At 39.7% G+C, this 134,323-nt stretch overlaps 6 protein-coding genes across 6 annotated transcripts; all 6 read right to left on the reverse strand.

Annotated features, from left to right (window-relative positions):
• Positions 1–21,166: 21,166 nt before the first annotated feature.
• On the reverse strand, positions 21,167–24,407 carry slc30a1a (solute carrier family 30 member 1a; the record flags this gene model as incomplete). Its single annotated transcript, XM_083898448.1, has 2 exons — positions 21,167–22,026; positions 23,840–24,407. 2 exons carry the CDS (start codon positions 24,405–24,407, stop codon positions 21,167–21,169), a joined length of 1,428 nt encoding a protein of 475 aa, XP_083754574.1.
• A 1,927-nt stretch (positions 24,408–26,334) lies between these two features.
• On the reverse strand, positions 26,335–29,923 carry nek2 (NIMA-related kinase 2; the record flags this gene model as incomplete). The annotated part of the gene is made up of 9 exons (XM_083899051.1): positions 26,335–26,540; positions 26,929–27,005; positions 27,094–27,148; positions 27,764–28,001; positions 28,191–28,317; positions 28,408–28,490; positions 28,572–28,812; positions 28,927–29,144; positions 29,828–29,923. 9 exons carry the CDS (start codon positions 29,921–29,923, stop codon positions 26,335–26,337), a joined length of 1,341 nt encoding a protein of 446 aa, XP_083755177.1.
• Positions 29,924–37,403: 7,480 nt separating this feature from the next.
• lpgat1 (lysophosphatidylglycerol acyltransferase 1) lies at positions 37,404–79,113 on the reverse strand (the record flags this gene model as incomplete). Its single annotated transcript, XM_083899050.1, has 8 exons — positions 78,990–79,113; positions 77,255–77,507; positions 67,823–67,941; positions 64,903–64,998; positions 61,350–61,629; positions 55,093–55,219; positions 39,809–39,915; positions 37,404–37,555 (listed from the first exon to the last, which is right to left on the reverse strand). Exons 2-8 carry the CDS (start codon positions 77,490–77,492, stop codon positions 37,404–37,406), a joined length of 1,119 nt encoding a protein of 372 aa, XP_083755176.1. The 5' UTR covers positions 77,493–77,507; positions 78,990–79,113.
• Positions 79,114–81,649: 2,536 nt separating this feature from the next.
• Positions 81,650–89,715, reverse strand: ints7 (integrator complex subunit 7; the record flags this gene model as incomplete). The annotated part of the gene is made up of 20 exons (XM_083898297.1): positions 81,650–81,985; positions 82,729–82,914; positions 83,292–83,390; positions 83,934–84,066; positions 84,349–84,417; positions 84,503–84,606; positions 84,916–85,110; positions 85,403–85,609; positions 85,707–85,844; positions 86,042–86,281; positions 86,844–86,941; positions 87,057–87,191; positions 87,299–87,416; positions 87,493–87,615; positions 87,724–87,923; positions 88,018–88,064; positions 88,162–88,299; positions 88,447–88,593; positions 88,866–88,995; positions 89,622–89,715. The coding sequence occupies 20 exons, from the start codon at positions 89,713–89,715 to the stop codon at positions 81,650–81,652; spliced, it is 2,937 nt and encodes a 978-aa protein (XP_083754423.1).
• A 1,372-nt stretch (positions 89,716–91,087) lies between these two features.
• Positions 91,088–119,098, reverse strand: ezrb (ezrin b). The gene is made up of 14 exons (XM_083899179.1): positions 118,999–119,098; positions 116,959–117,074; positions 110,327–110,410; positions 104,340–104,435; positions 102,891–103,165; positions 102,178–102,261; positions 101,945–102,091; positions 98,745–98,841; positions 97,821–97,984; positions 95,666–95,796; positions 95,238–95,398; positions 94,035–94,127; positions 93,673–93,912; positions 91,088–92,500 (listed from the first exon to the last, which is right to left on the reverse strand). Exons 2-14 carry the CDS (start codon positions 116,968–116,970, stop codon positions 92,336–92,338), a joined length of 1,749 nt encoding a protein of 582 aa, XP_083755305.1. The 5' UTR covers positions 116,971–117,074; positions 118,999–119,098; the 3' UTR covers positions 91,088–92,335.
• A 3,127-nt stretch (positions 119,099–122,225) lies between these two features.
• rsph3 (radial spoke head 3) lies at positions 122,226–128,176 on the reverse strand (the record flags this gene model as incomplete). The annotated part of the gene is made up of 8 exons (XM_083898590.1): positions 122,226–122,284; positions 122,812–122,898; positions 123,920–124,082; positions 124,929–125,132; positions 126,099–126,244; positions 126,952–127,084; positions 127,172–127,253; positions 128,076–128,176. 8 exons carry the CDS (start codon positions 128,174–128,176, stop codon positions 122,226–122,228), a joined length of 975 nt encoding a protein of 324 aa, XP_083754716.1.
• Between the last annotated feature and the right edge of the window lie 6,147 nt (positions 128,177–134,323).

Below are 134,323 nucleotides of genomic sequence, written 5' to 3' on the forward strand. Positions count from 1 at the left end.
ACATACAGAATGTGACCACTTTTTGGAAAAAAAAATGTTGCTCCAAAATTTGACAAAAACGACATACTATACTATGTCATCCAAAATATGACAAATTTTTAGAAAAGTTTTTTGATCCAAAACTTGACAAAAACGTCATACTATACTATGTAGTACGTTATACTATACTATGTCGTCCATAATGTGACCATTTTTTGGAAAAAAAAATTGGTCCAAAATTGGACAAAAACGACATACTATACTATGTCGTCCAAAATCTGACTCTTTTTTTGAAAACGTTTTTTTGGTCCAAAACTTGACAAAAACGTCATACTATACTATGTAGTACATCCTACTATACTATGTCGTCCATAATGTGACCATTTTTTGAAAAAAGAAAATTTGTCCAAAATTTGACAAAAACGACATACTATACTATGTCGTCCAAAATCTGAATAATTTTTTGAAAAACGTTTTTTGGTCCAAACCTTGACAAAAACGTCATACTATACTATGTAGTACGTCCTACTATACTATGTCGTCCATAATGTTAAAATTTTTTGAAAAAAAAAATTGGTCCAAAATTTGACAAAAACGACATACTATACTATGTCGTCCAAAATCTGAATGATTTTTTGAAAAACGTTTTTTTGGACCAAAACTTGACAAAAACGTCATACTTTACTATGTAGTACGTCCTACTATACTATGTCGTCCATAATGTGACCATTTTTTGAAAAAAAAAATTGGTCCAAAATTTGACAAAAACGACATACTTTACTATGTCGTCCAAAATCTGAATAATTTTTTGAAAAACGTTTTTTGGTCCAAAACTTGACAAAAACGTCATACTATACTATGTAGTACGTCCTACTATACTATGTCGTCCATAATGTGACCATTTCTTGAAAAAAAAAATTGGTCCAAAATTTGACAAAAACGACATACTATACTATGTCGTCCAAAATCTGAATGATTTTTTGAAAAACGTTTTTTTGGACCAAAACTTGACAAAAACGTCATACTTTACTATGTAGTACGTCCTACTATACTATGTCGTCCATAATGTGACCATTTTTTGAAAAAAAAAATTGGTCCAAAATTTGACAAAAACGACATACTTTACTATGTCGTCCAAAATCTGAATAATTTTTTGAAAAACGTTTTTTGGTCCAAAACTTGACAAAAACGTCATACTATACTATGTAGTACGTCCTACTATACTATGTCGTCCATAATGTGACCATTTTTGGAAAAAAGAAAATTGGTCCAAAATTGGACAAAAACGACATACTATACTATGTCGTCCAAATTCTGAATAATTTTTTTAAAAACGTTTTTTTGGTCCAAAACTTGACAAAAACGTCATACTATACTATGTAGTACGTCCTACTATACTATGTCGTCCATAATGTGACCATTTTTTGAAAAATAAAAATTGGTCCAAAAATTGACAAAAACGACATACTATACTATGTCGTCCAAAATCTGAATTATTTTTTGAAAAACTATTTATTTGGTCCAAAACTTGACAAAAACGTCATACTTTACTATGTAGTACGTCCTACTATACTATGTCGTCCATAATGTGACCATTTTTTGAAAAAAAAAATTGGTCCAAAATTTGACAAAAACGACATACTTTACTATGTCGTCCAAAATCTGAATAATTTTTTGAAAAACGTTTTTTGGTCCAAAACTTGACAAAAACGTCATACTATACTATGTAGTACGTCCTACTATACTATGTCGTCCATAATGTGACCATTTCTTGAAAAAAGAAAATTGGTCCAAAATTTGATAAAAACGACATACTATTCTATGTCGTCCAAAATCTGAATAATTTTTTGAAAAACTTTTTTTGGTCCAAAACTTGACAAAAACGTCATACTATACTATGTAGTACGTCCTACTATACTATGTCGTCCATAATGTGACCATTTTTTGAAAAAAAAAACTGGTCCAAAATTTGACAAAAACGACATACTATACTATGTCGTCCAAAATCCAAAATCTGAATAATTTTTTGAAAAACTATTTATTTGGTCCAAAACTTGGCAAAAACGTCATACTATACTATGTAGTACGTCCTTCTATACTATGTCGTCCATAATGTGACCATTTTTTGAAAAATAAAAATTGGTCCAAAAATTGACAAAAACGACATACTATACTATGTAGTACGTCCTACTATACTATGTCGTCCATAATGTTAAAATTTTTTGAAAAAAAAAATTGGTCCAAAATTTGACAAAAACGACATACTATACTATGTCGTCCAAAATCTGAATGATTTTTTGAAAAACGTTTTTTTGGACCAAAACTTGACAAAAACGTCATACTTTACTATGTAGTACGTCCTACTATACTATGTCGTCCATAATGTGACCATTTTTTGAAAAAAAAAATTGGTCCAAAATTTGACAAAAACGACATACTTTACTATGTCGTCCAAAATCTGAATAATTTTTTGAAAAACGTTTTTTGGTCCAAAACTTGACAAAAACGTCATACTATACTATGTAGTACGTCCTACTATACTATGTCGTCCATAATGTGACCATTTCTTGAAAAAAAAAATTGGTCCAAAATTTGACAAAAACGACATACTATACTATGTCGTCCAAAATCTGAATGATTTTTTGAAAAACGTTTTTTTGGACCAAAACTTGACAAAAACGTCATACTTTACTATGTAGTACGTCCTACTATACTATGTCGTCCATAATGTGACCATTTTTTGAAAAAAAAAATTGGTCCAAAATTTGACAAAAACGACATACTTTACTATGTCGTCCAAAATCTGAATAATTTTTTGAAAAACGTTTTTTGGTCCAAAACTTGACAAAAACGTCATACTATACTATGTAGTACGTCCTACTATACTATGTCGTCCATAATGTGACCATTTCTTGAAAAAAAAAATTGGTCCAAAATTTGACAAAAACGACATACTATACTATGTCGTCCAAAATCTGAATAATTTTTTGAAAAACGTTTTTTTGGTCCAAAACTTGACAAAAACGTCATACTATACTATGTAGTACGTCCTACTATACTATGTCGTCCATAATGTGACCATTTTTGGAAAAAAGAAAATTGGTCCAAAATTGGACAAAAACGACATACTATACTATGTCGTCCAAATTCTGAATAATTTTTTTAAAAACGTTTTTTTGGTCCAAAACTTGACAAAAACGTCATACTATACTATGTAGTACGTCCTACTATACTATGTCGTCCATAATGTGACCATTTTTTGAAAAATAAAAATTGGTCCAAAAATTGACAAAAACGACATACTATACTATGTCGTCCAAAATCTGAATTATTTTTTGAAAAACTATTTATTTGGTCCAAAACTTGACAAAAACGTCATACTATACTATGTAGTACGTCCTACTATACTATGTCGTCCATAATGTGACCATTTTTTGAAAAAAAAAATTGGTCCAAAATTTGACAAAAACGACATACTATACTATGTCGTCCAAAATCTGAATAATTTTTTGAAAAACGTTTTTTGGTCCAAAACTTGACAAAAACGTCATACTATACTATATAGTACGTCCTACTATACTATGTCGTCCATAATGTGACCATTTCTTGAAAAAAGAAAATTGGTCCAAAATTTGATAAAAACGACATACTATTCTATGTCGTCCAAAATCTGAATAATTTTTTGAAAAACTTTTTTTGGTCCAAAACTTGACAAAAACGTCATACTATACTATGTAGTACGTCCTACTATACTATGTCGTCCATAATGTGACCATTTTTTGAAAAAAAAAACTGGTCCAAAATTTGACAAAAACGACATACTATACTATGTCGTCCAAAATCCAAAATCTGAATAATTTTTTGAAAAACTATTTATTTGGTCCAAAACTTGGCAAAAACGTCATACTATACTATGTAGTACGTCCTTCTATACTATGTCGTCCATAATGTGACCATTTTTTGAAAAATAAAAATTGGTCCAAAAATTGACAAAAACGACATACTATACTATGTCGTCCAAAATCTGAATTATTTTTTGAAAAACTATTTATTTGGTCCAAAACTTGACAAAAACGTCATACTATACTATGTAGTACGTCCTACTATACTATGTCGTCCATAATGTGACCATTTTTTGAAAAAAAAAATTGGTCCAAAATTTGACAAAAACGACATACTATACTATGTCGTCCGAAATCTGAATAATTTTTTGAAAAACGTTTTTTGGTCCAAAACTTGACAAAAACGTCATACTTTACTATATAGTACGTCCTACTATACTATGTCGTCCATAATGTGACCATTTCTTGAAAAAAGAAAATTGGTCCAAAATTTGATAAAAACGACATACTATTCTATGTCGTCCATAATGTGACCATTTTTTTGAAAAACGTTTTTTTGGTCCAAAACTTGACAAAAACGTCATACTATACTATGTAGTACGTCCTACTATACTATGTCGTCCATAATGTGACCATTTTTTGAAAAAAAAAACTGGTCCAAAATTTGACAAAAACGACATACTATACTATGTCGTCCAAAATCTGACTCTTTTTTTGAAAACGTTTTTTTGGTCCAAAACTTGACAAAAACGTCATACTATACTATGTAGTACATCCTACTATACTATGTCGTCCATAATGTGATCATATTTTGAAAAAAAAATTTGGTCCAAAATTTGACAAAAACGACATACTATACTATGTCGTCCAAAAATCAGAAATTTTATTTAAATTTTTTCTTTTAGCCCAAAATGTGACAAAACATCCTACTATACTATGTCTTCGACCTCAATGTCATACTACACTATTTGGTCCAAAATCTGACAATTTTTTTGAAAAAAAGAATTTGGTCCAAAATTTGACAAAAACGACATACTATACTATGTCGTCCAAAAATCAGAAATTTTATTTAAATTTTTTCTTTTAGCCCAAAATGTGACAAAACATCCTACTATACTATGTCTTCGACCTCAATGTCATACTACACTATTTGGTCCAAAATCTGACCATTTTTTTGAAAGAAAGAATTTGGTCCAAAATTTGACAAAAACGACATACTATACTATGTCGTCCAAAATCAGAAATTTTATTGAAATTTTTTCTTTTAGCCCAAAATGTGACAAAACATCCTACTATACTATGTCTTCGACCTCAATGTCATACTACACTATTTGGTCCAAAATCTGACCATTTTTTTGAAAAAAAGAATTTGGTCCAAAATTTGACAAAAACGACATACTATACTATGTCGTCCAAAATCAGAAATTTTATTGAAATTTTTTCTTTTAGCCCAAAATGTGACAAAACATCCTACTATACTATGTCTTCGACCTCAATGTCATACTACACTATTTGGTCCAAAATCTGACCATTTTTTTGAAAAAAAGAATTTGGTCCAAAATTTGACAAAAACGACATACTATACTATGTCGTCCAAAATCTGAATAATTTTTTGAAAAACGTTTTTTTGGTCCAAAACTTGACAAAAACGTCATACTATACTATGTAGTACGTCCTACTATACTATGTTGTCCATAATGTGACCATTTTTTGAAAAAAAAATTGGTCCAAAATTTGACAAAAACGACATACTATACTATGTCGTCCAAAATCTGAATAATTTTTTGAAAAACGTTTTTTTGGTCCAAAACTTGACAAAAACGTCATACTATACTATGTAGTACGTCCTACTATACTATGTCGTCCATAATGTGACCATTTTTTTTAAAAAAAAATTGTTCTAAAATTTGACAAAAACGACATACTATACTATGTCGTCGAAAATTGAACAATACATTTTTTGGGCGTTTTTGACTTTTTAATGAATAGTATAGTGGAGAGAGACAGGAGGCAGAGAGGTGGGGATTTACCTGCAGTAAAGAATGCCTGGGGTGGGATTCGAACCAGGGTCACATGTAGTGAGGACTACAGCCTCAAAATCAAAGGAAAGGGTGCTCTACCATCTGAGCTAAATACAAAGTCAGACTGTGTTGTCGACCTCAATTTCATACTACACTACATACAGAATGTGACCACTTTTTGGAAAAAAAAATGTTGCTCCAAAATTTGACAAAAACGACATACTATACTATGTCATCCAAAATATGACAAATTTTTTGAAAAGTTTTTTTGATCCAAAACTTGACAAAAACGTCATACTATACTATGTAGTACGTTATACTATACTATGTCGTCCATAATGTGACCATTTTTTGGAAAAAAAAATTGGTCCAAAATTTGACAAAAACGACATACTATACTATGTCGTCCAAAATCTGGCTCTTTTTTTGAAAACGTTTTTTTGGTCCAAAACTTGACAAAAACGTCATACTATACTATGTAGTACATCCTACTATACTATGTTGTCCATAATGTGACCATTTTTTGAAAAAAGAAAATTTTGTCCAAAATTTGACAAAAACGACATACTATACTATGTCGTCCAAAATCTGAATAATTTTTTGAAAAACGTTTTTTTGGTCCAACCCTTGACAAAAACTTCATACTATACTATGTAGTACGTCCTACTATACTATGTCGTCCATAATGTGACCATTTTTTGAAAAAAAAAATTGGTCCAAAATTTGACAAAAACGACATACTATACTATGTCGTCCAAAATCTGACTCTTTTTTTGAAAACGTTTTTTTGGTCCAAAACTTGACAAAAACGTCATACTATACTATGTAGTACAAAATCTGATTAATTTTTTGAAAAACGTTTTTTGGTCCAAAACTTGACAAAAACGTCATACTATACTATGCAGTAAGTCCTACTATACTATGTCGTCCATAATGTGAACATTTTTTGAAAAAAAAAATTGGTCCAAAATTTGACAAAAACGACATACTATACTATGTCGTCCAAAATCTGAATGATTTTTTGAAAAACGTTTTTTTTGGACCAAAACTTGACAAAAACATCATACTTTACTATGTAGTACGTCCTACTATACTATGTCGTCCATAATGTGACAATTTTTTGAAAAAAAAAATTGGTCCAAAATTTGACAAAAACGACATACTATACTATGTCGTCCAAAATCTGAATTATTTTTTGAAAAACGTTTTTTGGTCCAAAACTTGACAAAAACGTCATACTATACTATATAGTACGTCCTACTATACTATGTCGTCCATAATGTGACCATTTTTTGAAAAAAAAAACTGGTCCAAAATTTGACAAAAACTACATACTATACTATGTCGTCGAAAATTGAACAATACATTTTTTGGGCGTTTTTGACTTTTTAATGAATAGTATAGTGGAGAGAGACAGGAGGCAGAGAGGTGGGGATTTACCTGCAGTAAAGAATGCCTGGGGTGGGATTCGAACCAGGGTCACATGTAGTGAGGACTACAGCCTCAAAATCAAAGGAGAGGGTGCTCTACCATCTGAGCTAAATACCAAGTTAAACTGTGTTGTCGACCTCAATTTCATACTACACTACATACAGAATGAGACCACTTTTTGGAGAAAAAAATGTTGCTCCAAAATTTGACAAAAACGACATACTATACTATGTCATCCAAAATATGACAAATTTTTTGAAAAGTTTTTTTGATCCAAAACTTGACAAAAACGTCATACTATACTATGTAGTACGTTATACTATACTATGTCGTCCATAATGTGACAATTTTTTGGAAAAAAAAATTGGTCCAAAATTGGACAAAAACGACATACTATACTATGTCGTCCAAAATCTGACTCTTTTTTTGAAAACGTTTTTTTGGTCCAAAACTTGACAAAGACGTCATACTATACTATGTAGTACATCCTACTATACTATGTCGTCCATAATGTGACCATTTTTTGAAAAAAAAGAATTTTGTCCAAAATTTGACAAAAACGACATACTATACTATGTCGTCCAAAATCTGAATGATTTTTTGAAAAACGTTTTTTTTGGTCCAAGACTTGACAAAAACGTCATACTATACTATGTAGTACGTCCTACTATACTATGTCGTCCATAATGTGACCATTTTTTGAAAAAAAAAATTGTTCTAAAATTTGACAAAAACGACATACTATACTATGTCGTCCAAAATCTGAATGATTTTTTGAAAAACGTTTTTTTGGTCCAAAACTTGACAAAAACGTCATACTTTACTATGTAGTACGTCCTACTATACTATGTCGTCCATAATGTGACCATTTTTTGAAAAAAAAAATAGGTCCAAAATTTGACAAAAACGACATACTATACTATGTCGTCCAAAATCTGACCAATTTTTTGAAAATGTTTTTTTGGTCCAAACCTTGACAAAACGTCATACTAAACTATGTCGTACGTCCTACTATACTATGTCGTCCATAATGTGACCATTTTTTGAAAAAAATCAATTGGTCCAAAATTTGACAAAAACGACATACTATACTATGTCGTCCAAAATCTGAATAATTTTTTGAAAAACGTTTTTTTGGACCAAAACTTGACAAAAACGTCATACTTTACTATGTAGTACGTCCTACTATACTATGTCGTCCATAATGTGACCATTTTTTGAAAAAAAAAATTGGTCCAAAATTTGACAAAAACGACATACTATACTATGTCGTCCAAAATCTGACCAATTTTTTGAAAACGTTTTTTTGGTCCAAACCTTGACAAAAACGTCATACTATACTATGTAGTACGCTATACTATACTATGTTGTCCATAATGTGACCATTTTTTGAGAAAAAAAATTGGTCCAAAATTGGACAAAAACGACATACTATACTATGTCGTCCAAAATCTGACCAATTTTTTGAAAACGTTTTTTTGGTCCAAACCTTGACAAAAACGTCATACTATACTATGTAGTACGTCCTACTATACTATGTCGTCCATAATGTGACCATTTTTTGAAAAAAAAAATTGGTCCAAAATTTGACAAAAACGACATACTATACTATGTCGTCCAAAATCTGATCAATTTTTTGAAAAACTTTTTTTGGTCCAAACATTGACAAAAACGTCATACTATACTATGTAGTACGTCCTACTATACTATGTCGTCCATAATGTGACCATTTTTTGAAAAAAAGAAATTGGTCCAAAATTTGACAAAAACGACATACTATACTATGTCGTCCAAAATCTGACAAAATTTTTTAAAACGTTTTTTTGGTCCAAAACTTGACAAAAACGTCATACTATACTATGTAGTACGTCCTACTATACTATGTCGTCCATAATGTGACCATTTTTTGGGAGAAAAAATTGGTCCAATATTGGACAAAAACGACATACTGTACTATGTCGTCCAAAATCTGAATAATTTTTTGAAAAACGTTTTTTTGGTCCAAAACTTGACAAAAACGTCATACTATACTATGTAGTACGTCCTACTATACTATGTCGTCCATAATGTGACCATTTTTTGAAAAAAAAAATTGGTCCAAAATTTGACAAAAACGACATACTATACTATGTCGTCCAAAATCTGACCAATTTTTTGAAAACGTTTTTTTGGTCCAAACCTTGACAAAAACGTCATACTATACTTTGTAGTACGTCCTACTATACTATGTCGTCCATAATGTGACCATTTTTTGAAAAAAAAAAATTGGTCCAAAATTTGACAAAAACGACATACTATATACTATGTCGTCCAAAATCTGATTAATTTTTTGAAAAACGTTTTTTGGTCCAAAACTTGACAAAAACGTCATACTATACTATGTAGTACGTCCTACTATACTATGTCGTCCATAATGTGAACATTTTTTGAAAAAAATCAATTGGTCCAAAATTTGACAAAAACGACATACTATACTATGTCGTCCAAAATCTGAATAATTTTTTGAAAAACGTTTTTTTGGACCAAAACTTGACAAAAACGTCATACTATACTATGTAGTAGGTCCTACTATACTATGTCGTCCATAATGTGACCATTTTTTGAAAAAAAAAATTGGTCCAAAATTTGACAAAAACGACATACTATACTATGTCGTCCAAAATCTGACCAATTTTTTGAAAACGTTTTTTTGGTCCAAACCTTGACAAAAACGTCATACTATACTATGTAGTACGTTAAACTATACTATGTCGTCCATAATGTGACCATTTTTTGGGAAAAAAAATTGGTCCAAAATTGGACAAAAACGACATACTATACTATGTCGTCCAAAATCTGAATAATTTTTTGAAAAACGTTTTTTTGGTCCAAAACTTGACAAAAACATCATACTATACTATGTAGTACGTCCTACTATACTATGTCGCCCATAATGTGACCATTTTTTGGAAAAAAAAATTGGTCCAAAATTTGACAAAAACGACATACTATACTATGTCGTCCAAAGTCTGAATAATTTTTTGAAAAACGTTTTTTGGTCCAAAACTTGACAAAAACGTCATACTATACTATGTAGTACGTCCTACTATACTATGTCGTCCATAATGTGACCATTTTTTGAAAAAAAAAGTTTTGTCCAAAATTTGACAAAAACAACATACTATACTATGTCGTCCAAAATCTGACCAATTTTTTGAAAACGTTTTTTTGGTCCAAACCTTGACAAAAACGTCATACTATACTATGTAGTACGTCCTACTATACTATGTCGTCCATAATGTGACCATTTTTTGAAAAAAAGAAAATTGGTCCAAAATTTGACAAAAATGACATACTATACTATGTCGTCCAAAATCTGATTAATTTTTTGAAAAAAGGTTTTTTGGTCCAAAACTTGACAAAAACGTCATACTATACTATGTAGTACGTCCTACTATCCTATGTCGTCCATAATGTGACCATTTTTTGGAAAAAAAAATTGGTCCAAAATTGGACAAAAACGACATACCATACTATGCCGTCCAAAATCTGAATAATTTTTTGAAAAACGTTTTTTTGGTCCAAAACTTGACAGAAACGTCATACTATACTATGTAGTACGTCCTACTATACTATGTCGTCCATAATGTGACCATTTTTTGGAAAAAAAAAATTGGTCCAAAATTGGACAAAAACGACATACTATACTATATCGTCCAAAATCTGACAAATTTTTTGAAAACGTTTTTTTGGTCCAAAACTTGACAAAAACGTCATACTATACTATGTAGTACGTCCTACTATACTATGTCGTCCATAATGTGACCATTTTTTGGAAAAAAAAATGGTCCAAAATTTGACAAAAACGACATACTATACTATGTCGTAAAAAATCTAACCATTCTTTTGAAAAACTTTTTTTTGTCCAAAACTTGACAAAAACATCATACTATACTATGTAGTACGTCCTTCTATACTATGTCGTCCGTAATGTGACCATTTTTTGATTTTTTTTTTAACATGTTTCGAAAAAACAATTTTGATACAACTTTGATAAAAACGTCATACTTTACTATGTCATCCAAAATCTGACAATTTTTTCAAAATGTGAAAAAAAAATAGATAATTTTTTACGATGAGTACTTGATTTACAGTGAGTCACTGTTGTTAGTCATATGTCATCAGGGCAGATGTGTGTCTATATCTCTGAGTGTTGTGGTGTGTGTGTGTAGGCGAGGAGAGCAAAAACAGATCATCAGTAACCGTGCTGCGTGTTCTGTGAGGAGCATCTGCAGTGACTCGACAGTCTTGGTAACTTGTCAGTCATGACAAACATCCTTGTAATAACGCGCAACTGTTTGCGGGTATTTGTAAGAGATGACGCGTGATCAGCAGCAGCAGGAGGAGGAGAAGGAGGAGGAGGAGGGAGTGTGACATCGGCAGGACGGAAGAAGAGCAACGTGATTGTCGTTGTGTAACAGCACAAATGTGTTTGCCGCTTCTGTGTTACACACGACAGAATGCAGTGGAGTTCCCATTCTGGACAGTTGTGTAACAAAACTCTAGACACAAACATGTTCACAACAGTGTTAACTTGAAGATTTCACACCAAGAGAACGGCAAGTAAAGAAGCTGCAGTGGAATATTATTTTAGTTTGTTCACCCTTTAACACCTTAGCCATAAAATCTTGTGTCATAAAATCAAGAAAGTGTCCTGTGACAGTAATTTTGCCCATTTTTGCAGTTATTTACAATCGACTACATGTTAAAGTAGTGTATTAACGTTTTAAAATTAAGAAAAACGAAAAGGTTTATTTAGAAAAGATTGTGTGTGTTATGTATTTGTATTGTATTTGTATTGTATTATGTATTTGTATTGTATTATGTATTTGTATTTGTGTTGTGGCTTTTGTGTTTGTGTTGTGGCTTTTGTGTTGTGGCATTTGTATTTGTGTTGTGGTATTTGTATTTGTGTTGTGGCTTTTGTGTTTGTGTTTTGGCTTTTGTATTTTTGTTGTGGCTTTTGTATTTATGTTGTGGCATTTGTATTTGTGTTGTGGCTTTTGTGTTTGTGTTGTGGCTTTTGTGTTGTGGCATTTGTATTTGTATTGTGGCTTTTGTGTTTGTGTTGTTGCTTTTGTGTTTGTGTTGTGGCTTTTGTATTTGTGTCGTGGCATTTGTATTTGTGTTGTGGCTTTTGTGTTTGTGTTTTGGCTTTTGTATTTGTGTTGTGGCTTTTGTGTTTGTGTTTTGGCTTTTGTATTTGTGTTGTGGCTTTTGTGTTTGTGTTTTGGCTTTTGTATTTGCGTTGTGGCATTTGTGTTTGTGTTGTGGCTTTTGTATTTGTGTTGTGGCTTTTGTGTTGTGGCTTTTGTGTTGTGGCATTTGTATTTGTGTTGTGGCTTTTGTGTTGTGGCATTTGTATTTGTGTTGTGGCGTTTGTATTTGTGTTGTGTCATTTGTATTTGGCCTGACACCTCTGGGCCACCGTATACAATGAGGCGACTGTACAGATAATAAAAGTAAAACCTGCTAATATTTAACTTCAGATTTCCTGTGTAACGAGTCGTCAGCGAGTGATAATGTTTGACACGGACATCGTAACAGATGTTAAAAAACGTTGCCTCTAATCTTTAACTGTATGTAGATTACATAATCTCTGCAGGGGGTGGGGGAGAAGGCGGGAGAGTGTGTGATTTGAAGAGAGAGGTTTTGATGTGTGAAGAAGCGGATTTCCCTCTTTTGTTGTGTGTCAGAGGAAGAATTCATTAGTTGCGGCTGAACTCACTCAACTCGACCGTGATCAAAGTCTGAGACACAGAGAAGAATGAGAGTACAGTACGAGCTCTGAGTGAAACATTAACCCAACGCTGAGGAAACACTCACTCTCATTTATAACTTTTATTAACCGTGTAATCATTCGGGGCAAACATTGCACTCCTGTCCTGTAACTCAACATCTTCACCGTTCTATATTTACTCTGTGAAAACAACTCGTATTCTATTTATAACCACGGCGACATCTTAATGGTACTTTTTTTTTTTTTTTCATGCTCAGCGCCACATTTATCAGCATTTATAATTCATCTCACAGCTGCACCATCTGTGTCGATGAATTACATTTTGCATTTAACATGGAATGGTAAAATATTGATGGCACCAGCTGTCAGCGGGGATTTGAAGTGGATTCAATGGATGGAATCTTCAGGAAAAACACAGACATATGAGAAGCTTCTTCATTTTAACTAAAACTAGGCTCTAATTTGTTTTTAAAGTCAAAAGTTTTATTCCTGAACAGCGTCACAGCTGACTCTCTTAAGAATTATAGGTTATAATGGCCTTAAAGAGTGGTATCGCCCTGTTTTTTCACTTGGTCAAATCATTATGATGTTGCTGTGTTTTGGGGTTTTATTTTGAAGGAAAGTTTTGAAGGAAGTGACTTTAAAGTCGACTTTTTAGTCAATTTTATTTATTTATCTTCCTCTGGGAATCAGACATGTCTCTCAGATCCACTGCAATGATCAAATAACACATTTATCTCTGTAAATTAGTAAAAAAAAAAATCAACTGGCCATAAAATCCTCCTAATATGTCACAGAGACTCAGGAATAATGTTCATATAACAAACTGAACTCACCACCAACAACAGTACAGACAAAATATTTGCATTAAAAAATATCTTTTGCAGACTGCAAATCATGTTTATGTTTTGAAATCATGTTTTTGGCATGTGGCGCCACCTACCGCCGTCTACCAATCATTGCAGTCAGTAGAGTCTCAGCTGCCGAGCAACCGCGGGTTGCCAGTTACGTCAGAAAAAACGAAACCTAAAAGACCTCGGTATTTTGAATTTGAATGTAGTAACTGTTTTTGGCCACATTCTTACATATGGCACCTTTAATAATGCGACTGTCATTGATATAATATGATATCTCCGTTTATGTATTACTATTTAGTGTACATATACATTGCAGATATTATTTCTGTTTACTGTATATACTTCCACATCCATACTGATATTCTGAGTAGTCTGAGACCATGGTTCTCAAACTGTGGCGCGTGTGTCACCAGTGGTACGCAAGCTTCCGTCATAACTTACAATCAAAAATCATAAATTATCACTTCAAAATTATACGTTTTTTTAATGCTGTGTATTGATATTCCATAGAATACTCTTAATCTGAAGACAGTCAGATGTTGAAGAAACATTTAAATACTATAGTAGTATGGGATTAAGGATCTCAGGACTCCCTCCGCTGATGATCATTACCTCCGTCATCCTTAACATTCCAGCCCTCCTAATCTCCGGACAGGTCTTTTATGGGCAGAAACCTGCCATGTGGTCAGATTAAAGGTCTCCGACGTGGAGACATGTGGGACAGGACAGTTCTGCAGTTAAGTCTGAAGATTATTGAGTCAGTGACTCCGGTGGATTTCCATGAACCAACTGTACTTTTAGCATTAGAAGTAACTTTGTGGTGACACTGAATACCGGAAAAATAATACAGTTATTGTACATAAATGCAGCATAAAAGAAAAGGTATAAGAATAAGGACGTTGTCAAGTGAAGGAAGTCAATGAAATCTGAGTCAGACTGAAAAAGGGTCAACGCTGTTTATTTTGTTTCACTTCATTATTTCTTATCATAAGAAAACCCTGAAAGTGACGAGTCAGCATTTCACCAAAACCACCAGCCTCAGAATCACGTGTTCAGTCCACTGCTGTCAGTCAACTCAAGTCTGATAAATCAGAACAATCAATCGTCCAGAAAACAACAACTTCATCATCAACAAAAACAACACATTTCCCTGCAGACATTAACACTTTCATTTTGATCCTCAAACAACGTCATGTACTTTTCGATCCACTTCCTGACTGAAACCCTCCAGTCTTTGTTCTGTAAATGGGGCCATACTTATGTGTCACAGTGGACTTTCTCTCCAAACAAAGGTCACTGATTGTGTTGACTTTCACCGTCTTTGTCAATCCTTCTTTTGACAGAAGAGAGTGGACTCCAAAGCCACGCCCTCTATTTTTAAAATAACACTTAAGAAAAATCTTAAGAGAATAAAGTCGTTATATTAAAAAAGTCATATTAAAGTCATAACATTACAAAATAAAGTCATAGCATTACGAAAATAGAGTTGTAACATTACAGATTAAAGTTGTAATATTATGAGGAATATGTTGTAATGCGACAAGAAAAAAGTCGTGGTAACGTTATGAGAATAAAGTCGTAAAATTATGAGGAAAAAATAGGTAATATTACGAGAATAAAGTTGTAATATTATCAGAAAAATATCGGGATATTACAAGGAAAAAGTTGTCGTAGCATTACGAGAATAAAGTCGTTGTGACATTGCGAGAATAATTTCATAAAATTATGAGAAAAGTTTGGTAATATTACAAGAAAAAAGTTGTTGTAACATTCCGAGAAAAAAGTTGTGACATTACGAGAATAAAGTCGTTGTGACATTATGAGAATAAAGTCGTAACATTTTGAGAAAAATTCTGTAATATTCCAAGAAAAAAGTCGTAACATTACGAGAAAAAAGTAATCGTAACACCGCGAGAATAAAGTCGTAACATTCCGAGAAAAAAGTTGTGACATTACGAGAATAAAGTCGTAATGTTATGAGAAAAATGTCGTAATATTACAAGGAAAAAGTCGTCTTAACATTACGAGAATAAAGTCGTAAAATTATGAGGAAAAAATAGGTAATATTACGAGAAAACAGTTGTGACATTACGAGAATAAAAATGTCAGAATATTACAAGGAAAAAGTTGTCGTAGCATTACGAGAATAAAGTCGTTGTGACATTACGAGAATAATGTCATAAAATTATGAGAAAAATTTGGTAATATTCCAAGAAAAAAGTTGTGACATTACGAGAATAAAGTCGTAATGTCATGAGAAAAATGTCGGGAAATTACAAGGAAAAAGCCGTTGTAACATTACGAGAATAAAGTCGTTGTGACATTTTGAGAAAAATTCGGTAATATTCCAAGAAAAAAGTCGTAACATTACGAGAAAAAAGTCTTCGTAACATCACAAGAAAAAAGTATTCGTAACATCACGAGAAAAAAGTATTCGTAACATCACGAGAAAAAAGTATTCGTAACATCACGAGAAAAAAGTATTCGTAACATCACGAGAATAAAGTCGCAATATTACGAGAAAAAAGTCATTATTAATCAAGCAAAGACGAGAACGTTAATATTAAACAGCAAAAACTCACGATTCACTACGTCCCAGAATCCTTTAGGTTTATTTGTTTTTTAGAATTTTTTTTTTACAGAAAATGAACAAAAACCATCACAAATGTTCATCTAGCACTCGAGCTCCAGTGTGTTTAAATACATTGGATGATGATGATGATGATGAGGCACAAACTGGGGCTGAGCTTCTTTTGAGGTATTGTGTTCTTTGTTGAGCGGCTGCAGAGGTTTTAGTTTACGCCTGTGGCCGTGGCCGACTAATGCTGTGCTGGCAATAGGTGATTCCATTTAGCAGCCGTGTGACCTCTCACCCCTTCAGTCCAGTATTCACCCTGACCCCCCCCCCCCCCCTCGCAGACCCCCCTCCACAACCCCCTGAACTCAGCATGTCCAGTTCGCCCTGTTTGAAAATTCCCCTGGAACAAAGCCAGAGGCAGATGGTCCACAGAAACCCTCGCACACGTTTGTGTTCCATCAGTGTGACAGCTCAATATCCAGCATTGTCAGCTAACATGAAATCTGTTAAGGATGAGCAGAGTGAATTATATGAAACAACCCTTTTTCAGTTTAATTAAGGTCATTGGGTGTTGTTGTTTTGGTTTTTTTTGCAATATTGACACTTTTTACAGTTTACCCTCTCTGTCAGAATGTGATAATATGCTATTTTAGCACATTAAATGTGAAGCTAAAAGCAGGAGACTGTTAGCATAGCTTAGCTTAGCATAAAGACTGGGGGGTAAACGCAAACGTAGCTCTGTCCAAAAGCATGTGGCTTCAAATGGGGTTGTGTTTACCAGTACCAAATTACAAAAAACATACATTATTCAAAACAGAAAACTTTACAATATTTAGTCCATTTATACACTTGAAAGCAATATTTGAGTATTTAAGTACAAGTCAACTTTTATGTTGTAGTAACGAGTAACAAGGGTTGATGGTTAAGGGAAATGTAGTGGAGTAAAAGTAAAAGTAGCGAATATAAATAACTAAGTAAAATACTGATATGTGAAAATTCTACTTAAGAACAGTAACAAAGTATTTGTATTTCATTAATTACAACACTGACAATATTATATAGAAAGAAGAGAAAGAAATTTTAACAGGAAGAACTCTGAATGAACCAGACTCATAGATGTGCCTAGGCCGGTTGTGGTGAAAGAGAAATTAGTTTAGACAGGACATGTTTATAGTACTATGGTGTCATTTATATACACAGTAGCATTGTTTTTTGATAAAAAAATATATATATACACACATATATATATATATATAAATCAATTTGACTAATAATGACACTACTAATACTGCTAATAACAATTAAAATAGCCTCAAACTGAAATGGTTGTGAGAGTGAGTCCATTTGAAGACACACTTCATGTCATTATTCACAACATTTTACATAGAGAGTTTTGGAGATGTGACATTTTTGCTGATATTTTCTAATAAATGGCAGAACCCACAAAAAGGAAGTGAGCTCTTTTGTATATTTTGGACAATAAAATGCTGTTATAAGGTATGAATATAAACAGTCTGGGATAGTGATACTAAATACGATTTATTTAATTACATGATTGAATATCTGTGTATGTCTAACCGCCCCACAGGGATATATCAAGATGTATTAAACATGCATTTATGAGTCACGGTTTATTAAATATTAAGAAGTGAATGCTTGGTGCTCTGCATGCTAACAACCATCCACCAGTTCCAGTAGTTCTCGGCTGTGACAGAGGTCAGACAGTTGAAAGAGGGCACACGGAGGTGTGGACACACTTCATTCTAGTCCACTGGGAATATGCGACTGCGGATCCACTTCCCTGTTGCTTTAAGTTGGATTCCACTCAGTTCACATGAACAAGGGGGGGGGGGGGTGAACACCCAGGCACCTCTGAGGAATGCTGGGTAGAGTCCAGTGCTTGTTGCTTTTGGAGTGCCCTGGGGCCTCTTACATAAGTCCACTGTGAACGACGGGAGCACGACTTCCACTGAAACTGCAGCCGCAGACCCCGAGAGCTCAGCATCTGCTTCCTTTGCGCCGCAAAGTCGTCTGTGAGGAAAAACACTGTAATTACGGTCGACTTTCGGCGGTCGAAGCGTCGACGTCTCCACGATTCATCCACGCTTAAGTGTGTCAGATTAACCTAAAACCATTATTACTGTTTAGACAGTGTGTGCGGTTTGTCGCCGGAGGGAAGACGGGGAAGCGCAGAGATGCTAATTGCTCTGCTAACGCGGATCAACGTGTACTTTTATAATTGCACAGCGACAAAGCTCTCACATCAGTGGCGGCTCAAACCGCTGCTCTAAGACTCCCTTCTATTCACGTTTCTTCACGTTATATGAACTGTATTGTCCGAACATGTGTAAACATCCTTACTTACATGCAACCATACTTATATAACTCATTATTTCCAGTTTGTCTTATTAAAATATACCCACACGGTGATAAAGTGGCCAGGATTGTCGCATCACAGCAAGAAGCGTCTTGCCTTGTACGCTAAGATTGGCTCCACGACCCTCATGTGGAGGACAAAGAGGAAGAAAATGAGTAAACGAATGAAAATATGATGCCGTTTATTAACAATAATGTTTTGAGAGACGCTTACATCTTCTTTCACTTCTCCTGGTGCTTCCTAAGTTTTTATATCAACCTGTTAAGAGTTTAGAGTTGGCGAACGATGAGCAGAACAAATGAGTGCAGCTTTCCTCAAGGGTATTTGTTTAAAAACTGTACAAACACCGACATCCGTCGTAAAAGACTCGACGTCCAACCAGTTTAATGTAAATATTATGTAAATGAGTTGTTTTAACTCAAGTAGTCCCTGAAGAAAGCAGGTAAAAAAAAAAAAATCAAATGAAATATTCAGGGTTTTCGTAAACTGTACCAAACAGTTATATTATTTTTATTTCACAATGACACATTGGAGATATATATATATATATATATATCCCAAAAAACACATTATCTGACATGTCATATCTAAAATAAAAAACAATACTCGCTTCCAATTTGCACATCTTGAATGTCTTAAAAGACGAAGGGAATAAAAGTGAACAATAACAAATGAAGTACACAACGAAATACATCTCCCAGCACATAAATCTATATTGCATACACATTTAATTGGATATCTGAAATGCATCAATGGAATCGTCTTTAATGATAATTCCTGTAGATGAGGGAAACTTAATTATACACGTGTGGACTTTAATTCACCAGAATGTAGCCTGATTAGCTGTCCCACAGCAGAGGACAGACTATCGCTATGTTTATTTAGTTATGTTGGAGGATACCAGCAGGTACTGACTGGTAAGCCGCAACTGGAGCTCTTTAGTTGAGCCCTAAAAAAAAAATTCCAAAACACCAAGTCTCAGTTTGTTCATGCAAACTCAAAAAAAAAAAAAAAGAAACGATCATTGTGGAAATATATAACTCCTACAGCGTGAATTGTGACGAGGTGCTTGCACACGTTCATGAGGATTTTATAAAAGATATTTAACGGAAAAACGGTCCGGTACAGATCCGTCACACACACGGAACAGTGTTTCACTGACGGCGTACAGTGTTCACTTTCTCGACAGCAGACCCCAACCCTCTGGCTTTGTAAGGCATCAAATTCACAAACGTTTGATTACGCGACCGTGCCTTTTGCGAGACGCTCTGTTTCACTGCGTCGACGACTAGAGTTAGTGCTAAACCCCAGCAGTTCTGTATTTAAAAAGGCAATGTGAAAGAGAAAGAGAGAAACAGAGGTGCTGATACGGCTTCTGCGTCCAACTCGTAGCTGCAATGACGTCTCAGTCAAGGCCAGAGGGAAAAAGTCGGAAAACAAAAAAACATTGTTATAAAAAAATGTCATTTCTGTAAAACTGACTACAGCATAGACGGCCTGTCAAAAAACTTCAAGACAGAGACACTAAATATTACAAACAGCATCTAAAGAGAGAGAGAGAGATAGATTATTTCTAATAACTTAAAATACTTAAATTACTATGTAATACAATACTTTTCCATTTGGGGCCAGAGGGTAAGAAAATAGATCTGCTCAAAGCCTATGCAAAAGACAAGGTAGACTTTTTTTTTGTTACAGGTCCATAGGCTTAACAATATAACCTAACTGTGTGCTCTGACTCGCATGTGTGTGTGTGTGTGTGTGTGTGTGTGTGTGTGTGTGTGTGTGTGTGTGTGTGTGTGTGTGTGTGTGTGTCCTTTTGTGGGAGAGAGCAACTCTCCGAACCCTTTCAGTCCTGCAGAGAGAAGCTTTGGCACAGAAACACCAGAAGACGAGATGACGCATTACAACACGGTGTTAATGAGGGACACTCATGCAGGACTCGCTTCAGTCCGAGAGGAGATACGGTCAGTGAGGCCCAACATGCATCGCTACCACACTACCAGGGCAACAGACAACAAGAGATGGACCAAGTGGCACAGAGGAGAGGCTCTGGGGGGGGCGGGGTTTAGAGATTACAGAGAGGGAGATAAAGAAAAAAAACATTATAATCAAATGCATAAAACTAGAAGTTTTTTTTTGTGGGGGGAGGGGGGGGTCTCACAGAATAAAAGGCTAATATCTGTGTCAGGGCAACTACAGGGCAAAACAACAACAGCATCCTCAAGTGACAATGGTGAAGGAATCTGCCTGTAGTGGTAGTTATCGAGCTTCTCCTCGACTTGTCTCAGACCTCTCCATCTCACAGAGATGACTCCACCTCTCTGGTGACGGTAACGTTAGCCTCTGACTGAGGACACACCTGAATGCCCTCGGTCTGCTCCGCGCGCTCGCTGATCACCTCCAAGGCCGAGGAGGCGGCCGACCTGCAGTCGCCGCTCGTCTTTTTGTCGGCGGAGCCGCAGCACAGTTTGGGAGCGCACTGCGTCCGACAGGAGAGCTCGCAGAGCGAGTCCCGCGACTCGGAGTTGAACGTGACGAACTCCGGCTGGATGGTGGTGGCGTGGATGCCCTCGTCGTGAAAGAAGTCCTTGATGCGCTTGGCGACCTCCATGTAAGACGTGGGGTCGTGGCACTTGATGTGCGCCGTGGCGATGATGCGGCTGCCGGCCAGCTGCCAGATGTGCAGGTCGTGGATGGCGAGCACTCCGTCCAGATTCAGCAGCCGCTCGTTGAGCCGGTGCATGTTGATCTGCTTGGGCACGGTCTGAAGCAGGATGAGCGCCGACTCCTTGAGCAGCGGGTAGGTGGTGTACAGCAGGATTCCCACCATGATGATGCAGAGAGTGGGATCCATGTAGAGGACCCAGCAAGGGCCGGCAGTCCTCGCGGGCGGCAGCCCCGTGCGATTGAGCGGCGGCTCTGGGCCGTGATTGTGGACACACGGGTTCATACAATCCTTGTCGGGTAGGCAGGGCTGCCACACGAATATAAATATTATAGCGTTGATAACCACGATGACGGAGCCCAGAGCGTCGCCCAACACGTGCAGGAAAACCCCGCGCATGTTGAGCTGCGACGGCGACTCCTGGTCGGCGTCCATGTCCTCATAGAGGGTGTTGCCGTTCATCTGCACCTCTGTGCCGTCTTTACAGCTGATTTCTGGAGATAAAACAACGGGAGATTAATTCAGTCGACTGGAGCATGAGGTGGAAAGTACAGTTATCAACTGGACCTTGACACTTAGATACTAATGTGACATTCAGAGTGAATATACGGACACATACAGGAACAAAACAACAATTATCTTTTTTTTTTTTAAAGTGCTTTCAGTGGCAGCAAGGGGTTTAGCAGTTGTGTCAATCAACTGGGTTATAAGTTAGCGAACGCATGTTGGAGCTGTTCCAGGGGACACCAGAGATGCAATTATAGACCATTTGCTAAAACACTGTCAATTCAAGTGTTTTCTTTGCTAATAGTATTGTGAAATACAAGTCAGCCCTGTGACTCAAAGTGTTTCGAGCACTCAAAAGAATCCTGATAAATGTGAGCCAATATGCATTTATATAAACTCTGTTTTAAACTCTTAAAATGACCCATTGATATCAACGTTAGTGAGGGGGGGGGGGGGACACAATGGACGACTATTTGTGAGCAGTGAGGAAGCACACATTGAGCAATGGCTGCTCACGTTCGTCCAGTGACGATACAGGTCGTTCATCAGCAGCTCTAATGGTGCGACTGGGGCGCTGTCGCTTTCCCCCCTTACACTGATGTATGACCCAGTAACGGCGATCAGTGCACTGGGGTGGTGGGGGCACAGTGCAGCCTAGCGCCGACGCTTATTGAAAATAGCAGGGAGTAACAGTGTGGGGGGAGAAATGGGTTTAACCCTTCAGTGGGTGAGGAGGAAGGAGGAGGAGGAACAGTGGCACATTTAAGGATGCTTCTGTGGGGGGTTGTCCGTCATTGATTAAACATCGACTTAAAGACGGAAAAGGAAGAGGTGTTTGCGTCTATGACTATGGAAACCAAATTGCACGACATGGCCGTGACAACAAAAAGACGTTCAGGAATATTGTTGAATTTTAACCCGGACAACAAGTTTCAACTTGTCAAAGACAAAGTTTCGTGGCTCACTCAGACTAAACTCTTCAACATATCTGTGCTCACACAGATAATAATTACAAAGCCTGAAACCTGAGTCGTCTTCTTCTATCGGTGTCAGTGGCGGTTGTCACATTTCAAAAGGACGGCATAAAAAAAAACACCAAACACGCACAGTGTATCCTGATGTCAATGTCGTGGTGTAAGACAGTAGTAGCTAAACCGGTAACACAATATCGAACGTGTGTAAACATAATGGCTTTAAAGGAAAATGAACACGGTCAATCTGGCTTTAAATCTGTTAAATCGCATACTGTTGAATTCATGGTTGATACTAGAGACAGATTGAATGGGGGGGGGGGGGGGGGGGTGACGTCAAATCACACGTGATTGAAACTTCACATCAGCTTCTGCATTTTGGTGACCTGACCTGGAGCAACATCAGCTGATAAGGTGTTGTGATAAGGTGAGCACAATATAACTGTCATGAGCAGATAAACAGCAAACATTCCATTTATTTATTTATTATGAAAATCAACTTATGTCTTCTGACCCAAACTTTTGTTCCATGTAGTGTTTTGCTCCCAATTATCAGTGGATGGAAATTTTATAACAGATTTTTGCAATATATATTTTTTTACTCTGTGTAATTTATTTATGTGTAATAAACTATTTATAGTGTCAAATTTACCATCTATAGTGCCTTTTTTAAACTGTTTATAGTGTCAATTTTAATTATTGTCACATTTTGAAGCGTATTGTGTGTATAAATAACGACAATAAAGAATTTTTGAATCTTAATCAACTCATTACCACATTAAAGCCAAAAGACTGGACCGATCTTCAGTTTTGCTGTTTACATTCTTACCGTTTATCGGTCTCACATCCCCGGGGCTGTTGTGATTGCCCACCAAGTTGTTGGTCTCCTCGACCGAAGACCCGTTCCCAGCCTTCTGGATCGCTTTGCCCTTCTTGTTCTTACTCCCATGACCGTGACCTCCGTGGGAGTGTCCGTGTCCGCCGCCGGCGTGCCCGTGGAACAGGCAGAGCCCAAGCAGGTTGACCAGGAGCCCCACGGCACCGACCACGGCCACCACTATCGGGGAGTCGATCTCATTGGGTTCAGTGAAGCGCTCGACCGCCTCCAGTATGATGGTGAAGCACAGCGCGGTGAGGAAGACGGCGTTGACCAGAGCCCCCATCACCTCCGCCCGGATCCAGCCGAAAGTGTTTTTGTTGGTCGCGTGGGTTTTCTCCGCGAAACGCACCGCGACCAGAGCCACGACCAGCGCGATGACATCCGACAGCATATGAAAGGAGTCCGACAGCATGGACAGAGATGAGGTGATCCGGCTCACCACCACCTCCACGATGAAATATCCAAAAGTCAGTGAGAGCATGCAGAGCAGCCGGACTCGGTTCGGTTCGCAGGCCATTTTTGATCCTCTTTACTGCGGTCCTCGGTCGACTTTAACGAGGTCTCGGCGTTTTCTTCTTACGCGATCAACCGGTCGACAGCCTAGCTAGCTCTCCGGTTCGACTCCTAGCTAGCGAGTGAGCTTATGCTAGCTGGCTCCCTGAGACAATACAACGGTCGGTGTAAACAGTGTCGTCGTTCAGCAGCATCACTCGTCCCGGTCCGAAGAAGACACGCGAAATTAGTCCGTGGTGTTGTGAGACTCGGTACCGTGTGAATACACCGCCGCATCGGACCGCATATTCTAGAAACGTTCGCCGACCGACGAGCTGTGCTTTGCAGACGGCTGAAACTTTGCACCCGAGCCGGTAAACTTTCCACACGGAACACGGCGCCTTAACGACACGCCTCCTTTCGTTCCCATTGGCGGAGCGGCGCGGAGGTCGCCTTTGATTGGTCGCACGTTGCAACTGCCGCTAGTGGGCGTGGAAAAGGAGACAAACAGCGGTTGCTACGCACCGCGCAGCTGGACTACTCATCTGGACTATTCATCTGGACTATTCATCTGGACTACTCATCTGGACTACTCATCTGGACTATTCATCTGGACTACTCATCGGTTGATCGATGATCAAAAACGTAATTTAACGATTCCAATCTCATCTTCAGGCTCCGCTAAAATTCTCCTGTAATTATGAAAAGGCGCTTTGATTAAACACCAAAGCGCTTCTTGTTTTCCTAACATCTAAAGTAACATTCTGCGAAGAAAGTGTAAAAAAACAACAACATCAAAAAACTCCCATAGAAATGAATGGACAGCGCAGATGAAAGACAGACTAGTATTGTTACTATTGTCCTATGATACAATCTACTGTCATATCAAGGTAATTCAGCTGTAAAACCATTTAGTACCAATGAACTAACTTTGTTATCAACTATAAAGACACTTCCCTTATTAATTAGTTATTTTTCCTCCCACAAAGTTGATCCAATCAAGTGGTGCAAAAGTACCAGAACCCAGTTAGTTGTGGGTCATTTCATTAAAAGTTGTATAATCTAGTAATTATTGGCCTTAAATATCCTCTAAACACAATGGTGATAATTAGTTCTACAGTTATTAACAGAACTAACCAAACACAGTCTCATGTTATCTTTGAAATAGATTAAGATATGGATAAATTGTGGGGAAGCTGCATTTTGAATCACACTTGACTTTATTTAATCACTTTTTATGTCCATTATTACTCAAACATCAATGACTCTCGTAACTAGTGTTAAATCTGCCTTTGATCAAGAAACAAACAGTTCCAGGTGTGAAGGTTTATAATCAGGTTTCTTAAAGTGCTGGTGAACTGATGACCCCTTGTGGGAACTATCCGTTTTGATCAAATGGAGCAGTATCATTGTGATGTAAATTACAAACTGCTGCTTTCATTTGTTCCTTTTTTTTTTAATGCTGTAGATTTTTATATACAACTAAAACTCTAAATGGTACCATTTGACAAACAACTTCATACATGTATAAATACTAGTTGCATTTCTTTTACAACGTGTACAGACAGTATTTGGCACACAGCTCTTCATTAGGATGACTCAATCCTAGTTCAGTATTAAAAAAAAAAAAAAAATCATTCATTTTGCATAGTTTCCATGTTTAGTGTGTGGTTCTTCATAACGTTACACGTTACGACAAAAAGAAAACCTAACAAGTAACTTATATACACAACGACAAGGACACAGTGTATTTCACAAGCTGCCTATAAAAACATCTACAAACCAGAACATGACAGCACACACACACACACAACACAGTGGCTGACTGAAGTCCTTGCCTTCACTCACTGTTACAGTGACCATTCCACTCATATATAAATCTTTATTTAGACCCAGTTCTAATAACTCCTGGCCTGCGATCACACAACAGACTCACGGTGACACTTGTGTGATTATCGGATGCCGAGGATCTCTCTGCTCTTGAATTGACAGTCTTTTTCAACATCGCTCAGCGTCCGAGCGCGCACTTTGGCCGCCTGCAGCCTCATCAGGATCAGCTCCTGGGACGCCACACTCTGACGACTATCGGGCCGCTGGTTCTCTTTGCTCTCACCAGCAAAGTGGACCTTCTTCTTGCCAGGGGAGAGGCTATCCACGTCTGGGGGGGGGGGAGTAACATTAGATTAAAGTTTAGTAACATGACGGCTGGATTTCAGATAGCCAGGCATGCAACATGAATTACTAGTTCCATTAGTCGGGAATACTGAGCCAGCCTTTCCTGTTAGTTTGTATAGCTCTAATAATGAAAGGTCCAAAACTTCAGTGGCAGTGGTTTAAAAAATGCTCAGTGCACTGAACTGCTGGTTTCAAGGGAAATGCACAAATCCTCTAGTTTAATTATGTCTCTATTGGTGTATAAAAACTTTATTAGCATGGCTTTTAAAAAGTAATAAATAAAACACAACACACAAACAGAAGGACAAAGACGAAACGTGCTCAGGTCTCGTCTCTGCTCACAAAGTCCACCGGTCTTCTGATTCCCATACCTATGTCTCTGCCATAGAAAGGTGCCAGGTCCCTCTGCTGCTGTAGGCGGTTGTAATTCTTCAGTAAACTCTCCGCCCTGAAACAGAAGATAATATTAATTTAGAAGAAAAAGAGTGATAGATAAGTCAAATAAACCTCCTGTTTAAAAATTTGATTGAAATTACTTTGCAAGCCTCTCGTGTGACAGACGTTCACGATCGCACAGCTCCTGTTCCCTTTCTGCAATGAAAAAACAAAAAGAGTCGACTTTTGGCATTAGTAGCATTTATCTTACTGATCATACAGTGTGTGTATGTGTAAAATCCAGAGTGATTTAGGTGTGGAATATACTTTATGCAGGTTTGGTTACAGCACTTCTGTTACAAGGGCAGCATGCAAAAACCTGATCCAGTTACACAGGTTTGTTTGACAACATGAAATATGATAAACAGTGTTTTCAGTTTTATTAGACGCTCACAGAATCCCTGCTAAGCTTGGGCATTGTTTGGGTTTATTGTGATTATAGGTCTTGTGTCTGAAGTTGGAAAGCAGCCCAAAACCTTTAATGTGCAAATAAACACAAACTCACCGAATTACATTTAAACATGTTCCTATTGCGCTCATTTTAGCGTGGGATTGGTTTATTCCAGGTGGAAGACACATTCAAGTCAAATGCATACAGATAGCCACGGGTCAGTGATTCATAATCGCTGCCGTTATTACTCGTTTCCACTGTATTTGACAGAAAGAAATGTAATACTCTCATAAAGACAGTGTATTTTCTAGTCTTGAGCCAGAGGATGATAATTCCCACTTCAAGGTAGACGGGTGTAATGCACTGGTTGAACATCTTACTCTCCAGCCTCTCTTCACGTCCCTTTAGTGCCTTCTCTCGGTCCCTCAGCGCCTCTTCCCTGAGCCTTAGCTCTGCAGCTGTGGGGACGGCCCGCGGCTCAGCAGGCTTGTGAAGGGGACAGTCAGAGTCTGACGATTTTTTTTGAGGCCGCACCTCCACCCTCCTTTGCTCCTCTGCAACCACGTCGGCCAACAGGCTGCTCTGGAGAATGGACTCCACAGACGGCCTCAGATAGTCCTAACAGAAAAAGACAACCCGTTACTGTACGATCCCTGAGGACAGATGTGATTGCATGCAGACAGCCTTAAGTAGAGTATAGGTTCACACCAAGTAATGTGACCACACTCAGCACAAGTGGTTTTTAGACACATTAATGGTCCTCTTCAATCATATTACAGAATGTTTGCATGATGATTAACTACTAACCTTCAGGTTGAGCATTTTGCTGAGTAAACTATTCAGTTGCTCAGAGAAGCGGTAGGGAATTCTTCTAAACTTTCCCTCTCTGATCTTCTCTGCCAGATCCCTCTGGTTGTAAGCAGTAAACGGAGGCCTAGAGGAGACAGTTAGGGAACATGTCAGATTTGCAGTCAACAGACAAGCTGTTGAAAAAACAAGCAAACAGAAGAGCTGGAGAACTTACGACAGTGCACATAGCTCATACAGCAAACACCCAAGCGACCAAATGTCCGACTTCTCGTTGTATGACAACTGGTTCATTTGCTCCTGCAGGACGGATCACAGTTCATTAGTCACAGTAAATATTGAACATGGACAAAAACAGACAGCAGAAGTTAAACAACTCACTGGGGACATGTAGTAAGGTGTCCCAACAAATGTCTTTGCAAAGCTGGTGTCATGATTCAAGATCCTCGCCAGACCAAAGTCGCCGATCTTAACGTTCTGCTTCCTGTCGAGGAAGATGTTGGCTGGTTTCAGGTCCCGATGAAGAACCGTGGCCCGGCCGTCGCTGCGTCTGTGGCACTCCTTCAGGGCCAGCGAGAGCTGCGCCATGATTCTGAGGATGAACTGCTCCTCTAAATAACGCCTGAAAAATGGCAAATAAACATTTAATTCTGCGGGTACTGTCAGACGTGAATGTCACATACATAAATACACCGACTGTACAGTGTTCATGTCACCGTCAAGTCTCTCATGTCACCTTTCTTTGATGCAGCGGCCGATGAGGCTGGACAAGTCCCCACCCTCGCAGTACTCCATGACGATGTACAGCGTTGTGTTAGTGCGGTCGATGATGCGGTCGTAATATCGCACTATGTTTGGGTGCTTCAGCTCCCGCAGGAGGTTCACCTCCGACACCAGCATCTGCTTTTCGCTCTCTGCCATGGTGCCATAGTCCAGCTCCTTCCACACCAGGATCTACAGTTGGAAATGAGAGCGAATTAATCACAAGGACAGAGAATGACATCTAATATTTATAAGCAATAATCATGAACAAGAAAGGGTTGATATAAACAAAAAAAATCAAGTTGCCGGTTCATAATTGGATGACAGCATACTGGGATAATGAGAAATACATGGCAGTGGCTGTTCACTGTGAAGGACACTGTACATTCATTAGCATGTATACACAAACAGACATTTTAGGACATGAAAGGAAATAGTGTGGATATGAAAAAAACAACAATATAGAAAATAGGCAACACAAACAAAACTGTTGTGGCTAATATTTCCTCTGCAAAGAAGCCATTTTGACATGCTTGTATGCGTGACTCCTCTGTTTAGTTCATGTACGTCAGGACAGTGGGAAAATTACCCAGCATGCACCATGAAACTTAGCCACATGGAACGCCGCCATCATTGAATTGATTATTTACACCTGGGATTTTTCCTACTTTGACCTCTCAAAATGGCTGCTGTGCAAACCGGGACCACAACTACTGTGGTAGTGGCTTTATAAAGTGGAAAACGCTTTCCTATTGTCATTTAGATTCACATTTATTACACGTCTGGGCTACAAAGAACAAAACTGTTGAGGAGAATGGTAACCAGCTACATGTAAACAATGACGTACGTGCACACAAACGTTGAGTTTTACTCACTTTTCCGTCGGATTTCCGTTTTATTTTCTGGCATCTTCCATAGGAGCCCGAGCCTATCGTGTACAACACCTCGTAGTCGTCAACACGGGACGGCATTTAAACTGTTCGTTTAAAACGAGCCTGACGTTAAGTCACCTTGAGCTCACGCGTTAACCCGGCTCCTAAACCGGGAAACGTTAGAACGGACTACTTTCCAAAGTTGTCTCTCGATATACTTCACAGCTCCGTTTGGTCATAAATGCAGATTATGGCGTTTAAAAGCACAACAACTATTGTTTTTGGTGTACTCGCTGGTTCACTCCGCTCGCTATCAAAACAGTAAGCGGTGTCTGTTGGTTTAAATTGGTGCCCAAATCCGTGCCGCTGATTGGTCGACGCGCCACACACGGGGACTCCTGATTGGCCAGAGCGAACATACAAAATGGGAGGTTGCTAAGCGCCTGAAATACCGCGAGACTTGAGCGGGAACATACATTATATACGCTCTTTTGGCCACAAGATGGCGCCGAAATACACTCTGTGATAGATAGATAGATAGATAGATAGATAGATAGATAGATAGATAGATAGATAGATAGATAGATAGATAGATAGATAGATAGATAGATAGATAGATAGATAGATAGATAGATAGATAGATAGATAGATAGATAGATAGATAGATAGATAGATAGATAGATAGATAGATAGATAGATAGATAGATAGATAGATAGATAGATAGATAGATAGATAGATAGATAGATAGATAGATAGATAGATAGATAGATAGATAGATAGATAGATATTCCTGCTCAGCTTTCAGAATAGTCCCCTTTTCTCATGGATTAAGAAAATAGTAACGTAAATGTGGTCCAAACTTATTGGGTATATTTAAACAAATGTTCCTCCTCTTTTTAAACGCCTGAGTCACACGCTGAGGTGGAAATGGGTGAGAAAGTGTTTTTTCTAACTGAGAGAGAAGTCGTATATTAAGAACTACAAGAATAGCTCTCGATGGACAAAAATGAAAAGAAACAGCAGCTACATGAGATGTGTAAAAACTACTTTCTGTGTCTGCCTGCGATGGCGAGAGACATGATCTTTTGGGTTTTGTTCACCTCTCATCCACGGTTGTTCCCCCCGAACAAGCTAAAAGGTCACGGGCCGCGTCATTGTCGCAGTTTCCATGGCTGCATGATGGAGCAGAAGAGACACAGGAGGCTGATTGGCGTCTTTGGCCCTTGGATTTGGACCAGAGGGGCCTCCTGAGGAGTCTCCATCTGAGAGTGGCAACATGCAGCGACCTCTCACTCTGCTCTTACTTCTGGGTACCAGATACACCACTATAATAACAACACAGCAGGGTTACTTTGGGTGTAGAAGAAGAAAACAAATCACCTCTTAGTTATAATTATATAGAATAAAATAGAATAGAAATATTGTCAAATATATTGTAAATAAACAGACTAGATACAAAATGAATTGATGATGGATTCTTTAAGATTCAGATGGTATCTTTATGGTTTTAGACTAAGTAATAAACAATAATAATAATAATAATAATTTGTTCATTCATTGTTGCCACACTCTTATAAGTGACTAATAAAATGCATTATATTACAATATTCTAGAAGTCCAAGTGCCCTGATATCATTTACTTCTTAAAGGAACAACTTTTCTCTCTTCAACTACACTTCAAGATAATCCCAGAGGGGGATGACGTTTAATTAGTTTCCACATTATTAAAAAAGATCACAAAATCACACTGATATTAATCGGATAATGACATCTTTTCTGATTCTGTGAGCAGCGGCATCGGCTTAAAGGTCCAGTGTGTAACATTTACGAGGGTTAACGGGCAAAAACTGAATATGCTACTGTTAAGTATGTTTGTATAAGTGTACGATTGCTTCAAAATAGTAGCCGTAGCCTTAGAATAATCCTTTTTATGTATTTAAGAGAAGGGTCTTGCTTTATGGAGGCCGCCATCTTGTGCTGACACTTCTTTACTAGCCCAGTGGACGTTGTTCTTTGTGGTTTGTGAAGGCCACCGTAGTTTCCTGACACCCTTGGGACAAGGGAAGTCCTACGTTTGTTGCAGTCTCGGCAATATTTATGTCACAAATTTTTCCTAATTTAAGCAAATCGCGCTTCCTGCTGCCTGAAATAAACTCCGTCTGCGGGGTTTCTCAGCAGGACACCCATGAAAAACAGTCGTGTTCAAATTCTCCTCCGAGCCGTCTCTGATCTCTGCTGCCTGGACCACACACTGACACGAGTCACACACACACACACCCACCCACCGTCAAAGTGAGCGCCCCGCACCGCTCTGCTCAGTCTGCCTCTGCAAAGGTCACTCCTACCAAAACAAAGGGCTGGAGGAGTTTGGAAATCAGCCAAGGAACAGACAGAAGGAGGAGCGAGGGGGAGAGGGGGGTGTGCAGGTGGAAAAGTGACAGCTAAAAACAACAGAGACAGTCCTGTGCCTGAGGCCGCAATGATGTCACCTGCCCATGTTAAAGGCCAGGAGCTGAGAGGGAGCGTTGACATCCTACAACAACCTGTGGTCAAAAGAGGCTCGTGGTCCTCATGTCCTTCGAAATTCCCACGTTTGAACTCAGCGTTCTAGTCCAAAACTTCCACAGTCGGGGTGGGAATCACAGGTTACCTCACGATACGATACACGGTCCACGATACCAATAATATTGCGATACAGCAAGATGATCACATAGCGATACATCACGACATCTGTCCAACTGAAGCAAACTAAACGCCCGTGAAAAGGTAAAAAGGCAGGATTTCTCTATTTATTTACAAAAGTCTATGTACTGAACATGGATGAAGCATCTCTTAACGTAGCTTTCTCCGCCATTATCTCGTTGTAAACTCACTCTTCTTCAACCAGGTTAACGTCCTCCCAAGTTTCCCCTTATTTATTTGAGCAGCACCACCACAAGGAGACATGAAGTAATGTTGTGGAAGTTCTCTGCTGCTGGTGAAGAACGAAATAGAGAAACTTCTGCCGGCCGACAAGGTTTTATTTTCTTTGCGAGGAAAAGGTCAGTCTTCACAGGAGTGATCCTAGCTGAAGAAAGACCCAGAGCATAGTGACCCATTACAGAACCTGCCTACAGCTAATGACCTTGAGTAGCTTTGGAATTAAGTTTACGTTTGCCACTATAAGCATTTTTTTTTTTTACGTAAGAAGTAAGAAGACCCGTGGGACCCACAGTCCAAAAACCTTGGTTAGATTTTTGGTTAGACACTCTAGATTGTCCATAGGTGTGAGAATGGGTAGTTGTTTGTCTCCATGTGGCTCTGTGATGGACTGGGGCCCTGTACCCTGCCTTTCACCCTACGTCAGCTGGGTCTGGCACCTGTGACCCTCATGTGGAGGATAAAGCGGTAGAAAATGGATGTTTGGATGTCGTTTTTTTCCCCCTCCACTCTTGTACTCTTGACGTGCTGTTGACAGGTACAGTATGTGCGTGTGATCCTAACACCAGTGTGCTGCTGCTGCTGCTGCTGCTGCAGCAGTGACATTCAGGCCGGGCTCCCCTCTCCTCTCCTCTCCACAGCTGGATGTTTTAGTGCTTGCTGACTCGAGGGACACTGTCATCACCGGTGAATTCACGAGGAGGCACGGAGCGAGAAAAGCGTGACATCGAGGACCTTGTGGTGGAGGCAGTGCCCATGAAATAGTTGATTGCAGGTGTTTGAGGACTTAACACTGGAGTCTTCACAGAGGACACACACACACAGTCTCCAGAGGAACTGTGTGTGTGTGACAGAGGTGACCTTGGAGAGAGATTTGGAGCTTTTCCAAAACATTCCAAGAACCCCCTCATATGATATAAAGAAAGAGTCCCTACCAGGTACCCTACCCCCATTGCTCCTCCCAGACGCTGCTGAGTGGCTGCTCGCTGGTCCTAATTCTAGGAACGTTTCTAGTAGAGAGAAGGAAATTCCCTTATTAATAAAGTATATAAAAAATCAAAAAAAATTAGGCTGCTACCTCCTCCTGGACTTCTACGCTTGCGCCCTCACCAACTATTACTGGAGATTGATTGGTTATTGGTTGATATATCAGATAGTGTCAAATATCGTGCATTCTTCTGACTGAGGAGGGGAAAAAACACTTTAAGACATTGTAGTAAATACATCCAATCCAAAAATATACACCTCGTTACATTAATATTCAGTTCAGCTTCCATGTCAGGAACTCCAAAGCCACACCAGTGTTACTATCACACGTGAACAGGACACAAAAAAACACAATACCGGACGCCTATGAATCTGATTTTGCAGTACCTTTTCATGTCATGTGACCTGACGACTCTCAATCATATCAGATACGATTGTTATATTTCCATGTTGTGTCACCGTCTGACTCCAAACTGAAGCGCTGCAAGAGAAAAAGCAAGAAAAACCAAAGACTTCCATGAGCGAGCAGGAGATGCCATCAAATATTGGAGTTGGTAAGTGAAAGAGTTGGTGTGTGCGTGTGTGTATACATATACACACATATATATATACATATACACAAACATATACATATGTATATGTATATATACATACGTATACACATATACATACATACATATACACGTATACATATACATACAAACATATACACATGCACGTATAAATGCATACATATATACATACACGTATACATACATACGCACACACACATATTATTATTATAATATAAACATGTATACATATACATATATATACACATACATACATACATACATATATATATACACATATATACACACACACATATATATATACACACACACACATATATATACACACACACGTATATATATATATATATATATATATATATACATATACATATATTTCCCATATAAACTTAAGTAATAATTCTAATAATGTAACCCAACGACCCCTAAGACTCACATGTTATACTAAAACAGTATTTTCTTTACCAGGAGTAGAAAATGACATTAAAGAGAGGCACCACTCCAGTTAGGATCTTTATGATGTTTTATTCCAGCACAAGTTTTCTGTGTTGTAAAATGGCTGTGTAGCTAGGAATTAAAGGAGTACAAAATGGAAAATTACAGACAGTTTCTAGTATAATTTGTTTAAATCCCTATTGTGTTTATTTCCTAAAACCACATCTAGGAAAAGTTTTTTATTATTTCCCTGCCTTCTTTGGAAACATGATCAAAAAAATAATATTTAAAAAAAAAAAAAAAAAAAGAAGAAGCTTCATCATTTAAAGTCACTCTCACAATGGAGGGGGATCTGAACGGGGCCACTGGATGAAACACATCTACATGTCTGATTTAAAACACCTACCCAGTCTCAGGTAGCCCTTGTTTTGAATTGAACACAGTTTCTACAAACAGTGGTGCGCACACAGAGGGCAGTAACTACTAAAATGCACCCGTTAATGCATCGGTTCATAACGACAGTCCTCTATAATCGTCCTAATTAAAGCAGGCTAAGCAAATTACACTTAATTGACCTCAAAAGCACGACACGAGTACATTCGAGAGACAACAGCTGCGTCGCTGAACGGACCTGCCACAGTTTTCCCTTGTTCAGTGACGAGTGAAACAGTCGACCATCTCTGTGGGGGGGGTTTATTCCCCCTCCCCACCAACTCCTGATTGTTCCGATTTTAAAATCTACAATTGTGTACGTTTAAAACTTGGGGCGTCAGTCAAAAAGTCAGACGTTACGGTATAAGCTTCAATCGTCTTGAAACACAGGAATTCAAAATTAAAAAAAAAACATGATAACACTGAGAAGTGAAGGGAAAAATCCTTGCTTTCTTTTTTTTTTTTTTTACACATTCATCATCATTTGGATTAAAAAAAATCTTTGAAATTATCCTGGACACACACAAACAAAACAAAAAAACAAGCAATGGCGCGCACATATTTCCTTTCCAATGATAAACTCTTCCTCAGCTTTGTTATGTACAAGATTTAAACATAGAATGACATGACGACAAAAGTCCATGTAATTTAAAAATGAAATAAAAATATCTGACCACCTGTGAAGGGAGGGGGGGGGGGGGGGGAGGGAGGATGTTGCTGCTGTCAAACACATGAGTTAATATTTATCAAAAGTGGGAGGGGGAGGGGGGGGGAGACGACGAGCACACACTCAGTTAGGCAGGTTATGCTGTAAATTTACAGTAATGACACCGATACTTCTGTGAGCCAAAATAACTTATTTTTTTTGTGTTTTTTTTTTGAATGCTGAACATTTTGGGTAGCTTTTTATAAAAAGAAAGAAAAAAAAACTTTTTTTTTCTCCATGTCTTTTTTTCACCCCCCGCACCCAAAAACACTAAGCATATGGCTTAAATATTTGTAAAACTACATCAGTCCAATGAGAGAATAAGAGGTCGTCTCCCTCTCCAACGTCTCAGTCTGGCTCGCTGAGATGATCCTCGACGGTTTTTTTAACTCATGGCCGCGGACTCGTGTGTGTCTACTTTTGTGTGAGTGTGTGTGGTGAAAAACAGGTTCCATGTAAGACGTCAGAGTCACTTTGTAGGTGATCGTCGTGTAATCCTAAACCCATTTCCTTTGTTTCCTTTTGTTAGAAGTACGTCACCGTCTCCACTTTCTCTGTTCGCGTCTTGAAAAAACAAAAAAAAACAAACTCATCCTATGTCAAAGTGTTGCCTTCGCAGCCACAGGGTCGCCAGTGTAAACACGATCCCACCCCCCCCTTTATTTATGTTTTCTTCCAATGAGCTCACAGGACGAAAAAAGGGAGGAGAAAAACAACAACATACTGTAATTGTGGTGATATGCGGGTGAAAGGAGGGAGGAGGGGGGGGTGGGGGAAGCTACCGTCTACCATCATTCTGGAGCGTTTCCTGGGGGCAGGGAGCAGTTAGGTTCGGGCAGTATGGATCCGTAGTGCAATGGAGGCCAGGAGGAGCGGCCGCGGCGTTAAACAAACAGCCGCTCGCTCCGGGAAGGTGTGGCCAGCTGCCTACAGTCGGCGGGGCTGAAAGAGAGAGGTCCAGTGGGCTTCATCAACTCTTGCCAGGAGGAAGAATCATCAGGGCAGACTTCAGGCTTCTAGTCACATATATTCACTCACACACACACACGCGCCTGCGTCCGTACAGACTGTAAAACTACAACGGCTAAAGCCTGGGAAGGAAGGAAGGAAGGAATGGAGGAGGGTGAGAGACAGAGAGAGTCTGCTCCAGAGCATCATCTGGAGAAGTCCTGAGCCTCATATTTGTTAACTTTTTGAATCAAAAGTTACGTATGTGTCAGCGTCTTACGTGTATGAGGACGTGTAAACATCAAAAATGTGAGCGTGTGGCGTTAGGGAAGTGTGTGTGAGTTAACTATGCTTGTGACCACGTACATACTGTTGGTTTTTTTTTTTTCCTGTTCCTTTATCTTCATATGTTTATTGATTCCTGGTAAAAGTCTCTCCGCTCCACTGTCGCTAAATTGTACATTCATTCCTTTCGTAGCGGGGGCGACTGCGACACTGGGCCACACACCAAACGATCCTGAGGCTTTTATATCCAGTGGTCCGTTTAAGACTCTCACATCATCGTCATCATCAGTGCACTCAGAATAAACAGCAGTAGAGGTACTGGAGGACGTTGTACCACACGTAGCCAGAGGCGAACGCAAACGACTGGATGACGCACAGCCACACGGGGTCAAGGGTCATCTGCCGGGAAACTGCCACCTTGTGTCCCTCTAGAGGAGGGAAGGATCCTGTTGAGATATGAAGAAATACATGAACGACGTGTAAACGTGAGGATTTCAGACTCTTCCTCGATCCAAAGGAAGCAGAAAGAAAAGAGCCTCCTCTTCCAGGATCAGTAGATGGGTTACGTTGGTTACTATGCATGACTTATGTCATCAATAATAATAATAATAATAATAAAACAACATGGAGGCCAGAGATGGAGCCATGTTGAAAAAGTTAAAATGTTGTTTGGCTGAGAAATCTGAGGAAAACCACTGTTATTATGTGTTTAAAGCTCAACCTTCACTGATCGCCATCAACCCATTATTAAACAATCACCCAAAGTTCCTCTCGTCAGCCATTTAATGCATAACGGCTAAAAAATATGCCAAATATTGACCTTTGACTGCCAAAAGATACTAAATTCATCCTTGAATACAAGTAAAAACGTGTGCAAAATGTGTTAAGTTTCCCTAAAGGCATTGCTGGGTAACAGAGGCCTTAACCTTTGACCTTTAACCACCAAATGTAAAATAATTGATCAGTGTGTTGTTAGGATCAAAGTAGATAAGGATTCCCTCAAGTCTGTTTGAGATGAAAGAGACAGAAACATAAATGTCTCCAGTCAACACCCTCCTTTGTCATTGTTTGTCCAATAACCAGGGTTACAGCACGCTCAGCGGCGCAGCAGTGAAGTTGACGGCACGTCTCCTAGCAACAGCAGTCCTCTAATAATGTTGGTCAAATATTACCGTGGGGGAGCGCCTCGCAGAGACTCAGACAAAAGTTGTGTACAAAGTCACTCCCTAGTTACTGCTAAGTGCACATTTACAAACTGCTGTTTGAATCTGAGCGAGTACAACTATCTGCAAATAACGAGGCTATTGTTTTTCACATGAAATTCCGATATCCATTCAAATTTGGGGAGAAAAGTTTAAATTTGAAAACATGTCGGAGACAATACGGTACGACGACATCACGATATTGAAGTCACAACATTATCACGATATTAAAGTCACGATATTATCATGATATTTAAGTCACAATATTATCACAATAGTTACGTCACAATATGATATTATAATGATATTAAAGTCATGACCTTATTACGATATTTAAGTCACGATATATTATAGTGATATTTAAGTCACAATATGATATTATCACGATATTTAAGTCATGATATTATCAGGATATTTAAGTCATGATATGATATAATAATGATATTTAAGTCACAATATGATATTATCATGATATTTAAGTCATGACATTATCACGATATGATATCATGATATTTAAGTCAGGATATTATCACCATATGTAAGTCACGATAAAGCGGTAGATAATGGATGGATGGATCGATGATATGCCGATATTTAAGTCATGATATGATATCACGATATTTAAGTCACAATATCATGATATTTAAGTCAGGATATTATCACAATATTTAAGTCACAATATCATGATATTTAAGTCAGGATATTATCACCATATGTAAGTCACGATAAAGCGGTAGATAATGGATGGATGGATCGATGATATGCCGATATTTAAGTCATGATATGATATCACGATATTTAAGTCACAATATCATGATATTTAAGTCAGGATATTATCACAATATTTAAGTCAGGATATGATATTATCAGCATATTTAAGTCACAATATTATATTATCGTGATAATTAAGTCATGACATTATCACAATATTTAAGTCACGATATGATATCACGATATTTAAGTCACGATATGATATAATCACCATATTTCAGACACAATACAATATCACGATATTTAAGTCACAATGTGATATTTTCACAATATTTAAGTCATGATATGATGTTATCACAAAATTTGAGTCACGATACAATATGTCATGATACTGCAAAACACTGAATTTTTGTGAAATCATATATTGTGATATACTCACACAACAGCTCTAGTGAGAGTGAGCAATTGGCACAATTAAGTGTACACGAATCTCAGAAAGTTAATAAATTACGCTCCGCTAGCCAAAATGCCAACGTGTCCTTGGGCATGACACTTGGATGCGTATGACAGATAGAATAGGAAATGCGCTACACATAGAACGTAGTCAAGACTAGAAAAACGCTATATACAAACCATTTACGATAATAAAATTAGTCAGAAATAGGCCTTTTCCTCAGTAAAGGACCAGTAAAGGAATCACTACTACGTTTCCAAGCTCTTTTGAAACTTTTAAACTATGATTACCGTTTACATTTCAGTTTGACTTGACCACACCGAGAGACTGACCTGTGTCGTAGAAGTGGGTCAGCAACTTTTCCTTCTCCACAAACCTCTGGTACAGCCAGTCAGTCAGGGCCTCTGCCTCCACAGGAACCTCTTTTATTGGGTACATCCTGAAGGAAAACACACAGAGAGACGGAAAAAGATGAAACATCGAAAACAGCAGAAACGGCCCTGCATCGATTTGCTGCGAGAAGTCCGAAACAATCCGGGGTGTCAGCGGCGGTACCCAAGAAACCAGAGTGTCAATTAGAGCAGTTTGTGTGTGTGTGTGTGTGTGTGTGTGTGTTCGAAGCAGTTTCAGTTTGTTTGGGGGATTCATTAGCTGGTGAACTCAGCAGAGCGTCACGCGGAAGACAGAAGTGCTGAGGGGAGACGGAGTGTGAAAGTCTCATCGTCTCCATACAGCTGCTGTTGCAAGTGAGTTAAAGAGGGAAAAAGACAGTGGTGGTACAGTGTGGCATCAACGAGATGACAGCTAATGATTATTTCTCCCGTTTTTTTAAATCAACATAACTTTAACAAATAAGTGAAAGCATCAACTTTCTTGACACCTTCAAAACTTTATATATCTTTATATCATAAAAATCCACATTTCTATTCAAGGTAATAATGTCATCTACTTTAACCGTCCCTGCTGTAACTTCTGGGAGTAAATATTTACTACTACGAGTGTATATTTGTATGTTATTGTGTGTGTGTGTGAGTGACTAATGGATCACAACTAATGTAAACACACAGGGGAAACCAAAACAAGACAACAATTCCCATGATCCCGCGCTGCTTCCCAGCGTCGTCAAACAAGGGATTTTTATTTGTTTTGATTGAAAGACCCAAGTGGCAGAAATTAGAAGAGCTGCAACTAAGAAATTAGCCTCATAACTGATGAATCTATCAGTTATTTCCTCGATTAATCGAGTACTTGTTGGGTCAGGAAAATCAGTTGTTTGTCAAACCTGTGAATGATGATGTTCTCAAATAAATATAACAATTCGGTTTGAATGATTTCTTTGCTATATGAAGAAAAAAAACGTTGAACTTTTCAGATTTAAGTCTTTAAAAAAACACATTTTTAAAAAATAGTTTAGTAATCCAATAACAAAAATGACATACTCTTGCATACATTGGTGCTTTTTTCCCAAAACTTTTTTTACATCTTGAATTGGTTAAAATGAAAGATTGCATTTATGAGGAAATTATCTAAAAATATAGCTGTTATATAATTAAATTGAGTGCTGCATTGGTGCTCCTCAAGGATAAGAGGAATCGTCAACTCACAGTACAGACTGTCCCTTAAATCTTAAGGGAACGTCCTCAAAGTACAAGTGGAAGCACAGGATCAATCAAGTTCTCATCATTGATTTCAATAAATAAAACAAGCTTTCAGATTCTCTGGTTTCTTTTGCTGCGCGTCACAAAGAAATCATTCAAACTGAACCACTTTGATTTGTGGACAAAACACAGACATTCGAGAACATCCTCATTCTCAGGTTTAGTAGATACAGATCAATATGTCCCGACAGATCAAACAAGCGCTCCATTAATCAAGGAAAGAATCGACAGATTCATCGATTACGACTTGTTTTGTCAATATTTTAACAATCACAATGTGACACATGATACAGTAAGAAAAAGAGCAGGAGTATACTTTTACAAGCCTTCGTGAAATCTGGTTTCTGACCAGAAGGGGTCTCTAGCAGGCTGCACACCCACACAGGCAGGTTCTGGTCACCTTCAAATAGAGGTTACAGTCTCCTCCCTCAGATAAGCGTTTCCTCTGCACTCAACGTTTGCTCAATATTCCTGACCGGATAACATCCACACAGTAAAAGTACATCTGTGCCTATACGAGGGGAGTTCCTCTAAGAGGGCAGCAATAAGTGATACGGCTATTGATTGGTCAAGTGTTCGATATATTTTTTAAAAAGCAACCTAGGAGGAGGCAACACTTCTCTAGTGAGGGAGATGTCCTCACTTTTAAAAGCTGCTTAAGGAGACGGACCATGTTGCAGGTATGAATGTACGATTGGTGATCTTTGGGTTCTGGACTATTTCGTCATCATATTTCACCCCCCCCCCCAAAAAAAAGTAATTTGACTGTTGATTAATAATTAAACCACTAATAGCTGCCATCATTAGTGGATCGGCACAGAGATGTGATGTGACCGATTTTTTAATAATTTAGTTTAAAGCAAAAAAAAACGTGACGCTTTTCTTTGTCATACATACAACTGCAATACAGAGGCACTCTGCCAGGAAATGGTACGCGTTATAGTCCGTCATTAGTCGGACATTTTACAGACCGTCATGAATCAAGAATACGGTCGGCTGCAGGCGTAATTCAACTCAAGTATGTCCAGGGTCGGCCAAATAAAATGAAAACAGAAAATAATGAAATTAAGCACTCCTGTTTTTAACCCTTTGATAATGTCATTTTCTTTTGGTACAAACCAGGGTCGACTCGTAGTATACTGAATATTAGTGCAGCTACTGTCAACCCCAAAATACACTGGTTGCAGAACGGTTGGCGTTGCGTCTCCGATCCAGTATCTAGTCAACGTGTCAAAGGTCACTGGTTGCAAACGTTTGCATGTTGGGTCTACACTTAGAAAAATAAGACATCTGGTTTACTTTTCAGAATAAAACGCGTCGACACATCGTATTCCACTTGACTACATCACAGAAAGAACCCTTGCAAGTCCAGGATGCTCCCGTTTCTTTGCTCACTAGAAATACTGTTCGTTTGTTGCGTTTACCACATATACCGTGTATTTTAGGAAGAGAAGTACCGCAAGAAAACCTCGTCTCGGGTACGCCAGATATCCAGCAGTGCGGAAAGTGGGGTGGAGGTCAGAGAGGACACAAGTGCAGATAGACACTGAAGCCTGATCAGGAACAGACTTGGCCTACACGCTTCAGAAGTCAACACAGACGTCCGTTTGGGCTGTATATTTTATTTTATCTTTTTTTGGACACTTCTCCTCATTATCCAGCGGTTCACTGCGTCGGTCTGTGGCGAGTCTGGACAAGATCCTGTTAAAGTAGAGTAACTTCCATGTCCCCAGAGGCATGAAACTTGTGCTAAATTCAAAAGAGACTCAAAAACTGCCTAAAATCCACCACTTTCATCTGCCAAAAGATTCTAATTAAGATGAATCTTTGAAGATAAAGCTTTTCTTTTTTTTTTTTTTTACACACCAGTAGCTGCTCTGGCTGCTCAAAACACTCAAGCCGAGCGTCTTTGGCCACCTGATCAGGTGATTAGAGTTCCACAACAGCTTTTCCACCTGTGAGTATCGGGTATCTTTTGAGTCACTGATCTGCCGGACATGGATTCACAGGTAATAAGCAAAGTGCTTAAATACGGTGTCTGTCTCTCGGTGTCTCAGTTGCTGCTTTCACTGCTTGACAAGCTTCATTTCCTGTCCTAAAGAAAGCTATTATTGACCTCGCCAGGAGGTATGTTTTCGCCGGAGTGTCTCAGTCTTTTATCAACATAACTTGAAAAGTCACAGAGGGATTTGGGTGAAATTTTCAGGAAATGTCCACAATGGGACCAGGAACAAGTGATTCAATTTTGGGAATGCTCCGGTCTGCGCTCTCCGAGTGCTTTTCTAGTTTTAGGATGTGACCAACTAACTTCCTTTGAATAATTTGTTATCACTTTCCTTATCAATTAATGTTGATTATTTTGCAGATGTATCACATCTATAAAATGTCGTTTAAACAAGATCACTAAAAGAAAAGCATCGAAGTCACAATCCAGAAAATAGCACCAGTACAAGTTTAGCATTTTTGCTTGAATGACACACATAATCAACTATTTGTTTCATTTATAATTTCACTGTACATATATATATATATATATATATATATATATATATATATATATATATATATATATATATATATATATTGTGTAAAAACACTTTATCAAAATAATAGCAATAATCTACGCCTGCAACAATTAAAATGTTGGATTTCTCAAATTCAACGTGTGGTCCATAAAATGTCATAAAACGGTGAAAAATGTTGATTGGCGTTACCCAAATGTCAAAATGAAATGTCTATAAAGCAAAATTATAAACAAATGTAATTATATGGAGCAAAGACACCAGAAAATATTCACATTTAAGAAGTTAGAAATCAATGAATTGTTTCAGCCCTACAACAATCCATTTAAATTAAACCTACCAACTGTTTCTGCTTCTTCCTTGGTATGCAAAACATTAATTTAATAATATAATATAGTAATAAATAAAGTATATGCTCGATAAAATAACATCATCTAAACATTTGAGGTCCGATCCAAACAGCAGTGCTTCTCTGTTAGAGTGAAACATAATTGAACTGTTGCTCTGCTGCAGTGTCAATATTGTGCAAAGGGGAAACGAATGGACAGACAACAGTGTACAGTCGTAGTAGACGCTGGTGGTGGTGAGGAACCGGTGGCGATGCGCTGGCGTGAGGCCACGACGGCGCTCTCGTTTCCAACCTAACCCACTTGGCAGCGACCGGCTTGTTAACCTGACACTCTGGCACAGAGACAGCTGAGAGAGAGAGAGACAGAGCTGCAGTTTCTCCTGTCAATACCCTGCAACATCCGACTCCTACTATGCCTTGACCCGTGCTACATCCTGTGTACATGGAAGTGAGGGTGCAATTACCGTGACTGACAATCAGCGCTGATGGAAAAAGCGTAAAAACGGATGATAATTGTTACGCGTGTGGCTATATATTCGAAAAAAAGACAAATTAGGGATATTACAAAGAGTGCTAATCAGAAGTCACTTACTTGTTTGGACCGTTTAGCCCTCTGAGCAGCCGCTGATTCTTGACGTACCGTTTTCCCCTCAAACTGAGAGCCTAATTAAATTTGGACTACGGCTGGAAAAGTCTGTCCACTCAACAACAAGCCTCTTTGGAGGGCAGCCAGACGCTGTTTGGGGGAGTCTATGAAGACCTAAATCTCTCTGGCTGTGAAATCTTAAAAAACAAAAGGTGCCCTGGGAGCAAAGAGAAGCAAAAAAAAGGTCCTTCTCGTTGAGGAGACTCCAGAATGAAGCTTCAAATCCCAAACGTTCTACTCATTTTCTTCCAGACTAACAGATTAAGCAATAAAATCTGAAGCTGCAGCTGACAATTCTATTCATGAATCGTTCGGTTCATAAAATGTAGAAAAATACTGATCAGTGTTTGTCAAACCTGGAAATGATGATGTTCTCAAATGTCTTGTTTTTGTCCACAAATCAAAATGATTCAGTTTTAATGATTTCTTTGTTATATGGAGCAAAGAAACCAGAAAATATTCACATTTAAGAAGCTAAAACGATCTTTTTATAATGAAAAAAAAAACTAAAACGGATTATCAAAATAGTTGACGATTTACTGCTTTATTTGGTGTCACTCCACAGGTTGTGAATTTGGGTAGCAAATCCAATATGGTGGCCTTTTGTACACTGCTGGCCAGACCACTGATTCTGTTCAGATGGAAAGACCCTCTTCCTCCTTTGTACTTCCACTGGATTAAAGAGACTATGCAATATCTGAAGCTGGAAAAAATAAGATACTCTCTGCAAGGGTCTGTGTCGAAATTTTATGCAATATGGCAGCCCTTCCTGACATTTGTGGAGCAAATGGAAACAGAAAATTTGGCTCTATAATACAGATTCTCCTATTTGTGTTGGTACATGTGTTTTTTCTTATTCATTTTTATTTATTTATTATTTTTGCCTTGTCAACAAATATGCATAATGACTGTATTTTGATTTCGTGGTACAGGTTTGGTGGGTGGGTGGGTGGGTGGTGATTAGGGATTAGTTATTGTTTGTATTGTAAGTGTGTTTTATGTGTTGTGAAAGTCTTAAATAAAAAAAAAAAAAAATAGTTGACGATTAATTTAATCATTAAAATTACGCAAATAATTGTTTCAGCCCTAATTAAATCAAGAATCAGAATGTTAAAAACTATATAGTTCGAAACTTCATAGCACTTAATCTCTCTGGTTTCCTCCCACAGTCCAAAAACATGCAATATCGGGATTAGGGAAATTGGACAGCTGAGATTGGCATAGCGCCCCCTCGTGGAGGATAAAACGGTAGAAGATGAATGGATGAAACAGTAGGACGAACACAGGTTTACCAATAGCATCACTTAGGGTTCCATTCCAGGCTTAAGAGAGCCAGGATTGTGCTAAATACTAAATACTTGACACTTCAACCTGTAGAAGCTAGTTGTTGCTTTGTAAAATAAATATTTTCTGGATGTGTTCCAATAAAGTGATTGAGAGATAATTCAAGCGTACGGTCATTATAGCGTCGCTGAAGCAACAAGCGTAATGACTTTTGCACAGAACTGTACATACATCTCTGCTTTGTTAGAGCAGCGCTGGATCAATAATGGAGATTTCCTTCTCTAATTTCATTTTTTATGGTGAATGGGGATTCCTAAGTAAAACCACACGCTCCACCATAACTCTTAAGGGCTCGGCTGTTTTCTCGCAAGAACGACAAGAAGTGCTTATCCGCAGTCGGGGGGAAGATGAAGAATGGTTAGGAGTCCACTCGTTAATAGAGCCATTTAGTGTTTCATCAGCTTCCTCTCTGACTCAAAAGGCATCTGTGTTCCAGGAAAAGGGTTTGGTGCAGAACAATGGATCTGACAGAACCTCAAACAGAGGGAGGAAAGTTGAGAAATCCCCCAACATGTGGATTCAACAAGACTAATAAAGTAGACTCTTATCTGTTCTGTTAGTTTTTTTAATACTATATTTACACATGCCGGGTCACCACCTTACTGTAACTGCAGATACTCTTACGTCAGTAAAAATAGCTGCGCATACTTTTCACGGCCAAGATATTAAATAACATACCCGTGCTAGTTATCACATTTCTCTGGTAATGAGCTGTCGGATTATCGCTCGGTATAACCGGTGAGGGGTGTGCTGATCAAAGAATGTAGTTTGTTTAAAATTAGAAATGACTGATGGACGCAAGGAACGCAAAGTTTCCCGGTACTCTTCAGATTACATTAAGGGCCTGATTTACCAAAGCTTTGCGCGTGCAAAAACGTGTGCAAACTGGATTGCACACGCAGATTAGCGTTGATGCTGATCTACTAACAGGGCGCAACGAGGAGTGTGTCCCTCAGACGGGCAAAATGGCACTCGCAACCCATTTAGCGTTCTTGTCTTAATGCATATGCAATATGGGGCGTTTACACGCTATTTTGCGTGCGATGGGAGGAGAAAATGTAAATAGGTTATTTTAGCACGCGCAAAGTGATTTATCAAACCTGAAACTGATTGTGGTGTTTATTTTTGCGTCTATATTTAGCACGTTTGAAAGGCAGGTCTTAACTCGCACAGCGGTGCGCGGCGCGCACATGGCTGCGGTTATTTATAGTTATATATATTTGTAAATCAGGAAATTACGCCTTTCCAGAGCATGTTCAACTACGCGTTCACAGATGACTCACATTCATTTCTTCTTTGGTATATTTGAATAAATTAAACATAGATATCCAGAGGAGAAATGCGTGTTTGTACTGGTATGGGCTTACCTTGGTCTGCAGTTTGTGGTTCAAGGAGGGGTCGTACCTATGTTCCCCGGTTAAGACCGGAGGGACAGGGACCCCCGCTTTACCTTAACGGGTCCAGGCGTACCGCAGGCGCAGTGCGCACACGTCACCAAAACCTCACAGGCAGGTTACCCTAACCCTAACCCTTCCAGTTCCAGGCACATTTAAATGCAATAAATAATCACATCAATCACTATTTAATGTAACTATCTGAATCAGCTATAGATATATCATCTATATCGATTGTCCCGTCGCCTCTGACGTCAGATCAAAGACTGTTGGCACGCGTAATGGAAACTCAGCCTGACTGAATGAACACAGATGAAACCAGGGACGGACTGGGACTTAAAAGCCGTTGTGATGATCCGCTTTATTTATTTATTTACTTATTGACAAGAAAGTCACTCATCCATTAGATCCATAGAAACAGCAGAACTCGCTCCCTGGCAGCTGTCAGTGAGCTGCAGGTGAGTCAGCAGGTGAGCGCAGCACCTTCTTTTTCTTTTTTTTTTTACAGCAACATCCATAGTCCATAGTTTTCTTTGTTTGATACGTCAGGTAATGATGGAGCTGTCCAAAATACCGACGCAGGATTATAATAATAATAAATATAATAATATAAAAATGTCCTATGGACCCGGGGAACAATATGTCATATATGCCTCGATCCCAGTTATCTGCTCATCGCAGAACGTCAGCTGTGCTTTCGTTCAGTGGCTTCAAATGTAATTCTGCGCTTCCGTTGAGTCTGCTCTTTCTCTATGTGGACAACTCTTGACTCGCGCAAAATCCTCATTTAAATAGGGCGGTCTTAACCACTTCTGCGCCTGTAGTCAATTGCGGCCGCGATCTTAGTAGTTCACCCGCAAAATGTAACCCAGTAGCGGGCGCAGTCTTTCTGCTCGCGCAAGCAATTTAGCGCTCGCTATTTGGAATCTTAGTAAATCAGGCCCTAAGAGTACTGCATCCTCACATCCTGGTTTAAGAAAGCTGAATCAACATAAAAACTCTTCAAACTTGACCACCCCAAAGGAAAATGTGTTATAAACCACATACGCAAATTTAAAAGATTAAAAAAGTGTTTAAAATGAGGTTTCAACTGAACAAAGATAAACAGGTTTGCACAGATATTACTTCTTAAAACACTGCATGGTTTTGACTATTCGATGCCTAACCTCAACCTAACCACGATTCAAATCTTAGCCCTTAAGACATGTGGTTCTGCCTCATTAGGACCAGGTTTTAGTCCTCAAAGGGACTACTGTTCCTGATGAGGTCAGCGTTTATGCCAGAAAAACGTCCTAAAAGAGGTAAAAAACATAAAAACACAAACTTTAGTAGGGACCAAAGCAGGTCAACACCACTGTGTGCCAGTGTTTTGTGTTTGAGAAATGTTTAGCTGGAGCACTGATGACGTGAAATTAGTTTATAAGAAGACAGATCACTGTCGGACCTCAGAGCCAATGTGTGCAATATCCAACTTGAAACGAACTTCACTATCCGTCAACTACCATTTCAGTTGGAGCGCCATTACACGGGAGGTCCTTAAAACGGATGTTTTGGTCAGTAATCAACACGATACAATCATGTACACCCAGTTCCAGGCACTTAAATGAGCAAAAAATAGCCCCATAATTTGTGTTAGACGTGCCACAAGCTGTTAGCAACCATGCCTGTCTGAGCTGAATCTTAGTTCCTACTGCTGTTCATGTCACGAAGCCTGAAATTAATCATCTATTTTGGATTAAGTTTAGTCTCGAGCAAACATTACCAGGTCCTGTTTATCTCCACAGAAGCTCACTTTCACCTCGTCCCAGTGACCGTATGCCCCCGGACAGAGTAGCTCTTGTAGTTTTGAGCCGTTATTAACCGCCTGGCATGGGGGGCATCGACCTGTTATCAGCATCACTTCAGGGGTCAGATATAAGAGGCCAGGGAGAAAAAACACTGTAATAGGTTCACATGGTTTGAACTGACGGCGCATGCTGTATTCATACGCAGGGTAACAAGAGAGCAGAGTTTTCTGCGACGCTAAAAGAGCCAGAAATCAATGTAGAGAAACATAAACACTGACACAGACGCTGTATTTTAATATGGATCAGTCACAGACGACACTCGACGTGATTAAAAGTCAGAATCGGGCCTGAAAACCGACCCAGCATGGCAGACGAGTGCATCAATGTGAATCAATCTTTTCACTAATTGAATAAAATCAACGATTCCAAAATGTTGTGCTAAACATTATTTGTTGTTGCAGACACATATGCTTATATCCGGAATATTTTTTTTTTTTTAACACAAGTTAGTTTAAATTAAAAACTCATTAACATATTCTCAGCGCACTGCAAATCAACAAGACAAATGATTTAATGAGACTGTGGTAAAGACAGCACTCGTGAGTTGAGCGTTTGATCAGAATCAGTAACTAGTAATTGTTCAATCGTTTTTATTGTTTTCACATTCCCAACGTTTTGCTCCCTCTTATCGTTATTTATTTTACGGCTTTACTAATCCTTTGTCCTGTATTTTTCTAATTTGACTCATTTTATATTTCCACGTGCATTCGACTGAAACTGTTTCTCCGTGTTCTTTCGTGCTGCTTAAATATCAGCTCTCTTCTTTTGTCTGTTAAGCCCTTTGAATTACACAAACCTGTATGGAAGCTGCTATCCAAATAGAGCCAGAGTCAACAGATTTAATTTCATACAAATAGGAGGCGTGTATTTTGTAATGTAGGACTTTTACATGGCTGTTATTATACTGAAACTGACAATGTGAACATAATATACGATGTTATTGTTCATTGTGATAAAAGCCACTTACATTAAGTTAATTGTGGTTAATTTCTATTATTGTGATAATCGTGAATGAGGGAAAAACTTTCATATTTCATGTGACTTCCTGTGTTACATACAGTCCTTGTGATTTAAATATAATGGGCCACAATGTATGTTTCCTCGTGACTTATTATGATTAGAGCTGAAACAATTACTCGATTAATCATTACTAAATTAATCGTCAACTATTTTGATAATTGATCTGACAAACACTGATCAATATCTTTCAACATTTTATGGCCCAAACGATTACTCGATTTATCCAGAAAGAAATTGACAGAATAATCGATTCTGAAAATAATCCTTAGTTGCAGCCCTAATTATGATCGATTACAAACAATTATTAGGGCTACAATTTAGGATTATTTCCCATGATTGATTAATCTGCCGATTCTTTTCAGGATTAAGGGTTAGGGTTAATTAACTGCTTGGTTCCTAAAATGTTGATCAGTCGTTTTTCAAACCTGAAAATTATGTCTTGTTTTGTCCACAAACCAAAATGATTAAATTTTAACGATTTCTTTGTTATGTGGAGCAAAGAAACCAGAAAGTTTTCACATTTAAGACGCTGAAAAATCAGAAAACTAGTTTTAATTCTAAAAAAAAAAAGATTAATCGATGATCAAAATAGTTGACGTAAAAATATGTATCGTATATGCGTTGTTTGGACCACAGTAAATTGACAGAATGCTACACCTGTTGAACATTTTGCAATAATATAGTGAATCACAATTATGTTTTGAATTTATTTTTGTAATCGATGAATCTGTCGATTATTTTCTCGATGTTAAAAAACGTTGATCAGAAATGATGTTCTCAAATGTCTTGTTTTGTCCAAAAACCGAAACTATTCAGATTTAATGATTTCTTTATGTGGAGCAAAAAACGAAGAAAGTATTCACATCTAAGAAGCTAAAACAATCAGAGAAATCTTGTTTTAATCATGAAAAAGGCATCAAACCGATTAATAGGTTATCAAAATAGTTGACAATTAATAGTTGATTGATCAATTAATTGTTTCAGCTCTAGAAATATTTTATATTGTCCCATTTCTAGCTGGGGTTGACTACTGCAACAGTTTCCTATGGTGACGCACATACTGTAAGGAATAATAAAAAAAAAAAACTTTCTACACTTTCATTATCCCCAGACATCAACCTCTAATTACCAAAGCACTCATTACACTCACTGGTAAAACACCAATGTGCGTGATATTGATCCTGGGGTGAGATGTTGAAGGAACCTCAATAAATGCAAATTGGTTACAGGGAAAAAAAGAAATGTAGCATCTGATGTACATAATTAAATAAACTTTTTAAACAAAAAAGAAAATGCCTCGGATATCGCAAGAAAAGGACTGTGTGCATCTGCAAAAAAAAAAAAAAAACAACAGAAAGAAACAGGTGAGCGAGCATGCACGTGATGACCAGGCAGACTGCGAGTCCATTTATCACGTCACCTTTCAGATATTTTCAAAAACAGCAGAAACGCACACACAGCAGCACAAACGGTGAGAAGAATATGCGTTATGATAGAAAAAAAAAAGAAGAAGAAGAAGAAGGGATTTCAACATATTTAACACCCACCGCTGAACTAACCCTCGCTTGTCCTCTGTACACCCACCTAGCTTCTCTCCCATCTGCCATTCACAGAGGGCTTATGATGCCACAGCCTGGGAGGCTGAGATTATGTGGAGAGAGGGCAGGAGACAGCGGGGGAGGGTGAAGCCGAGGGGTGAGGACAGAAAGAGGAAAGGTAGGGGGATTAAAAGGAGAAATATATGTATATATATATATATGTATATTGCAGCACGCTCAATGTGGATTCATCGAGAATATTACTCAATACTCAGCAGCTGACTGTTGTGGCACAATAGTATCTACAGTCTCATAAAATGCGAGCACGGAGGGAAGAGGATGTTTGTCAACTACAGAGATCGTTCGGTTGTATTCAAACCTCCAAAACACCAAGATGACTGCAACAACTTCCTGTTACATCAGACCACAGAGGCCGCAGCCCAGGACCAGGTTTCTTACACCTATGTTCAGAGCCTGCGAGTGCGAGGGAGGTAATAACTAGGTCAGGAGTCTATATATATTTTAAAATAAAAGCAGAAGCTCCTCAAAAGTAAAAAGAAATAATAATAAAATAAACCCATTTTTATGCTAAGCTAGAGGGTGAATTCCCTTTGCTATTCAATCTCCTGCTTGTAGGCCAAGGTGGTGGATGCTAAAATGAGGAGACACCACTGTGAAATCAATGAATGACTAAGCTGAGCAGTCTGAGCGGGGTTTGCACAACAGTATACAATGACAGATAAAGATATATGCCTGTCTATTCCATCTTCTACCAGCCTACACTGCAGATGCAATATGCTAGATACTGACAGCTGACACTCAACTTGCAGTCATATCCCTTACACTGAATGGCTGACAACAATTAATGTCATTTATTTTGATTATTATTATTTAGGTGTTATACTCAAACAACAGCAGGCTGGTTGTTGGTAGTTCATTAATTTATGGTCTGATTTATGTTTTATGGCTCTGCTGCCATTTTTGATGATGTGAATGATGAACTTGTTTGACAATGCAGACTCTAATGGGACTGATAATGTTCAACTGCTTGTAATCACAAATATCTGATCAGCTGGTATAATTATATATATATATATATTGGTGCGGCGTCAACGTTAACAAATGCCACGTTTCCATGACGACTGACCGGAAAGAGACGTGCGTGACGTCATGTTTACGTGATCCCGGATTGTTCAAATGAGTCTCTTAAGTAACGCTTAACTTAAAAAACAGAGGCACACATACGCAGTGCACAGGTATGCTGGTTATTTGTAGTGCTGCTCTTTTCCTTTAATACACAGACCGCTCCAGTTCGACTGTAGCTGCGCTAACGGGGCTAAACGAGCTAATGCAGCTAACAGAGCTTACTGGTAAACGGTGCCTGGACTCCGGTGTTGCGGCATGTAAACAAGACGTCACACGCGTCTTTTTCCGGTATACATTTTATATATGTATACATTTTTATATATATATATATAAATAAATAATGGGGTCAAGACGAACCCATGAAGTTCAAATTGAGGTGATTTATGAGACTGGATGTTGAAGCCTGAGTATTTTAGGCAGTGATGATTTATAGAGATTTTCAGGTACAACCATCTTTGAGGGGGTACAGAGGTTTGAAAGGCAAACGTAACTCGCACCAGTAACTCAAACAAATAGGTTTTGCAGATGCACAACACGGTGAACCAAGCCACATTGTTTGATGTCCTTTGTACCTAATAAAGTGGTGGGGGAGCATATTTGTAGGAAGGCTGGTGAGGGAAGAATACACTCACTATAAAATAAGAGACTAAAAAAGTGCGATTGGGGCGGTTCACTCGTCTAACCACCTCTTCCATCAGCATAATACTGCTCCCTCCAGTGTTCCCTTGATGAGCAGGCAGTCTAATCCTCTTGTTGACTCTTCACCTGCATCAGCAAAGGCGCTTGCCCATCCATGATCGGCGTTGTCTATACACAGTTGGGACCGAGTGTGTGTTGTACACTCATAAAAAAGGGAACAGCTGTGCCTTAAGATTGGCTGGGTGTCTCCCCTGCATGTCGCCAGGATGCAGAGTCGATGGCTGATTAGAGAGTCCCAGAGGTCGGGTGGGACTACCGACTCCTCTGCTCGCCTAATTACAGACTTAATGAGTCTTTAGCTTTAGTCCGAGCGGGCGGAGAAGCCTCCAGAGAGAGAGAGAGAGGTGGGCAAGCCAGGGTTCATCAATCACATTTTACTTTAGCCCTACCCCAACCAGCACACAGACACGTATACACACCTATGGGAGATGTGTCAGGAAGTAGTTGTGGGGTGCGAGGGGAACATAAGGGGTCAAGACGACTTCAACCTGAACTTGAATACAAACATAATGGGCAATGCACAGGGGACCACATTAATCTTGATGTGAGTCCATAGACAATCTAATAACTGGCCCACCTTCATCATATCCTCAAGTGGATAAATTATAAGCAGAGGGGAAACCTGGAGCACAGAGGGAGCAGAACACCATGGAGGAGCAATGCCCGACTTCTCAGCCTTTAGACAGTGATCACCTCCTGTTGAGTAGTCGAGACCTTTGCCTTTCAGTGGCTTTAGTTCAGCTGGTAAAGTGCCCCTGAACAAGGTACGCAACCCCCGCCGCTCCTACACTCAGTTTGTGTGTTCACTGTTGGTGAAATTCTAATTAAAATACGTCTCTATCCTCTCTTGCACTTCCCCTTTTCTTGTTGTATGTGAAGTCCTGACACTATAATTCCATGTCGACATTTCCTTTGAAAGCCAGTTTAGGTTGTGATATCAACTAGAACAGTTAACGCTCAAGCATTTGAGTGCACATAAAACAAAACAAAAATCAATCGATTTGCCTTTGAAATCCTTTGAAATAATTTCCCACAGACAAAGGTGACGTCTTCAAATTATCTTATTTTGTCCAAAAACAAGGTCCAAAACCCCAATATATTTAAATTCTTTGACATAAAAAAGAAAGAGTGGTATTTCCAGGTTTCTGCATGGTTGGATTTTCTGCAGTGACCTCACATCATTAGTGGGTGGACTGTGAGTTCTGCCTTTGTCTAGGTGAACGCTTGTAAAGTGAGTCACATGAACAATATCAAGTCTCAAAGTACCCAACATAAGTGACTTATAACTCCATTACAGATGGTGCGATGTGACTCTGTGGTAATAGGAGTCCAGTTGCGGAGGTTGAATACTTTCCTCTGGTTTGTTGAGAAGACAGACAAGAGCAAGTCTATGAAAGTATGACTATATTTCCATTAACTCCTCAAGTGTGAATGAAATGACAAACACTCCTACCTGTAATGTACATGTGTGACTGTAGGAGGCCTGTAGCCAAAGATCCAGGTCTGGATGTCCATGGGTCTTGCTTTAGGATATGCTATGGTCACGTCTATTACCCACTGCAGGCATGTGCGTTTGTTACCTGTCATGGAAGAAACAAAAGACAGAATTTGAGCTAAGAGCACAAACAGTGATAAATAACTACAACATAACCTAACATCCACTAGTATTCGAGATATCCAGTGGTCGGAAAACAGCCGGTGACAAGTCTTCCTGAAAGACTCGGAGGTCAATATCGGCGTACAGCAGAACTGCAGCTGGTAGAGATTCAGTGACAATTCAATAGATCAAATGCTCCTCCGTCATTAGTACAGTGTAACTACTCGGTGTCCTTGGAGATTTCTATACCATAGCAGTGCAGCCAAATGAAGCCTGGTCGCAAGCCAAACTGAGTGGTGGAACACCAGCTGAAGCCCCAAGACAATTTGGCTGCCAGTGCAAGGAAAAATGGACCTTTACATCTCAAACGTGTTAATTAACTATGGAAGAGGATTAGGGCCACACGGGAAAATAATATTTGAGTTCTGACTAAACTCAAAACTCAGAATTCTGACATTAAAACTCAGTATTCAGACTTTATTCTCAGAATTCAGACTTTAAAACTCAGAATTTCTGAATATAAGACTCAAAAAATTGGACTTCATTCTCAGAATAGTCTGACTATTCTCATAATTCTGACTTTATACTCATAATTCTGACTTTATTCTCATAATTCTGACTTTATACTCATAATTCTGACTTTATTCTCATAATTCTGACTTTAAAACTCATAATTCTGACTTTATTCTCAGAAATCTATGTTAAAACTCATAATTCTGACATTATTCTCAGAATTCTATGTTAAAACTCATAATTCTGACATTATTCTCAGAATTCTATGTTAAAACTCATAATTCTGACATTATTCTCAGAATTCTATGTTAAAACTCATAATTCTGACATTATTCTCAGAATTCTGACTTCATCCTCTTCCGTAAATTAACCAACAAAAAACTCAAAACACACATTGTCTACAACCAATGGGTGGATAAGAGAACAGAAAGACTGAAAAAAGGGTGATGAAAGTAGTAGAACAAGAAGGCCGCGGTATGACAGGTGGAAGAGGGATTGCTACACGTGTAATAAAGTTTGGTGGTCGCCTACAGCCACAGGGTGCATGTGTACAAGTCATTATGTACAGAGTGTGGGGGTCAGCTCTGCCCACACCTGTGCATAAATAAAAGAAAATAAATGAGTAGAGGCAAATAATCACACTGGACTGAAGTGGCCTCAAACATGAATCGTGTTTGTTACGCTGTGATGTAGTGAGTTTCCGCCATAAGTCATCGTCTATATGAGGCGATCCCTCGCTACAACATTGATGAATAGGCCCATTCCATCACTTTTAGCAGAAGCTAGAAACGTTGTTGCTGCGTTTAGCAGGAAGTTCAAAGTAGGGTGCAGCACAGATTGCATTGGTTTCCGTCCAAATCCAATCAGAGTATGAACCCAAGCTGACATGAATCTGACAGATTTTTGTCCAAACTTGATCCGAGCCTGATGCCCCGCGCTGACTTATGGAATTCTGATCAGTTGTGACAGGCTCAAGTGGGGGACGTTATATCCAAGCTGCACAGAGATTAAACGAACTACAACCTTAAAATGATTTAAACATGAAACTGAACAAAAGAGAGAACAGAGGAGCAGAATCAGTATCTGCAAACCACAGAGAGGTGAAGCTAACGTAAAGCGGCGCTTCCTTTTTTGACTGCTTGACAAAGGTCACAGACCACTTAGTCTGCTATTACTTTTTAGCAAGCACGTCATCCCCGTTAGCACAATGGCTTCTTTTATGCAGAGTCCACATGCCAGGCCTACGTGACTAAGTGAAGTTTTACAGCGAGTCAGTCCGTTTAAATTACACTCAGCTGTGGACAGGAGCAGTAAAAACAGGAAACCCTGCTCACTGGACATACATTAACACCTCTGTCATACACTCAACACATATTAAAAAGAGAATGAGTGAACAGACAGGTGTAAGATGAATATTAGATCAAAGATGACATCTTGTCAGCTCCAGTTCCTCTCTACAAACAATCAATGCTGCCTGCTGGCTACATACTGTACAGTATGTACACCTGGAATGCTTGGAAATGGTGGCGCATAAGTCATAAGAATATAACTTTGTCTACCATTATAAATTGTTGTTTATACTGTGATAGATAACGTCTCAGTTTATTAAGCTACTGATGGCTCAGCTACAAATCAGTGAGTGCTACTCTGCTTTATGGTTATGTGGAATGTAACATGATAATTTGATTTGTCAGATATTAAAGTGATCCCACTGTTGGTTCTGACAGTGAGTTGGCAAGACTGCTTCTGACTTAGACTTAACACAAGTTCTGTATTTGATCTGAATATTATATATATATATATATATATATATATATATATATATATATATATATATATATATATATATATATATATATATATATATATATATATATATATATATATGTATATATATATATATATAAAAAAAAAGTATGCTGTGACCACGTATTTCCCGTCACTGTCACCGGAGCTGATCGCTGCCAATCTAATCAATGTGAGCATTTCCACCGGGCGCGCCGCGGCTTCTTGTGTGAATACGGCTGGCTCGCAAGGCAGCGCTGCGCTGCCATAACGCGCCCGGTGGGGATTGGCACTGGACAGAGGACGTCGCAAAATGCGTCCGGTGGAAATTCGGGGGTAATCCTGTATCTCATCTCATATCCATAATGCATTAAACTAGACCGTTTTGTCCCATTTGGTCCCATTTGGTTTGGTTGCTTTCACACCAGAGGAACCGTACCAAAGTAGAGCGGATAAAACGGTCCGAGACCTGCGGACCGGTCGATTTGGTGCGCACCAAAGTACCGAGATTACATTCACACCTACGCAAACAAACAGAACCAAGGGACCAAACACGTTTGGTGCGCACCAAATGCTGCAGGTGTGAAAGCACACTCAAAGCACCATTCTTGATACATTTTTACACTTAACTAATTTGATTTTTCTGTGAATTAAATGTTGAATAATGTTTAAACATATAATATTACACTATGCTTGGTTTACTTAAAAGTAGGCAAGTACTGGGTTAATGAGTAATTTCACATTTTAAATCTTCCTGCGATCAAACATTTGTACCCGTGTGTCATATGGAACCACATTCACGCCCTTAATGACTCAGACTTTGCTTACCCGCCAGCTATTTTACAACCAACTGTATAAACCTTATCAGTCTTAGCTGCACACTGAGCCTTTATGCGCGGGGGTGAACTACACTTGCAGTAACCAGTGACCCATGTGCTTCGTTTCCGTACTCGCTAGCGTACCGAGCGTCGGCGACATTACGCAGATGATGCACAACAGCACACACACGCATTTACATCCAATCTTATTTTCTCCAAGTGGCCCCATTTGTGTGTGAGTGAGTCAGCAAACTCTGCAGAGCATCACGGAGGGTCAAAGGGAGAGAGGGTAGTGTGTCTTTGATCACACACCACCACACAAAGGATAATGAGTGACATAACAGTCCTCTGGCTATGTTCGAGAGTGTGCATGAGTGTGTGTGCGTTTTGTCTTGCTCTTTGGTTTTAACGCCATTAGCGTGATTCAAGAGGAAGGACGAGCGCTACTGCCGGATTCACAAGGACACAGGGTACTGTACACATGTACTGTAAACTGGAATATGAACCAGGAGTACAGTGCACAACCATAAACGTTGGGAACCTTTGCTGTCGCAGCAGAGGAGAAGGTTTAAGACGAAGCTGAAAAAACTGCACCGCGTTCGTCTCGGCCAATTAAGAGAGACACTCTTTGGTTTGACAGTTTGTCGTGGAGACGGATGAACAAGACAGCATCTTTGCATCCGTTACTGCTGAGGCCAGTGAACGCAGGGGCTGTGTTAGCAAACTGGAGGACGGCTCGAGAGTCTTGGGTCCACATTCTCAGTTCCCCCTGGTCCAACGTCGCCAAATTACTATTAACGCACTGTTAAAATGGATTTTTGAGGCAAAGCTAGGAGAGTCCACTGGGTAAACAGGGTATGCCGTATGCACAGCTGTTGGAAGACTCATTGAATCTGTAAGTTTATGGCTGGTTTAATGTTGCTGAAGTTGCTGAGTAAAAACCTGCATGAATTTTGCATTAGTCTGTAATCTTTAAGAGTACACTAGTCCTGTTTGGTAAAACAAGCTATTACATGGCAACATTTGCTTATTATATTCAAGAAAATTCGAACTAGCTGGATTGTATGTGCTTAACAACATTGTAACATTAGATAAGCTTTATATTATCAGAAAATATGTTTTATTATAAGCAGAATTTTAGTATTTACAGAGTATTTGTATAGAAGGAACCCAATAAGTCAATACTATATGAACAGGAAATACATTTGTGACAGAATAAACAGTTTTGTAATATTGTCTTAAAAGACATGGACATAAAGATAGAATATGAAATGTACAGCTCAGTTGATTTATGTGAAAACATCTATAATCAAGGGATATTTTGACTTTCAAGGCTTATTAATGGCAGATTTGGCTGTATTTAGGACTGGTCCCTGCACAAAAAGAAAAAATGACTCTCTTGCAAATAACCATTGGGGTTTAACGGACCTTGATGCATTTTCTGGCATGTCAGTGTATGCTTTCCTTTCCTCTCCTGGCAATCTTTCCCACCAGTCACCTGCCATTTAAAAACATGACTCCCAGGAGGAGGCAGTGGGACACATAGGTGATGATTTAATGCTTTATGATCGAAGCGTGAGATATCCCTTCCCCCCCTCATCCGGTGAGCATAAAACCCACATTTGACTGAGCACTTTTCTTCCACAGCACAGCAGGACTTCACAGACTGAACTAAAATGGAGGAAAACGAAAAAATGTACACCAGACCTCAGACAGAGCTAGCTGTGCTTTTTGACGGCCAGAAAAAAACCCCAATATATGCAGGTTTAGCTAACTGATTTGATTATACAAGGCCTAATCAATCACTGTCAAACTTTTTAATGGCTTTTTGAGTTTTTTACCCCCATATGACGTGAGCAGAAGCAGTGTGCATTCAAGTAGTTTGTTGTTAATTTAAAATAAAAAAAAATATTGCTCATCATAACTGACAAAACTATTATAACTTAGTTCTTTTTTTGAAAGCAACTGCCTTCACTCTTAAGTTATTATGCAGTTCAACTGTCAGATGCTCATTTGACTTCATCAAACAAGTCCACTGATTTTTAAATTTGCGGTTAACCCTGTGATTTTAGTTTTAATACCCACATAACCCACATGAAGAGCAGAAGGCTGAAACTAACGATTATTTTCATAATTTATTCATCTGTCGATTATTTTCTCGATTGATCAAGTACTTGTTTGGGCCGTAAAATGTCAATAAAACTTTGAAAAACCTGGAAATGATGATATTTCTCAATGTCTTGTTTTGTGCACAAACCAATAATTTTCAGATTTGTAATATGTAGCAAAAAAAAAATAAAAAAATTCATATTTAAGCAGCGGAAACATTTGAAAACTAAATCAAAAAGATTAATCGATTATCAAAACTAGTGCAGTGCCCGTAGGAATTATGTATTCCTATAGTGGCTGACAGTCACAAAACAGCTAGCTATGCTAATCGAAAATTAAAAAAAATTTCTTTGTGCCTAATGAGGTTGCACAGTGTTTGTATTATGTTAGCCCTATGCTAATGCTAATCGTAGCCTTGCTAGCTTAACTTTGGAAACAGGTTCGCCAAAGTTATCCGCAAAATAGTCGCAAGCTAATGTGCCTACGCATTGGTGAATGGACACCGACTCCGTCGTTTCAGTATAACACCATGTTCTACAGTGAACCGTGTGAAAATATCTCAGCCACCGTGAGGACAGCCTCTTCCCTCCCACCTCCCCGCACAAGACAGCGCAGCTGCTGCTGATGAGCAGCTGCTTGCCTGGTGTAGCGTGGTAAATCAGTGAAAATTAAAATTACTCCGAAAAACGTGAAAATCTAGGATGCACACCATCGGGCCATGCTCAACCCATATACAAACTCTTAGGTCGATCTGACTAATGGTCAGCGAGATATGCCTGTCACAGACAGACAGACAGACACTACTCTAAACGTCAGGCAGTGTCAACCATCTACAGCCTCAAAGGATAAAAAGGATAAAACTGTTGTGTGTGTTTTTGAGTTAGTTACCTATCTGGTTGGAGGTCACAGACTCCACAGCCACGCTGCCGTTCTCCTGCTGGGCAGCCAGGGTTTTCAGGATAATGTGCGTGGCCCCTAAACGAGGCAACGTTACGTGGGTCAGGTGCGGAAGTGAATTCTTCTTGGCAAATAACTGGCTGGTTTCCCGCCGTTTGCGCAGGAAGCCGCCTTCGGGGAACAGCACTATCCATTTCCTGTCGCGGCTGTGGTAGTATTTTTCTAGGTGGTCCTTCAGGTAGACAAGCTGCTTGTCTCTGTACGCTTTACCCTGTTGGAACAACACGAAAAAAGAAGATTGACATAAGATACATAGTAATTTATAGTAGGAGATGAACTATGGTATTTAATAATAAAATAAATATACAATTTAAGTCAATGCTAAATATATTAACTTGCCAGAATGATTTGTTTGTTAGCAGCCAGACATAAACTAACACAAATGAGTAGTTGGCTGCTACAGAAGCATTAATGGCACAAACAGATGCAAAAAATTAAGGCCTTGATGACATTAGGAGTATTAGCAAGGACAGGACGAGAAGGAACTAGATTGATTTTTTTTTTTTTTTTTTCAAGATAGGCCTGATCGAAAGCCATTTAAAATGCATTAGCAAGAGCTGGGCCAGCCTCTGTGAGCATCATGTGAGCACACGTGCCTTTAATTTGTATGTGTGTAGTAAGACGAAAAACGAAAAAGGTAACAATAAAACTTTAAGTGAAGACGCTTAACTCAAACATATCCATGATCTTGACAGAGTTGAAGTAAATGTACCCTGCAAATTACTATTATTATTATTTCATTTTATTTAAATGAATGACTTGTGTTCTGTCTGTGGACCTGGGTGTGGATCTGTCAAGTTTATCCACAGCTGAAGGTCTCTGATCTTAGACCACCCATCTCACGAGCGCACACCTTTTGCCGCAGCTGCGCTCACCACATGCTTTAGTCGTATGGAAGGCAGGAATATTCATAAAATACAGACAAACAAGTGGAGTAAGCATAATGCATAGACAGTGGGTGGTCATAAATAAAGCAGAAGAAGTGCAACAAAAATTTAATTTAGTGGTGAAAATGTGAGTCTAAAAGCAGCTGGAAAACATTTGTATTCTGTATTCTATGTCAAAGCTGTTCATGTTAGCTAAAAATAAACATTGTTTATATAAAATCTAGTGCTGGGCACGTTAAAGCATGATGCGTTTCCATGACGACTGACCGGAAAAAGACGTGTGTGACGTCATATTTACACGTCTCCGGATTGTTAAAATGAGTCTCTAAAGTAACGCTAAACTTTAAAAACAGAGGCACACATACGCAGTACACAGGTACGCTGGTTATTTGTAGCGCTGCTCTTTTTGTTTTATAAACAGTCCGCTCCAGTTCGACTGTAGGCGCGCAGACCGGCACTAAAAGGGGCTAATGCAGCTAACGGAGCTAACTAGCAAACAGTGCCTGGATCATGATACAGCCAGTAATATTTTCTATGCATCTTATAGTGACGCATTCAATTTAAAGGGTTTTAGAATTTAAAAAAATAAAAAATGTAAACGCACAATACTATGGGTTACTGTGCCGAGTGCCATCCGAGCACGCTCTGTTGTTCTTTACGTAAAGATGATAGAGCCGTATCTGCCAGATTCAGAGGACACCAGATGCTTTGGCAGCTGAGATTGCTCCCTGCGCTGAGTGGAAGTGTGAATTATTCTGGGGAAGGATGTCAGGAACGTAGACGTGTGAATGCCACAGGGGGGTCAGACAAAGAGGAAGATGGCAGAAACCAACGAGCCTTTGCTCAGGCTCAAGCTCAGGCCTTCCACTGCAGTCAGTCTGCCTGCCTGGCTGTTAGCAGACACATGGCACTTGGCCGTTGGCACGGTGCTGGATGCGAAATTCCACAGCAAAGCATTTCCATGACGTGGAGAAAAAAAATATATAATTCCCTGTTTCTGCACCTCAATTAAGTTGAGACGGGACAAGAATACGAGAGCGTGCGGGGCTTTTTCATTCATCATCTGACCAAAAAAACAAACATTTCATTATTACACCATCCGTCATTTGACATCAGGTTATGATATATATGTTTTGTCCTGGTGCCTCAGCTCTTTCCCCAACATCTACAGCCTCACATAATATAGCAAATACAGTATAATTGTAAATTGGGGTTTTTCCATACGTTTCTAAAAAAAACGTAGCAGCAATCACATAAAGCGTGACGTCAATAGTCACACTGAATGTGCACCTGCTGCAGTGAATGTGACTGCTGTGACTTTGGCAAATGACCCCACTGGGTTGCTAATGCTCGCTCGCAGCTGCCTGTAAATATCAGACTGATGTCACGAAGCGCGGAAAAAACGCAGGACTTCTCCACTCTACCTGTGCTGAAACCGATCATTAAAGTGAGCATCTGCACTGTGTTTAGTCGCGGTATTTTTAGTAGGGTTATATTTTTGAATATACATATAACACACGAAAGCGTTGCCGTGGAGAATTGCAGGTGTTTTTTTCAGTGCTACAAAAAAAATCCAGCAATAAAAAGGTTTCAGTCATGTTTGATTTTCCAGATTTCGCAGGAGAGAAAAACAAACACAAACTGTGGACACAAACGGGAGACTGTGTCGGCTTGTTTTAAAGTGGATTCAACACATTTCTATTTGCATAACTGAAGAAAAAAATTGGGCTGAACAGTTTTTCATTTTCAAATATAATTGGAATTTGAAACGACACAAATGCTGCAATTTAATAACTCTTTTTTTGACTATGTTCTTTACAAATTAAGAAAAATGCACTACATAAATGTAGTAGTATAGTAGTCAACATTTAGAATTTTCCCCATGACATTGTGATTTGACTTAAGATAAGTCAGGTTTCAGTTCAGCATTCACAGCATTAAAGATTCAAACCATGATGGAGCATGAATATAAACTACACATCACATCGTAAATTTGCATAGTACATAGAACAGCCTTTGCGATTTGCTTAATGCATCATTTCAAATTGCATTTTTCATTGTTCAGCCCCAGTAAATAATGCACTAACTGGTATTTCAGGAATCCCCTGCTCCTGTTAGCTCCATGTGTAGGCCTGTCAGTGCAGGCTGTTCTTTCTCAGTTGCCTCTAAAACAAAAAGGGTCATTTTGACCCAGCAGGGCTAAGCAGGCCTCCCACATGACTGTCCACTGCCGTTATGAGGGCAGCAGCGATTCCACTTTTTACAGAGCTCCAGCAGGAGCCAGGGGTTTGGAAAGAGTTGGATCATGACCTCAAGGTCTTTGTTTTTAATCCTCCGACCTTCAGAGAGGAAACCAAGGTGTCGACAAGTGCGGCAAATATCCTTTCATGTTCCGACGCGACAGCTGATGTAGTCATGAGGCTAACAACAAAAAAACTGCTGGGCATCTTCCTGGACATAAATATGTGTCGTGTGTCAAAGTGCAGAGTGCAGGTATGTTCAAATTCACTGGGAAATAAGCTGCCATAACAAAAACAAACAACCAAAATAAAAAATCAACCCACTGAGACCTCTAATGGGGATCGTAAGTCTCTTACCTGTCTGATGAAGAAGTCCCCATGGATCAAGGACACTAGGCCAAAATTGGTGTATTTAAACACATGGTCCATCAACCACATCATTTTTCGTACCACCTGAAAAAAGGGCAAAAGGTAAATAAATAAACATTTGAATAAGTCCACATTTTCCTGTAAGCAATATCAAAAACCTGCAGTTGCCTATAGCCAACTATGGAAGGTGACTACGACCTGGATGATTGAGAACGTCACAAACTGTCAGACTCACGATTCTAACAGCATAAAACACATCAGATGCATTATTTAGGGGGATGATGACAATGCTCTGGCACTGTGGTTCTTATACTTTGTGTATAAAGGCAGTTTTTGCTGCCGCTTTGACAGTGACTGCTGTCGGCTCAGTGGCCAGGTTTTGGTGGTGACACCTGTGGCAGCGTGAGTGCACTTCTGTCAGATCAGCTGCAGGAGACGAGACGATAGCTCCTGTGCATCGACTCAAAGTTACTGATTCGTAAGTTCATGACTAAATTCTGTGATTTCTAATGTGGCCAGTTCACAGATGGGACAAGATATACCTTATTTTCTTTAAATAATAACTGCAAATACCCGTTACCCTGCAAGAACACTTCAGGGAAACTCTGGGCAGCTTATAGTAAATGCATGGCAGCTAATATCATACGAACGGCTTTGCAAATGTGTGCGGTAAGAAAATAAGGCATCAATAATACTGTGACAGCTCTAATAGCACAGGATTTTGGCTTTGGCCCCAGTGCCCCAAAATGATACCGCCCCCTCTAACCGCTTGCTCCCTCCTGACATGCACTCGTGGAGCTTTGGCTTACTGTTCCTCCCTGTGATAAGCGGATAAACTGGGCAACGGATGCAGTTGTTGAGGCAGATCATGTCACCGTGTTTGTGATGTGTAACTCCAGTGCAGCAGCGCATCCCCTGTTGCCTCCCCCAGGATGATTTGTTCAGGACAGAGTGAGTTTTCAACGTGGAGTGAGATAATTGATTTTTTTCCTCTCTTTTTAAAACTGACATCTGCTGACAATCCTGTGGATTTATACCCTTTGTAATACATCAACTTTACTGTCAAAGCATCTGTAGAAGAGTTTGGAGAGTTTCTCTTCCATCATTTTAAATCACATGCAGAATTGCATGTCTAAAGCATATCGTATTGTTTATTACACTTATAGTGCATTCCAGTTGTAGTAGTAGGAAGTTGGAATTTGACTTTTCAGATGGCTGCTACTCACGACAATGGTTAAAACACTGCTACTTTTGCTGTATAATTGTTTCATATTAAGTTGGTAATACATTAAGATTAAGATTTTTTTTACAAGTGTGCTAATTACCATGTAGAGCGCTGATATAACAGCCAACAATTAGTGGTGGGCTAACAGCGTCAATGTTAACGCATGTTAGCGCACGTTAGCGCATGATGCGTTTCCATGACAACTGACCGAAAAAAGGACACGCGTGACGTCATGTTTATGTGACTCCGGATTGTTAAAATGAGTCAGTAACAATAAACTTTAAAAACAGAGGCACACATACACAGTACACAGGTACGCTGGTTATTTGTAGCGCTGCTCTTCTCGTTTAATAAACAGTCCGCTCCGGTTCGACTATAGGAGCAGTAACGACGCTAAACGAGCTAATGCAGCTAACGGAGCTAACTGGCAAACATGACGTCACACGTGCCTTTTTCAGGTCAGTCGTCATGGAAACGCGTAGTGCGTTAACGTGGTGACATCACTCCCAGCTCTGACCGAGCAAATTTGTCCTCTACCAAAAACCTCTCAAAACACAGTTGTGTATGAGGTGCATATTTTACTATTATATTAAATCCTCTTTTTACCACAATGAAATACTGTATTACTTACAAGCCAGACACAATCCAGAAGTGGAAAATATATTACTTTTACAACTCCAATTATCTCTAATTGCTGAAGACATGTGAGCATTTCTAATGAAAATCACTCTTTGGGTGTACGCGACATTGTCTCCTTGTGAGAATCAGTATTCCTTAGTTCCTAATTTCATTCATATCTTATTGAAAGAGAGCGAGGCGTGTGCGCACATGTTCCACTTCCCTGCCTGTTCAAAAATAATGAGTGTGAAAGAATGCAAAGCAGCCACCGCATTAGACTTCACACATCTGTTGCTGGCTGCCTGAAACAAAAAACCCATGATCTCACATTGTGTCATTTGAATGCAGCAAACCACAGCGCCGCCCTTTGCGCTGCTGTCACTCTCTCAACTGACTCGACTCTTTTGACTTTTACAGAAAGCACCGTCGTGGTCGTGCCAGGTTTTTCGACACAAACTTCCTCCTCCAGGGATGATCAAAAAGTCAGCGAGTAAAATCAATAAGAGCACAGAGTGCAAATAACGGTTCATTACAGAGAGCAAGACTCGGTGTGTAGCTGTGTAAGACAACTTAAAGAGAAGACTTTTCATGTAACTTGGACTCAATCTTGGCCTCATTAACTCAAAATGTGAGACCAAGCTGCTCTATCCAGCTCATGTTGACATATTCGTCTTGTCTGCACAAGTCTGTGACAACAACCAAAACTAAAACACAAGATTAGCAACAGGCAATAACTATCCATGAAGATGTGTTATAGTGTTAACTTGTCTTTTCTTCACTACATGCACAGGTGTCTAAAATGGACTGACGTTGCTCTATGAGAATTGACTTTGCAACCGCACATTCAGTGTAGTCACGACCCTCACTTACTATTTTGTGTACTTTCAAATAGTCAAGTGTTATGCAGGTGCAATGCAATTACACAAAACACGGTGTGATGCAAACATGGTCAGGCAGCAGCCAATGTCACACATCTGATGACAACTCTTTCAAGCTTTCCAATACTTTATGACTGAATATATAATACTGACTATAATACTATAAATAAAACAAATTTCATCTTACCGTGCCCTTGTCTTGCAGGCACATCATGAGCGTGCACACGTCTCCTGTGGACTGATGGTTGACGATGACCATGGCTTCCTCTTCAGAGATGGGCCGTACGTCGTCGCCCCACTCCGTTACTGCAAGACAAAACAAACAGACAAACGGTGGTTTAATGTGTTAGTGAAAGTAGGTTTATATTCGGTATTTGTCAATAAAGCATATAACATCTAACTTGTTAGATGAATTAAACAAACTTTTTTGCTTTTTGCTGAAATTTGTGCTTATCAAGAGTGAATATTGGATTATTTGAAAGTGAAAACCACAAACATAAGTCTCCATGTAACCAATAATAATTATTCAGTAGAACACATTAACACTTTTAACTGAATATGCTTGTTGAATGAATAAACAATTTTAAAACCAGGAAGGAGAAGTGAGTTTCGGGACAACCACGGTTCAAGCCGGTTCATGAGAAATATTGACATTTCTACTTAGACTTCAAATTCTGAAGCTGAACTTATGTGTTAGTTTTTTGAGGTCATGTTAAATTTAACTTTAAGTGAAAAACACAGCAGGTACTTGAAGAAATAACAGTTCCTCAGTCAACACATAACACTAACAGCTGGTTTAAAATGATACTTTGGATAACAGTGTCTACTCTCCATCCTGTTACATACAGGAAATCAGGCGCTTATTTGCATTGCAACAACAAACGACTAATGCTTCCTCCTTCAAGTGAAGCAACATACTGTAAGGTGTGAACGAGCAGCTGGGAAAAGAACCAGTGCCTCCGCTGTCAAAGTGATAAAAATAATACAAAGCTTAGACGCAGCACCAACGTCGAGAAATATCAAGCACTGCACACAGGTATGCTGAGGTCTTATCTAACCCAGAGAACAATTTTACTCAGACAAAAAATGTTATGGAGATAGGACTCATTTCCTGTTCTTGTGACTTCACAGGGAGTTTCATTAAAATGTCACAGTCAGAACAGTTTGGACGAGCAAAATGAAAGATCGGTCAGTGTGGATCGCTTCAGAGGGAAATCCTTCACTGGTGTGTCCATGGCTAACATTAAAAAAGAGATATGCACTTGAACAAATGCTATTAATCACATCTGTGTGTCTACATTTAAATACAGTCTTATTGCAAATCACTCACAAGTTCATGTGACGTTGGTAGTGTATATCTGACTAATACAGATACTGAATATCATATTGGTTAATCTGTAATAAAGATGAATAATACACTAATTCTGAACAGGAGAGATGTGCACTCTTGTTCGGGCCATAAAATATAAAATGTTGGGGGAAAAATGTTGATCAGTGTTTCCTCAAGCCTTCACAAATGACTTGTCTATTTGGTTTTAGTGCAGGGTACGTTAACTTAGCGCATGGCGCGTTTCCATGGCGACTGACCGGGAAAAAGACGGGCGTGACGTCATGTTTACCTGACTCCCGATTGTTAAAATTAGTCTCTAAAGTAAAACTAAACTATAAAAACAGAGGCACACATACGCAGTACACAGGTACGCTAGTTATTTGTCGCACTGCTCTTTTCGTTTAATAAACAGACTGCTGCAGTTCGACTGTAGGCGCGCTAACGGTGCTAAAGGAGCTAACGCAGCTAATGGAGCCAACTGGTAAACGGTGGCTGGACTCCGTTGCCGCAGAACAAAAAACTGCGTTACTTTAAGGACTTGTTTTAATGATCGGGTCGCCAGGGAAACACGCCATGAGTTAACTTTAGCGCTGTTAGCATGCCCAGCACCATTCCGTTTTGATGATTTCTTCGTTATTTGGGGCAAATGAAGCAGAAAATGTAGAATGCAGCCTCAATCACACAACCTCATGAATTGTTCATCCAAATAGTTTAGTTTAAAACATTTAGTAATTAATTAATAATCATTTAATCATTGCAGCCCAAACTGGATTAAATGCAAAACTCCTTCAGTCATTTTGTAGACGGGTTCAGGACTTAAAAAGGCAAAGCAAAAACAAGCCCATAGCTCAGGACAACATACTCCGTCTGTTCAAGCTCTGTAAACTGTGTGCTGTCATGTCCTCGAGTTCCCACGTCTGTTAGGGACAACCATCTGTAAACAATCCTTTTCAAAACAGTCTCATAAGAAGACGCACACACACACACACACACATATATAACCTAAACCTGGAGAACCAGTTGCTACTTGCCAGCATCATCATCATCATCATCATCATCACTACCATCTGACAACAGAGACCATTACAAAACACAAGCAATATCCCCTTTCGGAGGAAAGTGTGATACATGTTCTATTACTCAATTTAATTCTATTAAAAATGAATCCCATAAAGTGGCCATAATAAAGATGACTGTCGTATTAGTACAGTAAGTAGTCTGTGATGTAGCGTGTAACGACACCATATAGAGCTGAAACAATTAATCAATTATTAAATTAATCGTTAACTGGTTTGAAGCTTTTTTGTTTTAGCTTCTAAAATTGTCTTTGTTTCTTATCTTCGATAAGATTTTATGGACCAAACGACTCATCAAGAAAATAATCAACGATTAATCGATTATGAAAATAATAGTTGCCGCTCTAACGCCATAGAGTCTATGAGTGTTCCTGAATACAATGCTTTCTGTGTTTCTTTCAAAAGGACATTAAATGGTTTCTTACGGCTGCTGGGCACGCTCGTGGTGTCACAACATATTTTTCATTTCACATCTACGATAATCTCATGCATTGCAAGACTCCTCTGTGAGGTCACAGGCTCGGCTCTGAGGTCAGCTGCACTGTCAGGAGAGGAGATGCATGCACAAATGAGCCCTGGAGGCAAACCCCCTCTCTCCCTCTCTGGAATTCAACTGTCGATCATAACGAGGGGGGAGCTCAAACGACTGGAGCTCCAAGGGGTTAAAAAATTATTTAAAAGAAAGGGGGAAAGATGTTAATAATAAGTTGATCATTTGGACAACAACCAGTCCTCATGAGGAGGGAATCAAAAGCATACCTCCAGAAAAATGACACGTCTGTCACACTGTGGACAGCGGTTGTCTGGGATGCTCAGACCCTCAGGGCAATGTCATTTCATGAGGAGCAAGCCTTCGCGCTCCCTGAAGTCGCCCCATTGTTGCGGGAGACGAGCGTAAATGATATCACAGAGATAGGTCATCTGTCGCATAGAATACATTAGGGAAATTGTCTTTGAGAGATGACACAGTTAGAGCGGGGAGGATGACGGCACACTGTGAGCATCGTGTCAAATCCTGTATCACTGGTCAGCTAAACAATCTACTGCTGACCTTGCCGGCTACTGCTGTGGAGCAGGAAGACATGGTTGTCCATGCCAAAAATGTTGATAAAAGAAGAGAAAATAGCCCCAAAACAAAAGGATCTGAAGTAGAATGAAGAGAATTTTCCATTGACAAGTTAAATCTTTTAGGGTGTGAGAACTGGGAAGCCAGAAAAAGATGGGGTGTATTAAAAGCTGTACTCTCAGTGGCTCTCAGATGGCTGTCACTCAAACAGTTCATCCATTCATTATCTATGATGCCTCTCTTGCAGATGAAGGTCACGGGGGACCCGGCTCTTCACTGAGCTGCAGCAGTGTACACCTGGAGCAGGTTACCCGTGTATAAGATTCAACATTTACCAAAAAAAACAAACACCGACACTTGCGACAGGAAGTGTCGAGGTACCAATTAACCCCTGAGCTGCATGTTGTTGGGCTGTGGGGAGGGAGCTGGCGTGCCAAGAGAAAATCCACATGGGTACGAGGAGGGAAAAACAAACTTTGTGCTAAGAGGAACGCTGCAGGTCTGATCCCAGAACCTTCATGATAACCAGAGAAAACCAGAAAGCAGAGTATTATTTGCATAAAACTGAGCCTTTTTTCTAAAAGGGAAGGGCTGCAAAGAAAAGCAAATAATGTGTTTTCATTTAAATATATAGATAAATTCTGCTCTGATGTGCCTGCCATCCATATTATGCTGCATCTTTGTTTGAAAACTCCAGGCTTGTGTTTTAGTCAGAAAGGGCAGAAAAGAGATCTTTGATACAGTTACCAGCATCCACTTCCTGATTGGCTCTCATCGGCTGCCAGGACTCCGCTGTGAATGATATACTCTTATTTTTAGTTTCAGATTCACCTTGCCATTGTTCTCACAACAGATGCCTACAGAGGAAAAATACCATGAACATCATAAAAAAAAGCCCATAATGTGGGGTTTGTTTTTTCCATTTCACTGATTTCTTTGCTAAATAGTGCACAGAAGTACCAGAAAATATTCACAATTAAGCCTCTAAGGAGGCTGTAGATTTATGGTTCATGATTAGTTGGTCCATCTGTTGGTTATTTTTTTTGGTCCAGAAAATATTGATCAGTGTTCAAACCTGGAAATTATTGCTAGTTTTGTCCACAAACCAACCCTAACCCACCGGGGCAATTACCTCCAAAAACAATGCAGACGAGATGAACTTCACTATGTTTCTAATGAAAATGACCAAAGCCCCCACTTTTTATTTGATAATTGCTTAAGTACAAGTTCTGTCAAAGAACAAAGTTAATCTTGGGCCTTTCCGTGGTGGGTTCATCTTGATGTTTTGAAAAAACCATGGTAATATGGGTGTAGCCACATTCTGAGTGTAGATTAAAAAGGCTACAAAGATAAAACTGGTCATCAAACCCAGCCCAGATATTTCGTTGTCGTATCAAGAGAATAAACTGGATCTCATGAATTGCCTTTTCTTGCCCTCTTTAAATGCTAAGCCTCAATTTGACCCCCTCGTCCACTTTCACTTAAAAACATGTGCCATATTACATCACACATTAACATTAAAATATGGATTTACAACATAATGCGTTGCTCATTCACATCAATACCCGTGCTGACTCCCCACAGGGAGAGAACACATCAGCCTCCACTTATGCAAACATGTTTCAGGGCTTCAGAACAAAGGTGATGTTAATTCCTATTCATGCTATTGCTCTCCGGACTGAACTGAAGTGGCAGGGCTATTCCAAGCTGCTTCACCTCCTTCACTTATCAGCGACAACAAGGCATGACTGCACGTGTTACTGGATCTACATTATGTTTCCACACATCACACTCATTACATTTTTACCAAAGTCTGTGGGGAAACAAAGAACCATAGGCAAGTACTAGGGCTGCGACGATTACTCTTGTGATTCAAGTAACTCGATTACAAAAATTCCTCCAGGCAAAAACTCTGCCTCAACTATTCGTTTAATTCCCAATCTCGCGCAGCCTGTTTAGCACAGGGATCATTGTTCCATACGGACCGTTTTAGCAGACGCACACCGTACATCCGGATTGTGAAACAGCTCGTAAAAGGCAGAAAATGTGCAAAGTGTGTTAGCATTTCACGCTTCAACAAGAAGCCAACAAGATGCAGTGTAAACACTGTCAACGACAACTGGTGTACCCCAACAGCACGTCCCAGATGATTCAGCATCTGAGCCCAAAGCATTCAGTTGCTAACGTAAACATTGATGTTAGTGTATTTAATGTCGCTTACTAGGGCTGCAGCTATCGAATCTTTTTGTAAGCGAGTATTCTACGGATTATTCCTCGATAAATCTAGCAATCGGATAAAAAAATATTTCATAGCTGCAGCCCTAGCAAGTATCCTACAGTCATAGCATGGCACGGCTAGCATCTACTCATTTTTTTTGGCTTTTCCATTAGCAATAGTACCTGGTACTTTTTAGTACCTGCTCTGGTGAGGTTACAAGCAAGCTGAGCCAATACTAGATTGGCCACTCATTGGTAGAGTCATGAGTGCGACAGTAAACAATGAGGAACTCTAGATCAATTCATATCCAACATTTAGAGAGGAAATTGCTAAAATCTAATATCATCATGATTTAAAGTCCAAGCTACGCATTTCGAGGAACATGACGTGTACTGCTTTTAAAGCCGTATTCAGTATAGCCGAGTTGGTATATTCCAAAGCACAAGACATAGATCTGGAAGATGTTTTATGCATGTAAACAAAAGGATGTAAAACAAGTATTGGCCTAAAAATAACGAGTACGATCAAAGACAGGGAGACACTTGTAACTAGGAAACAGGTGTGGAATGTTTCCAATTTTACAGTTGCCATCTTCAGTCTCTTCACAGATCCAGCACACAGCCCAGTCATCAAACATGTAATGAAAAACTAATCCTGCCGGCTTTAATGTACCTGTGTGTGGGGGGGGGGGTGATTATATGGATACACTGCTTTTGTCCACAACAGAACAACAGACAGGTGGATGAATATTAACAGTAATTCCACTTAATACAGTACAAGGTAATGGTCTTGTCAAAGTGTCATACTTTAACATATCATGTATGATCATTTGTTTATAAATAATCTAAGATCATCCTGCAGATTGGGTTTAAGGGCGCCCACCACAGAGTCCATATGCACTTTACTTCTGCTGACACAAACATTAGACAAACAGAGAGACGCTACAATAAGCAGCATAATGAATTATTTTTTTTAAAAATGCTGTTGCGTATCGCCATAGTTGTAAAAGTATTTGACAACTTTATGATGCCATTACATAACATAATAAAACGCCCTATGGAAAAAGGGTTTATGATGGACCGCTACATGAAGTGGTTAAGCTAGCAGCAGCAGCAGCACATTAGCTTGACCAAGGTTAGTCTGCTCTTAAAGTGACATTAGCATTTTCAAAAGAGATGAAGCTCAGCTGTTTCTGTTATGGAGAACTAAAAATAGCAGCTACTCACCACTCACGAAAAGTTCAGTTTTAACTTCAACAATTGTGATTACTAATAACAGCTTCCACATTGCCTGCGTGAAATGTGAGGTTCTTTGAATGGACGCTCTAAATTGACCCTGTGATGGACTGACGCCTTGTGCAGGGCGTACCCTGTGTTTGACCCTATGTCAGCTGGGATTGGCACAAGCAGTTTGTGACCCTCATGTGGAGGATAAAGCGGTAGAAGATGGATGGATGGACCTCGGTTTCATCGTCTATAACGGTCACAACAAGAACACATCCTGTTCCTGTTTCAAAATAAAAGCAATATAGTGTTTCAGTTCCCTGAATCCTGAACTATTAGTGTGAAATATTTGCAGAAGCAACAGAACGCATAGCTCCACGAAATGAACACAGCCACCAGACACTGCACCTGCATGCACTGTGAACTTAACGCAAGAGCTCCGTGTAAAGTCAGTATTTAGCTAATCTGACCAAAAACATAATGGAATAAGAATAACATACAATTGGTTTTCTCTTATCAACTTTTAAAACTTGACATCTTCGATGACATTACCATGGGAGGTAAAAGCAAACTATCTCATTAAGAAAAAATAGTATTAGCACTGGAGAGAATAGGGGATATACAGTATGTGACACTTTAGTGTTATATGCACTGTCCACATCCAGAGGTCACAGCCCACAGTGCTGGTGGTTACATGGGTCTGCCTCGTGAGGGAAAGGTACCAGGGTTTATCGACCCACCCTCGTCCCAGCAGCCTTGAGTTCAGGTCACGGCACTGCTACTCTAACATGCACCAGGTGCATCGCTACTGCCAGCTGAAGTTTGTTAGTGCTACATTTCTACTACATCAAAGTATGTATTGTTCTGGACTATATATACTTCTCAGATCTAGAGTTCTTTGAGTTCAGTTTTTTTCCTTATGTGAGCCAAACAACAAAACCAAAGACCCAACACTTGGCTGGTTTGTACACGTTTATATTAGTTAAATGACGTGCAATCCTTTTGACTGACTGTATATATCATGTCAGGAGGCTGCAGTATTTCGTCATACCCGGGTTTATATAATACTCCTGTGTAACTAGCTGTAAAATGACTCTTATTTGACTTTATCGTCATTTCAAAAGGTCTTATCTTTGCACTCGTATTCCCCTGCGATATCATTCACACGAGTCACCTGATTTTAAAACATCTCACGAGACTACGTCATATAAGTTTTACTGCAATAAAGAGGCTCGCGCTGTTCTCGCATATATATACATATATATATTTGGACCATTTCTCTGCTGAATTAAAAACAAAACACACTTCTATACGTACACGGTTTTTAAAGATACATCTCAAAGTAAATCGCAGTCGTGGAGTGGCATGATTCAGTCACAGGGGTTACTCATTTACAAACACTGTCCCCTGTCTGTAACACATATTGCTCAACAAAAGACCAGGTGTTCTATAGGTGGAAAGCTTTGCATTATTAATCAGCATGCCTTGTTGCTCTCCGTGTTCACCACTTAGCAATTTGTAAGCATTTAGTCTCAGCTCTGTGCAACCAAACACCACTGACGGTCTCAGTCGGTTCAACCAGCCAGCTGAAAGGTTTTGGAATATCGTAAGCTGAACGCTTCCATTTTTCTTCGACCATGTGTGTCAAATACATCAGTGAAACTTTCTCACTATCCAGTGGATTGACTGGATTTAGTTAATATAACACAATCACATTATAAAAGTATCAAAAACTGAGAAATGTCATTTCAAAATGAGCAGAAGCCAATGTCTTATTTCATCCAAACCGCAGCAGTAATTTACTGTCAGACAGGAAACAACAACAGCAGCAAAACTGTCAGTTTTCAAAATAGAACAATAATCAATTATTAATTTTATCCCTAATAGTGCCACACCTTTTAGGTGAATGTGAAATAGTATCAGATGTGCCAAAAAAAGGGATGCATTTCAAGACGATAACATTTTTCAAGTGCCACATCAATTCAAAACAAAGATGAGCATTTCCATTTTTTGCCTCCCTGACAACCCGCAGTGAATCCTTGACCAACTTATTTCCAGTTTATGTGTTTTATGTAATTATAGATGAGTCAGACTACCGCCCTTTAAAATAAAGCCCTATCCACATGAAAACAGCAGAACTTTCCCTATACAATCTTTTTCCTTTTCGAAAAAGTTATCTATAAATGGTTTCAAGAAATGTCTCAATGCACACAAAATCTCCCAAAATGACTCTAAGTGGTATAGTATATAGTGCAATCCTGTATGTGCTGTAATGCTACTGCAGAAAGCCGTGTACAAACTCCAAACACATGAAAAAGAAGAAAATGAGAGGGCCACAGCAAACGCAAGAGCAAAAAAGAGGTGTGACATGTATGACATCATCTTTTCCCCAAGGTTGCGTATTGGTTGTATACAAAAGAACACTTGGCGACTGGTGTTTGGGGAGTTTTACACTCCTGTTTTCCAAAAATAGCACTTGAGGGCTTCCAAAGCACTGGCTTTGTGTGGATAAAAGCTAATGCTATAGAAAACTTTTGAGGATTCTTCTCGACTTGTGTACAGGCAGTATACAATTTAAATGGATGTTACACAACTCCAACCTGGGTTGAAACAACTTTCAGGTTTGTCCAGATTTACATATGTATACACTTTTTAAAAAAACGATTTATCCGATTATCCAAGTTTTTTCCAAGTAAGGAATCTTACCTGTATAACCCGCGATCCAGCCCCATGAAGACACCATCGCCAGCAACCATTTGAACATGACCCCTTCAATGTGCCAGAAAGTGGAGCTGTCCCATATTCTCAGTGGCTGGAGAAGGATCAGGTACAGGCAGTAGGACGGGATGGCTACACAGTTGTTGATGAACATAAACACAAAGCGGATCACAGCCCTGAGGAGAACCCAGCCCAGCTTGCTGGCTTCGTCCAAGAGCTGTGCCATCCTGATACACACCGTCTGCAACAGAGACACAGAGCAGCAGCACTTAACACCTCTGGGCTTGACTTATTTGACTTGATACAACATCAGTCATGTGTGTAAACATTGGCCTTGCTGTGAACACATTAACTTGTTCGGAATAGGACGCTAATCCTCAGGGTTAGCGAGTTGAGGGGGATGTTATTTTATGCAATTAACATGAAACATGCGTAGTGAATACGATCTGTTAATATTTAAGAAAGTATTTATTCCGGGCTGCAAGTACAGGACGACACAAATATTTCCTGTGGAAATTATACAGAAATAAGTGGCGCTTTAAGTCTGAATATTGCCCTTGAACCCTTGTGCCAAAAACAAATAGATGTACTGACGTTGCTAATGTTACGGATAAACATGACTGACGTTAGCAAAAAGTAAATGTTGTGTGTGTGACTGGGAATAGAAATTTAAAAGTGAACATTTGAAAGCGACTAACAAGAATCTTCAGCTGCGTTTCCATCATGGTACAGTTCGGTTTGGAACGGTACAGCTTTCGGTCAGGCTGGAGTTTCGACTGAGAACGGTACGCAGGGTGATCAACGAACAACAACGGAGGATATATCCAGCAGCTCGTTTTTTTTTTTTGCTGCTTGGTTTGTCTACACAAGACATCAAGCTTTGTATGAGAATAGATCGAAGGATTCCGAAAAATGGAATGGTTAGGCTTGGTTGTTTTGGTACCGTTCCTAATGGAAACGCAAAAAATATACATACCGTACTGTATTGAACCAAACAGAACTGTTCCAACATGGCAATGAATATCATCATAAGGTCGTGGAATGCCCTTAAAGCACTTCATACTGCATCACACTACAGACTCCATGTTGACAAGCTAAACAACAGGTTACATATTAATGTCTCTCTGCAATCCTGATTATCCCAGTCACATCAACTTAATGAGATGTTTTTAAATGACAATGCACGGTAATATCGTTTATCGTTCCATTCCTACTGAGAGAGAACCGGTACAGGGTGAGGCTTTATTTATTTTTACATAATATAGATGATATACATTCAAAGTAGTACGATATTATCCATTGATAGGCATTCAAATGGGGGGGTTTACTCGTGTTTGTTTTTCGTGGCTGTCTTGATAGCCAACTGCCTCACTGGAACAGTAATAACATGCAAAGACAGGACCATAAAAAGGAAGAGTCGCACGGGACACGAACACACTACTCCATGTCTCGGTGTAAGCTAGCACCAGGCTGAGTTAGCACAACGGGAGCAGACGTGAAGGGACGTGTCAGCGGTGACAACCCGCGGTTTTTTTAATCACTATTGCAAGAAATACGATAATGTAACAGAGACAGCCGAGCGCTGACGTATTGTAGGAGACAACAGCAAAACGTTACCTCGTACGCTACATGTCTGCGGGCTGGCGCAAAGCCCAATATCCGTGTGTTTCATCCACATCCGTCTTTGTAATTTATAATAAGAGTGGTCGCTCGTGTTACTCACCCCGTTAACGTCACTGTAGCATCCAAGGGCGGTGCAGGGTATATGCTGGAGGCTGGGGCGATATAAACGCTATCACGTGTGGGCTATCCTCTAAACGATCGCGTTAGCAATTTTACAACCTGACATGGTCCCTCTCTATCAAACCCGGCGACGGCGCTGGAAACGTCCGATAACGTGACGACACACCGGGGTTGCACCCATTTAGCTAACGTTATCCAGGGCCGCTGGGGCACGGCGTATCCCGGCGGCGGCGGCGGGTACCGTTAGCTTGCTAACTAGCTAGCGGGCAGCTCCACTTCACAGTCCATCTCAGTGAGCGACACCGGGATAAATCCACCGAGGCATCATCGTCAACGTCGTTGTCCTCAAGTTAGCCAGCAATTGAGCTCCCGTTAACGGATACCGGTGTGAACGCGTTCCTGGTCGGGGCCTAAAAACAACGACGTTCGCTTAAAAAAAAAAAAAAAAGAAAGAAACGGAAAGAAGCGCCGCATAAATAAAATGTTCACCGCATTTGCACATCGCATTCAAGACGAGCAAAATTGTCGTTTCTCCGCTCGCGGCACCCGTTATCTTCCTCCAGCGCCGTCTCCCACCGCGTCAACGCACACAAAAGATCAACAAGGTAATGGCGGAAACTAGTCCGTCTCTCCTTCAAAATAAAAGCTCAAGCGATGCACATTTCAATCCTTCAACACTGCATTTATTTTTAAGGGTGATTACAAAAATATGGGTCTAAGAGACGCATCCTATTGTCACTAATACTGAATTATTAACACATTTTAATACAAAAAAGTCTCTCTTTTATCTAATTCATTGAAACATACTATATATACTGTATAACAACTCTAGATTTGAGTAAGCATTAAAAATATTTATCTTCTACTTTCAATAATAAAAGCATGGGTGATCCTAGTAACAGTGGCTCTTTGTTTTCAAATTTATATAAGAACATTTAAGTCAAGTTAAACAAAACATTAAAAAAGGAGAAAAATGACAACAGGCCTTTGCAGTAAGGAGACCCGGGTTCGGGAACAAGGGCCTTTCTGCATGGAGTTTGCATGTTCTCCTCGTGTGCGTGGGTTTCCTCCCACAGTCCAACAACATGCAGAATAAGGAAAATAAGACATTGTCTCTATGTGTCTCCGTGATGGACTGGGTACTCCAGGGTGTACCCAGCCTGTCATCCTGGGGTTGATCCTCATGTCGAGAATAAAACAGCAGAAGGTAAATGAATCAAAATGACAACAAAAATTGGATAAACATGGTGGCAAAAAGGCCATCATATGCATTAATATGTACACACAATGCAGGCTTCTTTGCATTGTGATAATAGTAATCACGATTCATTTGATCAAATGTTGGGATTCCAATTATTTGTGATAATGCATTGATAATAAAAACAAAACACGAGTTGAAATGTGTTTGTTCAGTGTTGTACCACACTCTGTCCATGAGCTTTGAAGTTCGGAAAGCTTTGATGTTAATTCCAGTACTTACACTTTGAAAGGTGGATGCGGTTGACATGGAGGATGAAGGGACACCCACAGTCTGCTGGAAATACAAAATAAATATAAAATATACAAGAAAACAACAACAAAACACTGGCATGAAATTATACCAAAAGTACCTGAAGTAAAAGTTTCGCTACAGACATAATAACGTTTCTATTTGTCAAAATGTTCTTACTATACAGAATTGCCTAGTTCAGATTAATAATAATACACTTTTGTATTGCAATTATTCATACTTAACTGAAACTACTTTAAGTAAATAATATCTGCTGGGTAGCCTTATCTACTGATGCTTTTTAGATCCAGTAACATACCTTTATTTTGAAAATCCTGATCGGAAGTCTCATTTTAACTTGTATCAGTTAATTCCACTGTACCTGACACCGGCCTGTAACTAACTCCCTGCTGTCTAGTGCTGATGGTTAAAGTACAGTAGATTTAAATTAAACTAATCCATTCCTCTTCATTTTGTAACTTAATCCTATGACTTCATACTTTTATGTTTGGGTCTGGATTAATATTCGGATTACATTTGTGTTTTAAATCGTGTTAATCTGTTGTCAACAGTGTGGTGACATGAGTTCACCTTTAATACTTACTCTTATACTGAATTTGAGCTGAAATTATTGTTATTTATGCGCTGATAGAGAATTAGGAAAATAAAAAATCTCGGATTTTATGCAATTACTGAATACTGGGATGATGTTTAAATGTAACATTTTAATTCATCAAGAGGGAATTTACTAAATTCTGACCATTTGACACTGTGATTCAGACAGGTGCTGAAGTGACATCAGAGATTGAAGAGATCCTCTGACCAATACATTTGGTCTGCCCCCCTATGGCCCCTCATGTTACTACACTTCATGTAGAAAAAAGTACAAATCCAAGGGCATTCAGTATAATTGTCCTCGGTGCATGTGGTATGATGGGATTAAAAAATACAAAAAGGGAAATAAAAGCAATTTTTTTTTGCATTTCAAGGTTAAAAAAACAACGTTTTTCTTTATATCGAAATGACCGCAACGTCTCTGTGCCCTTCACACGTTTTGGAAGAACTCATTTAGCAGCAGAAAACTTAAATCTGTCTTTTAATCATTCAAAAAAATATTATGTACATAATCAGTTTGTACAAAACAAAATTGACTAGAAGCGGGAGTATGCTGCCCTCTGAGGAGCAGCACTCTGGCCTGCACTCTGCTGCTGTTGTTGCTGCTGCTGTTGTTGCTGTTGCTGCTGCTGCTGTTGCTGCTGCATCTGATGGCGGAGCTGCTGCGAGTACGGATCCTCCAGGGATTTGACCGACACCGTCGTCTTGGGCCCCGTCTTCCACTCGGTGCCGCCGTCGTCCACCACGGACGCCTCCACGGTGACCGAGTGAGTGCCCAAGATGGAGAAATTCAACAAGAACTGGGTGCTGAAGTAGTCGTTGTGCGGCTCCACGCGCTGCTCGATCTCATTCGTTTTAGTGTCGAGTGGAACCTGGTGAGGTAGAAGAGAAGAAGAAGAAGAAGAAGAAGAAGAATAACGGGGGTTAAGTCGAGGAGCAACGACTCGATTCATCAGCGGTGCAAGAAACGGGGTACAGAGCTGGATCTGAGGATAAATGATGCATCCGTGTTCGTAGTGCCTCAAGCAAACTTTGATAGACTGGAGTCATATTTTGTATAAAGGCAGCGCTTACACGCAGCAGCGGCTAAAACACTTGAAACGTATGGAAGAAGCAAGAGGTTAAACGTACACGTTATTTATTGTAAGTTGGATAGGTGAGCATTTTGTTTATTGGGCTTTAAAAATATGCTAATAAAAATAAAATGCACTTTGGGGCTTGAGCTCCTGTTGTGCCTGTTGTTACTAAGCAACCAAAAACCTGGTAGGTGCAGAGATGAATGAAGTTGCTGCAGCTCTACTGGATTAAATAATGCATTAGGAACTAAGAAGACAATAGACCACGAGCGCTGCTCTTCCCTCAACCGAGCTCCATTGGAGTAACAGGATAACACTATCCTCCATAGAGTGACTCAGGATCTTTGTCTTGATAATGGGAAGCTCATTTTTATTTCAGAATGACCATTTTGACCTACTTCTTTGGTCCATGTATCAAAAGAAACACAGAATGCGCTCCCTGCTTTCAAAAATCTCTTGACTGGTGAATGTCTCCATTCGCTGTATATGAAGGCCTCCTAAAAACATGTACATATGAAGGGAAGAGTAGTGACGCATACCTTGAAGTCAGACCCCGTCTTGCTCTGCAGTACCGACGTGACATTGAGGCACACGGACTGGATCTTCCTGAAGAGTCCCGGCGTGGAGCCGTGCTGCACGACGCCCTCCACTTTAAGAGTCAGCTGCTGGCTGCTCTGCACTGGGATGGGCTCACTCGGTGTTCGAGGGGAGGGAGAGATGGCGAGCTGGAAAAGAGAAACACACACCTGGATTAGTCCGAAGAGGTCACAGAGCTGCACTGCAAGTTTCCATGATCACACAACAAAACACACACTTTATTTGAATTTCCTACAGACGAGGAAATGAAGTAGAGAAGAACAGGCTCCTGCTGTGGAGGCTGCAGTACCACTGATGGAGAAAGAGGGAGACAGAGACCAGACAGCAGCTAAACCAGCTCTGCGTTTGTGTACGCTCCGTCGTTTAACCGAGACCATAGCGATGAAAATGTTGCTTCTCCACGTGTTTGTTAAACAAACCTTGATACCAGAGCGTTAACGCTGACGCTTTTTGAGCCGTGTGTGCTTTTATAGTTGAAGTGATCGTAGGACAAGTGTGACTGTACCTTAATGCTTGTTGACTGGAGCTTTTGGAAGAAGTACCTCTGGAAAGACAGCGGGACCTTGAGCAAAGCTATGACGGCGTCACAGAGACATCCTGTGTGCTGGGAAAACAAGAATAAACAAACAATGCCTTTACAGTTTTGATATTGCGAGTGATTTGCAGAAGCTCATTTTCAATTGTATGTTATTTTCCTTTATTTAATCAGCAAATAGTTGAGATAAAAATCACGATGAGCAATATGTATATATATATATTTATATACATATATACGTATACATGTATACGTATACATGTATACGTGTATACATATACATGTATATATATATACATACATACACACGTGTATACATATACATGTATATATATACACATACATACACACGTGTATACATATACATGTATATATATACATACATACACACACATATATACATACATACACACACACACATATGTATATTACATATATACATACACACACGTATAGAAATATACATTTCTATGCATGTGTGTATATACACACACGTATAGAAATATACATTTCTATGCATGTGTGTATATACACACACACACACACACACACACATATACATATCTATATACATATATATATATAAACTTCATGGTGACTGTCAGGTGTTACCAGATGTGAAACTGGGGGGTGTTTCTTGGTGAGGCCCTCCACTTCCTCCAGCACATGGTTGAAGACCGACATCATCCGGCGCTCGTATTCGCTCTCCGTCTGGATGGAACCCAAGGTGCCGTACTCCTGAAAACTAGATTAGACAAACAGAGGGGGAGTTCAGTTACGGACACACATCTATGTCAGGAGAAGGTCTTTACAGGACACGAGCGAGAGCAAAGCACTTTCAGTAATAAAAAAAAAAATACATTCAAATTTTATTTCATTATGGCATGAGCAGTTTCCTAAAGAAATTCAAGATCAGCTATATGAGATCATGTTCCAGTCACAGTCAATATAACCTCTACATCTATCAATCTACTAAACTGGTGTACATATGGAAACGCATCTCAAAAACAACTTGTCCTCCTCTCACCTGGCTGCCTGTGGATCCAGAATCAAAGCTTCAATCACATGGGAAATGAGCAAACAGCTCTGTTGTTGTCTGGACAAAGAGTTAAAGACAAATTCATCACAGCAGAGAAAACATAAGCGACATGTGACATGTGAGGTGCGCTTGATAAGGATACAGCTCCACGTTACGAAGGGTGGCGTAGTCGGCGTCGAACGAGGACTGGTGTAAGTCAGCGTAGCGTGCTGCGAGACTTCTGAACTCATCCATGCACACCTTCATCTGACAAATAAACAAAACAAGAGGTTGAGAACACAATCTCGGACAGAAATCTACATTAAAGCAGCAAGGACAGACAAACTTTACGGCATTTTGCGCCACCTACTGTTTATATTTGTGAACTAACTCCCAATTTTGAAATGTAGATGACTAAATCTGGAAATTCAGTTAGAATTAGTGATGTTTTAATGTAAATCGAGGAAATTATTTACAAAATACTGCCTGCAATTAACTACAATGAAGTTATGTTATGTGGTAAAGTCATCTACGTCCTGCAGTGCTGCCACTCAGGCCGTTTCTCCAGTGTTTCACCTGTAGCGAGATGCGGCCGCAGCGCTGCAGCTCGTTTCCTGAGGTGAGGGCGATGGTGGTGGCAATGGCAGGAGGGGGGCTGGTTTTCAGACTGTTGCAGGTACAAATGAGCTGAGACAGGGCTTGCAGGGTGTCGATCCGCAGCTTAATGAAGTCGCACTGGAACGTGAGCGGGCTCAGCGGAGTGCTGGCAGCCTGGAGGGAGGGATCGATCGGTAAGTGTACATGAACGCCACAGTTAAATAGTTAAGTTACAGGTGGCTTTTTGGTTTGATCTAACAAGATAAAAGTCAGGAAACAAGTTACATTTTGGCATAGGGGGGTACAGAGAAGTATTTAACGTATTTGCACGTATATTTGATTTATTTATAAAGGCAAATTCTAAGCAAAACATAGCAGAACACAGCATGTGAGCAGGAGTATGAGCTGCTTTTACAGAAGGAGGAACTACAGTAGACGGTTTTTGACAAGCTGACAGTTAACTGACCGTGAGAGAGGCGATGCCCTTCTGGTAGGAGCGCAGGGCTTCAGCGATGGCGCTCATGGCTCCACTGTAGTCTCCGTCCTCCACGTGACTCAGGCACTGCTCGGCCTGGGAAAACTCCTTCAGGCTGTTCAGCCAAAAGTAGAAGTGCTCCGACGCCACTCGCGTCCTCAGACTCTGGTACAGCTCGCTGGAGAACTCGTGGCATCCCTGCAGGTTCATGATAAGCGTTTAAGCATCCTGTTTGAGGATGTGCATGTTTCCTTGTGACTGAAGTCATGACATACGAGAAATAAAATGTGTTTACCATTCGCGAGGCTTGCCGTGCAATGCAGTACACCGTCCAGCCGTTGGCAACATTCTCCAACTGTTGCTTGATGACCGTCTTCACGTCAGCCGACAACGACGACTGGCTGGCAACAAAAATCACTGTTGCCAAGGAAACCTGGAATAATTATAGAGAGGGACATATGTTCAAATCTAGACATTTTTTTAAATAATAGGCTAAAAAAATGGTTTGTTATCAGGTTTGTTTCTATTAAAAGCAGGGCTGTGCATGTTGAATGAGGCTCCGTTTTACTGCCGTGACACCCAGTAAAGCTTTAATATACTGTGTAGCTCACGTGTGGCTCAACCTCTCACCAGAAGTTCTTGCTGCTTGTCCGTGGAGGAGTGACTGGCCACTCTGTAGAGGTCCACCAGATCTCCCAGCATACCGTCACCCAGCACAGGCATGTGGCTGGCGATGGCAGCCAGAGCGTGGCACATGAGAACACGGGAGGAGTCGCAGGATAAGTGGAGCTGGCCGAGCAGGAACTCCACGGCCGACTGGCTCAGGTGAGGCCGACTTTTCAGCATCTGAACCAAGGAGGTGAGGGCCGTCTAAAAAGGGGACATAGACAGCAGAGTTGTTGATGATATTAGATCAAGAAAAAAAAATTCAGCGTGCAATAAACAGTGCTCACATTTGTATAATAAGTATTAAAGACCCACATTGATTTAGCATCAAATAACACAAATGTAGTTTTTGTGTCTCCAAGATGTCAGAGCACTGCATCCTGATTGCTGCTCACTCAGCAAAGTTTAAATTTCCACGTTGATGCCTAAAATCAATAACATCTGGCATGACACTTTCCCCTTATTCATAATTTAAAATGTGCTATTATTTTCAATTATATTTTTGTTTACTTTATGTTCTTCTACAAAGAAGGACATTGACTTACACAGATGAACTTTGTGTCTCATTAAAAAAGGGTCTCATTAAAAAAAAAAAATCAATTACTATCTTATGACAAAACAAACAAACAAAGTTGACCAGATATGTCATGTGAATTTATGGAACTTTATGGCAGTTTCATGCTGAAAAAAACATCTTGAGGTTCAGTCACTAATTGCTGATGCATTCATTTGACCTATATTAACTATTGTGGCTTCCATGTCTTACTTTGAGTGTGGCCTGGGCACTGGGGCTGTTGTCCTGACTGCAAAGCATCAGAAGGGACTGCACTGCCAACACTGTGTCCTGCTCCAACTGGATTATATCTTAGAGGAGAAACACAAAACACAGAGGTGCTCAACACTAGAGTGGGGTGAATCTGAAGTGAAATGACTCAGGAGTAATCCATATCCTATAATACATATTCATGCCGTAACTCACCATTTTCTGGACAGGAAATGGCAATGTTGGAAAGCACTCTGACCCCGTGTGCAGCCACTGCCAGGTTACTGTGGTAACAGCATTCTTGTGCCAATTTAACCAGGTCAGTGTGCCGTGGGGGGACAGCAGAGGCACCTCGATGTGTGAAAGACAAACAGACGGCCAGTGTTATTGAACAGGTTTTTTTTCACAATACACATATAAATGATAATAGTATAAGGCTTATTTATACGGACTAATACCTGTCATGTTACTAAAGTATTGCTTGATTGCGATTGTTCCAGAGAGGGTGGAGAGCACAGCCAACATCCCCAGCTTCAAGCTGATGTACGGGCTCGTCAGGGCACACTCACACAGAGCCTGCAGGTGTAAATGGATTCATTTTTTTACAAAACAAATCAAAACATGAAAACAACTCAAGGAAGCAAAAATCTACCTGAGTGTTTTCTTTGATCCAAAGATGAGGAGCCTTTTTAGCCAGGAGCTTTAGATCACTAGTGGCAAGTCTTTTTACAGCTCTTCTTGGGTCGTCTTTCAGGTACTGAAGGAGAAGCTGCAACTGTGCGGATAAAGAAACAAATATAAAGTCACCTATTTATAGTTTAAAATAAGAATAAGAAGGCAACAATGATACTGAATGTCATACAACAGGTACAGTGGTCCACACCTGTTTGGGGATATCAATGAGGGAGAATGCAGCCAGCTGGGTGAAGGTGTGCAGGGTGACGATGACCATGGGGGTGGAGGGATAAGAGTTGACCAGCTGCTGGAGGAGCTCTCTGCTGCTGGAAGCCAGGCTGGCATCATGGTGCATGTGCTGCAGCATGGGAATCAACTTCAGCTTCAGTTCCACTGGAGTGTCCAAACCTGAGGTAAAGGTGCCCATCAAAGAGAAATGTTATATCTGCACAGGACAACACATTCATTCTGAAGGCAAAACTTTGGCTGGACAAGGATTTACCTTGAATCATCTCACTGACTTTGTTGCAAATCCCAGCTGCAAAATCTCTGAAAATTACAAACAACACAAACAAATGTAATAAAAAATTCCCTGTGATCCCATATTTTTTCAGTGCAGTTCAGTTTTGGCAAAGTATTCATTTACTTTGACTGGGCAGAGAAGCTGGCAGCAGCAAATATGGCAGCCTCTACTTCAACGTTGTCATGCGAGTCCAGACTCTGACGAATACTGTGGTGGGCGTTCTTCCTCTCTGGGATGATGGAGGCCAAACTTCCAAGCATCCTGAATAAAATGTAAAAACAAGGACAAAGTGGAAGAGATTACACACATACACACAACAGGAAAGAGGGGGAAGTTGGTGAGCATGTTATTACACTGCAACCTAATCTGAAATGTACAACTTTTGTTTAATTTTGTTTAGATCATCACCTCAGTGTGATGGCTCTGGCCACAGGATCATTGCTATGGATGACTGAAAACACCCTCTTGACAAATTCGTCCACATTGAGGATCTTCTCCAGGTGTTTCTCACTCTGTTGAGTTACTTTCAGCACACAGAGGCGCAAGAAGTTGTTCCTGAAATCAAAGAAACCACCTTTAATAAACAAGGACAAACCAGTCTCACCCCGGCCTCAGTCATAATAAAGATATACCAGAGGTATGTTTGCAGTAGAAATTATCACATGATAAACAATCAAAATATTGATATGTATAGCCTACTGTAAAAATGGGAATGTAAAGAGATTAGATACTTCTGAGATTTATTAAGTGATAAAAAAAGGGGGAAATAATATAGCAGCATGAAAAATAGCCCTACGACGTATCATCCATTTCTGAAGCGTCCTTACCCAAGTCTGAAGATGTCTGCTAGTTTCAGGAAAGCAGAGTTGATGAGTATGGGAAAGGGATACTTCTGGAAGAGTTTGGGGAAAAGCACCACAGCCTCACACTGCTCACCCAGTTTCACTGACCGCAGCCCTGGTGAGAGTTTAGACATTTCACAGGTCAATAAGACAACTAAGAGCAACGTCTCCCAGGTAAGAAGAAGTCATGAGAGAGGGTTATTTTATAAAGACTGGTTTGAGAGAAATAATGATCATTAAAGGCAACTTCTTGGGTTGTGAACAATTTTATACGAAGCTCAGGTTCAACCCTCCCATATCAGGTATTTGTTTATGTTTTATGTCATTTAAGTCTAGACTATAAAACATATTTATTCAGAATGGATTTTAATACCCGGCAGTGTGGTGACACGATTTATTCTTTATTTTTCTTATTATTTGGGTTTTTTTTATGCTTCGGTTCATGTTTTATGAAAAAATTATGTATACTATGTGTTTGTATTGCTTTGTGTCTGTAATGCACTTTATTCACCTGCTGGTTGTAGTAAAGGGCTATAAAAACAAAATACAGTACATTGAATTTGCTTATGCTATTTCCCCTGTGATGCTGTTTGTACATTATCACTCAACAATGCCATGTTTGTTAACGTTTTCAATGCATATTGATGCTGTACAATAAAACACACACACATACACAACACAGGATGAGCCTACAACCCCAGAGAGCTGCCTGCTAACTCGTTAGCTTCCGTGCTAACTCACCTTTATCCAGCTCCATAAGAGCGGAATTGGCGTCGAGCTCTTGTTCTCCATAACACGCTTCTGACAGGAACGACCGGGCAGTGGAAAGTGACATTATTGTTTAATTTTTCTCACGAGAAACAAGGCGTGTTTAGCTGCATCCATTAGCTACCGGTCTCAACGATGATTAGCCATAGCGCGTCATGTCAGATAAACTGCTCAATCACTTCCGGTTTAGTGAGTTTGGCTTTTAAAAAATAAAGCGCGAGGGCTCCAGCTTCATTTACACTTATATTAATATTATGTTCTTAAAACACAACGTTTACCGTAAATAATGTTCAGGTTAAGTATATATATAAATAATGCTATTGTGTGTTTTGATCTTTTTATAATGGTCTGCATACTGTAAAGAGAGTTGGTGGAGGTGGAGAGGTGAACGGGATTAGCAGAGGCTCCGGATAGCAAGTAGCTCAGAGAGACGACAGACAGAGGAGTGGGGGATTTATACACAGCAGATGTATTTCACAATATTTAACATCATCGACCATACAATGTCAGGTCTCTGTGGCACTACGTTCCCTAAATCATACAAGAAGTAGACGTGTTCAACCAGCACCAACTCGTTACTGCGAGATCCCTGCGGAAGTTCACCAAACCGGAAGCCCGGTGAACTGAACTCTCACGGAGCGCTGTATACAACCAAACAAAAAGGGAGGCGCCACCACCTTGTGGCGCTCTTCAGTACTGCAGCAACAATCACATCCAGTCTATTACATATGTATTCCATAGGGCTCGGGCACCGCGTTGCATTCTGGGACGTGACGGCCATGTTGACTTCGCGAATGTAAACAAACAGCAAGTGAACGAGGAGAAGAAGCATAGTTGGGAGAAAGAAAGAAAATAAAGAAAAAATATGTTAAAATCCCAAAAAGGATGTGTAAGCTTACCATGCAAAAACAGCAATAAAAATAAATACAATAAGACACAAAGACAAATAAGCAGAATAAGATAATATTGTAGAGAGCGTCCCAGATGTCTGAGGCACCATCACATTCAGATTTCATTATATATTGTGTCGCGTATAAAATGACGACCCCGCCCACGAGTCTAGAACTGTTGAATGGAAACGTTCACCCGAACACTTTTCACTTCAGTTCGTTAATTATTAACCAGTAATTGGTGCATTAATTACAGCTTATGAGCTCTTCATAAGTGGTTCATTGTCAGAAAGTTGTACCACATGATGAATATCACGTGAGACAACAGCAGCTCGTTTTAGCTTAGCTTATCGTGTTAGCATTTACTAATTCGCAGTTAGGCTGATAATCACAATAAAGTCCATATTGTGGTAAACCAAAAATATGAATGTGGAATGTGAACCACATTCATAAAAAAAGTAAAAACTTTTACGTTAATTCGACACTAAAAATAACTACATGCAAAATAAATACACACGTGGAATCATAGATTTTGTTTTTTATTGCCAATATGTTGAACACCTCATTATAAAATCCTGTTAATATACAAAGACCAGCAGAGCTGTGTGTTTCCATTACAGTGTCAGTAGATGCTACTCTAGTCCACGTCCAGAGAGAAGAGAGTGAGCGACATGTTGGTGTTTCTCCGTCTGGGCATTAAGTCCTTTGTGACCCAAACTCATCAATTTTTTTATGTGATTATAATCCAGAGGAAAAAAAGGCCACTTTGGAGGGGAAAGCACACAACTTGTGCTCATCTCTCACTCTCCTCGACATGACACAGAACAGACAGAAATAAAATATATTAAACCGAAGTGTCCCCGTCCCAACACGGGACTCTGCAGACAGATGCTCCTCAGCATGTTGTGAACTGAAAATCGAAAGTACCAAGGATAGATAGTGATCTCCTTAACTGATTCCATGTCATACAGCTGGATCTCTCCTACAGTAAAAAAAATAATAATTTACAATCAAATCTCTTTAATTTAGTGATCTAAAGGAAAAAAAACAACATATGGAACACTTCTATTACTTTGGTCAATATATAAAACCTTTAAAACACAGTAAATGTTTTCTGTATCATTAGTAGATAGAAAAAAAAATATACAAACCAAGATGAAATACCCTTTTTTATGTCCCATATACAGTATATATATATATCAAACTTGATTTTAACTACTGTATAGCAATATTAAACATAAATGGAAGTGTTCAAATATAATGGAAAACAAAAACAAACATTTTTTTCTGCGTATACTGTTTCTCCCCTTGTCGCAAATAAAGATAAACGATACTTTTCTTCCTACACAACAAATGACAGACATCAAAAACAAACAAAACAAAAAAAGAAGAAGAAGAAGCCAGGCTTGGATTACATACATTCTATGTGCACATCATGAAATAATAAAATTTGGCTAGTCCCCCCCTACTTCATCATCATGATGTCTGGATAAAAATAACAATGATTTGGTCAGAACTCATGAAATTGCACAATCAAATACACAAATAAGATATTAAACACTAAAGAGGAGAGGAGGTTTTGGCACTAAGTTTTTCTTGACGAGGACTTTGCTAAGCCCCGCAAATTCTGACAGACAGACGTACAACACAGGCTCACAACTCTACACCAACTGTACATGGTGCTTCTGCTGTGCTTATAATGATCCAGGTAAGTGTGTGTGTGTGTGTGCTGACTCAGCAGAGCAAGATGTAGGCGACCGTTCAGAAAGGGGTGCGTAGCTGAGGGTCGAGGGCTTCTTATAAGGCCTCAAACTCGTCGATCCTCTGCTTGGTGTTGCCCTGTCTGATCTGTCGCAGGGTTTTGTATTTGTCGCGGCCGGCCCGGACGTTCTCAGAGTGAAGGAGGTCGTTCTGGGTATTCTTGGTGTCGTCACGCGCCTGCGCCAGCTCTGAGGTCAGCGCCTGAGGGCAGGGAAGGAGACACGGCGTGAAATAAAACAGGACAAGACGAAACAACGCTACTGCTTATATGGATCAAGCATCAAACTAGATGTGAGCACTGCCGCCATGACACTGTGAGGTTCCTTTAATTCATCTAGTTGCGACATTTCTCACCAAGTTTTGGTTCCCAGAACTCTCTGGGAAAAAGAAGAAGGTTCCCCTGTGGTTGAAAGTTTCCTAACGTTCCCCTTACGTTAGTTTCTGGTTGCACACTTGTTCCCAGAACTTTACTTTGTCACAACCTGCATAAAACCTTTAGAGAACATTCTCTAAAAGGTTCCCAGAACATTCCCGTAACCCAGGGGTCTCAAACTTAAATGACCAGGGGGGCCACTGAGCATCAAGTCTGGACAGTCGGGGGAAGGGAAATTGAGATAATAGAAATCTAACTTTTTGTGGAGAAAGCATCTTTTCAGTATGAGGGTGAGCTTAAAATTATGTCATGCTTTTTCCCACCATGACATAGCATTTTTTTCTGAGGATATTTCACAGAATTTCAAAAGAAAAGCATTTCTGTTGATATGGAACCATGTATAGTTTGCAATAAAAATGTATTTATGACGGAAAAATTAAAGGCGCGTGCACAAATGAGAGCAATAGATACACATGTGTTACGTGTCGAGTGAAACTCGGATCAAATAATTAGGTCAAACTGGTTTTTGATCACTTTGAAATAACCTTTAAATCTTTCAACATCCAGGTGAAGCTGTGGAGAGGATACACCTAGACAGGGAAAGTTTTTTTTAATTTTGCCTTAACACAAATTGAGCTGCTGTGAGGAAAATCCAGTTCCGTTTCAGCCTTTATTCTGAAAAAAAACCCGACTGATTTAAAGAGATTCTGTCACTAGAATTGACAAGTAACTAACATGTTTGGTTTGAAAAAATTAAAATCCACTGCTGTTTTAATGGGCGTCCAGGTTCAGAGAGTAAATGTCCATAAAAGAACAAAATAGCAGATGTAAGGCTCAAAGAAGAAGCAGTGATCACCAGGTGACTATTGTTAGCACCAAAGAAGTTTTAAGACACGAGAAACATTTTAGAAAAAGCTGCACATTTGCAGCCCCTTACAGTTATAATCTGATCATTCGATAAAATGGTGGACAGTAACGGTACAGTGCACAGCGTCCTTACCCGCAGCTGTTTCTGGACACGCTCGTTCTTCTCGGCCTCGGTGAGACGTTCCTCCTCCATGCGGTGGTCGTTGATGCCCTCGATGGGCAGGTCGGCGCTGTGCGTGCTCACGTTCTCCTCGCTGTCGCTGTTGTAGTCCAGGTTGTCGTACACGGGAGGAGGAGGAGGCGGCGGTGGCGCCGTCATCACCATGTGCAGCTCCTCTTTGGTCTTCACCAGATCGTCCTGAGCTTCTAGGGCCTGGTGAGAAAAGTGGTCCAAGAAACGAGTGAGGTGTGGTTGGAAAAAGCACCCACAACAAATACAAATGGATTGCAAACACGATGGTGTCTGTTTGTTTGTTTTCCAGTTAAAGCGCTCACCTTGAGCTGCCATTGGTTGGCCTCATCCTCCTTGGATCTCCTAGCCTCCTCCAGCAGGGTGATCTTGGCTGTGTGCTCTGCCAACTCTGCAGCCTGACACAAGACAAAAAGGTAGAGCAGAACAATTATATTCAAGGTTAACAACTCAATTAGGGCATGAATTACAAATAAAGTAATCTGAATCAGACAGATTTGCAGTCTAAAATGACCAGGTTTCACAATCCCTTGTTTATGTAAATACACCAAGCCTTGAAAGTGGGTTATGACTCTGATACGTGACGTTTATTTCCTGAATCCACCAGCAAATGATCTCATAAACTTGTCGACACATGTACATGTTTTTGAGTAAATAAGAGGTGCAAAAAAGCTTCGAGTGAGACTGAGGTAACAGTGTGAACACTTCCTGATATCTATCTAACCCTTCCCTGAAGTCCAACACAACTATTCAAATTTATGCTCTAATAATAGCTAGAGGTTCTACTGAAAAAGCAATTATTTCCCTCTAAATACGTCATTCAGTCTGACATTCAAGATTGCGACCCAGTGGGCAGAACATATTTAAATTTGATAATACAGCAATTTAAGACCATGCAAAGCACAATAATGAGAATATGAAAAAAAACAGAAGGTCAATTCTTTGAGCTCAGTCTGTGGATGAAATGTAACCAGACTCTGGGTGTTGTGGTACATTCCTCCTGACCGCCACAACAATGTGAACAGCTTTTATTTCAACAGACTGAACTGAACACGGGCTCAGTGTTAAACACTGTTCGTAAAGACGAAGAACGTGAAAGTGAAAAGGTTTTCAGCGAGACAATCGCTCCCTCCCCCAGAGGCCAACATTTTAAACAAGACTTTTGTCAGGTCACAGTCAGGCAACGTTAATCTGCCGCACAAGCTTCTTAGCAGGGGTTGAAGTTATAAAAGGTGACGCAGCAGGTGTCTGTGTGAGAGGAGCAGTGCTGGGGTTTGACTGCCGTTGTCAAAAAGAACCACAGCTTTACTGTCAGGACTGTGGAAGTGGGTGGTCTGTGGGGATGCAAGTCTGAAGTAAAGGGGCGCGGTTCAGCGAGATGCTACTAGCCTAGGTGGTTTTATCTGGAGCTACAGTAGTGAATAGACAAAAACATTTGAGGATACTGTGAGAGAGGAAGTCTAGTTTTCAGTTTCTTAATGAATGCACTGCGACATTTCAACACTAACCAGCTGCTCCTGACTCTTCTTCTGGTCCTCGGCTTGGCGAGCAAGCTCCTCTTTAGCCAGCAGGGCGGCCTGACGCTCCGCCTCCAGGCGAGCCGCTTCCTCCTCGGCCCTCCTTCGCTCATGCTCCAGCATGGAGGCTCTTTGGCGCTGGTCCTGCAGATCTAAAAACACAGAGGAAGTGAGCGATATATGAGACACATGAGGAAAACTGCAGCACTAGCTTAATTTAGAAAGGTGGATCATGGGAGATCTGTTTGCTAGTTGTTACAGAATTGGTAGTAAAATTAAATAATGCACACATCTGAAACCCACTTCAAATCCACCATCAGGTAACCCCTAACAACAATAAATGAAGTGTTTGCAAGAACTCAAACATAACCCGTTAGGCCAAGAATTCATCTACCCACATCATTTCTTCCTCCCCTCACCTTTCTCTGCCCTCCTGGTCTTCTCCTCAAACTGGTAGAGCCTCATCATCAGATCCTGCTTCTCTCGCTCCATCTGCTCCTTCTCCTGCTCGATGGACTCTCTTTTCTTCTTCTCTTTCTCCAGCTGGGCCCTGCAGATAAGACACAGCCGCCATGAGCCCGACAAAGCCAGCTGACACACGGTCCGTGATGTACGGTCACTGGGGGCAAACAATGGTCAGCGAGGCCAACGAGTGTCTCCTTTACCACTGTCCCAGTGACACGGCCACAAGCGAGTAGTCTGAATTGTTTTTTATCTTGCCCAAATTGCAGGTGAAGCAAAGTTGTAACCACCTTCACAAGCATTTAGCAGCACAGTGACCTTTAATGACCATCGGCTTTTACGAGATCCAGTAAAGGGACGTCATGGCAACAGCTGCTAGAACCACCTACATGTTACGGTTGCGTTTATTATGGATTCATTTGCTAATTAAGGTGTAATCAGGCTGAATCACATGATCCACGTATGTTAGTCTGACTAAGTGCAATCAGACTGAATCACATGTCCCACGTACGTTAGTCTGACTAAGGGTAATCAGACTGAATCACATGATCCTCGTATGTTAGTCTAAGTGTTATCGGACTGAATCACATTCCACAACCACAATCACAACCACGTATGTTAGTCTAAAACGAGCTGGATTTTAGTCGGACTAACATGAGTTATTGTCTTAGTCTGACTATAATCAGACTTTTAACATGAATGTAGCATAAATGAAGTCTCATTTAAAGACCACAGATGAGAATTATCTTTACAAAAAGCAGTTGTTTTTCCCACGCCCTACTTTATCATGAAATAATCGAATTCAAATAATACTGCCAGTTAACGAAGCATTAATGACAAATCTTTGAGTCCCCAGAGTCCTAACTTTGGACAAAGAAGACTCATTTACTGGAAAAACTCCAAGAACACTTCAATCGAGGGGGAAACCCCACAAAATTTGGTTTGCATGACACACTGCACTACAAATAAGCTGAAACATTTTTTTTTTTTTTTCAGTTTTGTTGAATGCAATCTTTTGCAAGCTAATAATTTTCTTCTTACATTTATTGCTTCCTTCTGCGCAAGTGATTTTGAGGCTTTGGCGAGACATCAGGTTGTTGCAGTCAGATTTAAAGATTAATCATATCCATTTTTAGGGCTCCTCAGAGACGGCCTTGTTCCTTTGTTTGGACACTGACCACTGAGCGCTACTGTGTGTGAACTATCACTCTTTCTGAGGGGACCTGGTGATCTAATGTTTCTTCTCCCTCTGGTATTTACTGTGTTGTCTGCTCCACCACCACCATTACATCACCATGTTTGAACAGCTGTAGAGGACAGACAGTGGGCCCTGACAGCTGTCGCTGAGAGACCAGGGTCAACATCCATTCACTTTCAGTTCGGGCAATTCAGGAAGTACAGTTCCCATACTTGAACAGGAATGTTGTTTTGTTACCCGATGAATGGTCGTTTCCACTTCACATGTAGAACAAGCTTCAGGGGGGAAATAACTGAGCTGAGATGAGCTGAGAATCATGAATGGAGACGAGCACTGGTAGAAAACTGGCGGTTTCAGATAAATTCTCTGCTGGGCCTTTATCATAAAAATGTGTGTATTTAGAAGAAACACAAACATGCTGCAGGTCAGGTCATTTCATTAGAGCAAATTGATCAAACACAATAAAAGTGTTTTCCTTTTAACGAAGGCAGAATTGAGGAAATAAGAGCTTGATCTGCAGCAATAAAGGCCTACATGTGGGGTAGAGACCATACAATATTATAAAATTGGATTTGATTTTCATAATCATTTAAATTACAAATAAATTAATCTGTTTGGATTTTGGACAAAATTAGGCCCTGGAAGTCTTTATTATTAATCAATTAATGAAAAACTGCTGTTAATGCAAATAATGAAATAAGTCAAATAAACGTTTGAGTGAGGGAGTATTAGAAACCACATAGGTAAGATAATATAATAACTTGTATTATTGCTTCTGGTATTTATATTTTATGGCATATTTAAATTCTATTTTGACTCAAATAACATTAAATCATCAGTCTCACTATGAAACTCAAAATGTGCCAGAAAAAAAACCTATCACAAAAAGGTGTGTTGTGCAGATTCCTGCGTACCTCTCCGCCTGTTTCTGCTGCTTCTCCTCTCTGGCCTGAGCCTTCATCTGCTGCACCTCGATTGTGTCCGGCTTGCGGCGACGCATGTACAGCTCGTGGTTGCCCATGCACAGCTGCAGGATGCGCTTGTTTATGCGCAGTCTCGGGGCGTAAAACACAAAGTCCTGAAAGATGGAAAAAGAAACGAGAGGAAGAATCAGAACGAGAATATCTACTGCTCCTTGACCGATATGGTTTGCAGATACAGGCCGTAGTCCGACTAAGACTAAGGCATTTATTTGCCGTGTATATCTGACTCCACCTCTGTAGGTGGCGCTGTATCGCTCTATAAGCTAGTGCGTATGATTTCTGCCAACAGTACTGCAATTTATGTCTTCATTTATGTCCAGTTCAACTAAGCGTATACACGCAGGATTAATCGGACTATGAATCACATTATCCAGGTATGATAGTCCGACTATGACTGGTTTGATTTTTAGTCGGACTAACGCGTTTCAAGACATTAAGAAAACCAAATGATTGTTTTTGTCCGACTAAAAATCCGACTTTTAACATGCTCGATTTTTAGTCAGACTAACGTTTTTCAAGACATTAAGAAAACCAAATGACTGTCTAAGTCTGACTAAAAATCCGACTTTTAACATGCTTGATTTTTAGTCGGACTAACGTGTTTCAAGACATTAAGAAAACCAAATGACTGTCTTAGTCCGACTATAATCGGACTTTTAACATGCACGTAAACACACTTACAGCACAGAGCTTAAAAGTGTAACCAAAACTGCTGAAAATTCTGAATTCTACCCAAAGAGGAACAAGAACTACTTTGGGAAAGAAAAGAAGACGTTTAAGAGAAGTAGGGGTGGGGAGGTGTGCTTATATTGAGACATCTCTGCATCAGCTGATGCTCTGCATGTCGTTACTCACAGGTGATTTCTTGTCAATGGGCTTGATGATGAATTTCTTATCGTTGAAGGAAATGTTTCTGATCTCGCTCCAGGGGAAGCCAATCTTTGGCGTCAATCTGAGGAGGTCACACACAGATGAACATGAACGTTAATACCGTGACGCTGGGAGGAGGAGGAAATCATGCTACGAAAGGAAAAAACTGATTCATTTTGGGAACATTTGACCAACTTTAGCATGTTAACGTCATCAAACAGTACAGGTATGATAAACAGTTAGGTTTGACAGTTAAAAAAGAAACATACTGAGGTCTCAGATTCAAAATACCGAGGTCTTTTAGGTTTCATTTTAGCTACCATTGTAGCTCAGACGCAACTGGCAATCCGTGGTTGCTCGGCAGCTGAGACTCTACTGACTGCAATGATTGGTAGATGGCGGTAGGTGGCGCCACATGCCAAAACATGATTTCAAAACATAAACATGATTTGCAGCCCACAAAAGATTTTTCTTAATGCAAATATTTTGGCTGTACCGTTGTTGTTGGCGAGTTCAGTATGTTATATGAATATTATTCCAGAGTCTCTGTGACATATTAGGAGGATTTTATGGCCAGTTTAGATTTATTACATAATTCACCTTTAAGTCAATCTTACATAAGATTTTTTAATGATATCACTGCCTTCTTTGATGTAAAGCAACAAAATAAAAATGAAAGGTTCTATATAGTCATTTTATTTTATATAAAATTGAAATAATTAAACATATATAATTAAAATAATTATAAATGGTATTTTCAAATGAAAGGATTAAATTAAGAACAAACAGGGCAGATTAAAGAACAATTATCCAGTAAGTAGTAGTTGGTGGATGGTATACATTCATGTCAAACATAATTAGTCTATGTCTATAGATCCACTGTATGAGGGATGAATCTTGGGTGTGGCTCATCCCCCGCTCTGTTGTGCCAAACAGACTGAACGGAAGCCAATTTCATTCAACACAACACAAAGTGGTGCCGCGAACACAGACCAGCTCATAGCGTTGTAATCTAGACAGGCAGCTCTCCACCTCTTGCAGCGAAACTCCCAACTGTGAAACTGCGCTGCTTGACTGGAATTTCACTCGCTTAGCGACCCTGACACACGCCTGTGGAATTGAGAGAACAATGTGGAGTTTATCTTAGGGTTTGGATATTTCTGTCACTCATCTTTCATTCATGAATTATGTCAAAAAGGAATTCACTCTGTTGTTCCCGTGACATTTCGTGAAATAGGAATATTTCAGGTTCTGAATAAGACTCTACGTGGCACTTAAAATGAATACAAATCATAATATTAAATAGTATTTTTCCCGATTATAGTATTGATTTTGATTAGTTATTAAATGATTACTAATTACTAATGATTACTTACATTATCTCCTCAATAATTATTTCTTTTTCAGTCAGTGTATTAAACTATTACGCCGCTAAATGTTTCTTTAAATCAGTGTAAAACTATTTTGTTGCAGCCAGAAGTTAGGACTGAGTCAGGGTAAGAAAAATATTATTTAAAAATATAATACAAATTGTTCACTGCATTGTTAAAGTGATTTACCACCAGCATTTAAACAGGTGAAGCTAAAGTGTGATATATGACAGAGAATAAGGAGTTAAACCAGCACCAGACTGCGCCTTGGCGATGCTTTAGCTGCACTAATGCATTGTGGGCCGCCTGCTCTCATTGGGGACAGTGTTGTAGGTTAGCCTCACATTCTTAAGTGCTGCACAGCTTGAAAAACCAGTTAGCGTCGTCATGGTTACAGCAGAGGGCACCGTTGAGGAGAGGCCCTCTTTTTTTCTTTTTTTTTTTTTAAGCTGATCCCATGGAGCACATAAAAAGACCGAGTCACACAAGGACAGAAGAACTTTGTATGTTCCCTAACAACGTGTTTCTCACGCTTACAGGAGGTTTCATGTCAGTTAGGCTACGAATAGGGGGTTAAAATGAGAGACGGAGTGAACTCCAACACAACAGCAATTAAGAGTAATTAAATAATTTAGACTTGAAAAGAACCGCATGCTCATGTCAAACAAAAAAAATCCTCCATTATAGGTTTAATTAAAAGCCTCAAATGACTTCACTGCAGTTTGTCAGTGTTAATTTCTTTCCCTGTGACAAAGACCAAACTGTGCTTGAAGAGAAGTTGGCCCGTAACAGCCACTTCACTGTGAGAAGAGCTCCAAAACTGAAGAGCTGAACTGAGCCAGAGTGCAGCTGCGAGGCTTTTCCAGCACAGGGTCAGTGACTGAGAAGTGAATGCTCCTTTAACACAGTGTACTTCACTCCTGTAAACCTCACAGAGCAGGCACACCAGCCACGGGAGACCTGCAAACTCATTTCACCAAACACACGGCCATTATCTCCCCCCAAACAACACGGGCAATCATGATGACCCAGACTACGCTGGATGCTGGTCAAACGCTGCCAGGTCTAAAAAAAAAAAAGGAGGTGTCTCATTCACCATGAGGCAACACAAATACAACAAATGATGAATGCAAAACAGGAATATGTGGCCTCTATAGGCTCAGCAGATGTTGCTCGGTTTTAGAGCAAAAGCTAGTAATAAGTTAAGAGGTCGGGCTGGAAGATAAGGTAAAAAATTTGATGCAATTGAATAATTGCCAAGTTGATCAATACACATTGATCAATTCACACATCACATGTATATTTTATGTATATAGACACACACACACACACACACACACACACACATATATATACACATTAAAAAAAACCAGCAGGTTTCCTATTGTATAGCACAGAGTCTATATAAATAATTTGTCATGCCAATGCCAAGCATCTTGTATGTGCTTTTAAACCACAGCGCCCTCCTGAAGCAGGGGGCACAGATCCTAAAACCACATCATGAGATAAAGAAAAACAGATTTGATCATTTGCTTTACCGGATGAGTAAGAGGCACAGAACTGCTGAGTTTCAATGTTCAACTCTGTCTTTGGAGAGACAAAGAGGACTCTATCCATTTGGCCCCTCACTGATATTCCTGTCATACTCTGCGCCGAGAAGCAGGAACAGTAATTAAGTGCAGACACGCCTTGGGCCAGTTCAGTTCCGTGTCACGGTGCTGCCCGCCAGCAACACGCAGAACTCAAGAGCCGGAACAGATGCTGACAAAAGGGCTGTCTACTTCAGGGATTTGGTCAGTACAGTACAATGCTTACTTGTCGTCCTTCTCATAAATGTTGAGTCCCAGGGCGTCCACTCCCAGCCACAGCTCTGTTCCCTTCTTATTCTTAATATCAAAGTAGTTGACGCCGTACATTTCGAGGTCCTGGGCGATCTTCAGGTACTCCAGCATGGCGTCCTCCCTGCGACAGATGTCACGATGAATGACACGATCGAGTGAACCGACTACTGCTTATAAATCTAGATGTGTGGTCAAGATGAAACTTACTTCAGCATGCCACCGTGCTCCTCGTGCCACACCTGAATCCTCTCCTCCCACTGTTCTCTGGATAACTTGTGCTGCTCCAGGACTCTAGATAGAAATAACATGTATTATTGTTGCCCAGTGCGTGAGTTAAGTAACTTTACTGAATCCATTTCCCTGTCAGTGCGTTGTCCAGAGGCAAAACGGTGATTTCCCCGAAGTGCAGAATTATCCCTTTCTGCACTAGTTTGACATTTTATTTACTAGTCTTGCACTGCAGTAGGAGGAAAGGTAGAATGGGTGCAACAGTGACAGCAACTGAGCTGCGCACTGGAAAATAAGAGTCAAGTCTGAAATATGCAAATCCTCAATAGGGGCTGAATGGAGCTGATGACACACCAGCTATAACAACAGTATTGATTGGTGTTAGATTGTACCATGGTCCGCTTTATAACATGTGACTGAGGCTAAACTCTCTCTGGACACATCCACTGTACTCTGTGTAGTCACTGTTTGCCGTTAAGGTTCGGTCATTCCAAATTTACTTTTTTGTTTTGAATATATACACCACAGTGAATATAAACTTAAAACTTCACTTAAAAACAAAACACTGGGACTCAAAGCACAGTCCTACTTGTGCCAAACCCACTGACTTCAGGCGTCTAAGCATAACACTACACGAAACCTTGCCTTTTGATCTAGATTCAAGTCCAACAACGTGATCATTTCTCCTGTACCTGTGTGGGAGCATGCGTTCAGACACCAGGTATCCCGGCCGGTGAACTTCTTTGTCGTAGTCTCCAAACTTGGCCTGAACGGAGTAGGAGGCCAGCAGCACGGCCGTCTCTGGCGGGCAGTAGACCTCGTCGCTGAGGATGCTCTCCTTCACCTGCAGGAAGAAGAGCTTCTGGGTGATGTCCTGGATCAGCTCCTCCGACACGTCCTCCGGGAAGAACTTGGAGCGAAACTTGAACTGAAGGGGGTTCTCTTTCTTCACGTCCTGTGATGACACCTGGAGACAAATTAAAACACAGTTTAAGAGAGGGTTTACAGTCAGATATTGAATATACGACCCAAACTTTACTGTAAAAAAACTTTTGTAGCTATAGAAAGAGCATTGCTTTATGGAGGCCACCATTTTGTGCCAATACGGTATCTGTCCCAATCAAATAAATGCGGTAAAAGAGCATCACTGAAGAGAAAAAAACATGCAATTTATTGGATATGTGACTTTACAAAAGGAAATCCATAATTCTCATTTAGAGTAAAACAATATTATAAATCTCAGCTACAGTATGTGCTTACACAATGTGCCAATTTCTCCTAATTTCTACTGCTACTAGTCACAGGGAAATTGCTACGCGACCAGGAATATTCCAGTTTTGTGAGCTTTGTGCTGATAAGCTGCAGCACACGTGATCTTTGTCTATTACTATAAACATGTTAATCTGTGTGGTTAATTAATCAATAAAGTCAAATGTATATTCTTCCGGATACACACAAACAAACAAAAACATGTGAAAAAGCAAAGAGTATATCTTTTTTTGGTTCTTGTGACTTGCAATTTTTCCTCGCAGCTTCCTGTAAATACACAGCAGGCTTTGTACAACTTAAACAAAAGCTGTAAAAAGACTCTGGTGAGTAAAATTACTGGAACTCCCCCTCTGAGAGATTATTAGTGCAGACTACACAGCAGCAGCTTTAAGCTGTGCTTTTGCTAAATTGCATGCATGACTTCCATTTCTCAGAATGTACTATTTTTACATATTTTTTACACAAGCAGGTAATAAAGTCCAGGTAAATGTTGACTCAAGGAGAACAGAAGCAGTTATGGTTCACAAAGAGGTCGCACTGATCAAGTCAAATAATTGACTTCCAGATTATGATTATATGTGAATCATAAGCCCCCCCCCCCCAACACAAACAGAAACCAGAACTGAGATTCAAAATTAGAAGCCATGTCAAGCGGAAACGTACACATACAGTACATTCATGGTGCAATATGGTGGCTACTGATTGACTGAGGGGCAAACAGTTCTGAGTTCCGATTGCATCGAACACATTCTTCCGCTATGACTTCACTGTGCTGCCAAAGACGAAGTGTTGCAAAAGCTGGTAGCAAAATAGACGGTGCCGAATAGATGATAAGACGAGTAAGAATACGTGTGACTTCAGCCGGATCTTACCTTTTTGTCCAGTTTCAACCAAGTGTAGTAACCTTTGCCATCCATGTACTGTAGTCCGAAGTACCAGATCTCACGCAAGCCGACGGTTTTCACCACCTGCAGAGAAAAAACAAAAAAAGGTAAACAACATGTCGAAGCAGCCACCTGAAACACGGGCCAAGTCTGCCAAAAAACTACGAAATCTCATCTCTGACTCCAAAATACAGAGCCGAACAGTTCCCAAATGACTTCTGTGTGTCAGGTGATATGCTTTTTTTTGCAAATTCTGCCAACATACTGTTGACTGGAAACGTAAAAATGTGTGTGATTACCACTTGTTGTCCAAAAGCCATGTGAAAAACAAAGAAAAACACTGTGCTGCTGCTAATGCTAGCCAGGCCAACCTGCTATTAAATGACACTACATCTCTACACCTGAAAAATAGTATGCGAGTATGCAATCATGAGAAGCTGTACAAAAAAATAAAAAGGCCTTTGAATGCTTTGTGACAGTTGCTGGCAAGGCCTTAAAAAATCTAACCCTAAGGCGACATTCTCGGGTACCAGGTTAATCCGGTGGGCAGCCCTCATCGCATTGCACGCTGCCAGGCCTGAGGCATGGATTTGATCAACTGGGATAAAGAAAGTGTATTTAAAATGTTCTATGTTTAATGTTCTGCAGCGAAAGACAATGGACTCATCTCTACAGATAAGTGTTTGTCTTGAGAGTTGCAGTCTATGGCTGCGACCAGCAATTGTTGAATGATCTGCTTATTGATATTTGGGTAAATCAGTTGTCTTATTATTATATATATTATATACTCGTTTGGACTCTGATGAAGGCTTCAGATTGAACACATGGATATATGTATTTTAAAGGGCTCAAGATGACAAAGTTGATTATTCTACTTTTTCTCCTTTCCTTGTTCAATCACTCAACATTAGAGTGACTTAAGTGACTTATTTAGAATGCAATCCTTAAATCCATACATTCTTGGAAAGGATATTCTCAAAGTACCCGGATGACAAGCAGTATGTACATGTATTGTTCTCCTGATATAAAATCAAGCAACAAGTGAAATGGGTCTAATTACAGTTACTTGATGTTGATGCTTGTTTTAGTTTGTCCCTGAAACACAGAGTTCCAGTTAAACACACTTTTTTATCACACTGGACAAAGAAAATTGATTACTTACTGCAACTACTAACTCTACATCAGCACATTTCATTCTGGACAAATTCCGAGAACTGTGTCCAGTAACATTCTGTGTTACAGAAACACTTCTCGCTTGGTGTCGCAAACCAAATCTTGAACAAACTCCCGTCATTGTTTCACCAGTGAGAAAAGTAATACAGTATCAGAGTGAGAAGGGAGTGAGAGCGCGCCTGGTCCGGCTTACAAGACCAGCTTCACTCTGGCAAAACAGCAACAGCCACAACTCATCACTATTATCATTATTATTATTATTATTATGAATATCCAAAAGGCAGATTATGCACAAAGTTTTAATTTCCACCACACTGGAAACAGAGCATGGCTAGGCCTTGGAAAAATGTCTCTAGATCAGCAATTTTATAGACCCTTTTCAAACGAACGTTGCCTGTGTAACTGAAGAAGAAAGTGAAAACCCAGTCTGAAATCTGGAATAATCACTTGTGCTGCTGCTGCAGGAGGAGCTGCCATTTTTCCACTGGCTTCTGGGAGAAACCTCAACGACCAGAGTCTCTTTATGGCCTTCACAGAGGCAGAGTTATTTTCCTACAACACCAAGGAGGAATTCATGATTCTCAAGAGTGTGTGTGTGTATATATATATATATATGTCAGACCCCTATTTGAATGCATCCCTGCTTTATTCCCCACACACAGTCACCAGGTGAGGTGAAACCTCAAGTCACCACGCTGGCACTCTGGTCAAGCCCATCCCCAATGACTATCTCCCCACAAAAGGTTGAAATTAAAATCAAAACCCTCCCTCTCTACCTCTCTGTCTCTGTCTCTGACACAAAATAAAAGGGTAGCCTGACCAGTGGGAGTAAAGATGAATGGCTTTTTTTTTTTTTTCGGGCAGGATTGCATTTACAGCAGCAACGTCAACAACCACTCGAATGGTTGCCTGTAATGAGAGAGCACTTCAGGCTGCATCTCACCAGCAAACGAAACTTATAAGGCCTCTGAACACAATGAGGCCCTTTCATGGCGGTTCTGCGCCGGGGTCTGCAGAGGTCGAGAGGCAGAGAAACAGAGCGAGTTAACACACAGGTACCTGAAGTGTTTTTCTCAGGGGGATAAGCCTTCTGTGGAGAGTTTACCAAACCTTCAATGTCTTACTTCTCATTGAATCCAAGGGTGCTTTGACACCGACAGCATTTGGTGCACACCAAACGTGTTTGATCCCTTGGTTAGGTTCGTTTGCGTAGGTGTGAATGTAATCTCGGTGCGGACCAAATCAACCAGTCCTAGACCTGCCTGAAGGGGTGGTCTCGGACCGCTTTATCTGCCCTATTTTGGTACGGTTCCTCTGGTGTGAAAGCAACCAAACCAAATGAAATGAAACGGTATAGTTTAATGCATTATGGGGACGAGATGAGATACGGGATTACCAAGAATTTCCACGGGTGCATCAGTGTCGCAGAACGTCAGCACCACAGTTTTTGCGGCGTCCTCTGCCCAGCATCAATCCCCACCGGGCGCGTTACGGCAGCACAGTGCTGCCACGAGCGCTGACTATTTCCAATCTTGTCAATGTCTTGACTATATTTTCTATTCATTTTGCAACTCTTTTGATGAATAAAAGTGTGACTTTTAATGGAAAACACAATAAAATTGTATAGGTGACCCCAAACATTTGAAGGGTAGTGTAAATCTACCTCCAGCAAAATGGTGTGCACACACTGTATCTTTAAAGTGCTGATAGAGATGCGGAAAATGATACGATTAATTAGAGGCGGATTAAATCTGAATCTGGGAACACAGGTTCAGTAAAGTGACATCACAGCAGCTGGTTTGACAGGGTGCCATGACTTTTTAATGGGGCTGCCGTTTTTTGCTCCGGCTGTGAACTTTCGAGAGCTTTCAACATCCCAGATATTCCTTCTAAAGTAAGGCAATTTAAAATTGGGTTTTTCCCCAATACAGTTTAAGACTTTTTGACATTTGCGAGTACACAGGAAAAACTTATCAGGTGATTATTATTAAATAATTGTTCGAACTGAATCCACATGAAGATAGAACCACACAAATCTGGAGGCCCAAGTTCTTAAGAGTGCAGCTTTTTATAAGCCAAAGCACACGTCTATTTAACTCTGGTAATGATTAAAAAACATGGATAACTCAGTGAGACTTTTGCAGTCATTTCCAAATGTTTACAGGTCCAATTTTCAGTGAAGTCTGTCGCCTTGTCTTCTCGTCAGAGAGGGAAAGTTTGCAGTCTGAGTTTTGGGGATGTCGGGCCGTGCGGTGAGCCAGAGGAATGCCACTGGTCTGAAACGGCATTACTCACTGCATCCTCCGAGCTGAATGACGAATTAAGTCCTCCAGCAGCTTAGAAAGGGGAAGGGAGGGGCTCAGCCCCTGACGGGCCCCGAATAGGGAAGTGCCAGAACAAAGATGAAAGATTGTGTTTTGAGGTGGCGAGTGGTGTCGGGGTGCTGCTGCTGCTGCTGCTAGTCATAAGGAAACTGGTCTTTTACTGTAAGACCACACATTCATGATGACTGAAGGGAAACGGCGTTACAAAGACGGTACATTCTGGTTTAATATTATTGTACAATAACGAAGTATTTTGGAAATGTTGTTGGCACCATGTGATGCTGGACTACTTGGACTAGGATTCTGTTGTTGTTGTGTTTACAGCTGTTCTCCACTTGGAAAAGCTTTGGCAGTTTTTTTCCACATGTGGGTTGGGTGTCTCAGAGAACTCGTTTCATTTATTTTGCTCCTGGCACCTGTCAAGACTTGGATCCAGTTCAAGACATAGTTGAACTGATTTTGTCGTTTAAAATGAATCCCACTCACACAGCTTTAAACCAAATAATTTGTCAAAAAAGCTGAAAGTGAAAGAACGCCACAATGTCAAGACACACAACAAAATACTCGCACAACAAGATAAACACACTGCCAACTGAAGTAAACAGCCAGTACATCTATTGTAAACTGTGTCTTATATACAGTACTGTGCAGAAGTTTCAAGGCACCACCACTTCTGTCAAATTCTGTGATCGTTGGAATTTGGAATGAAGTGATGCGACTTAAAGCTGTTCTTATATATCAGCGAGCTGTCAATGAGTTTCATGTCTTGAAAAAACCTGGCATAATAGGCGTTTTTTACAGCAGATATTACTTTAAATTAAATAGTTGGACAAACCCAGGATTTAGGTTTCACTCCAGTATTAACAGAGCTGTGTTATTGTTGAAATGTAAGGGTAGATCACACTAAATACTTGAAACCTGTCACCATTTATGCGCAGTAATGTATATTTTTTTTATATTCACCTCAAGGCAAAATGAAAAGAGCAGCAGCAGTAACACTCACATGGAGGTGAAACTGAAAATGTGGGTGTGTAGGGGAGTGGCAGGCGTCTCTCTTTAAGAGCGGCATGACAGGGACTAAGGCTATGATCAGCAGTGACCACACGGGCCACACCAGAACTCACATTCACTCCCCAGAGTGAGCTCACTTTGGTTAGTCAGCATTTCCACGGAACCTGTCGAACACCACTGTGACTAATGTGCAGAGACGTTTACAGCAACAGAGGCAACAGTTTCAAACTGAATCAGGCCTCTCACCGGAATTCAGGGACACGTTCACGTCACGAGCAGCAACTCTGAGAAGAATTCATCTGTCGCAGACTGCTCAGATAAGCTATCAAGCCACACAGAGAGTTTCACAATCGCAAATAAATACATAACACAAATGTTTTTGCACTAAAGTAGAACAGTGAGCTGTCTGACACAGGGAGTGGGTGATGATCTGGGGCACATGAGCCATTCTAACAAGTAGGTACTACAATTTACCAACCGCTATAAATGGAACGATGTCAAAGGTGAGCGGCTTTCTCTTCCTGCGACGAAACCACACGTTTAACCAGAATACACAGAGCACTGACATCAATGTCACACCATTTAGAACAAACTCAAACCATTTTGTGTCGTGCTCAACATGACTGCATTCAAATGTTTTCTTTGTGTTTGGAAGCAAAAATGTTCTCTCTACACAGTTGCCACTCACAATAAGAATCCCCAGAAGTGCAGCCACAACACACACAGTCTGCTACACTTGCTATTGAAAAACGAGTTAGGCAGGAAGTGGCTAAAACAATGCCTTTCCTACCCCCCCGCCGCGCTGTCATACAGCCTCAAGAGAGCTCACGCTAATGACATGTCATCTACATTTGGATTTTAGGTGCAACAGCATTGTCAAAGAGGAAGAGAGGACGTTATGCATAATGTGTATGTATGTATATGTATATGTATATATATATATATATATATATATATATATCATATTTTATGAGTGGTGTTCTTATAACAGTTAAAAAAGTCACCACAGAGGCCATGTAGCTGAATTGACCAAAATCTAAATGTTCACATCATCCGTGCTAAAGGCAGTGCAATGAGCATGTAGCACAAACATGGGTGCAGATATGAAAGTAAAACAGAGCAGCAGTAAATCTGTGTTTCAGGTTGTTTCGTGTGTTTTTATTTTAAGAGATTCCACTTCTTCATGAAAGCGTGGCGACGATTTCCTCTAACTCGGTGACTAATTTGGTGACAAAATGAGAAGAAACGCAGACTGTGATTGATGGGGAAACTTCAGTGTCCTTTTTGAGAGACAGGCAGAGACTGATAAGGGACTCTTGAGGCCAAAAGCTCCTGTGATCTCATCTGTAAGAAATAACTTTTCAGGCCTGGGTGTTTCGTGAATGGAAGGATTTCAAAACTCTCCGCTAAAATAAATGCGATACCATATTCACATGTTTGTGTGTTTGTGTGACTGTGTCACTGTACCTGGTCAAACAGCTGTTTGCCGGTGGTGCTGGGCTGGATGGCAAACTCCAGCTCAGCGTCCATGGTGGTGACGCGCACATTGACCTGTGGAAAAACATGAGAAAGAAAAAAAAGTGAGTTCAGAAGCAGAGTCGGAGCAACAGGGACGACCAATACGAGGCACTACAGAGCGCTGCTTTGATGTGTGAGCGCAAGTGTGTGTGTTTGCAGAGTAAACACACAGTGTTCCGTGTTGTTTATCTCTGCTTTCTTAGAGACAGACCGGCTGAATGAAGAGATTATTTCACAATGTGAAACATAGGATAGGACAATACGTGAATGCACTGCCCTGTAATAAAAACATTTATATTCAACAATGCCTTTACGCACCAGCGAGAAATATCACACGTGTTATTCTGGACGACACGAGGAAGCTCCCATTCACAGAGGAAAAAGGCAAATGTTGTATTCCTGTTTAATGATTGATAAGAGTGACCTGTGCATACAACCTCACTGGAACTTGAAGCATGGACAGAGAATGTTGTGTCCACTTACCCCAGTGATTACCGCGCAAAGTCAAAACCACAGCAAATATACAAATGACTGGCGCGCTACACAGACACAAGTTGTGTCCCATAATAATTCTGTATTGTAGGTGGCATCTGAATTTCACATAAAGGCCTCACAGCGACAACGACGCACCGATATTTACAATAACCGCTTTGAGGTAACGCACACACTGACGCTCTTTCCCGTGCGTATAATGTCAGACGCCTCTGGTATTTGCGTGGGGTTATGAGAAGACAAAGACTCTCCCCAAGTATTGACTGAACTTATTACAGCCCAGTGAAAATGACACAAAGAGGTTAGTGGACACAGTAGGGAGAGAGAGAGAGGGAGAGAGCTCGCCAACACAACACGCCAGTGACATCTTTCAACTCCAGCCCATTGTGAGCGGCGCTGAACAAAAAAAACTCAATGACGCCCACTGCTGAAGGGGACGTCTGGGCCCGAAACAGTGAGTCAGAGCACCGTGGACTTCTGTGAAGATAGTAAGCTGCACAGGCTGAACAAGTCAGCGACTTAAATCCTGCAGGGAAGGCAAATCCTATCACAGCATTGACTGGAAAGCATCGCGCCAAGGCACACTCCAGGATATTAGAAGACAGTTGTCTAGACAGTGGATATTAAAGGATGCCCCATGGGATTAAAGACATCGGATATACGCTACCGTTCAAAAGTTTGGGGTCATTTAGAAATGCCCTTATTTCTTTCAATGAATCAGAAAATACACTCTATACATTGTTAATGTGGTAAATGACTATTCTAGCTGCAAACGTCTGGTTAATAATGTACAGTGGTGTATAGAGGCCCATTTCCAGCAACCATCTCTTCAGTGTTCTAATGGTACATTGTGTTTGCTAATCGTGTTAGAAGGCGATTGGATGATTTGAAAACCCTTGTGCAATGATGTTAGCACAGCTGAAAACAGTTTTGCTGGTTCTTTGATGAAGAATATATTTTGAATAAAAATCATTATTTCTAATATTGTCAATGTCTGGACTATATTTTCTATTCATTTTGCAACTCTTTTGGTGAATAAAAGCATGAGTTTTAATGGAAAACACAAAAAAAATTTAATTATTGATGGCGCCCTAACTTTTGAACAGTAGTGTATAAAAGCAAACTTTTTAAACTGATGAAAATTAACTGATTTCACACTCGGAGCCCCCAGGGAGGTTGTAGTTTGGCCACATGTGCACACAATTTAAAACACTTGGAAATGAACTGCCCGGCAGAGCAGCTTGTACCAGCTTCTAGAAAGACGCATCTAGAAAGCAGAGGCAGCAGGAGGGGGGAGAAAGTAGGAACACTGCATTTACTTTACACAGCAAAACAAAGCTCTCCTTTCAGTTGCAGCCTCAGCCCCAGCAGCCCCTTGCTATCATCGTCTGCATCCTGGAGGGGTCAGATTCTCAAAAACAACCCCAAAAAAAAGGAGCAGTGAGAGAATAGTCAAGGAAGCCACATCCTCTGTCTAAAAATTATTATTGTGCATCAACAGCAGCAGTGCTGACACTTCTTCTTGCATCTTTCAAACTTCACTTTATTTATAGCAGCTACAGAAACACCTAGGCACCGAGTGGAACATGTGAATGTGTGGAGCAGAACTGCCAACAGAAACCACCGAGTGAGTGAGTGATATCCGATCTCAAAAAGAAGTCCACCAGCAGTAACTCACAATAAACTGAGGCCATTCACAGAGGTAAAGAAAACATGACACATAAGCTAAAAATACACTCGGCAACGACCCAGAGTTCCACAATGAGCAGATTCAGAGGAAAGTGCAGGCGTTCATCTGAACCATATACCATACCATACCATTACTGTAGTGAGCAGCCCAATAATATTAAGCACTGGCTCGCAAATCGAGCCCGTATTAGTGACACATACAGATGTTTTTCAAAGACTCGGACGAGGTACAAAGCCGCGGTAACCAAGAAACAACAACAACAGCAGCAACACAAACTGAATAGTAACCAAGGTAACGCGGAGGAAACAACTACATTAATGTCATCATCAACGTTGTGCCATGGCCATTCATGGCAGTTTTTAGAAGTGTGGTTGTATGAAGTATTTGACACGTCATCGGCAGCGACTTTGAAGAGCCAACACGGCAACGCTGCCACCGTGCATGTCGCCATTTTTGTGCCATATGATAATCAATACGCCGGGGCAAATATCGGTATTTTAATTAACAAATGACGGAACGGTCAGGGAGGCTAACGAGGGGAAACTCGGGTGTAAGTCACGAGAACGCTACGTCAAGAGATGCTCCATCCATGTTCAAAATATAAGACTTTATGCACTTTGTTCTCCATGTTGTGAATAAATAGAGAAATCCTGCACTTTTGACTTTTGGCGGACGTTTTGTTTCCTTTAGATATACAGATATCACTATATCATTGTCTAGCAATATATCGCTGCTGGAAACTGAAACTTGTAAACCCACTCACTCTTCCACACCAAAGTCCAAACAGTCGACCTCATCAGTGTTGAAGTATCAAGCAACAAAAAACTTCTATACTCCTCTGTTTAGAGCGATATATTCACAAAGAGTAGTTCAATATTTTGCAGAACTGGACTTGTTCTCTTTCTCGCTGAGAATTTGACTCCATTGATGGCGATTGCTGAGCATAAAGCAACAGTTAGCATGGCAGTGTGCAAAAGTAGCTAAAGCTAAGCTAACCCAGGGACTACACCTACATGTTTACTATACCCACACCCAAACAAACTAGACAAACTAGTTCACTGTATTCCAAACAAAACAAAGCATATATACAGCCTTTAGTGTCATCTTCATTTGCAATTTGTTTCATTTTATTCATAAGAAATATGGAATCCCTGTCTTGTCAAAAAAGTGTCCAACAATGCCAGCAACTGCCTTCATGTTTTATTGTATTGTCCAAATACTCCTTCATTTGCTTAAGGTCAAAGGTTGCTTTTTGAAATTGCTTCTTTGTCTGAAAAATGTTTGAGTCTGAGATGATTCATTGACAGGAATTGGAAATATTCTGTGAAATAAATCGATGGAGCCGTTCACCAAGAACAGCAAACATGGACGCGAATAGCTGCCCTACAGCTTTTTACAATGGCGAGGGTTAAAGTGCCGCTCTGGGTCACGTTAGAGGAATGAGGTGGTCATCGCCTCAGTAGTTAAAGAGTGAATAGGCTACACGGCATTCTTCAGACGACGCCAATCAATATTTAACCCCCCTTTGCATAGTTTGCTCGTCTGTAACCGAGTCTTTTACAAAGAGCGTTGCCGTGGGGACGCAGCTGAGGGCAATATAACCATAAATGACGGCGACTGTCTGAGTGTAGCGCAGTGGATTGACAAGGATGGAGACGGTAAAGCCCACTGTGTCTTTCACCAAGGCTGATTGTTGAGAGTAGTTTCCCCCCTGCCAATGGTGACCATTTGGGGATTCCATCAATCAGGACAAGAGAGGGCGTTCTGAACATGACAGGAGTTATTAATTATTTAAAGAAACAAATACCAACAATAGAAGTGGACACGAAAAGGAAAACACCCATACATGTTGATTGTGACCACACCTTTGTACTGTATGGTTTGTGTCATGGCACCGTGACCGCGAGGAAACAGGATTCTGGGAGAGCCTAAGGATAACCATCGTTTCCTGCTGACAATGTGTCACTCAGACGATATTATGTGCAACATGAGTCAGAGGCACTTGAGCGCAGGTTTAGTCTGATCTCATCCAGCCTCCCTGCCAGCACGGAGCGTCTTGGTGCTTTGAAATAAAAACCAGTTCCTTCTTTTACCAAACGCACCACAGTGGAATGTTTGAGACCGCGCCAGGTTTCTGATCTGTAATGGGTCAGGGCTAAAGGTTTGCCCTGTCAATCAGAACAGGCTAGTTCTTCAGGCTAGTTCACAACTTTGTCCTTTGATTGAGTGTTTCTTACTCCAAATAAATTACAACTGTGGTGATACAGGTCAGGAGGGAATAAGAGGAGGATGACGAGTTCCAATCACATCCGCCAAGAAAGGGCGTTTTGGGACCACGAATTGGAATATCGCAAAATTCCACCCTTGCATGTTTTTTTGTGTGTAGATAACCAATACGCTATTTTGGGAAAACGTCGTCGTCATCCTCTTCTTGTGTTTGGAGACTGTTCGGTCTGTCCGCTTTATGATAACCTTTATTTTTCTTTCCTTAGTCGCCCTGGCTTTCTTCACTCAGTTTCTTACTATAACTCCTATAATATAAACCTTGATGTCGCGGGAATTTGTCACTAACCCAACGTCTTCTTCTCTGGTTTTGGTACAACTACAGCACCACATACGTAGAGTCATTTTGGGTGCTTTTTTGTGACATTTCCTGAAACGATGCTGCCATGTTTACGGAGAAATTTTTCTCCAAATGACAAAGACCGTTCACATTTCGTACCATTTCCGTGTGGATAGAATTCTTCTGTGGAAAACTCTACTACAGGTTTTATGATAATTCAAACCTTTTATTTTGTAATTTTTTAATAGTGACAGTGACTATGGAAAGCCTGTTTTAAATACCTTTAGATACAACATTGGCAGTAAACGTGTACTTTAGAATTCCACTGTAAATACAAGCAAACCGTAGTAGTATAAAGCTTGTACATGGCACTAAAAGAAAGTGGAAGTGATTTAAACTTGAGCTGCAGTCACTATTAAGTTCATTTTTAATCATTTTAATCCTTGATTAAGGGTTAAGAAAAATCCTAATTTTCATCAAATCAATAATAATTTCCTTTCCTACTACACTTCAAAGTGGACATCCGTTTAAATGTTTCACTGCTCTGAAGTTGTGATATGACCGCTCATTTATTTGCATATCTCAATGATAAAAACCAAGCTTTCACAGTTGATTAAAGCTTCCTGGACAGAGAGTCTGAACCTCTTGGTATAAATGAGATAAAAGAAAAGCTGTTTCATATTATTGTATAACAAAAAAAAAGGTTGTTTGGCGGCAACTGGGGCAGCTGCTATCAGACAGACATGATGTCATTTCCACAGAGGCGCTCATGACAACACTGAGGCCATTCTAAACAAACCCACAACACACTTTATATGATGCTACACTGCTGCTGACCGGGGCTGTCGTCACTGTCATCACAACACGCCGCTCTTTTCAGCAGCAGCTCATCCGTCACCGTGATCTCTCGCAGTCCCGTCCTGTGTTTTTAATCGTGTCTGGAAATGTGTGTGTGTGTGTGTTTTACTCATCATTTCCATCACTTTTTCCCCCTCTCTTCACGCTGTACAATATACATACACTGACTGTTATAGAACGCCTACGAGAAGTTTCCAAGCACCGAGCTGCGGGAGGAACGTGCACCATGTGCAGCTGAAACTGTACGTAGCAGTCAGGGTGGGGCAATGTGAGTCAGGACTTCATCAAACACCATATTTTCTGTAGTTTTTAAGCCATTAACGGCATAAAATACTGTTTGACACAGTTTTAATACGTCACCGGGAACAACACGAGGTGGCGAGAACCCACATAATCAAACATCTGCCTCCCTTCCACTTCTTCAAAAATGTGAACACACACAGAATAAATTCAACAACAGTATGGATCCTGTGACCATGTCCACCTCCTACAATGTAAACACACTATAAATGAATCACTGCTTATCTGTGTCCGTGTGTGTTTTTCCAAGAATTAAAGTCTCACAGCTCTGATGATGTACATGACACACCCCTGGGATATAAGATGAGCATGTGATTTGAGTGGAATGACCCTTTTAAATAAAGAATACTGTGTATGTGTGTGTGAAAGTTTGAATGAAGTTCAAAAATCTAATTTAAAAAGTAATTCAAGATTATTTTTCTACCACATTAGAAACATTTTAATATGTCAAATAACAGAGTTACATGTTAGCTTAAATTCTGAATCAGCTACAGGCTCATTTTAGCACAAAATACCATTTTTAAATTAATTAAAGTCATACTCAAGTCAGTTAAAGTCACTTAATTATATTTTTGTGTGAAAACAAACTAACTACTAACCCTAAATTCGTTATATTACACATGAGTGATACAACAAGCACGGAGTGAAAAATGTGAAATAAATCAAACGCTTTCTTACCGCTTTAGGCATTTTTCTGTCCTGTTCGTGGCTCTTGTACGAGGAGCTTTGGGGTTTGTCTTCACCAGAGACGTGTGTTCGTGCGGCGGAGCTTCTTCCTCACCGTGTCCGTCCGTCTGTGTGGAAGCAGAGAAAGAGGAGAAACGAGTTTGAGCCACTTGAGTGTTACTTAAACCCGGCGGAGAGCAGCCCGACACTCCTGAAGACGACAGTCATCACGATGAATCACCGACACTTCCGTCAAGCTGTCGGCAGGACGACACCGGAAACATCTGCCTCGCCTTCAGAGTAAAAGTCGGTTCGTCCACGACTCGAAACGATTCAGTTAAGAAAACTTTAAATTATTGAAAACACAATTCAAACCGATTAATTGATTATCAAAATAGTTAATCATACCACTTTTTTGTGTCGGATACCAATATCAAAAACCCAAAGAGTATTGATTATTTTTATAAATACAGTCATTTTAGACCATTTGTGTTGAGTCATTTCAAAACACATAATCCAGTAGAAGTAAACAGCGCAAACATGACTCAGTTAAACTGCAATTGCTGATTAATATTCCCATGTTCACAGTCTGTGCATAGATATACAAGATATTTGAATTGTATTGGATGCTACATTTCTATTGGACTGATATCCAGGGATTTTGAGTATCAGTATCAGTCCGATATTGGCAGGCCTGTAGCAAGAGGGCAGGCAAACCAAGCAATTGCTTGGGGCCCCAAGACAACGACTGGTTATGAATAAAATGCAACGACAAACTGTGTGAGCACCCCTTTGACAGTCAATGCAGTAAAGTGCAATGACGCTGTTATCGGGATCCCCCTCAAGGGGGCCCCTCTCAGTCGTCGCTGACAGCAGCCAGCCGGCCATGTTCGTGATCTCTGATGCCAGCAAAATACAAAACCTCGGCAGTCATCACGAAGCGGAATTATGCATCAGGAAGCCATTGTCCATTTTGCTTGGGGCCCCCAAATTCCTTCTAACGGCCCTGGATATTGGTCAAAATCACTGGATCGGATATCTGACAGATATAAAAAAAGGTAAAATCCGATATGAAATCCTATGTCACTGTGCTCACACTGTAAAAATGTAAACAAAAAAAAATCAGCAAAAGCATTTTAGCTGAGTCATGTTTTGGCTGTTTATTATCACAACAACATGTTACGCAGTCAGAGAATTATGTCTTTGAAGTCACTTGACAAAAATGTGTTGCTTGATAGGACTAATAGCATTGCCTATTGCCTATTCATCACTTTTCTCATTTTTGTACAAACCCGTATTTGTTTTATTCTGAAATCTTGAACCGGAAGTCCTTGACTTGGATTCTACCTTGACGCTTTTGACTCATGTAAGCATCAGAGCAGGTTAAATATGGTCCTCACTCAGCTCAGCTCGCCTCGCCTCACCCACAGGCTTGTGTTAAAGTTAATATACCACACCCTGCGCTGTTTTACTCTTTTTTTTTTTTTATTCATTTTATTTTGACGCATTCATTTGCACACAAACCAACACCCCAGCTCACACTGCGCAAACAATGACACACAGCTGCGTTTGTTGTTAGAAACACAGAAAACATTGGAAACACAGGTGACCATCAGTGGTCAAGACAACTGTTTACACTGTAAATGTTACCAATGATACTCTCCACAGAATATAATCTCTGTTGTGTGTGTGTGAATGTAGGTTCACACTCACACACACACGCTACAGAGCCACAGGGGAAACAACCAAAGCGCAGCAAACAAGAAAGTCCACCTTTTCACTTGAGGCGAGCAAACATTTAGAAGTGTAAAACAATAAATAACAAGAATAAAATGGTAGAAACTGAAGGTCTGTGTGTGTCTGTAATACGCTACTCACTTTAATCCCACAGACACCTGTTGTGAGATTTGTCTCCTTTGAGCAGCGCAGACATAAAGTGCGCGGGAAATAAAGTGTTGTTGTTGTTGTTTTTTTAACAACTTCTGAGGACTTTTTCAGCTACAACAAACACGTGTGTTGTTTAAATAAATACAAAAAAGAAGAAAATCTTACCCCCGAAACTGGTGTGGTTCACGACACGACAGAGTCTCTCACAGGCAGCTGCGTGTGTGTGTGTGTGTGTGTGTGTGTGCGGGGTTTCTCCTCTTACTCCTCCTCCTCCTCCTGTCTGCCAGGACCAATATGTCGCTGCCTCTGCCTGCTGTTCCTGCTCTCACCGCCAGGGGTTCAGAAACCAGGGGACCTGAGCTGAGGGACAGTTTATACACACAACAGAAGATTTAACAGCCAAACTAAGACACAAAAATAAATACTATCATTATAAGTATGACATATTAACGTTTAAAAAAAACATTTACACGTGAGAAGTTGTTATGACTTGTCCAGTCATACAGATATACTATTATAATCACTTTAGTGTAGCATATTATGCTAGCCGTATCAGACACGACTAACCATACTCGGGTGTACTTGCAAACTGTTTGTTTATTGACTGAAGCATACAATTGCCAGTCAATATAGTAGATCGCCCCCTACTGGTATGGCGGAACATTTCCAATACGTCACAGAAGTGACATCATCAGAAAGTGTCGGGTGAATAAATAATCCACATAAATGTTACATTTTGGCAATTTTATTTAAAATTAAAACAATATATATATATATATATATATATATATATATATATATATATATATATACTGTACATCCACATCATGTAACACAACTGTGGCGTAAACAGATACGACTGAAATGAAAACTATTATTGTGACATATTTCCATATCATTTCTTAAAGTTTTAAATGTTAATCCCTCTGTGCGGCTGTCACACATGACCACACCCTTAGCTGCCGTCGACGTTTCATTTCCTCTGAGTTCATATCGACTAGAGAGTGAACACACAAGATAAGATCTATAAGTATAATATAGATAGATATGAACAATACGACTATGAGATAGATAGATAGATAGATAGATAGATAGATAGATAGATAGATAGATAGATAGATAGATAGATAGATAGATAGATAGATAGATAGATAGATAGATAGATAGATAGATAGATAGATAGATAGATAGATAGATAGATAGATAGATAGATAGATATAGATTAAAAGTATATTAAAAGTAAGAAGTGACCGTAAAATGACAGTGTCCAGGAAGTAGTAAAGTACATTTAGATTTATGTAATATAGTAATTACAGTAATTATATATGATTCTCACATTGTTTTGTTTCTTTAATCAATGTCTTTTTCCTGTCAATATAAAAAAAAACCTGATAATTGTGTGTTTTTTGCTGTACAAGTTAAAAAAAGAGTCAAAACATGTTTTTTATTTATTTATTTATGAATTAATTTGGCTGCAGAAAAGTAAACAGATTGTTAATCACTTTGAGGAATAACTGTGACGCACAAATAAATACATTTAAATCCTGGTGTGTGTGTGTGTGTGTGTGTGTGTGTGTGTGTGTGTGTGTGTGTGTGTGTGCTGTGTAAAGAATGAGGTGAGCACAGTTGCATCATAGAAACTTTTTTTTTTCTTTTCTTTCTTTGTGGTGAGGAGTCATCATCCGTGTAGAGAGAGAGGGGGAGGAGTCATAGGTGAGCCGGCCAATCAGAGCTCAGGATTAAAATAGAGCCGTATATATCAGAGGTTAGACCTACTTCTCAGAGCACAACCAAAGAGTGATGTGACACAAGAACATGACACTTTTTTGTTGTTGTTGTTCTCGCCTCCTGAGTTTCCCCCATTGTAGTCTTTGTCGCCACTGTGACTACTGTAGTTTCTGTACAAACAAACAAACAAACACAACAGTAATGATTATATAAAGTACACAAACACTATTGATGAGGAGGAGGAGGGAGAGAGGGAGGGAGTTAGAACAATGCAAAGCACTCTTGAATTTGCCTGAATGAACAGTTTGTTGAGCAACACCAGATGCAAATACAGATTAAAGACAGAGCAGGAGTTTGTTTTGGTGCCTTTAAAGAAGTAAGAGATCCACTCACCTGCTTTGTCTCGGTGACTCACACATCAAACTTGTTTTCGGTGAAAAAAGTGTCAGTCAGAGAGGCTACGATAAGACAATAACAAGACTCACCGGTTATCACGAGGGTGACGTTGATAAAAGAAAAGTGAAAACGGCTCAGGTGCGACAAAAATGTGCGATAAATCGATCATCCGCGAAGAACCAGGCTCATCAAATGATAAAGTCGGCGAGGAAATCACATCCATCCATCTTCTACCCACATGAGGGTCACGGGGGTCACTGGTGCCAGTCTCTGATGACAAAGGTCAAAGGTCACCAGTCCCAAGACCAGGTCTTTAGTTCTAAATACTGATATTGTTCACAGAGTCAGGGTCATGTATTTGTTTTTCCCTGCTTCTCTTTCTCTCTCTCTCTCTTGTTTTCTGTTGGACACATTAGGTTATTAGGGTCTGCTTTTGTTTTTCTCCATTTGGCACAAACTGTTGAGCAGCGCCCAGCTTTAAGTTCCTGAAAATAATTTTCGCGACGACTCATCGTTTCGGTCATCATTTTAACTGTGGGAACTATCCTGAGTTCACCACGCAGAAACTACTAATATCATTTTTATCATTTTCTTTGACCTGCCCGTCACACAAACCCCCACAGCTGAACATGTCATGTCGTTCCTGAAACTGGAAAATGTCAAATCGAAGAGGTTTTTATAGCGCATGGCAGCATTTCCTCTCTTATTTTGATCAAATCTATTAAACCAGGAGGATGTTGGATATAGTTGTCTTGCATGTTTATACATGCACCGAGAGGACATGTATAATGAAAGTATGTCCTAATAAAAAAAATGAAATAAAATGATTATTTAATACATATAAGAACATTAAAATCCTCCGTACCAACAACAAAAAACATTTTGTTGACTGCATTTTACTCATTTTCTAATAATAAAGTATATTTTGTGACCTGTCAGGTTTTTAAAACGTCCATTTTTCCTTTCAAATTAAAACTGCACATTTTTACATACTCACAACAATAATCCTGTTAGTTATCAGAGGTGAAATAATCCTCATAACACTTACTCAGAGTGAGGGATTAAACACACACAATTTTATTTTTTGAGAGTACACCAACGCCTCTGACTCCTCTCTAATAATAATAATAATAATAATAATAATAATACATTTTATTTATAAGGCACTTTACATCGTGAAAGTGATCTCAAAGTGCGCACAGTAACAATAAAAACATGTGAGATCGAAACAGAAAGAGCTTTTTTTCTCTCTTCGTGTTATTTATTCCTCACATTTCCAACTCATCGAAGCGCTCCGCTCTCATCTGAGCCACGTCGTGGATTATACCTGAAACACACACACACACACACACACAAACAGGGATGAAAATCTGACCTGAGAATAATCCTCTCATGCAGATGCATCAAACTCAAGGCCCGCTGGCCTCGTCCGGCCCGAGACGTGATCACATCCGGTCCGCAAGATTATTTTATTTGTCTATAATTCAAGGCCAAGTGGTAAATATCACACACACACATCAATCATACTACAAGTCCCACAATGCACTGCAGTAGCTGTGAGCACAAGGGGTTCATATTTGAAATAATATCATTCCCCAGATGTGACTGAGTTTTTACGCCCCTGCGCTAACGTATGATTATGGGGTAATGTCTACAGAGATCCACTAGATGGCGTCGGAACAATGTCTATGATCTGATGAGCCCTGGAGGAGGATTTGTGGGAAAAAAGTTTATGTGTGGCTTGATTTTATTTTCATCTTATATATATATATGTATATATACACACACACAGATATATCTATATATCTATATATACACATATATATATATATATATATATATATATTCCCTTACTGTCCAGCAGGTGTCTTGCTGTGCGTCTCCTCTCCAGACGACCGTTCACCTCCGTCATCAGCCACGGGAAGAAATTTGTCTCAATATCTGAGAAACCAGAGAAGCACAAATATGATTATGAAGAGTCATCCTGTCACCAAGTTTAGTTATAAACCAAATTTAAAATGTACTACAGATACGAGCAAATAAAATCCGTAGAAGAAGAAGAAGAAGAGTTAGTAATGTCTGCATTTATATAGAGCTTTTCTAGTCTTGATGAGCTGCTTTACACTATAGTTTCCACCCATTCACACGCTGCAACACGCGGTTAAGAGTCTTGCTCAAGGACACATTGACAGCAGAGCCAGGAATTGAACTCGCAGCCTTCCAGGCGAAAGACAACTCAACCTACACTCTTAGAAATAAAAGCGCTAAGTTAAACCATATAAGGTTCTTCGGCTTGTCCTCATAGAAGAGCCCCTTTTGTCTCCAGGTAGAACCTTTTTATAAATGTTCCACCTGGAACCCTATTGGAGGGTTCCACCAAGAACCCTTTTAAAACCCTTTATCCAGGAAAGTGGTTTTAAAGGGTTCTCTGGATCAAAATGGTTCTTACTGGAACCATTAGTGTTACCAAGAACCTTTAGAAAACCCTTTATTTGGGAAAGGGTTTTTCAGAAGCAAATGGTTCCAGGTAGAACCTCAGCCCTTGTAGAAGAACCCTTTTGGAACCCTTATTTTTTAAGAGTGTAGCACTGAGCCTCCATGGTTCAATCCTAACTCCTCACTTTCACTTCTAAAACTTAAGTACCTTTTATATCAGAAAATGACTTTCAATACTTAAGTACAGTAAATGTCATATACTTTAAGAGTTTTACATACTAATTCAACTTCTACCAAAGTCATTTTCCGGTTAAGATACTTTTACTTTTACTCAACTTTCCCCTTTAAGGTACTTTATACAAGACTGGTAACTGGTAAGTGCAACTATTGTTAAAAACAGCAGAAACGTGTGTTTTAGAGTGACAGGATGAGCAAACTCAGGATGGAAACAGTCCACTGACGCCCCCATGTGGCAGCAAAGACGACCTGCGCGTGCGTGTGTGCGGTGTCTCAGAGATCAGCTCACCTTTCTCCACAGAGTCATAAAAGAATCCGTGGTCTGTGAGCGAGCTGAAGACGGCAGGTAGGAGACCGGCCAAGTACTGCTGCGTGTAAGCGCGGGCAGCAATTTTCTCCGCCGTCTCCTTCTCCTTCTGCAGCGCCTCCCTCTGCTGAGCCACTCTGCGTCTCTGAGGTCACAGGAAACAAAGGCAACCGTGTGTGTTTATGATATGAACTTCCATTTGTGAGAGAAAAACGCCTCTATACTGTATTACAGACTGTCCAGGACACAAAAACACATGCAGCCTTTGTGGTCGTGCAAGAAGTGAAGCTGCCTCTAGTTGGTACCCGCTCCATATGTGCCGTACTATTGTGGAGGAGCTGAAACGGGCAATTGACGCCACAAAAGTCCAGGAAAATGTTTAAATCAAGTGAGAATCAAATGAGGCTCATTTTCCTAAAAGGCCAGCGGAGTCGCCCCCTGGGGGCTAACTGAGCCGCTACTTTCATGAGAAGATGGCGTCCATTTTTACGTACAGCTCATGTGTGACTGGTGTTCTACAAAGTTCTTCCTCTTCAGTTGTGTTTTACGCCAGTCAGCAGCTGTAATGATGCATCATTGACCTCTGCCAGGAGGTATATGTTTTCGGAGTTTGTTTGGTTGTTAACTCGGAAAGTCGCGGACGGATTTGGATTACATTTTCAGGAAACGTCCGCAATGGGACCGGGAAGAAGTGATTGATTAATTAATTCATTATTTTGGGGCGTGATCTATAAACGCCATCACTATTTGTATCGTTATTTTGTGTGGGGCTGAGCTGCCTTGGCGGAGGTCTGCGCTCTCCGAGTGCTTTTCCAGTTTCTGATGTAGATAAGCTTTTCTTATACATATATTTTATTTCTTATATTTTTATATACAGAAGCCATCTTCTGTTTGTAAATCAATACGCGCCTCAGTTCTTTGAATTCTCTTCTCCCTTAGGACAACTTAGCTTTTGAGCCCAAATCAAACAAACGGGAGTTTTCCCTCGTACTTTCTCCTCGCCGCGTCGCCTCTCCTGCTCCTGAAGCCGCTGCACCTCTGCCAGCTCGTTATTGCGCAGCTCTTGGAAGGCCCGCTGCTGCGCCCTCAGACAGGTCAGCTCCTCCTCCTCCATCACCTCCAGCAAAGACTGCTCCATCGTCTTCCCCACCAGCACCTCCAACACTGGCTGCACCTCCCTGTCAAAGTCAAACAGCTGCACACGCATAGAAGCAGTGAGAGAGCCATATTGCACTATGTATATATACATATGTATATGTATATATACATATGTATATACATGTATATACATATGTATATATATATATATATATACATATGTATATATATATACATATGTATATACATGTATATACATGCAAACATGAGATTTAATTATGCCCAAACCAGCAAATAATTGCCAATTTACAACCTGGAACATTTCTCTGCAGACTCCCGCGTTCTGTCTGTATTCCCTGGTGAAACTGACCCTTGGCTCCCTTCTGGCAAACAGATTAATTTGCAAAAAAAAACCTTCGTATCTACATCTACATTCACGACTCAAATATTTATAACACCGCACGGTCTCAGCGGAGGTTCTACTGTAGCAACCATCATTTATTCATCTCCGGCTCATTCATTCCACTCTCCGCTCTTTTAATAAAGTGTGTGTTTATTATGGTGTAAAATTGCTTTTCTTTGAATTTCATTTGCTGTTACTTTCTTGTATCTGCCTCTTACGCTGTAATCATGACATGCAGATGATAATAATGAGTGGAGGATTTCCTCACATTACTTCTTTTTCGTTTGCATTGTAAACTTAAAAAAAAAAAAGCAAAAATGCAAGCTCTGGAAAATAGGCACAAAATAGCCACCTCCGTGACGCAATTAGGGCCTGAGTTTAAGTGCATGTAAAAGTCTTATTCTAAGGCAACAAAAACCAAACAATTTTCTCACTTATTCATAGTTATGTGCAGTATGTATTTACTATTTTATTTATGTATGAACAACTTAAGTGTTTTTTTATGCCGAGTTTCCCTTCACTTTAAGTCTTCACTTGTTACCGCGATGTTGTGGGTAAGACGTGGTTGAGCAATAAGATAAAAATTGAAGGGGGTTTCACCTTCGAGTGGTTTCTGGAAACCATTTAATCTCTTTAATCTCTTCCGTCCAGATTACCCACCTCGCCCTCCTCTATCTGCGTCGCGACATCTTTGCCAGTTTTGGCGGGAACGAAGAGAGGAGTCGCAGGTTTGTCCAGGAAAGCGTCCGTCTGACACTCGTTGTCTGTGGCCACGACGACGTCGCTCAGTTCTTCGAGGTAAAGATCTAAAAACAAAATATTAAAAATATATTAAATATATTAATATATGAAAATAAATATGGTAAGGCATCAAAAATGTGCAAAAACTTCACAATAAGATGTCAAAAAATATGGTACGGTGCCAAAAAGGTGTAAGAAAACTTCTCAATGGGGTGTCAGAAATATGGTAAGGTATCAAAAATGTGTAAAAACTTCAAAATAAGATGTCAAAAATATGGTAAGGCATCAAAAATGTGTAAAAAAAGAAAAAACTCCACAATAAGGTATCAAAAATATGGTAAGGTATCAAAAATGTGTAAAAACTTCACATTAAGATGTCAAAAATATGGTAAGGTATCAAAAATGTGTAAAAACTTCACATTAAGATGTCAAAAATATGGTAAGGGATCAAAAATGTGTAAAAACTTCACAGTAAGATGTCAAAAATATGTTAAGGGATCAAAAATGTGTAAAAACTTCACAATAAGATGTCAAAAATATGGTAAGGGATCAAAAATGTGTAAAAACTTCACAATAAGATGTCAAAAATATGGTAAGGGATCAAAAATGTGTAAAAACTTCACAGTAAGATGTCAAAAATATGTTAAGGGATCAAAAATGTGTAAAAACTTCACAATAAGATGTCAAAAATATGGTAAGGGATCAAAAATGTGTAAAAACTTCACAATAAGATGTCAAAAATATGGTAAGGGATCAGAGAAATACTTTTTACCTGTTTGTATGTCGACATGTGTCCGGCCCTGCACGGCGTCAGGTGTCCTGAGTCGGCTCTGCTCGCCGGCACGTTTCCGAGCAACGTTTCTCCTCCTGACTTCCTGCTGTCTCTGTGTTTCAGCGGAGTTGGTCTGTCAGAGGAGCATGAGAGACATTTTCAGGATTAAGTGGTAAAATTGGGGGGGGGGGGAGAGAAAAAAGTGCTCTCTACTACTTACAGTAGGTAAGATGTGCTGCGTGTAAGTGTTTCCCCTGACAACACGACGGTCATACATGATGTTCCCATAGTTTCTGAGTGCCCTGTGTTATCAGGAAAGGGAAAAAAAGACATTAAAAGGTAAAAAGAGTTCACTCTATAAAACGAAGTAAAAAGTACTCTCTCTTTCAGTGCCATGTTATTCCACAGTCTATCATAAAACCATGTTAAATATTAAATTCATAGTAATTTAAACACACAAAATATTGGAGAAGAGTCATAAGTCGCAATTCAAGATACAGTCACTTGCTTCATGGACATAAGAATTCACGCATTACATCAAAAAACGTCAGATTTAGTCGGATTAATAATTTAAATATGTGATATTTTAAGCATTTATTTTCCTGTTTTGTATTTTATGTATGCGTCCAATAGTGTAGATATTGTCAGTGCATAAGAAAATTAAGCGGCTCCTTCGGGCCCCCCTCATGACCAGGGGGCCCCCCTCATGACCAGGGGGCCCCCCTCATGACCAGGGGGCCCCCCAATAATAAGAGTTATTTGGTTTTATTTTGGAGTTGGAGATTTGCTCATTTAGTGCACATTTGTACATCTGTTCTAAGATTTTTTATTTTTTTGTTAAACAGTCATTAAACTGGTTTACTTACCCTAACCCAAATATAAGTACCAAAATGATTAAAAAGTTGATTTTGCACAATATGGGCCCTTTAAATCACATTTAAATAAATGCTGGGCCACTTTTGTAAGTTTACTGCCCTCTAATGGTAAAAAACAACAACAACAACAGTGACATTAGTTTAGTTAGTATAATTAATGGCTACTCTCCAGCTTAGGGCCCCATAAAGGCTTGTGCCGGCCCTGGACTATCTCATCGTCCGCGCTAACGCTAACACAGAATCACTCACTGCGGCTGCGGAGCTTTGGAGCGGTTCTCCACGGCTCTCGGTCGACTGGAGAAGGTGTAAGTCCCGCCCGGGTCTCTGAGGCGATACGAAGCAAAAGACATGACTATTTTTCTAAAAGAAAATATATCAAGACAGCAGCAAACTAATGTGGAAGAGACACAAAACACCGAGACGACGACATGTTGTAGCAACCGTAACCAGGAAGTGTAACACCACGTAGATTATCTCACTTCCGTCCAAAATAAGACACTTTATTTTCCATTTGTTGTAATAAACAGGTATTTAGTTTTATATATTATGAAAGCAAAGTCCTCAAAACAAACATTTGGTCTCCTGGTTTGTGTACGGAGGGCGACAGGGAATCCAATCCAACTTTATTGATAAAGCACTTTAACAACAGCTGAAACAAAGTGCTGTACAAACCTCAGAGATAAATAAAACACATAAAACATAGGAACAGTATAGACCTAAAAACAAAGAATAAAATACTGATTTAACAAATCTGATCTTAAATGATTTGCTTATGTTCAAACAAAAAAAATGAAATTTTCATATCAAGTTCAGAGCTTTTATTCTGAAAAAAAAAAAAAATGAACTGATTCAAATGAGATTCCGTTGCTGGATTTGACAGTTCATCTCAACTAAATGTTTGACAAATTAAATTAAAAACACTGCTGTTGTCAATGCACAGCCAGGTTTCGGGGAGTAAATATCCGTAAAATAACGTTTCTCACACGTAAAAGTGAAGTTTTAAGGCCCTTTGTCCGATCTGTCTGACCTAAATATCAAATTGCTGACAAAAAAAAAAAACTGGCCCTCAGACACATTTACTTGCTGATCCCTGCTCTAAGACAATAAGGGAAGTTCAGGGGTGTCAAAGTGACCCGGTCAAGTGAAAGGACAAAGACAATGAAATAATAACTTCATTTATGTTGATATTTCACATCATTTCAAAATAAAAGACTTTGTTTTCACTGTAAATTGTATTTTTGTTTTCTTATGTGTGTTTAAGCGTCTTCTTTTATTGGCTTTTACATGTGTCTTTTAGCCCTCATTAGGCCTCTTATTGTCCATTTGTAGTGTACGTACTGCACTTTGGTCGACCCCGTGTTTTAAAAATGTGCTTTATATATTATCGCAGAGAGAAGAGAAACCCAGCAGTTCTCTCAGAGTCGCAGCTCAAGTTCCTGATTTTGTGCTCACTCAGTGTCTCTCTTTCATGATTTCACCAGGCTCTCAAACCTCAAGTTCCTCACCTGCTTCACAAAGGTACTTTTTATTTAATCAGGTGACTGACAATCATCATGTTCCTCACAGGTTTCCTTTCACCTCGTGAGCCGATGAACCTCAAACACGAAAAGTCCCGACTTCCCTGTCAGAAGTAACCCGTAGGGATCATTTCCTGCACAAAGAAGTCAAAGTCAAACCAACTGTGTCAAATCAAAGTCGACCTTATTTCTAATAGAAATCCCACTGTGTGTCGCATCCAAACCCGCTGTCACTTTTCACACCAAAGTGATGGACGACAGCGCGCACGATTTGTTTCTGAGCAGAGGCGGAAAGAGTGAAATGTGGGTGGCACGAGGCATTTAGCAAAAAAAATAAAGAGTGGAGATGAAACTGACTCTAACCACAGAGAACATGTTCGAGTGTTAGAGAAAGCATCGCGCTGAGCTGCGTCTGCGAGGACAAAGGTGAGGACTCTGCGGTCAGAGAGAGATTGCACCTTCACTTGTGCCTGCGTCACAGATTTAATTGGCAGTGGTTGTGTCACAGCCAACTTTGCTCACACACCACTACCTGTGTATTTACAGTATGTCCACTGCTGATGAAAGTGCTTTTATTTTGGTGAAAGTTGACGTGTAACTAACTTCTATATATAAATATAAACAAATGAGTTCACACAATGCCGATAAAGCCTATATGAGCTCCACACAACTCTCAAAAAAAAACGGCGTCTAGATCTCATTACATCTCATTATCACCGCCCCATAAATAGGAAAACACGACAACACTAGCTTAGAACTCAAGAGCAAAGGTAGAAAATGCAATCACATTAACTGAAAACACAACCACATTAACTTAAAACACAATCACAATAACTTAAACCCACAACATTAACTTAAAACACAACAACACAAGTAGAAAACACATTAACTTAAAACACAACAACAAAAGTAGAAAACGCAACAATATTAACTGAAAACACAATCACATTAACTGAAAATACAACAAAAGTAGAAAACGCAAACCACATTAACTGAAAACGCAAACCACATTAACTGAAAACACAACAACAAAAGTAGAAAACGCAAACCACATTAACTGAAAACACAAAAATATTAACTTAAAACACAACAACAAAAGTAGAAAACACAACAATATTAACATAAAACACAACAACAAAAGTAGAAAACAACCACATTAACTGTAAACACAACAACAAAAATAGAAAACGCAACTGCATTAACTGAAAACACAATCACATTAACTTAAAACACAACAACATTAACTGAAAACACAACAACAAAGGTAGAAAACACAACAATATTAACTGAAAACACAACAACAAAAGTATAAAATGCAACAATATTAACTGAAAACTCAACCACATTAACTGAAAACACAACAACAAAAGTAGAAAACTCAACCACATTAACTGAAAACACAACCACATTAACTTAAAACACAACAACAAAAGTAGAAAACGCAACAATATTAACAGAAAACACAACATTAACTTTGCAGTCCATCACAGGAAACCTTTGTAAACACTGACAGTCATACTGCAAACCTATAAATCGACCAAATCAAGTGGCGACGTTCACTAAATGACTCAAAGGCGACCAAAGATAATCTTTAGGAGGAGAATATTGTCATCTAATCCAAACCATCACACTTAAAGGTCATCTATGTAAAATACACAACAACTTAAAATGGGTACTGCACTCCAAATGAAACCCCGCCCCCTCCAGAGACTCGAGGTTGACGAGGTTTCTACCCTTTTTCCCTTTTACAAGGGTTTTTTTTCCCCTGGTAGTTTTTCCTTACCCTGGTCGAAGGTCTAAGGACAGAGGATGTTACCAACCCTGTGAAGTCCCGTGAGACAAACTATGTTTTGTAAACTGTGGGCTATATAAATAAAGATTGATTGATTGATTGAATCTGCAGGCTGTGCTGTCACTGAAGCCCGTATTTAATCCAACTGAACATGTTTCCTTAATCTATAAAGTAATGTGACACATTATGGTGATTCTAATGGCCTGGTAAAATAAGATATATATGTTATATTTTGCGTCTTTAATTGTCGTTCATAGCCAAAACAAAAAAGAACGATTATATAACGTTTCCATGAAAACCAAATATAGCACCAGCTGTGGTTTTTTTTTTACATCAAGTGTTTTTGACCCTTTAAACAAATAAATAAATAAATAAATTAGTGAGTAATGAACATGCAGTGAGATGAGACAGGGCTCTTTGTGTCACGTATGGCTGGAATTTGCCGTCCCCTCTTGTGTGCTCTATTGTTTGCCTCGTCTCATTAGCGACCGCCAGCCAGTGGATTACGCAATATTATAAAAGAAAGAAAGAAAGAAAGAAAGAAAGAAAGAAAGAAAGAAAGAAAGAAAGAAAGAAAGAAAGAAAGAAAGAAAGAAAGAAAGAAAGAAAGAAAGAAAGAACGAGGGCACAACTTTCATCTCTCCACACTGATCAACACATTACATCATCATCATCCTTTTTTCTTTGTTTTATTACAAAAACTGGATGTTGTTGGTTTATTTATAGCCCCCTGAGGGAATAATGTTGTAATATTATTATTATTCTTCAGGCAAATATCATCAGCTGCAACCATCTGCGTCAAGGAGGATTATTTTTTTATTCTGGTTTTTGGCTTCACAAAGAAGGGAAATACTTTTTTTGGGGGCACAGGACTTTTGAAAAGATTGTGCAAGAAACCGTTGTCTGTCTCGAGGACACAGACACGCACACGTGGAGGAAATCGTCTCTTTCGTGGTGTAGGAAATGTCTGATAGTGGTCGACTGCAACGATAGCTGTGGTTACGTCTGCATAGCTGTTGCTATTTAATGATAATACTGCATATAATCAAATAATGATTGGTAAGGACTTAACTTTAAGACACTTTTAGACAAATATTACATTTCTGAAACCTTATGTAAAGTGAGATTGCAGGAGGAGAAAGCATCACATGATTCTTTCTGCACATCTCGCTCCATCTCCACATTGTTCGAGTTCACGCTTTCCAATCGACGAGTGCAGAGGTGTTAGAGTTTGAAAACTAAGGTGGCCCTGAGGTGCAAAACACAAATCACAAACGCAAAAACAAAAACAAAAAATCGCATATCAAAAAACACAAACAAAAAACAAAAAAGACACAACAAAAGACAAAAGACAAAAGCAAATCAAAAAACAAACGCAGAACAAAAAACAAATGCAAAAAAACGCAAAACAAATGCAAAACAAAAGACACAAACACAAATCAAAAACAAATGCAAAAAACGCAAAACAAAAGACACAAATACAATTCAAAATTTTTTTATTTTTTTTTTTAACCTTTATTTAACCAGGAAGGTCCCATTGAGATTAAGAACCTCTTTTTCAAGGGAGTCCTGGACAAGAGGCAAAAAAACCCGCAAAAAACACAAAACAAACGCAAAACAAAAGACACAAACACAAATCAAAAACAAATGCAAAAAACGCAAAACAAAAGACACAAATGCAACTCGAAAAACACAAGCGCAAATCACAAACACAAAACAAAAACGCAAAACAAAAAACGCAAACTCAAATCACAGAATTCACACAACATCGTAACAAAACAAACGCATTTTGCATTTGTGTTTTGCACCTCAGGGCCACCGTAGAAAACAGATGCATGGAGCATAACACAACATGCATTTTGTTTAATCTTTTTTAAATGTATACAATATAATTGGGACATATGCGACGTGAAATGATAATAACCGCATCTAATCAGATTATTGCACTGAGGCTTTTTTTTTTGCAAGAGTGCGTGTGAATCTATCTCCAGTGCAGATGGAAATGGTGTCTGCTGAAGAAGAGGAACCAAAAAAAATGGTGACTCTATATTTTGTTTTTACGAACACATGAACTGGTTTTATCATCGTTTGTTTGATCCCATTGACTATGTATGTTGACTACAGCGATGGTTAAATCTTCATATCCCCCAAAAACACAAAAAGAAAAGTTTGAACCTAAAATTTAAGCAGATTCTTTCCCCAAAGTCACTGATTCTTTTTATGATTTTTTTTTTTATTGATGCTGCATTTTCCAATTTATGTTTTTCCAAAAAAGTGTTTGTTTGTCTCTCTCTGAGCCACATGACGCACTGAAACTTTGGTTGAAAAGCACCGACCGCTCAGACTAAATGGATCAGATGTGCCGTCAGATAAGTTACATAAGGCTTTGTTACAGATGAAAAAAAAGAAAAAGCCAAACCACGCTTCATTTCTAATACTTCCTTTCTGATTAAAATCACATGAGATTCAGCTCTCCCTTCATACTTTGTCAAAAATAACGCACCTTAAAACTGCTGCATTATGTTGCACGACCTTCCTGTTTTTTTGTTCTTCCTCTTTTTAACCTAAAAAACGAATCAAGATTTGAACAAATGTGTCACTGACTCACACTTAATAAACATTTGTTTTCTTATGCTATGTTATTTGTGCATGCATGTATACCTACTGCATGCATGTCACAGTTGCCCTTTAGGTTTCATTTTTGGATGAATTAAGTCAACTTTGCAGCGGAAGGAAGACGAGATGGCATCAAGGCCCTCAGACACAAGAGGAACAGCAATTCAGAGAAAAACCAAATCCGTCCATGTGACCGTGCCTGGCTTCCTCTTTGCGCCAGCCTGCACCAGAACACACTGTTCTCTCAATGAGCCTTGTTAGCTCAAGTGTTGCAACACAGAGAAACACACAGGGTCGAACCAAACGACAACATCTTTAAACAAACACAGAGGTCTTTTTTACTTTGTAACTTTCTTTTATTGACTTATTTTTTACCTCGCCAAAGGTCATAGATATCTACAGTATTTGACTTCTTCAGCATAGACAAAGCAAGAGTTAATTATCAGAAAAGAAAGTGCTTTCATGTAGTTCAAGGAGACATCGAAGGGTGTGATAAAAACATACTGTACACGTCACTGCATAAAACAAACCTAAAAACTAATAGCATATTTTCATCCACAGCAAACTGTGAT

This window comes from Microchirus variegatus, assembly GCF_963457635.1.
Source record: "Microchirus variegatus genome assembly, chromosome: 12".
NCBI classification, from domain to species: Eukaryota; Metazoa; Chordata; class Actinopteri; order Pleuronectiformes; family Soleidae; genus Microchirus; species Microchirus variegatus.

What these genes read in the sequence shown, in the direction of transcription:
- ezrb (XM_083899179.1), bottom strand. An exon ending in GAACGCATGCTCCCACACAG is followed by an intron (nt 102,262 to 102,890) that starts GTACAGGAGAAA and finishes ATTTCTATCTAG; the next exon opens with AGTCCTGGAGCAGCACAAGT. An exon ending in GACCAGGAGGGCAGAGAAAG is followed by an intron (nt 95,399 to 95,665) that starts GTGAGGGGAGGA and finishes CTGTGTTTTTAG; the next exon opens with ATCTGCAGGACCAGCGCCAA.